The following is a 144,179-nucleotide window of genomic DNA, read 5'->3' as shown; positions in this document are numbered from 1 at the left end:
ATTTTTGTTATACCAAACCCAAAATATAAAAAGAACAAAATAAAAGATAATAGGAAACACAGAGATATATCTTTTGCAAAAGCAAAAAAGGGGTGAAGAGGCAAAGGGAGGAAAAATAGAGGGGAGAAGAAGGCTACAAAAAGAAGAATTAGGATGCATTTTACACATGCACCAGCCCTGTGGAATGAGTACAGCCCATGTGGACTGTAAACGTGTACTAACAAAATTTTTAAATTAAAAAGCAATTAAATTTATAGATGAGGATTTTCTATTAATCTATTTCTGTATTTCTGGAATAAATAATTGTCTACAGTTTACCGGTATATTGCTGAATTTATTTTTGCACATGTTGCGTTTACAAATTTGGCCTCAAGTCCATAAATGAAGTCATTTTATAAAAAAAAACAAATAAATAAATATTGGGTGTACAGTCTCCAGCAAAATGCTTCCCAACAATGATTCTAGTAATTATTTATGCTTTCTCTTGGAAGGGAAAATAATACAAATAATTAGTTTAACTATTTTTAATTAAAAGATATTGTTTAGAATGACATTTAAAAATTATAAGACTGTGTAGTTTGATTTAACATTAGTGAACATATCAGTCAAAACAAGAGAATGTTACAATTTAAAATATTTAAAAGGGACAATTTAAAAATGAGAATATAAATGATTTGAAGATTGAGGAATTCAAACCAGTGATCCTGCTACTGAAAGAAGCCGGAGAATAAAGATTCATTTAGTTATGTTAAATTCTGGCATCAGAAACTGAGTTTGTTTTTAAAGAAATTTATAGTTTGCTTTTGGTTAACTGGAGACATTGGCATTTATTTTACTTGTCTTTATGGGAAACTGTGTATTCATTATTTATTTGTTATAGTTAATTAAATTTACTCTTCACTCTTCAGAATTCAAACCACTGCGTGTAACCTCATTTGCCTTTCTATACTCAGCCCAATTACCAACATGAAGACAGTGTACATTCTTTAGGAACCAAAATAAGTATTTATAAGACTTTTATTTCTTGCATTGGTTATGGCAGAGTTTATTAAAATATAACATGAATCCTCAGCCCTTTTGTATTCGGTTGATTAATGGTTTCACTGCCAGAGGAAACCATCCACGTTTGGATTCTGGCCACAATATATTCTATAGACAAGCAAGCACTACACCAAATCTCTCTTTCCCCACTACTAAAATAGAGACTCCTGCTCTGCTTTTCAGACCGTGTTACGGTTCAGTGGCATAAGATTCATGATAATTGGTTTACCAAAATTCTTCCTTCCACGTAAGAAGCAAGTTATTTTCTTTCTTTCTATAGTCTCCCCCATTTTTTCTTTATACAAATAACACTATTCTATAATCAACTATGTATCATTCTCATTTAATGTAAGACGCTGGTTAGGTGTACGAGCAATTCATTGTGATACTATTACGGAAACTGTGGGGAGGGAAAAGTTCAGAATTGTGAATCTGAAAAACAATCACACTCAAACTCAGGAAAAGACTCAAGATATCAGCTGAACTCTCATTTTTCAAACATGCTCAGGTAAGGGGGCAGCTATTTCCAAATACATGTTAAGAGTACTTATAAATTGAGTGCTCTATTATTTTCTCTGTCAAGAAATATTTTCCCGGTGAGCTCAGTGTTTCCAAACTTGATGATTATGAGGCTCTTCTGAGGAATTCTTAAAAATAGATGTTTGGGGCCCCTCCCCTACAGAGGCTGCAACACGGGTCCGGGGCTGTGATGTGTACCTAGCAAGTTTCCTAGGTGGCTCTCACAGCCAGGCAAGCCTTGGAAAGAATGTATCAGCTGATCTATCCATTTTGCTGATTGGGGGAAAGAGTGTATATGCAAGTCAACCACTAAAGTTACATTTTTTCTAAGTCACAGCATGCCTAAACTCAATAATTGTTCCCACAGCAGCGTTAGCAGTGGGTAGAAGCCTGTAGGGCTAACACGTTAATTACAGTGGAGGTAATTTGGCCACACAGCCCTTGCGGGAAGGTTATATTTCTGGGTTAATCTATGTGTTTTTCAAGTAATTCTTTCCCTAGCTGTTTCTCACTGATGCACTGAGGATCTCTTTTACCACCCTCCTACTCTCCTTTCTCCAAAGCAGAAACAATGACCTGAAGAAGCCTTTGGCTTCAAGGTCAGACTGTAAAGGTGCCAAGTTGAGACTGGCACAAAAGCAAGAAAGAAGATAAAAACAAATCAGGAGATGGGAGGAAGGAGTGGTAGCCTGCGGACCACAAAATAGGAAAGTGGGAAGGGCCTTCTTTCTCAGGACTAGGACACAGAGACATATCAGTGACCTGTAGCCTGCCTCACTGACTGGCTGTCCAACAATCCTGACACTTAGGAGGGGAGATGACATCGACCTTGTGCCCAGGTGAAGCTCTAAAGGAAATAAACATCATCCCTCCTTGATTTATATGACCTGTAAAATAGAGTTTCAAATTAAGTGAAATGAAATATAATCTTAAAATATAAGTTAAAAAATTTTCCAGCTCTTTTGATAATATCCTTATAGCCCCTTCTTTCAGCAAGGCTGTAAAATCATGTGTACGTCTAAATGTTTTTAATTTCTCAATTTTTGTTTCTAGTTAAAAAGTAATGGCTGACATTCTGATCACCCAGTGGGCCTTAGGGAACATAGGCCAAGTCCCAGCAACTAATTCTAATGTCTCTGTGGCATTCTTCAGGATAGATATACTTCCTGCCAATCAGGCTCTGGCTACTAGAATTGTCTTGTCCATAGATCAAATTGCATTTTTATGAAGTGCCCATATGCTTCATTCCTACAGTTCCTGTGATCAATGCGCCATTGCCAAGTGTCCCATTTTTTAAATTTTATTTTAAAGAGATTAAGACAAAAGAGGACAGAACAAAGCAGACTAGAACAGAACAATGTAAGCAATACAACACTTCACAACAAGACAACCAGATATTAACAATAGCCACCATAATGGCTCTTTCTTTCATATAGTTGAGCATACCTTCACATATAATAATATCAAACATAACAAAATAGTTGTTCAAGAGGATGAAAGTATTTAGGGCATTCAGAAGCAAATAACAGAAAATGAATGATAGCTACTATATTATTTCATTTTCCATAAAAAATTTGTTTATACTATCACACATATTAAAATCCAATAAGACACAACATGACATAACCAATGGAAACAGAAGAATAAAAGCCTGGTAGGACTTGAAAGCAAGATGATATTAAATCAGCAGTGGCAGCCATAATGTCTTGTTTTCTTCAAAATAAGTGATCATAGCTTCACACATAATAAAATCAAACAAAACAGAATAAAACCATTCCAACTAATTAATGAAAACATAAGGCTTCAAAGTAATGTAATGGGGAATCATGATTATCATAAAATCTTATACTCTTACTATTTCTTACACTAGGGAAACTACACAGTATTTACTCATGTGAGTTTGATTTATTTCACTTATGAGTATGGTCTCAAGTTGAATCCATTTATGTATAAGTATCTCAGTGTGATCATTCTTCATAGCTGAGTAGTACTCCATTGTATAAAAATATCTCAACTTTTTTTTTTTTATCAGTTCCTCAGTTGTTGGATACTTAAGATCTGGCTATTACAAATTGTGCTGCTATAAACATGGGTGCACATATATCACTGTGGTATGATGTTTTCAGTTCTTCTGGAAATATGCCTAGAAGTGGAATAGCTGGGTCAAATGGGACTTCCAATCCCAGCTTTCTGAGAAATCTCCAGACTGACCTCCACAGTGATTATATCAGTCTACACTCCCACCAACAGTGCAGCAGAGTTCCTTTTTCCCCACAGCCTCTCCAGCATATATTGTTGGTAGTTTTCTTGATCCTGGCCATTCTTTCTGTTCTGAGATGGAATCTCAGTGTGGTTTTAATTTGCATTTTTCTAATGACTAGTAATGATACACATTTTTTCATGTATTTATTTGCCATTTGTATTTCTTCATCTGAGAATTTTGTATTCATTTCAGATGCCTATTTTTGGATTGGGACTTTGAATTTCAGGAGTCTGGTTTTTTAAAATTCTTTTGTCCGAGAGACAGTTCACTAAGATTTTCTTTTCCCAGTTTGTGGGTTTTTTTTTTTTTTTCACTATGTTGAAGATTTCTTTCGACATGCAGAAACTCTTTAACAAGACATGGTTGATCCCAGTTATTGACGATTCTGGGAAGTATTTCCCGTGTGGTTTGATTCTGTTCATGAATTCTCTACCTACCCCTGTGTCTTCAAGATTTTACCCAATTTGTTTTCCAACAGATTTAGTGTTTTTGTTTTAATACTTAGATCTCTGATCCATTTAGATTTTAGTTTACTACATGATAATAGGCATGGGTCTAGTTTTAGTTGCATATGGAGAGCCAGTTTTTCCAGCACCATTTATTAAAAAGACTATCATTCCTCAAGTACACGTTTGCCCCCTTTATCAAAGATAAGGTGGTTGAGTGTGTTTGTAGTTGTAGTTGTATCTTCTAATCTATTCCACTGATCTTCAGATCTGTTTTTATTCCAGTAACATGTCAATATTTTTTTATAATAGCTTGTAGTATAACTTCAAGTCAGGGACTGTGATGCCTCCTGCCTTGCCTTTGCTGCTTAGAATTGCCTTTGCTATTCTACGTCTCTTCTCAGTCCCAATGTATTTTAGGAGTGATTTCTCTATACCTATGAGGTTTGTTAGTGGTATTTTCATTGGGATTGCATCGAATCTGTAAAACAGTTTTGAGAGAATGGCCATTTCCACGGTACTTATTCTTCCTATCCATGAACAGGGGATGTCTTTCCATTTTCTGAGGTCCTCTTTGATTTCTTTTTCAGGGTATTATAATTTCCCTTGTATAGGTCTTTTACGTCTTTCATTAGATTAATTTAGAAGTATCTCATTTTTTGGATGCTAGTGTACAGGGTGTGGCTTCTCTTATTGCTCTCTCAATAATTTTGTTGTCAGTGTATAGGAATGCTATTGATTTTTAAGTATTGACTTCGTATCCAGCTACCTTGTTGAATTTATTTATTATATCTAGGAGTCTCAATGGAGTTTTGGAGGTCTTCTATGTAGAGTATCATGTCATCTGCAAATAATGATAATTCGACTTCCTCTTTTGCTATCCTTACACCTTTTATTTCTCTCTCTTTGTCTAATTGCTCTGGCTAGTATTTACAGTACTATGTTGAATAGGAGTGGTGATAAGGGACATCCTGGTCTTGTGGCTGATTTTAAGGTTAAGGTTTTCAATTTTTGGCAATTTAATCTGATGCTGGCTGTTGGTTTTTCATAGATGGCCTTTATCATATTGAGGTAAAGACTGTGTATTCCAATTTTCAGTAAGGTTCTTATCATGAATGCATGTTGGACCTTATCAAAAGCTTTTTCTGCATCTATAGAAATGATCATGTGATTGTTACTTTTAGCTCTATCAATATGGTGGATTACATTTATTGATTTACATATGTTGAACCATTCCTGCATGCCTGAGATGAATCCCACTTGGTCATAGTATATAATCTTCTTGATAATTTGCTGCATCCTGTTTGCCAATATTTTATTGAGGATTTCTGCATCTATTTTCATTAGGGAGATTGATTTGTAGTTTTCTTTTTTAGTTGAGTCCTTCTCAGGTCTTGGTACTAGAGTAATATTTGCTTCCATGAATGACTTAGGAAGGATTGCTTCCCTTTTGCTTTCATTGAAGAGTTTGAGGAGTGTGGGCATTAAGTCTTCTTTGTATTTCTTGTAGAATTCCACAGTGAATCTGTCTGGGCCCGGTCTCTTCTTTGTTGGTAAGGCCTTAATTACATGTTCAATTTTATCAGTAGAAATTGGGTTATTCAGCAGTTTTACATCTTCTTGACCCAGCTTTGGTAGTTTATATGTTTCTAGGAATCTATGCATTTCTTCTGTGTTATCAGACCTATGAGAGTAGAGGTTTGTGAAATAGGTGTTGATGATCTTCTGTATTTCCACAGAGTCTGTAGCGATTTCACCTTTTTCATTCTGTTGCATTAATTTGAAATTTTTTTTCCCTTTTTAAAATAAGGTTGGCTATCAATTTTATTTATTCTTTCAAAGAACCAACTCTTTGATTCATTGATTTTTTTTGGATTGCTTTCTTAGTCTCTATTGCATTAATTTCTGTTCTGATTTTTATAATTTCCTCCCTTCTTTTGGTTTTGGTCTTGACTTTCTCTTCTTTTTCTAGACATTTGAGTTGGAGCATCAGGTTGTTTATTTGTGTTCATTCTGTTTTTCTGATGTGGGAACTCAGTGCAATAAATTTTCCTCTGAGGACCACTTTCATTGTATCACACAGATTCCGGTAAGTGTATTTTCATTTGCTTGTAGGTATTGTTTAATTTCTTGTCTTTTTTTAAATTTTATTTTGAAAGTAGTAAAAATGCAACTGCACAAGACAGAACAAAGCCAATCGAGACAATGCAGTGAAACTGGTACAGGATTTCACAGTAGGATACTAGGATAGTAGTAATATGTACTATGGTATATTTCTTTAACTTCACAATAGTTGTCCAGTCAATTAGGTATAGCAAAATCAAACCAAAAATAGAACATTATAAAACCAATTGAGAATACTGAATAGAGCAAAAGAAACATAACAAAACAGTGAAAACAACCTATGCCTTCAAACAGAAGATAAAAGGAAGTCTCCCATATTTGCTGTACTGCATATGGTCATCCTCCCAAGAGATGCTGAGTCATCTATCCCCAGTAGCTATGGGGGGAAGGGGCAGGCGGGGGAAGAGTGCTTGATTTTCAGTCCATGTGGCAGTAGGCTCACAGGTAATGGTTCTCCTCCAGGCCCATGCTGCAGGCACTTACCAAGAGGGCGGGTGAATAAGCTGCCTGAGTCCCACCATGGCCGGATCTTGGGAGTTCTGGGTCTCTCTACCTGGCCCTCACCACAGGCGCTTACCAAGATGGGCGAGTGAATAAGCTGCCTGAGTCCTACCATGGCCGGATCTTAATTTCTTCTTTAATTCCCTCTGTGACCTATTGTTTGCTCAAGAGTGTATTATTCAATTTCCATGTGTTTGTGAGGTTTTTGCAGTTTCTTTCATCATTAATTTCTAGTTTCATGGTGCTATGATCTGATGACATGCATGGGATAATTTCAGTTCTTTTACATTTACATAAATATGTTCTGTGGGCTAGTACATGGTATATTTTAGAGAATGTCCTACATACTGCTTAGAAGAATTTATATTCTGATGTTGGATGAAACACTCTGTATACATCTATCAAGTACATTTGTTCACAGGTGTGATTCAGTTCTGTAATTTCTTTGCTCATTTTCTGTTGGTTGATCTGTCCCTTTGTGTCAATAGTGTGTTATGGCCTCCTGTTTATAATTGTGTTATTGCTTATTTGATTTTTCATTTCTGTTAATACTTGCTTTGTATAGCTGGGTACTCTGGAATTTGGTGCATATATATTTAAGATTGTTATCTCTTCCTCTTGAAGTTTTCCCTTAACTAGTATGTAGTGACCTTCTATCTCTTTGGATCATTCTTGGCTTGAAGTTTACATTGTCTGAAAAGAGTAGCTACTCCTGCTTTTTGGAGGGTTCCTGTTTCATGAAGTATTGTTTTCCACCCTTTGACTTGTGTCTTTTAATTCGTAAATTGAGACCATTTACATTAATAGTTATAACTGTTATATATTGTTTTATTGTTGACATGTTATCTTTCTGCTGTTGCAACTTTTTATGTTCTGTTTAATTATCTGCCTTGCTTATTGTTTTTTTGCTATGTGTATCTAGAATATGTCTTTCAGTATTCTTTGCATGGTTGGCTTGGTGATCATGAAGTTGTTCAGCTGTTCTTTGTATGGAAGTATCTTATTTCTCCATCCATTTTGAAGGACAGTTTTTCAGGGTACATCAGTCTGGGTTGGAAGTCATTTTCCTTTAGGATCTGAAATACTTAACTCCATGCTCTTCTTGACTTCATTGTTTATGTTGAGAAGACTGCTGTGATTTTCATAGGTTTTCCTTTATAGGTGATCTATCTTTTCTTTCTAACAGCTTTTAATAGTCTGTTCTTATGTTGGATTTCTGGGATGATGATTATTATATGTCTGGGTGTAGCTTTATTTTGGTTATGACTATATGGAGCTGTATATGCTTCACTAACCCATATGTCAGTTTCCATTCTCATGTTTGGGAAATTTTCAGCTATTACTTCAGTAAATAGTCTCTTGATATCATTTGTGTTGTCCTCTTTTTTCATTTATCCCTATCAATCTTATGTTGTTTTTCTTTGCATCGTCATGCAGCTGTTGTATTATTATTCTTGATTCTTTGTCATTTTAAAAAGATCTTTCCTTAACTGTTAATTAGTTGCAATCTTGTCTTTGAGGTCTGAAATTCTATCTTCACTTTTGTTGAGGTAGTTTTGACAACTTTCAATGGAATTTTTAATTTCCTGTATATCTCTTTCAATCTGCTTCATGTTTTCTGTTTGTTTCTTCTATTGTTCATTCAGGGATTCTATGTTTTTGCATTGTTTCTCTAATTTTTTAACTGTGCCTTCTTTAGATCTGTTCAGTATTTCTTTCATTACTTTTATCATTTCTTCTTTTTCCTGAGAGATTATTTCTAATTTGAATCCCTTTATAGCTTCCCAAAGTTGCTTCTTATTTTAGTTGCTATCATTTCAGGTGTATGGCTTATAGTTTTTTTCTATGTACGTGGTTCTTAGGCCTTCTTGGGATGGATTGGAGGTTTGAAATTGCATTTTCGTCTTTCATCTTGTCATTTTCCTATACTTCCGTGTTTTGAGGGATGTTCTAAAGCTTCCCCTGGGCATGTTGGAAATCGCCTCTTATGCTCTTGGCTCCTGGGACTGAATGGAGTTGCTGAGCATGGCCCAGTCAGGCTCGCAGGACCTCCCTTGCCACCTCCAGAGTCCTAGGAAGCTGGCCAGACTCCTAACCACCTGGGAGTGATGGTCTTAAACTCTCCCCGGGCCAGTACCTGCAAGCTGGAACACACCTCATGTGGCCTCAGCTCCTAGGGTTGAAAGAAGGTCACTGGGTGTCATCCAGTCAGGCCCGTGAAACCTCCCAAGCCTGGTCCAGTGTGTTTGGAAACTGGGTAGGCAATTAACTGCCGGGAGCAATGGTCTTAAACTCTTCCTGGGCCAGCTCTGGTGTGCTGGAATACACTTCACATTGTCCCCAGATTGAAAGAAGGTTGCTGGGTATTGTCCAGTCAGGTCCACAAAACCTGCCGAGCCTAGTCCACTGTGTCTGGAAGCTGGGCAGGCACTTAACTGCAGGGAGCAATGGTTTTAAACTCTCCTTGGGCCAGTGCCTGTGCACTGGAACACCCAAGTGTCCCATTTTAAAATGTCTCACTACCACCTCATTCTGGCAGCCAATTTTGATAAACATTCTCCCCTTGCTTTGCTAGCTAAACATTTCTACATTATCTCTACTGAAATCAGAAAGCCGATTTTAGTGGTGGTGTTTCCTACCATCCTGTACAGCCAAAACAAGTCTTAAGGAAATGGTAAGGATGCCTCTCATCAGTGAAATTCTCAAGGACTTAGTAAAGATAGCATATTCCAGGCCTTTCTAGGGGATGGGGGAGTTGTTAAAAGGGAAAATTCCTTAGGCCAATTATGTCAAGCAGTGTTTACTTGAGTAAAGAGGAAAGAAAAACAAAGCAAACCATTTCATGGTTCACAAATTGAGCAGGTTTTGAGAATTCCAACCAACAGTGTTTACAGAAAAACAGAAGTGCACCACAGAATACTTAAATGTCCACAGCTTAATCTATCAATGAGTCAGTTGAGTGTAGCTTAGTTAATTGTCTACAGGGCCTCCTGCAACCAATCAAAGCTCAGTTTCTGTGACTAAAACCTACACTGGTTCATTGTGTTATGATTATTATAGGTGCCCAGGCAAATGTATGGCTTTCCACAAATTTAGAAAGGTATGTAATTTGTGAATGTTAAATTTGCCCCAACTTTTCATAGCCCTAAACTTTTAGGCTAATTTGTTTTGCCAAGTAAGTTCTGGCATCACAGCCTCATTGAAAGGAGTCAAGGATGAGCCTTAGCATCACATAGACTTTTGGACCCACTTTGCCTGCCGAGGCATCTGCATTCAATCCAGAATCTTTCGTAAATGTGCTCGGATCAAAAACTTCAGATAAAATATTATATTATTTTCCATTTTGATCCCACACATATACCAAGATTTCTTCAGATATAAATTATTAAAATATTACCATTGTTTTAGAATATATTTTTTCCAAAGTTACTCTTGTAAATGTCCCTTCCATGTGGTGAGATATTACCCAAGTTATAAATGTACAGGAAACAAGGGGTGTTTGGGTGAGGTTTAGAGAAAAGTAAGTCTCTATTGTAAGGCAGCTGTCCTGTGGTAGGTTCATAAATGACCTTAAGGAGCCTGCTAGGACCAGAAAAATGCAGCATGTGGAGTTTCAGTTTCACAGTCAGGAAGGAGGGTAGAAAAGGGTGGACTCGAAGCTGGAGACAGTAGTTTATTAACTGACCCATGAATGAGAGGGTGTATCTCTCCTACCTTGCAGCTACCTCCTGCAAGCGACTATACACTTTAGCCTGGTTTTTTCAAAAGTGATTTTAAGCAAAGAACGTGTAATAAACTCACACTTGTAGCAGTTACATGTTTTTAAAATTGAGTCATTTTTCTTTTTTATGTAAAAATCATTTGACAGAAAAAGCCATTCCCATTCTGCACAATAACCTCAATGTCAAGCATATTTATGCAACAAAAAGGTTATGTTATAATTTTAAAATAATGGGAAACTGCCTTGGGTCTAACAGAGCAATGAATGAGGTAAGGACTCTAACTATAACCCCCAAGGGTTCAGCTCAATCCTTCCCTTACTGTCTATTCAGCTGTTTTTCACGAAGCTTCCTTATATTAAACCAATCAGAATCTATTCATCCCTCTCTTCTGCTTAGTAACAATTATGCTTTATGTAACAATGGTCAGTCTCATCAACCTATATGAATATCATTGGCACATAAATGCTCTATATATGTCTTGTCTAAATACTGGAATTTCAGAAAGGAAACTACATTTCTTATCATTGTATCTACCCAGGTACTGAGCAGGTGACTTGACACATAAAAGATGCTTCCTGAGTTTTCAAATTTGAAAGGGCTATACAAAATGATTCATATCATTAAATGTGGCCTAAAGATATTAATAACAAGATATGCCTATCTAGCTTCCAATTTCTGCAATCCCTTCTCTCCTCTTGGATCCTGGTATTTATTCAGTAGAAGAAACCCCAGCCTTAACCAGAGTTCCTTCTTCCCTTTGCTAATACTCTGCTCTGGCATTAATTTACCATCCAGATCACCTTGGCTTTCACCTTTCACTTCAGTTATTTTTAAATATATAACGGTTTACTTTTTATCAGTACATGTTTGCAATACATAATGTTTACATTCCTTGTGTGGAGTTGGTGCATGTACAGAACACCTCTTAATTCCTTTTAAATCTCCATTCTCTCCCTTCCCTTCCCCAACTCCCTCCATCTCCTGATCCCATTTCCATTCAAGAAAGATCTAGCTCATATTATCTATCTTTTATTTTGCTCTGGTTTTTTTTTTTACTCTTTATTTATACTTTGGGTTTCTCATATGCAAGAAACCATTCAATATTTCAGCTTTGTTGTCTAATTTATTTCATTTAACATTATGGTCTCAAGATACATCAATTTTCCTAAAATTGACTCAAGTTGATCCTGCTTTTTGGCAGACTAGTAGTCCATTGTATGAAAATACCCTATTTTCCTTATCCATTCATCTGTTGATGGACATACAAGACACTTCCAAGATTTAGCTCTTATGAACTGTGCAGTTGTAAACATGAGTATATATATATATATATATATATATATATATATATCACTGTAATATGTCTTTAACTCTTTCAGGAAGAAACCTAGAAGGGGAACATCTGAGTCAAATGTAAGGTCAAGTTTTAGTGTTTGGAGGAAACTTCATACTGATTTTCATAGTGTTTGTACTAGTTTACATTTCCACAAATAACGTAGATGGCTTCTTTTCTCCCTGAAGCCTTGCCAGTGCTTGTTATTTTATTTCTTGATGATGGTCATTCCTTTTGAGGTAAGATGGAATCTCAGTGCTGTTTTAATTTTCATTTCTTTAATGGCAGTGATGTGGAGCATTTCTTCATGTATTTATTTGTACTTGTTCTTCTATGAAGAGCCGATTCTTTTCACTTCCTTACTTTTTGACTAGATCTTTGAGGAAGTCTAATTTTTTTGAGTTCTTTATGTATTATACCTATTAGTCCTCTGTCTAATCTGACTTAACTCCAGGGCTTCTAGAACTAGGGTGAGCGTTGGGGATTTAGTTCAGTGGCATAAGCACCTTCCTGGCAAGCACAAGGTTGTGAATTTGATCCCTCATACAAATATATATATATGTATAATGATACACACACACACACACACACACACACACACACACATATATATATAGGCTAAACCTTTTCACAAAAGATACTGGTGTAGTTTGGACATCCATAGGCATAAACCATAAAATTGTTTCATATCTTGAACAAAAATAGGCAATAGGGTTAAAAATAACTAGAAAACCATGAAGCTTTTAGAGAAAAAAATAAAGGAATAAATTCCCAGAGTATAGCATTAGCAAAGAGTTCTTAAATTTGGCCACAAACATATTTTATAAAGGAAAAATTATGAAGTGGAATGCATGAAGATTAAGTTTTTACCCTGAGTAAAGTCCAATTAAGAAAATGAAATAACGGGCATGGTGGCCCATACCTGTAATTGTAGTATTCCAGGAGGCTAAGGCAGGATGATCCCCAGTTTAAATCCAGTCTGAGTAACTGAGAAAGATTTAGCAAGATTCTGTCTCAAAATAAAAAATAATTTTTAAAGATGTTGGGGATATAGTTCAGTGCAAAGGGTCTGGGTAATGGGTTTAATTTACAGAACTGAAAAAATAGAAACGAAAAAGCTTAAACCACAAGCTATGCAGTGAGAAATAATATTAAAACTACCTTTCTTTCAACTGGCTAATAAATAAAATACATAAAGAAATTTATAACTCTTTAAAAATGCCCCAAAAATCCAATTAGAATATGGGTAAAAGATAAGAGCAAACATTTCACAGAAGACATCTAGATGGGAAATAACATAAAAAAGAAAATGTCATTAGCCATTACAAAAATGAAAGTTAAATTCTCACATGTTGTATACCTGCTTAATGAACAAAATAAAAATAATAATAATCACCAAATCCTGCAAGGTTGCAGAGAAACTATGTAGAATACTCATGCATTAGGAGGTGATGCAAAATGGTACAGCCCATCTGGACAACAGTTTGGCTGTTTCTTAAATGAATAACTATGTCACTACTCTACAAACTAGCAATTACACTCCTGGGTGTTTTCTCAGTGGAGTGATGCTTTATATTCCCACAAAGGTCTATATGCTAATGTTTACATCAGCTTTATTAGTAATAGCTTTTAATTTTAAATAACTCATAGTTTTCTTTTAAGGGTGAAAGGTTAAAGGCACCAGAATATACTCATAACATGGTGTACTATTCAGCAATATAAAGGAACAAACTATTAGAAAACATCAATAATTGGGACAAATCTCTGGACACACTTAAGTATTCATGAAATGGAAGAGCCACTATTGTTAAGATATTATTTCTCCTCTACACTCAAATGCAATTCTAACCATAAACCTAGTAGGATTTTTATTTTCTTTTTGACAAACTGAGTATGTAACTCATGTAGAAATGTCAATGAGAGAGAATAAACAAAATAACAAATTTATAACATGTTATTCTAAATACAACTTTTGATTTTAAGGTATATTATAAACTTTCAGAAATTAAGAGACTTTTTATATAAAAATAAACATATGGATCAATAAAATCAGACAAATATCAAAATAAGTCCACAAACATGTACACAGTTGATTTTCAATAAAGCTTCCAAAGTAATTCAATTCCAATTTTCAATAAATGCTGTATCTATCTATCTATCTATATATATATATATATTCATGAATAATATAATCACAATTCTTGTATTAAAATTTGTTGAGTGAAACATTGGAGAAAATCTTTATGATCTAAGGCTAGGTGAAAAATTTAAAAAAGGAATACAAAATACACAAACAATAAAATAGATACAGTAGACTTTGTAGAATTAAAAACACTGGCTTTTCAAAAGTCAGTCACAATGAAAAGGCAAACCACAAAAAAAGGAGAAATTATTTTCAAAACCTGTATTTGTCAAAGAATTTATGTCCAAAATGTGTGTACAACCATTACAACTCAATACGATTATGTCCTATTTTGTGGAGTGAACAACTTAGTATCACAGTAATTTCATCTCTTCAATTTATCTGCAAATTTATTGGAATTCTATAGAAAATATCAACAGACTTTAAAATGCAAGTTGAGTCAAGAATATTTAATGAAATGCAAATGATCATGAAACAAAAATTCTACGAAGGGTGAGGGGTGAGGGAATAAGTAAAGAAAACACTTGCTTTTCCAGATAATGCCAAAGAATGTGATTTCTAGGAGATAGAAAAACAGACCTACAGAACACAATGGAGAATTCAAAGCAAACACACACATATGTGGCAATGCCATTTATGGCAGAGATATCACTGTAGACAGTAAGGAAACGATTGGGTTTTTAGTAAATGGTGCTAGGCTGATTGGCTCTCTATGTGAAAATCAATCTCCAACTTATGGCAATAAATTCTAAGTTGATTCAGTTCTAAATCAACTGAAAATATAAATGTAAAAGGCATGACCATAAGAATTTTTTTTAAAATAGCGTGGGATAGGGGCCAAGAATATAGCTCAGTGGCATAAGCACCTACCTGGCAAGCACAAGGTCCTGAGTTCAATTCCTGATACAAAAACAAACAAACATGGAATATTGCATTATTGCATTGACTCTGGTATGAGAAACTTAAAGTGTAAATAAGGACTAAAATGTATAATACATATTGTGAAATAGGAAGAAATTACTCAAAAGGAAAGGGAAACTAGAGAGAGAAATGAAGGGAAATGAACAAATGAGAAAAGAATAATAAAATAGAAACAATACTTTGTAAATAAGGAAGGGAAAAGGGTTGAAAGGAAGGGAGGGAAATGGGGAAAAAGAGGAATCAAGATATATCACATAAACTACAAATTCCCTATTATAAATATGATCATTATATATATATATATATGTATCTTGTACCAATAAATGTAATAAAAAAGAAAATAAATAAAATAGCATGAAATGATAATTCTACAGAGTGAAGTAAAAAAATTTTCCTAAAAAAGAAACAAAAAGTATAAATCACAGACAAAATAACTAATAAATATGATCACACTATAATGAGTTGCAGTGATGAAAAATTATCAAAAAGAAAATGAAAGACCTGCAGAAAAAAGTAGGAAAACTTTAAGATATGTAACCAAGTGTAGTGTCATTTTATATATATATATATATATATATATATATATATATATATATACCACCAATAAGCAATAACAAATTATTGGCAGAAAAATGTGTCCAGCAGAAAAAAATGATCAACAAATCTGAATAGAAATTACACAAAAGAGTAATACAGGGGCTGATTAGTTACTAGGAAAATGCAAATTAAGAACACAATGAGATTCTATATATCATCAACAGAACTGTAAAAAATTAGAATTTGTAAAAAATGTGTTTATTATGTTTTCCAATAATGCATGAAGCAACTTAAACTACTATTTACAACTCTCATGGGTGTGTATTATAACAATCCCTAGGAAAATCAATTTAACCTCCCTAAATAGTAGCATTTAATCCTGTGTTAAATCCTTTTCAGAAACTCCTCCCATGTACCAAGATATGTGTGCATCTGTCCATATAGCAGCCATGTTCTTAACAGCAAATCCTAAATGCCCAACAGTGAAATGGATAAAGACATCCAACAACAAAATACCAGTGTAGTGTACTCATATAATAGAAAATTATAGAAAACTGAACAGCAATGAAATATAGCTACATTCATCAATAAGAATGAATCTTGAACATCGTATTGATGAAATGAAGCAAATCATGTAAATGCTCATTTGCATTTTACTACACTGAAAGATAAAACTTAATGTTATTAATGGATACAAACATAAATAGAAATAAAATAATACAAGTAAGGAAAGAAAGGATTATTCTAATTTATTGTAAGTTGACTAATTCTAAAAGAGAATAAGAATGAGGTGGGCAGTCCACAAAATTTCTAGGGTGCAGTAATATTTTCCTTCTAGGTCTTGGTGCTGGTAGAGGTGTGGATGTTTTAAAAGTGTGTATGTCCTCATAAACTTATTGTATGAATGCTATATTTCTCCAGATTTAAACAATTAATGATAGCCAATCTATAGATTTGACATTAATAAAGGGGGAAGTGTTAAAGAAATTTTATCAATCTAATGCAGGGGAAGATAAACTATAAAAAGACATAACTTGAGAACAAGAATCTCTTTCTGAACCAGAAACTGAAAGAAAACTCAAAGAAGCCTGTAGGGTTAAACCCACAGGCCTACAGAACTCAATGTCTGCAAGCCAGGTCTGGGGTTTTCTATTAAGTAAGGTCAGGAGGCCAGACAGAGATCCATTTAAGACAAGAAATCAAAGAGCCAGACTCAGGGCTTCATGCCAGGGACTGGATGGAGTTGACCTGGTCATGAAAGGGCACATGAAGTGGGGGGAAATACCCAACAAACTGTGAGGGGCCAAAACAGTGTGTGGCTACAGCTTTTAGAAATCTATGTGCAGAAGGAAATGGAAGGCCGTGGAAACAGCCTCATAATAGGACTGGAAATCCGCGGTCTGCTTTCTCAGTCCTGAAAGTTCAGCATGTGTCTGTCAGAAATATTAGTACTCTTCCCTCATACAATATAGGCAATTCTTAAAATAGCAAGAGGCAGTGTGGTAACCATGTTGATCACCTTGTATTTTGTTTTTACATTATCTATTATGTCCATCCTTTGATTTGACTGACTCTGTTCTGATACGTTGCATTTGGTTTTACTCTCTTCAAAAAAAAGTAATAAGAACTGTGGGAGTAATAAAACCCAAAATGTGTAATTGTCATTGTACAAAAGAAAAGAAAAGAAAGTGCTCTAAAGGTTATAACTGCATATACGTTTAAGTGTATAAGATAGATAACCATATTACTGAGTGTTTTTGGATCATTGAACAAAACTGTTTGCACTCTCACTGTTTGAAAGTCCACTTTATATGCTTCAATTTTGTAACTTGAACAATTATTTGTAAGATGAGAATATGAAATCTATTAACTAGTGATTTCTTACTGTTTATTTTTTAAATTTTGTATTACTTGTACCCTTTTTCTGTTTTTTCTTTTTCTCCTTAAATTAAAAAAAAGTTTAAATTAATAGACTATGTAGGTTTGTCATATAGCTAATAAGGTGCATTTATGTACCATTCACTCTGTTCTAACCAGATATTAAGGAAAATGTTGGTAAAGATAAACTTGCTTTAAAATTGCTAGAATCCAATATGAATAACAGTGGCAAGCATGAAAATCATGTTTTGTAGATTTTCCTATTTTCTGCAACACAGGAGGAAGAAAAGAAAGAATACAAAAGAAACAAAGGGAAAAAAGAGAAAGGAAGGTAGAAAGAAAGGAAGGTAAGGAGGGAAGAAGAGAGGAACACAAAGAAAGGCAGGAAAGGAGAGAGAGACAGAGAAAGAGAAAGAGGGAAGGAGGGATGTAGATAAGATCCATTTTCTCTAAACTTTTAAGATGAACTTTGAAACAGAAAACAGCACAGTAACTCTACCAGTTCCTCCCTCGGTCTCTGGTCCCATTTGAAAATGATCTCTCTCTCTCTCTCTCTCTCTCTCTACTTCCTAATGATTCTTTTATTTATCTCTTTATTTATATTATAGGCTTCTCATATGAGAGAGATCATGTGATATTTAAACCGTGTGTTTGATTTATTTCAGTTAATAATATGGGATTAAGGTGCATCCATTTCCCGAAAAATGACTGAAGTTAATCTTTATGGCAGAGTAGGACCCCATTGTGTATAAATACCACATTTTCTTTATCCATTTATCTGCTGACAGACATACAGACTTCCAAGATTTTGCTAGTAAGAATTATGCTATGGACACGTGTATACATGTATAGTTATAATATGCTGTCTTTTAACTCTTTTGAGGAGATATCTAAAAGGAGGATGACCGGGTCAAATGGAATTCCAGTTTTAGTTTTAAGAGAAATCGCCATACTTATTTCCATAGCAATAGTACTAGTTTATATTCCTACGAACAGTGTAGATGGGTTCCTTTTTCCTCACATCCTCACCAGCACTTGTCATTATTTGATTTCTTGATTCCAGACATTCTTTCTGGAGTCAGATGGTATCTCCGTGATGTTTTAATCTATATTTCTGTAATGGCCAGTGATGCTGAACATTTTTCACGTGTTTATTAGCCATTTGTACTGCTTCTGAGAAGTGTCTATTTATTTCACTTGTCCATTTTTTGATTGGGTCTTTCATTTTGTAGGACTAATTTTTTGAGTATTCTAGATCTCTCTCTCTCTCTCTCTCTCTCTCTCTCTCTCTCTCTCTCTCTCTGTCTCATAGCTGGAAAAATTTGCTTTTCTCATTCCATAGGTTGTTTTCTCACTTTCCTTTCCTGTGCAGAACTTTTATAACTTGATATGTTTCTATTTGTTGATTCTTGATCCTACCTCTCATGCCACTGGGGATTTATTCAGAAAATTCTTGCTAATGCCTATGCCTTTAAAAGTTTTACCTACTTTATCCCCCAGATGTTTCTGTTTTAACATTTAGCTTTCTGATCCATTTGGTCTTAGTTTAGCACATGGTGAGAAATATGGGCCTAGACCTGCCTATGGAAAAGTGTATGGATAGCCAGTTCCCAGCACCATTTATTAAGGAGGCTGCCTTGCCTCCCATGTATGCTTTTGGACTCTTTGTCAAAGATCAAATAGCTGCGTGTTCCTGAAGTTGTTTCTGCATTTTCTATTCTGTTTCATTTCAAACAAGACTTTCTTACAGTAAGGGAACTCGCCAGAACAAATGCTCAGCAGTTTAGTGTTGTCTATTAATATTATTTATTTTTTAAAAATGAATGGAAGAATTTTATGGAGAGAACTTTACATCAGTATGATGTTGACAAAAGTCAAGAATTATTTACCAACAATGGTTTTGCTTCAATTCTCCTTTTAATACAGCAGGAATATCAAGTTGCAAATGCTTGCCAAAGGACTAAGAAAGTCCCCAGTAAGAGAAAAAAAAAACTGTGGATAATTTTCTTTGAAATAATTCATAGTAATAAATAAACATTGCTTTCCTGGATATTCTGCCATTATTTTGGCCCCTCCTCACACGTTACCACTAGAATCTTTAGGAGCTTGTTCCTGCCAACATAAACATTGTGTGAAAACTCTACAAACAGAGCTGGGAAGAATAGACCAATGACCTCTGAATGACTTCTCGGTAGCTTTGCAAGACGAAGGTCTAATTTGACATGTGGAATTGGTGGTTTGGCCAGCCTTGGCTGACGCTGGGTCCACATGTAAAGAGACGTGGTGGCTCCCTCCCCCGGTCACCAGCATGCATGGTGTCTCATGCATGGTGAGTCACTGCGGCAGACGGGTGCCTCCTTCCTGGTTGTATTGACTCACTCAGTGAGCAGGAGAGGATTCTCATTGGAGCTGCGGTCCTGAGTTATATGAGAGACCACAGTGAGATAAACAGCTTCACCAAAATGCAAACAAATCCCTCCAGTAAGGGGAGAACAGGGTGGATATGACCAAATTCACCAGTGATTCGGATTGGCAAAGTTTTACGGAGCTCTAACATTAGCTCTGGGGTCACAAATTGTATTTTATCTTTTCTATGTCTAATAGATAATTTGCTGACTCTGAAGCACATTTTCAGTAAATTCTATGGGAGTTTATATTCTATTCACTGTGAAGAATGAATCAGCATTCAGAGTCTCCTTGGATCAGAACCAAATGTCTCAATCTGCTGCAGAACATAGGTGATGCAATACCCTACACACATCCACCTTTACAGATTCCTTCACAAGTGGTGTGTTTTTCTTCAGAATTAGTAATCTTAGGTTTTAAGTTTCACTTATGTAACAATATCATTTAATGGAACTGAACTGTAACATACAGTAATGAGGTGGCTAATTACTAAATTATAAAAAGACTATAGGCAAACTCCTAGAACTGTCTTACTTGATAAGTAACAAAAGGAATGAAGGAAGAATGTCAAAACACAGTGTATTCTTCCTTGTTTCAATATGAGCACCTCCAGTTCCCCTTAGAATCTAAAGTGATTTATTTGCTTAGAATATCCAGAAGCCTATGGATTTAAGAGCCATTCAATTCAAGCACCCTCAAAGCTGCTGCCCCATCTCTTGATCCTATGTTTATGCATCACCCCTTCCCACTTACTTTCTTATTGCTTTACATCATTATACCCTTGAAAAGTAAAGTTACAAGTGCCTTGGAAGAGTTAAGGAGTAAAATTGCCATCACTATTGTCTGCTAGGTGACTACTCTGCCTGGCAGGTCAGGTTTATTGGGGCTGGTATTTTTTTATTTTAATTTTCAAGGCTGACTATGCTCTGGCTAGGTCTTATTTTAAGCGAAAGAGGGAATTAATCTAAGTAAATATCCCCATACACCATTAGGATTACTATTCTTTGTTCTCTTAACTTTTGATCTTCCTTACTGCTCATTATTTAAAGTCTGTATCACTTCATTCTCAGGAGACGTTTTCCTAGTCATCAGTGGCTCTTTTTCTGACCTGATTTCTTTGTTTCTGAGCTTCATTTTGGCCTCTTCCTTCTGTCTCCTTCTCATTTCTCACTAAGTAGTTTCACCCTTTCAGATTATATCCACAGTGTGACACATGTTTACCAATCAAGTCCTTCTTTCTAATGATTAATACTGATCTCTCTCTCCTCTCTCTCTCTCTCTCTCTCTCTCTCTCTCTTTCTCTCCCCTCTCCCTCTCTTTGTGTCCCCATTTGGTTTAAGATAATAAAGATTTTCTGATTTCTGGGTTTCCAAGACCAGCTTTCTTGATAGAGCATCTGGATTCACTAGTGGAGGTATAAAGGATGGATAATGTTGTTGGGAGCCGCGTCTGTGATAGCTCGCCTTGCGCGGCGGACGTGCGGCCTGTGGTAAAGAGCAAAGCCTGAGGTAGATTACCCCTCCCATCGAATATGTTAGTTTCCTGCTTACCGCGTAAACAACCCGCTCAACAATATAGTCTGCCTGGCAACTGATGATGTTAGCCAATCAGCTTGCCTTGCTTACTTTAACATGATTGGACACTGTACCCGTATATATACCGGTGCCACCCCTGGGCGGAAGAAGAAGCCAGGTAGAAGCCCGGAAGTAGAAGCCCAGAAGGAGCCGCGGAGAGCGGACCGGTAGAGGCTTCGGAGCGAAGCCCGGAAGGAGCCGCGGGGAGCGGACCAGAGGAGGCTTCGGCTGGGAGCGATCCCAGGGCAGGCTGTACGGAGAAGGAAAATAAAAAGAAAAGGTTGTCCACTACCAGACTTTGTCGTGTGTCCTTCCTGCCGGCCGGGAGCGGACATCGACATTTGGTGGCCCTTACGGGGACTGATCACCCCCGAGACGTGGAAGTGGACAACGCTCCAGTACAGAGCTGCGAGACAGGTGAGTTGGGGATAAGCCTGGGCTCTGGGTGGCGCGCACCTACAGGGCTTTTAGACTCCCCTCAGGCTCACGCGTAAGTGGCGGATTCCTTGGGCCTCACGCGGTGAGTAACATATTAAAAGATGGGAAACATGTTAGGTAGCAACACTAAGAGCGAGGGTGGTTGTGGAGAAAGCTCTCAAGAGCTTACAAAAGTACGCAGGGTATCTGAGCAGGCCCAGTCAGGGAGCTCCCGAGAGGGGTCCGTCAAGGGGAACAAGGATGCTAAGGAGGAGGACGGGGCTCTAGCCTCGGAGTCGTCTGACTCCGAGGACGAGGGAAAGTTGAATGGCAAGGAGGCCAAAGAGACCAGCTGTCAGGAGCCTAAATCGCTCAATAAGGAGTCGCAGGGTTCTTTTCCAGCGTTGCCCCGCGAATTGCGCTCTGCTCAACCTGGTCTGCGGAGGAGTAGAGAGCTCCTGAGCGCTCCCCGGCGCGAGAGGGAGGCGAAGCCTTCCGCCCCACCTTGGGGGCCGTTTCCGGAGGCGATTCCTCGCCACGAGGCGGCCGCCTGGGAGCTCTCTCCCCTTTCGCCAGAACAGGAAGTGATGCACGGGCCCCCATTTTCCGCCCAATCACGGCCGCTGTCTTATGCTCCGCCGCCGGCGGGTCGGTATTTTTACAGGCAGCTTTGGCAGGGGGGACGCTTGTCTCATGAGGTACATCCACCTGGGATAGATAGTGGCCCCTACGGGATATTTCCTGTACAAGTAGCTATGGGCCAGGGACGCAATGTATGGGAGCCTTTTGAGATAAAGCAGATTAGAGAACTTAAAAATGCAGTTACAACCTTTGGGCCGACTGCGCCTTACACCATTGCCATGCTGGAGAATCTGTCTTCTGGGCCCCTCACCCCCGCGGACTGGATTCAGCTGGCAAAGGCGTGTCTGCCCTCGGGCAGTTACCTGGATTGGCGAGCCTGGTACGCAGAGTTCTCTGCAGAGCAGGCTGAGAGAAACGCCAATCGGGGAAACCGGGGGTGGAACAAGGAAATGCTTATGGGAGAAGGTCGGCACGCTGATGACCAGACCCAGTTCCCCGGCGCTGTCTATGAACAAATCAATGCCATAGGGCTCCGCGCCTGGAAACAGGTAAGTGGTGCCGGAACTGCCTCCTTGTGTCTTTCAAAAATAATTCAGGGTACCACAGAGCCATTTGTTGACTTTGTGGCCCGAATGCAAGATGCTGCCGATAAGATATTTCCTGATCAGGGAGTGGCTCAACCGCTGGTAAGACAGCTGATTTTTGAGCAATGTACAAAGGAGTGCAAGGCAGCGATAGCTCCTCATAAGAACAAGGACCTCAACGCCTGGATTAGGATATGCAGAGAGATAGGGGGGCCGCTCTCCAACTCGGGAGTGGCTGCTCTCCTGGCCGCGGCTGTACAGCAGAGGGGACCTCGCGGGTTAGAAGGGGAATGTAAGGCTAAAGGGTGTTTTGCCTGCGGGGAGCCAGGACACATTAAACGTCATTGCCCAAACAATGCAGATGCTAGGCCTCGCCCTAGGAATGAAGAACCATATGTTTGTGGGCGATGCAAAAAGGGATCACACAAAGCTGAGGAGTGTAGGTCGGTCTTTGATGCTCAGGGCAACCGTATTTGTGGACAAGATGCTAGAGAGCCAAAAAACGGCCAGAGGGGGCCCCCTTCACAGGCGGGCCCCCGCCCCAGAGACAGGACAGCTCAGGGTGGCAGCCTTCAACAAGGGCCACCCCTGGGTCAGCAGGTGTGGACCTCAGTGTCGCCTCAGGACTTATATTAGTGCCTGATATGGGTGTTCAAGTGGTTGAAACCACCTTTAAGGGACCGTTACCCGAAAATTCCGTGGGTCTGGTGATCGGGAGATCCTCCACGGCCCTTCGGGGTCTCACAGTAGTCCCAGGGGTCATAGACTCAGACTACACAGGACATATTAAAATTATGGTTCAATCTCTTGTGGGTACTATGGTAATCAATAAAGGAGACAAGATAGCGCAGCTCTTGCTGCTCCCCAGTCTCCACAAGAGATTTCCCTCAAAGCAGAAAATTAGAGAAAGTCAAGGTTTCGGTTCCTCAGGGGAAGTCTTTGAGGGACTCCATATGACACTTGGTAAAAGGCCCATGCTCTCACTTAAGGTCAATGGCAAGAATATAACAGGGCTCCTAGACACAGGAGCTGACCGTTCCATTATCTCCAGAAAGGATTGGCCTTCCAACTGGCCCACCAACACTGCAGATAACACGCTGCAGGGCCTGGGGATGGTGTCAGCTCCTCAGGTTAGTGCTTCAACCCTGCTCTGGTGCGATGAGGAGGGTCATCAGGGCCATTTCCAACCGTTTGTGTTGCAGTTGCCAGTGTCTCTATGGGGAAGGGACATCCTCACTCAGATGGATGTCACGCTTACGTCAAACTGCTCCCCCCAGGCTAAGGATATACTCAGGAACCAGGGATATACCCCCGGCAAAGGCTTGGGCAATGCCCTGCAGGGTCGGACATCCCCAATACCAGTAGAAAACAAAAAAGGTAGGCAAGGATTGGGTTTTTCTTAGGGGCCGCTGAAGAAGCTCTCCTACCCACTTCGATCAAAATCACCTGGAAATCAAATGATCCGGTTTGGGTACCTCAGTGGCCCCTGCCTAAGGAGAAGCTATTAGCCTTGTCAGAAATAGTCAGTACACAACTTAGATTAGGACATATTAAGCCGTCAACCTCCCCATGGAACACCCCCATTTTTATAATTAAGAAAAAGTCTGGCAAGTGGAGGCTGCTCCATGATCTAAGGGTGGTCAACGCGCAGATGCAGCCCCTGGGGGCGGTCCAGAGGGGGCTGCCAGCTCTCTCAGCCATCCCTTAGTCCTGGCCAGTTTATGTTATAGACCTTAGAGACTGTTTCTTCTCAATTCCCCTGCACCCAGAGGACACTCATAGGTTCGCCTTTACTTTGCCCACCATTAACCAAGAAAGCCCTGATCTCAGATACGAGTGGGTAACGTTGCCCCAAGGTATGGCCAACAGTCCCACTATGTGTCAGATTTACCTTGATTCCCTACTGGCCCCCCTACGAAAATCCTTTCCCAAGATAAGATGTATGCATTACATGGACGACCTTTTGCTCAGCGGCAGGGACCCAGACATGCTAAATAATATGCTCAGCCAGTTGGTCGAGGCCCTGAGACAAGCTAATCTGCATGTTGCCCCCGACAAGATTCAGGGAGGAGAAATGGTGACCTACTTAGGCGCGAGAATCTCCCCTATGCTAGTCTCTCCGCAAAAGGTCACCATTAGGACGGATGGCGTTAGGACCCTAAATGACATGCAAAAGCTATTGGGAGACATTAATTGGATTAGGCCATATTTACATATACCAAATTCAGATCTCAAACCCCTGTTCGACCTTCTGAAGGGAGACCCAGATATAGCCTCCCACAGGAGGCTCACTCCTGAGGCAAGAGCTGCCTTACAGAGAGTGGAAAAAGCCTTAGGTGGGGCTACCTTACACAGAATTGAACCAGGGCGACCCTTTGATGTCTGTTTGCTACAGACTAGTTTACAGCCTACAGCGGTGATTTGGCAGAAAGGACCACTACTGTGGATACACCCTAAGGTCTCACCTGCAAAAGTCATAGAGCATTACCCGGAGGCAGTCGCTTCATTGGCCCTTGAAGCGCATGATAGAGCTGTCCAACATTTTGGCTCAGGACCACAAGCCATCCGAGTACCCTATACCGCCAGCCAGATCAAGACCCTGGCTGCCTGCATAGATACCTGGGCCATTCTGAGATGTGTTTTCCATGGGGATATAAACAATCAATACCCTAAAGACCCTATCTTGTCATTTGTCACTCAGCACCCTATAATTTTTCCAAAGGTTACTGCCTCTGAGCCATTAGTCCTAGCAACTACAATATACACAGATGGCTCCAAGACGGGGATAGGCGCCTATGTGATCCTAGGCAAGCCCCCGGTTACCATACAATTTAAACCAGATCAGCCTCAGGTGGTAGAACTGCAGATCGTTAAAATGATTCTTGAACGGTTCTCAGAAGCCATTAACATTGTCTCCGATTCTAGGTATGTGGTCAGTGCTATGCAAGTGCTTGAGACTGCCAGTTTAATTAGATCCACTTCCACAGTGGCTGGACTGTTCCTGTCTATCCAGACATTGCTTCAGAACAGACACCATAAGGTCTTCACCACCCACATAAGAGCACATACATCCCTGCCAGGGCCCATGGCACAGGGGAATGCGGCTGCTGACACTGCCACTCGCCCGTTATGGATTTTTACCTTACTAACACCAATCGAGCGAGCCCGTGCCTTCCATGATAAATTTCATGTTAATGCCAGGACACTAGCAAACCATTTCCATGTTTCTAGAGCAGATGCACGAGATATCGTGCGACTATGTGACTCCTGTGCCACATACAAACCTGCCATACCGATGGGAGTAAACCCTCGAGGTTTGATCCCTGGTGATGTTTGGCAGATGGACATCACACATATACAGGAGTTTGGGACTCTTAAATATGTTCATGTTTCCACAGACACCTGTTCTCACGTCATATTTGCAACAGCAGAAACAGGTGAAAAAGTGTCTAATGTGATCAATCATTGCCTGGCAGCTTGGGCCGCATGGGGCAAACCAAAAATATTAAAAACTGATAATGGACCAGCCTATATAGGCAAAGCCTTCAATGAGTTCTGCAAAATGATGGAGGTTCAATTAAAACATGGTATCCCATACAATCCCCAAGGTCAAGGAATCATTGAGAGGGCTCATAGAAGCCTCAAAGAAATTTTACAAAAACAAAAAGGGGGAGTAGGCCAAGGCCTGGCCCCAAAGGCACGATTATCCATGGCACTATTCACACACAATTTTTTAAATTTAAATAATGATAATCGCTCCCCAGCTGTGGAGCACTGCAACCCTTCCCCCAACCATAAAGGGTGGGTGAAGTGGAAAGATGTCCTGACGGGACAATGGATGGGCCCGGATCCAGTGGTCAGCTGGAACCGAGGCGCGGTTTGTGTTTTCCCACAGGAACCGGGACGAGAACCACTGTGGATACCGGAGAGACTGACACGGGCAACAAAGCCCTCGACTGAAGATCAGACCTGCCCTACTGGAGATCCATCACAGACCAACCAATAAGATGAATAGAAATAGCGGTAGCCCGAAATGGACAAGAAGATCCTCAGGCATATGCATGGCTTGCTCAATTGGCCCACGACCGAGTCTAGATATGGCGGGCATCCCTCATTCTCCTCCATAAGGTGACAATACACAGCAGGTTAGGTGAGTCAATGACGGGTAAGAGCGTGCCTCCCCAGCACGACTCGACCTAAGCCAGGCCCTACCCCATCCTGCACGTAAGCCGCTGGACTGTTAGATGCTGCCCAGGTCTAAATTTCTCTCCGAGGGGATTTCTTTACGGAGAGGAAATGAGTGCAAGCTTGTGTGCATCCAGGTTCCGTCCAGTTTGTGCCTGGCCCTAGAAAAAGGACGAGGGCCTCAGGGCCTTGGCAGACCATGGCATGGCCAACCAGGGTCTAAGCCAAGGACCTACGGTGGACCTACACATAGGGCATAAGCCTCTGCACCCAGTCCAGGAAGGGCTACGATGCGCACATTCATAAAAAATAAAATAGGGGGAGATGTTGGGAGCCGCGTCTGTGATAGCTCGCCTTGCGCGGCGGACGTGCGGCCTGTGGTAAAGAGCAAAGCCTGAGGTAGATTACCCCTCCCATCGAATATGTTAGTTTCCTGCTTACCGCGTAAACAACCCGCTCAACAATATAGTCTGCCTGGCAACTGATGATGTTAGCCAATCAGCTTGCCTTGCTTACTTTAACATGATTGGACACTGTACCCGTATATATACCGGTGCCACCCCTGGGCGGAAGAAGAAGCCAGGTAGAAGCCCGGAAGTAGAAGCCCAGAAGGAGCCGCGGAGAGCGGACCGGTAGAGGCTTCGGAGCGAAGCCCGGAAGGAGCCGCGGGGAGCGGACCAGAGGAGGCTTCGGCTGGGAGCGATCCCAGGGCAGGCTGTACGGAGAAGGAAAATAAAAAGAAAAGGTTGTCCACTACCAGACTTTGTCGTGTGTCCTTCCTGCCGGCCGGGAGCGGACATCGACATAATGTAAGATTGTCATGTGAATATTTAAAAATAATGTATCACCATTGAGCAAATATTTCTAAGTACCACCTTTGGGGCACAAAAAAAGAGGTAGCTAGTAAAATTAAAAATGGTAAAAACATCAAGTTAGTTGGGCATATAGTGGTAGAAATTTCCCTACTAATTTCAATTTTTATATGACATAGTTTAAGTGGAACATTCCAAAATATAAATTTTATGTACTATAACTAGGCTTTTCATATTTACAGTAGCTACAGGACTTGTTCCACATTAACTCTATGGAAGCTTAGGGAAAAAAGAAACTTCTGAACATCATTTATTTAGGTGGGATTAGGTCATTGAATGAATATTTTAGTTAAGTTGAACGTCACATAATATAAAATTAACAATTTTAAAGTAAAAATTCAGGAATTCTTATTTAATGGTTTGCAAATTTTGTGCAATCACTTCCTTTATGTGGCTCTAAAATATTTTATCACCCCTGAGAACATCTCATTATCCCTTAAGTACTTATTTCCATCTCCCCACAATTACTGTTCACTAATAAGCACTTGATTATTTGATTTTCACTTCTATAATTACTAATGATTCTTAGCATCTTTTCATGTCTTGCTGGCCATTGGTATATCTTTTTTGAGGAAATGTGCTGTTACCTATTCTGAATATTTCATTTAAATGTTGTGATATATAATATGAGTTTTATGTTTGGTTTCTTTCAATTAGTATAATGCTTTAGGCTTATCTGCATTCCAATGTGTTTCATTTCTTTTATAGCTGAGTAATAGTCCATGGTACATACGACTATTCATATTGATACCTATTCAAATGTTTCCACATTTTTGCTACTGAGACTAGTGATGCTATGAATAAACTTAGAGATATGCTTACTTGAAGATTTGATTCAGTTCTTCTGAGTGTCCCCCAGCAGTGAAAACATAGGCCACCTGGCATAACTGCAATTAATTTCTGTGGAATCATCAAAGTGTTTTCCACAGTAGCTGCTTCCATATCACATTCTTATCAGCAATGGACAAGTGTTCTAAATTCTCCACATCCTCACTTGTACCTGTTATTTCATTTTTGTGTTATTCTTGTCAGTGTGCAGTTGAAATTATCATGGCTTTATTTTTTATTTTTTTTTATTATTTTTTTAGTGACAGCGTCTCACTAGGTAGTACAGGCTGGCCTTCAACTCACTATGTAGCTGAGGCTGGCAATCTTCCTGCCTCAGTCTCCCAAGTACCAGGATTATAAGTGTGGGCTACCACATCCGGTCAGTTTTGATATTCGTTTCCCTAATTACCAATGATTCTGAGCATTCTCAGGTTTTGTTATCATTGGTATATCTTCTTTCAGGAAATGATTAGTAAATTATTTGCCTGCATTTTAATTGGGTTGTCTTTTTGTGGTTGAGTTTGAGAATTTTTCTATGTTATGATGTTATGGTATTGGATCTACAAGACACATAATTTATAAGCACTTTTCCTTCCATTCTGTAGATTCTTTGTTTCACTTTTTTGATCATGTTCTATTTTGCATGAAAGTTTTACATTTTGATTAATCCAATTTTGATGAATCTAATTTATGTTTTTATTGTTTTTGATTTGTGATTTTGTTGTGCTGTAAGAATGCTTTGCCAAATTTAAGGAATAAAGATTTACTTTTATGTTTCCTTGTAAGGGTTTTATCTTTCTTTACTTAGAGCACATTCCTATTTTGAGTTAATTTTTGTGTATGGCATGAGATAGAGGATCCATTTCATTCTTTTGCATATGTACTTACTAGCATCATTTAAGAGATGTATTTTTTTCTTACTTGGTTAATGTATTAGTTAGTTTTACATTGCTGTAACAAATACCTGAGAAAGTCAGTTTATCAAGAGAGAATGTTTATCTTGAGTCACAATTTTAGAGCCTTTAGTCCCTGATTGATTGTATCTCTTGCTTTGGACCTCTTGAGCACATCACAGCAAGAGAACATGGCAGTGCAAACTGCTTGCCTCATTGCCAAAAAGTGGAAAGGAGGAAGAAGGAGGACTTGGGAACTTCACTAAGAATCCCCTCAGCAACCCAAAGATATTCCACTAGGTCCTACCATTAAAGGCCCTGCCACCTCCCAGTAGCATCATAGGTGAGGGACCAAGCCTTTGAAACATGAGCCTTTACGAGACATTCAGATTCCAAACCATAGCAGCATCCTTGTAAAAGTCAATGGAACATTATTGCATATGTTCACTATTAGCCTATTAATTTGATTCCATTTATTTCTTTATTCAATTTCTGTATTTCCCTGGCTACTGAAGCTTTTTTCTAAGTTTTAAAATCAGGATTCACAATTTTTTCTTGTTATTTTTCAAGATTATGTTATTATTTGGGGATCTTGCCTTTCTGTATGAATTTGAGGACAAGGTTTTTGTGTTTTGTTTTGTTTTGTTTGTGCCAAGGACTGAACTCATGAACTCACAATTGTCAGCACTTATGATGCTGAGCTAAATCTCCAGCTGAGGATCAGGTTTTACTCTTTTGTACAAAGTCAATTGACATTTTGGTAGAGATTTCATCTAATCTATAGATAGTGTTGAAAGAAAAAATTTGATAAGTTAACAGAGTATACTCAATTAAGAGCCATTAAAATGTTACTGTAGACTAGAAAGGTTAAGAGCTGTGGGCAGTAAGGACCTATATAGAGAGAACATGGAAACAGATAAGTAACTTGATGGGTTAGAACTAGGTGTTCTTCTTATTTGGAGTGAATCCATTCAGTTGGCTTCCATGACTGTCTAAAACTCAACACCTTGTGATTGGCTAAGGGACTACTTACCCAAACTAGACCCCACATTGGGTTTCAGTATGTTAGTGTACTGAGTTAGATTGCGGCTTATTATGTAGGAATCTGAACACAAAGACAACCTGACAACAATGATCTTAACAATGGTTTTGAGAAGTATCATGATCTCATTTATAAGTCTCCAAACCAAGTATCTTGGGATATCATTTCAGTTGCTTTGAATATATTAAATTTCTTTAATGATTTGTAGCTTTTGGTATGTAAGTTTTTAACCTAATTGGTTGAATTTATTCCTAGGTCTTTTATTACTTTTGTATGTATTGCTTTTGTAAATGGCATTGTTTTCCTAATTTCCCTTTCAGGTTGCTAGTTATTGGTGTACAGAAATCCAGAAATCCAGAATTTTGTGTGTTGATCTTGTACCTGTGACATTGATCAACTTATCTCTAATCTCTTTATTTTTTGTAAGATCCTTTGGGATTTTCTTTGTATAGGATCATGTCATTTGTAAGCAAAGACTTTTACTTCTAATTCATGAGCATTTCATTCTTTCTAGAGTTTCCAATACAATTCTGAACTTCATCCTAGAATTTCCCATACAATGCTGAAAACCAGTGGTGAAAGAAGACATCTTTGTGTTTTCATCCTCTATATTCCAATATTGAATATTAAGTTATTTGTGGATTTAGGAATTTTCTCTCTACTAAGTATTTTATCAAGAAAGTGTATTGGAATCTGTTAGTTTTTTCTGTGTCAAATGAAATGATCATGTGATTTGTTTCTTTCATTCTATTATCATAATTATTACATCAATGGCTTTTTATGATAAGCTATCATCACATTTTGAGGATATATCACACTTGATCACAATGTATAATTCTTTTTTTTTTTTTTTTTATCAGTAGCAGGGATTGAACTCATGGCTACCTGCTTGCAAGGCAGGCACTTATGCCACTGAGCTAAATCCCCAGCCCCACAATGTGTAAGTCTTTAACATTCTCCTAAACTCAGATTCTGAGTATTGGTTGAGAATTTTGAATCCATATTTAAAAAAGACATTCACCTCCTGTTTTCTTATGGTGTCTTTTTCTGGCTTTGGCATCAGGGTAAAACCGATCTGTATCATTTGTTAAGAAGTATTCTTTCAACTTTTGTGGAAGACTTTCAGATGATGTATGTTACTTTTAAAACATCTCAGAATTCACCAGTGAATATATTGTAACTGATTCGGTCTCTTTGATTGTTATAGATTTGCTCATATTTTCTATTATTTCTTGTTCTGGGTAATTGTATGTTGTGGGAATTTGTCCTTATAAATTAAGGTTATGTAATTTGTCAGAGAATAATTCATTATATTATTTTATGATCCTTTTAACTTTTATTATATTTTGTTTATTCATACTACTGTATTGCATCATGTATGTTTATTGTATTATTACTGTAGTACAATTTAGGTTACATAATGATCATATTCATTATATAGAATTTGTATCTGTGCATGATAATGTATTTTTTCCTCTTGGCTTTTTTCCCTCCATTTTCATTCCCTCCTTCAAATCCCTTTCCCTTCCTGTATACAAAGTTCAGTTTTCATTTTATCTATCTTTTCTCATTTTTCCTTTCCTCTTTCCTTTCTCCTTTCCTTCCCAATTTCCCTTTCCTTTTGTACAGTTTTCTCCTACTTCACAATATCTATTGTATATTTATGCTCTTATTAAGGTAGCATATTGATCTGCTTTGTTTCTATTTGAGTGTTCTCTTTCTCTGTCAAATTTGTGAAATCTTGAGTTTTTTCTTTTTAAATGTTCTTCCTTGTTCTTTTTCTGTTCTCCTGTGCATCGTCTGTGGCATGTGTTCTGGTACACTTGTTGATATGTCATGGATCTCTTAGGTTTTGTTAATTTTCTTTATTCTTCCTGTTCAAAAGACCCAGTGTTACAGTTTAGATCTTGAATAGCTTTCAAAGACCGTGTACTGAAGGTTTGATCTGGCATGGCAATATTGAAATGTGATGGAACCCCTAGGAGGTGGGACATAGTGTAAGAAAGATAGATCACTAGAGGCACACACATGAAGGAGATAATGCAGTAACCCTCTATTCCTCTTTGTGTTTCCTGGCCACCATGATGTGAACAGTTTTTTTTTTTTTTTTTTTGTTTTTGTTTTTGCTTTTTACCATGAGCTACCACAGATTCAAAAGCAATAGGACCAGCCATCTATGTACTGTGCCCTCTGAATATCTAAGCCAACCTTCGCTTTTTTAAAATTATGATGGCTTCAGGTGTTTTGTACAGTAACACCAAATTACTTTAAATTTCTACCTTCAAGTTCATTGACTCTTTATTTGATACACTAAAATCTTATTTTGAAATCCTTCACAAATTTTGTATTTCAGTTATTGCACCTTTAGACTGCAGATTGGCTCCTGATTCCTTTTTATAATTTCTATCTCCATGAATACACATCTTTTGTATATATGTCATTAGTGTAATTTAATTTTTTGTTCATGGTTTTCTTTAGATCTTTGAGCATATTTATGACAGTTGGTTTCAGTCTTTTTTCTATAAGTCAAATGCCTGAATCTTTTTAGAGATGATTTCAGTATTAGCTTTCCATCTCTATAACAGACACTATAGATAACTTATAAAGAGGAAAAGAGTTATTTATAGTCTTGGAGGTTTCAGCAAATGGTTAGCTGGCCCTGTTGCTTTGGGCAGGAAGGACACTGAGATTGGAATAACTGGCAAAGCAAAACTGATCACTTCATGGCCAGCAAGTAAAAGAGAGAAAACAGAAGATACACGGATCCCCAACCTCTTTCAGTGGCACACTCTGAATAACCTCATCTCGTTTTCTACCACTTCCCAGTAATGCTAAGTTGGAGATCCAACATGTGAACACACCGGTCTTTGAAGGGAACTTCTGATTGAAATGATAGCAAATTTTCTCCCATGAGTGAGTGACAGTTTACTATTTCTTATTTGCTTTTTGTGGTCTTTTTGGTTGAATAATGGGAATTAGGGATTTTATAATGTGGCAACTCTGAAAATTAGATGTTTTTTTCTGTCTCCAAGGTTTGCTTCTATTGCTTTCTGAGGATTATAGTTGTCCACTTGATAAGTGACTTTGCAAGCTGTTTTTGCAATGATTTGGTGAGTGTGTTCTCTGTTATCTCTAGTGAGTCAGTGACCTTTCTTAATTCCAAAATCTACTTCCTCCCACCTTACCAAACAAAAGATGAAAGAAAGAAAAGGAAAATAAGAATGAAAACATCTCTCTCAAATATTACATCTTAACTCTAACCTGGATTATTCTGTCAATGCTAAGCTATGTCATTTACCATGTATAGCTTCAGAAGTTTATACGTAAGTAGTTCTTATTGTGCAAATGTCTGGCAAAAATTTCTTTGATAATTTAAGAACAAAAATTAAATCAAAACAAAGGAGAAATAAAAATCACAAACCTCTCCTAGTGCTTTGGCACTCTTGTGTACTTCATTTAACCTGGCAATTGACAAGTCAGTCTTAGCCTTTATTTCCCAATTTGACTGAACCTAGAGATCAACCACAGATGAAAGCCTTAGTATCTTCTCAGGTTTGTTCTTTTTTTTCTTTATTCTCTGTCTTGATACAGGGCCTTGCTTTGTAGTGCAGACTGGTCTTAAGCTCACTGTGTAGCCCAGGCTGGCCTCAAACTCACAGTGATCTTCCCGTCTCAGCCTCCTGAGAGCTAGGATTACCACACTAGAGTTCTCAGGTCTTTTTTTTTGGGGGGGGGGGGTAACCGGGAATTGAACTCAGGACCTCATGCTTGCCAGGCAGGTGCTGCACAACTGAGCTAAATCCCCACCTCTTCTTGGCTTAAACAATGTAGTTTTTGAAACTTCACCTTAAACATCTTGCCTTAAACATTGTAGTTTTTGAAACTTCACAGTATAAAGGTGCTTTTGAATGTCTTAATTTCTCAGAAGATACTTTCTCCCCATCATTTCAAGTTTTTTATGCTTCAACAATAATCCTCTGATCTAAGTGATTGTGGATTATTCATTAGTCCCACAATATTTGTGAGAAATGCCTGCTGCTTTTCTGCTGAGTTCCAAGTTAGGCAAAACAAAGACTATCATCTTTCATCAGTCCCCAGGCCACCCCAAGGTAGACCACAATAGACACATACAATTCTTTTGAGAAGGTCTGCTCTGTTCTTTCTTAACTCAGGGATCAATGTCCAATATGAAAAAGTTGGATGCTGTATTCAAGATTGCTACAGAGTCTGGTCAGGAGTTATTCAAGGACAAATAAAAAGCCCTAAAAGTACCCTACTATTTTAAAGTTGAAATTTTTTTGATTCAGCATTTGTTTGGTTACAAGAAATATTTGACTATTTTCCAGAGTTCTCGCATAAGCAGTATTGACAATTTCCACATAATTTCCCAGTATCTTTGTGGAGGGACAGGACATTAGAACCGACTATGTTTTTTTATAACACTATTTCAGGTATTTTTACTGCTTCACTGCAGTGTTCTAGGGTAGAACATACTAAAATAATATTCACACCTCTCCCTATCCTCAACCCTTCCTAAGCTACAACTGACTATTTGATGTTACACCAGCTTTCCATCATGAATAACCATAAATCCAGATTAAGTATAAAAAAAGAAACATTTCAACCTGAGATCATCCAAAGGAGCTAGGCGTGAAGCCTCACCATCTTATCTTAGAAACCTAATAGAAATTTTGGCCACCAGAACAACAAACTAATGGCAAATGTAGCCCTAGAAATGTAAGGAAATTGTAAATATATTAGTTAAAAGAAATAAGTAAATAAATAAATATTGTTTATAAATAGTAAAATAATATTTTTCTGGGCTTAACAAAAATAAAATGCCTGTATAAAACACAGGAGTTAAATTCATGAAATTGAAGTGTTTTGAATCCCTTATACTGTCCAGGAATTAGAAAAGGTATTGTTTTATAGCAGATATTAATAAATCAAAGACAAATTTTGCATGAAAAAGTGAGCCATAGCATAAAAATATCCACGACCCATGTATCTGTCAAAGGACTTGTCATGAAGATACAAATAAGGGCTTAGAAATCAGTAAGAAAAAGACAGCAATCTAATAAAAGAATGAATGAAAAACTTGACCAACTGTTTCACAAAAGAGGATACCCAAATATCATAAAGACATATAAATTGATTTTGCCACCCTGGAAATGCAAATTATATCCACCATGTGATACTTCTACATACTCACCAGAATATATATTAGAAAAGAAAGTTAAAGAAAGAAAAGAACACAAAATACAATTGAAAACGCAAATGTTGAAAAATGAGGATCAAATAAACTTTCATTCACTCATAGTAGGCATGTTAACCGGTGAAATAAAAAAACTAGCAGTTTATATTCATTCCCTAGTACAATAATACATTTCCTGTCAACATACCAAAATTAAATAAGTAGCTATAGACATCAAAGGTTAGGTAAAAGAATATTTATTGCAGTACCATTGGTAGTTACCCCACCTTTAGCTTGGTGTCGAAGAAAGGTAAAGAATGTTTGTAATTATATACAAAAATAAAGTTGAATAAGTATTATTACATTCTTTAATGTAGATCAATCTCAAAATATAATATTAAGAAAAGAGTCAGAAAGAGTAGATACTCTGAGTTTCTGTAAGTGCTTGAAAAAAGATGAAACTAATTTTGGTGGTACTATTCAGAAGAGTGGGGGTTTTGTACAAAGGTACACTGAGACTGAGCAGGAGATAAACATTTTACATCTTCCAGTGGGAGGTGGTCAGACAAGTTGGTTCACTTTGTCACCAAGGTATACTCTAAAGATTACTGCACATCTTTGTATATGTTACTCATTAAATAATTTTAATACCCATCAACTTCGGAAGTTTAAATACTAGTGGTAGGAATGTAAATTGTAACAACTACTCAAGGTTAGCCAATCAAGGAATCTCTTAGGATTGAATATGTGCAATCCTTTGACCCATTACATTGACTTGTTGGTATCTTCACCTTAAGGAATGGGGACATAAGTAAACAACAAAACAAAACATACACATTTTTAAAGTGGCATTACAGTAATAATAAAAACAAACTACATGTCAGAGAGTAGGGAAGTGATAAATTAACCTGTATGTGTGCACGCACCCATTTGTTCTAAAGACCACCACAGAGTATTTTAAAAGGATGAGGGAGATCACATCACATAGATACAGAAAGATCTGAACAGAGAGTGTAAAATGTAACTTGTACCCATACAAATGCACAGAATCTAGGAGCCACTGTCTAAGGACTGGGATTTGTAGTTGGTGCCTAAGAAGTTCATTTGCAACTTTTTAAAATGGATATTTTGTACCTGTGTAGTTTAACCTTATTAATAGCACTTTGACTCTGGAAGACTATGGAAGTAACGCTATCTCATTGATTGCCTTTAAGAGGTAAACTGTCCGGCTGAGAAACTAGGATTTGGAAAGTTTTCATTGCACACTGCTCTGTACCTTTGAAACAGGTATCACAAACTTGTACCTGGGCAACAACCAGACCTGGCTTCAAAATAAAAAAGCGCTGGGAATGTAGCTTGGTTCTGAAGGCTCTGGGTTCTATATCTAGCATCAAACAACAAAAACAAAACGATATAATTGTAATATCTATTGGAAAAAATAAACATTTTATATAGAATAATAAATGATGCCCAGAATTGTGGGAAGCGTACAACTAAATGACTATTACAGACCTTAGTTATGCAGTAGGCACACTGAGAATTAGACCTAAATAGGCCCCTGGCAGCAGAGAATTCACAAGTCAAAAGGACACTGAGCAGATTTGGGCAGAGAAATGTAACGCCCCGTGTTTTCATTACCCTGGAGTTCAATGGGAGGCGCCCCGGCGCCCCGATATCCATCTCCACCGTTATTTTCCACGAGCTGGAGCTTAAAACCCCAGTGACTGCAAGACAGCAGTAGAAGCAGAATGGCCAAGGAAGAAGAGGCAGCTAATCGAAACACTGTAACACTGAGTGCAGGAATGTTTAAGCAAATTCGGGAGCCCCCAAACCTGCACCAGACTCCCACAGTTGCCTTTCTTTCACGTAGTCCAGCCCGCCTTCTCCCGCATCCCCGCACCGCTTATTGGTCAATAGAGGATTGACAAATGCTCTCACCAATCGATTGTCTCCTCTAAGGCCCGCTCCTCCTCAGCCGGGTCTTTGGTCCCGGGGTGCGAGTCGGCGGCCGTGCGTCTACGTCAGCGTGATGACGTCACAGGCAGGGCTTTGAGGTGACCAGCAGCCGGCTGCGGGCGGCTGGCGGCGGGCGGAGGGCTGCGAGTCGCCTCTAGGCCTGGATCCTGGTCTGGGTCCGCCCTGTCGCGCTCCGCCCCTCCGCCCCCAGCGCCCGGGCGGGCCCGAACTTGGAGCCGCAATCTCCGGGCTTGGCTGGGGCGGCCGGCCCGGAGCCACCCCATGAGGTACGCTGTGTTTCTGGTAGCCCTTTTTGACAGGTGGGAAAACTGAGTCCCGGGATGAGGTCGCCTTAGGGAGGCCGCAGCGCGGGGGCACGTTTTGTTTGCAGATTCTGGGAGCCGGAGCTGTGGGAGGGCAAAGACGGCTCTGTGCAACAAGGATGCAAAAAAGAAGCAGGAGACTATAGAGCCTCTTGCCTCCATGGTGGGGGGTTCAGGGAAGGATGCAGGAAGTGGGGTCTCCTTCCTCTTTCCTGTGGACCCCGAGGAGGCCAGGGGCCTTTCAAGAGTCATCGGGAGTGGTGACTAGGGCCGAAACGTGGGTTATCCCGGCACATTCATCAAGAACCTTGTTCACAACCAAAGAAAATAAAAATCAAAGCATGACTCAGGAATGCACTGGCAGTGGTTTCCATTCACTTCCTTTGCACATTCATCGTGCCATTTTTTTTAAAGCCTGTTTACTTTTGTTTTGGAGTTTAAAAGGTTTATTTTTTATTTTTTAGTTCAAACATAACGTTTGCGGCATGGAACTTTAGAATTCTTTTAAAATGGGAATTGTTCACTGTCATTTGTCTTCTGTTTCATGGACGAATCATTGAATTCGTCATTTGAGTAATAGTTTGGGTACTTTTGGGTACAGTCTCATTTGTATAGATACATTACATTGCAGTGAATCCAGTGGATGGGTTGAGTAGTTCTCTTTATTCCTTTTACCCATGCACTTTTTTCTAGAAGCAAGATTTGATGAAAGAAAACAGCTTGTGGTATCTTTATTTCTGTAATAAGATAGTGGGTGATTTGTGTTTTTGAAATGAAAATGTCTAGTGGACCAAATGCAGAATGACACGTACATATGTATAATGTTTTGTATTGTCCAGAAGCACCCACTTTTCTCGAACCTTTTAAATTTTAAACCTTTTAAAATTTCATTATTGTATTGTAGAAAACCGTGTTAAAGGAATGATTAAAACAGCTTCTGAGGATTTTCTCTTACGTTCTTGAAAAGGTGCTGATAAGTCATTTGAGTGTATTCATTGGAAAATTCATCTGATGAATCTCTGTGCCACCCTAGTTGATTTAGGAGTTGGAGAAAGAATAACGAATAGTTTAAGTTCCTTGCCCTCAAACAACTTATATCTTGGTGGAGATATGGTGGATATGGAAACTAAAAAGTAATTTTAGGTAGTCATAAATACTAGAAAAGATATTGCAGAGGTGAGGAGCTGGGTGTCATCAGGACAGGCTTTCCAGAAGTGGTGATGTTTTGGATGAGACTGTTTGGAGTGAGTCAAATAGGAGGATATCTGCTGGAAGCTTCTAGTAACATTACACAGGCGATAAAGGAAGAATTAGTTAGGCATGTTCCAGGGATGAAGGGAAGCCAGTATGGCAGGCGCAGAGTAAGCCAAGGGGGAGTAAGGTTGGGGGCAGTATCCCTTGTGGTAATTACTAAAAGGTTAAAAAAACTGTGTTTGTAAAGCCCTCCTTGTTTTCATTTAAGAACACTCAGACTCCAACCAGCTTTCTGCTTCATTTGGGTTATGAAATAATTGCAGCAATTCATATGTGTATATGATTTATATATTTATAAAAATATACATAAATATTTGTATATAGACACATTTTTATAAATATGTGTACATTTTTTGTCCTTCATCAGTGGTCCTCTTAATGAAAAGCTCGTCTGTCCTCCAGCACTGAATCTCATCCACTGATTTTTCATTTCATTCTTATATGTGCAGGACTCAAAGTCCCTGCTTATCTTCAACACTTTCCAATAGAATCTTTATCTGCTTTTCATTTAGAAAACCTTAGCAGTCAGCCTCTACTCTGTCCAGCCCGAGTTCTATGAAGCTGCAGGGTTAAGTAGATTATCCTTTTCCATTAGAGCTTGTATTGCTGAGCAGGGTCACTTGTGTGCCTTTGTTCAGAATGCCTGCGGTCTTTCAAGTATGTTGGGTACACTTTATTCCTTCCAGCATCTTGCAGAGGTAAATATTAAACCTTTTCAACGTGAAAGAAACTTGTACTTAGGGCCACTGAGCTAGTACTGATTACCCTTCCTCCAAAGTCCACTCCATTCTGCCCTACTTCCTGCTTCCGTGCTAGTACTTCATGTTCGTTTCGTGATTTGGCACTATAGAAATCATTTGATTTGACTCTCAATTTAGTGATGAGATCGTGGAGATCCAGAGAGGTTTAATGTTTTCCAGAATATATCACAAGCAATGACCAGACTCCTGTCAAATTCTTTACCCTGCTGATTTTCAGCTATGTGTGTGTTTCCTCTATTCCCTTCTTGAAAGTCTCATAACAAGGAATATCCATCTAGAGAAAAACACAATATTTTAATAACTACAACCTACTATCTATGAACTGATGAAAGAACTTTAAAAAGATAGGCAGTGCTTCTTCTTGGGCTAAAATAATGTTTTATTTTCCTACACTTTTCTGAACAGTGAGTTAGTATAAATTCTCTGGAAGAATCCTTGGTTTTTGTTAGAAGGAAAAGAGGCTGTGATTTAAAACTGACCCTTTCATATTTTTCATTTCAAAATATTTAGAATTGACTTTAATTTTTTTTTCCCCCAGCTTTGACTTTGTGCTTAGAAGTATGGGAATATTTCTTACAGATTGCTGGCTCAGAGTTTCTGGCAAGTGGAGTTTCTTACTAAAATAGAGGAAGTTCTTATGTTAGCTTAGTGGTAGAATTTATCTTAGTAGTGTGTTATATTTAAAAAATAAATAGCAATCAGTTGATAAAGTCTGTGATTGAGAAATAGTTTACATTGTCCTAACTTTTAAAAGTGGTCATTATTTGACAGTTTTGCTTATTTTAGTCATTTTAATTGAAATATATTAGATGAATAATACCAGACTAGTAAATAGATTAATTTACTTTCTGGATGACTTTCTGACCAGCCATCTTCATGGTTATTGTGTTTTTCATTAGTCAAATTAGAATAATATGAATGGAATTAGCACCATCTTTCTTAAATGTTGAAAGATCCATAGTCATAGACAAAACACAGCTATTGCTCTTTAAGCCAAAATATCAACTGGATAGCATGACTGAGTAGCTCTGTGTGTTAAGATTGTTCATGTAATTGATGTTCATATTCTAATACTCCAGTTTAGGTGATTTGACTTCACATTATAGCGATACTGGACTAAAACTGGACTCCTGACCTTTACTTTGACCTTTCCCCCTTCATTGTCATAACTTATGGTCTGCTCACAGTGCTGTTTACATGAACAACTCCTGATGGTCAAGTCTTGTCTCTTTAAATCCACTCAAATGCTGGAGCTCCTTGGTAAAACATTTCCTGGGCCTCCTTAATGGAAGCCTTTCCCTTTTCATAGCACTTTTTTGAGTCAGTTAAAACAGTGCGACAGTCTTGGGATCTTTGACAATGCACTACTGTATGCTTGAGTTTTCCAATCTGTATTTACTTGAGCTTCAAAGACTTAACAATGTGTGCTAAACACATAGTGTTTTTTATTTTATTTATTTTTTTCAGCTGTAGAGCCCTCTCTTTTATTTACACATTTATTACTTCATCCTTGAGAGAGGCACTATTAGACTTTTCTTGGCTTCAAATCAAGAGAACCTCTTTCTTGGAACATAAATTTTTATACTGTAAGATGCTGAGGACACTGTATTAGCTTTGCTTTCTTGTGACCAAACACCTGAAAAAGACAATGTAAAGGAATAAAGATTTATGTTAGCACATGGTATCAGAGATTTCAGTCTATAGTTGTCTGCTGTCACTGTTTTGGGTTCGTGGCATGGCAGAAGCGTCATGGCTGAGGAGCATGGTGGAACAAAGCTGCTCACCCAGTGACAGCAGAGAAGATAGGAACGTCAACAAGAGTCCAAGGACAAGATACACCTTTTAAAGCTGGACCCTCATTAACCCACTTCCTCCAGCTGGGCCCAACTACCTAATAGTCCATTAAGCTATGACTCATCAGTAGACTAATCCATTAGCACTCTCATGATTCAGTCACCTCTTTGGGTGCCACCTCTGAACACTGCCTCATTGGCGATTCAAGCCTTCAGTGCATGAATCTTTGGGGGGACATTTTACATTTAAGCCCTGGTAAGTATATTGCCACAAATAAAGTCAGTGCTCCCTGTCCAGTGCTACTGGATAATAGCAATAGCAACAATTTTCAGTTTTTAATGTGATACTTGAGAACACTGAGGCCCAGAGAGACGAGCCCAGGGGCCCTTGATACTTGTAGTGCCAGGCTAAAAGGCCTGGTTAGTACTCCCTGCTCTCAGCGGCAAAGGCTTGTGGTTCTTATGTCCCATATTAAAACTAAGGCAACCACTTAAATGATGCATGAACACAGCTTGGGGTTTCTCATTGTTTTGCTTGCTTTGTTTGTGAGTTGACCTGGATCCAGAACATACTGTATTTCTTACTGGGAATCAAGATCAAAGCTGAACTCTCATCAAGAATCTCTGACATTGAACTATTTAAACCTGGAATAAACCTTGGCTATTCAATATAATATGTTGATCTTCCTGGACAAGGATTAGGATAATACTGGGTTTAGTATTCTTTAGTTTAAAACTTGCCTTCTAGTTACAGTTCTCCAAAATACATCTTGGGAGCAGTGAGTATTCTTATTGTATTAAATCTGGTATTTGGAGGAATTTAGCCTTTTTATTAATTAATTCTCAGTGATAGGGATAGAAACTTGAAACTACAGTATTCTGCATTCTAGGCAAATACTCCACCTCTGAGCTACACTCCCAACCCCTGGTCTTGTATCTTCCAAAGTAACAGTGTGTTTAGTTTCCAGGTCCTACATTTTCCAGAACACTGTACTTTTCAATTATTGTGAATTATTGCTCACTGTAGTATATTGTCACTTACTTTTTGTTTCAAAAAAATATATTACACGATTATTTTTTGAATTAACTACTTGCTTGTTGTATTAATGGCGTAGAGCCAGCAACCCTGAGTGCCTTTTTTCTGTGGTCAGGGTATGTTAAATTTATCCAAGGTAACAAGGAGCTCTTGAAGTGTTAGAAGTTTCTCCATCTGAAGTGGTAGCACTAGCTAGGACTTGCTTTGGGAACTGCTGATAGTAATGATACCAACAGAAGCCTGTGTCTATTCCTGAACTGATGAGCTGTGTAGGAGGGTTTCTCTTCCTCAACACCACTAACATTTTGGGCTGCAAAAGCCTTTGTTGTGGAAGGTGTCCTGTGCATTGTAGGGTCTTTATGCCTGTTTGCAGCCTCTACCATCTAGGTGCACCTCCTCTAATGCCCCCAGACATTGCCAGATGCACTGGGACCAGGAGTGAGGGGCAGATTCCTTCTTTCTCCTTCTGTATCCATTTGGGAACCTGTGTTTTATATAAACTGCCCTCCATAACAACCCTTGAAGTTAGTTGCAGTCTTATTGTCCCTGCTCTACAAAAGAGACTTAGGTTAAATAACTTGTCCAAGGTTATACAGCAACTTAACAGCATGTGAAACCAGACAGTGCTCTTGGTGAGCCCTCAGTCAACGTAGTTCCCTCTGACTGACCACAAGCTGCGGGGGATCCAGAGACCCTGTAAAAAGAAGAGGGAAAACTGTTCGAAATTTAAGTAACCAGGTGGCAAATTGGTCAGTTGGAGAGTATTGCCAAATTGGCTATTTTTCAAAGAGAAGCGAATGCTGTAGTCTAAACTTCATTTATGTGAAATCTTTTCATATTGACAGTTCCTTATTTAGAAAAATATGCAAGCCAGCAAACAAACAGATCTCCTCTATATGGGGAAGATTTGGCCCCAGTGTTGGGTTTGTAGTCTTTTGTATGTGAACTGAGCAGCACTGGGACTGGGAAAGTGCAGTCATGTGATGGGGTTATCGAGTTTGATTCCGAACGCAGAGCACAAATGAGGGTGGCCAGGTAGGCCTTTCATACCTGGAGGGGGTGTCTTGTGTTCTTTTAACCAAAATAGCGTGAGAACTCGGTTTTATTGCTCTGCTGCTCAGCGCAGACTTGGGTCGAATGACTTTTCATAACTTTGAAAAGCGTCCTTTGTAACTTTTTCTTTCATGACCTCCACTTATCCAAGTGTTAAATATCTCATAGGATATTGAAAAAACAGACTAGAATTGAACACCTGTGTCCTCAAAACCACAACCATAAGTCATTGCGTTGGCAGCCAGTAACCATGGAGTCTGTGTTTAACTTTCTTTGAACATGAAAGATCTCTGCCAGCTTTTTAGAAGCTTTAAACTCTTGCTGGCCTTTAGTTTTTCCTGGTCCTCAGGAACCTGGCCTCCCGTGAGCCTGTGTACCCTTGGTTGTGAAGGCAGGCTCACAGTGCCTGTTAGCTTTTTGCAGCCCTCTATGATCTGTGGTTCCCGCATCTGGGGTCTCTTACGGCCTTTCACTGTTTGCAGACTTGCTGTGCTTCTCTGATTTTAGTTTGCTTCAGTCTAGTCTACCTCTCTTATAGAATGTAGCAGCTTTTCCTTTCTTGAGAAGCCATGCATTTCCTCTAAGGCCAGCTTTCCCTTGAAGCCTGTTTTGGTCCCAAAAAGCTGAAATTCAGTCTTTTTTGTATAAGATTATGTTAGATTTTTTCCTAATTATTAATGTGAACCTATTAACTGCTTTTTAAAAGGATACTTGGACAGGGACCATGTCTTTGGCATGTATCTTTTCTCCTATAGCAACTAGGAAGGTGGGTTTTTTTGTGTTTATTTGTGTTTTGTTTTGTTTTTCTTTTTGTACCAGGAATAGAACTCAGGACCTTGCACTTGCCAGGCAGGCACTTGTACTACGGAACTATATCACTGGCCCCTAGGATATGTTTTATATGGTAGGTAATTAATAAATATATCTGTCTGTTTAAGACATACAGGTTCCTACATAGTTTGTATTTTTTCCATATGTTTGTAGTTTCCATAGTGTGCTATTAGAATGATTACACTAAATAGCATTTAAAATATATTAGAGAGATGACCAGTCTATTTAATTAGGAAAATTAGGGCATTTTTATTAATCCCTTTGTCAAATATAGTAACTTGAAGTTTTTCTTGGTTATTCATTATAATATGTTGAAACTCCAGTCACATGTATAAGGTTTTTTTGAGTTTACTTAGCAAGCAATCCAACTCTGTTTTCATACAATAATATTTGTAATTCAGGAATTTAACAGACAAACCAAATGCCTGACTCATGCCAGGTATTTCTTGAGGAGCTAAGGATGAAAGAGTGTTCTCTGGAAGCTCATAAAACAGTACTGAGAAAAAGATCTGTGAACTAAATAGGAAATATAGATGAAGATTAAAGGAGCTCTTAAAAAATCTGGAATCTACATAATGCCTATTATTCTGCATTCTTTTACTATAACAAAATACCTGAGGTTGGGTACTGTATAAGAAAAGAAATGAGCTGGCTGTGGTAGTGCATGCCTGTCACCCCAGCTACTTGGGAGGCTGAGGCAAGAGGACAGAAGTTCTAGATCAGGCAGAGCAGCTTTCAACAAAACCCTGTTGTCCCATGCTCCCTAGTTTCAATTACCTGTACTGGAAAAAGAAAGAAGGAAAAAGAAATGGAAGTAAAGGAAGAAGGGAGGAAACCTTTTATTCGGATGAAGGGTGCCTCAGTTGTGTACAAGGCAGCAGGGGAGCAGGAGTACAGAAGCAAGTGATCATATGGTGACCTACGGAATTCAGGACCCTTGTCTTCTGTGAGTTTGCCCCTGGGAAAACTAACTCAGGTTCCATGAAAACATTAATTTCTTCTGGTAACTTTAATGACCAGGTCCTACCTCTTAAAGTTGCTAGTCTTGTGTCATCACATCAGTCTCCCAACTTTTGAACCTTTTACAGTCATGCTCAACCTGAAAGTTGTAGGGGATATCCAAACCACAGCACCAGCTGGTCAGCAAAAGCTTCATTGAGGAAGTGATCCTGAAGCGTTCTAGGTCAGTGACGAGGCTTGTCATTTCTGGTGGTGGTAGAGGAAGAGGCATCTCAGGCAGGGGGAGAATTACAGCAAAGGCATAGATGGTGAAACATGGCTAAAGAAACTAGAAGTGGTAAGCACAGCTAGAGCACAGGGAAAGAGAAATGATGTTTTGAGCAGAGAAATGAGTATTTTGAAGGTGATGAGACTGGATTGTTAGAGTGATGTGATAAGACATGATTGAGGAACAGTGAAGGAGGCAGGTTAGAGCTAATAAAGGGACTGAATTTATCACCAATTACGAATATTTGGAGCCAGCAGCAGTTATTTAGTGTATTGATCTTAGTATTTACAGGCAGTCTCTATGTTTCATTGGCTGTTCTAAAATTTTTACATTTTAAAAATTTTGTAGTTGCTTGTCCCTTTTTCAGAGTTCTGTGAGATCGCATTTTCAGACAATGGTGCTTATTTCAGTTCTTTATTGAGAACTTTGTGAACTTAAAAGTGAGCCTGAATTTAAAGCAATCCTGCAGCCACTCGTGGTGATCCATGCCTGTAATCCCAGCACCCTTCAAAGGTGAGGCAGGAGGATCACAAATTTCAGGTCAGCCTAGCAGATTTAGCTAGACCTTGTGTTGAAACCAGAAGAAGGGGAGGAAGAGAGAAAAGAAGAAAAAGGAAAGAGAAGGAAAGAAGAGGAGGGGCTGGAGATTGTAGCTCAGTGTGAAGGTCCAGGACTGCAAGAGGTCTTGCTACTTTTGTGATGTTCTACCTCTAAAATACTGCTCTGAGCTGTTTTTCTTAGGTTAAGCAGCACAGTCTATTTTCACGGTTTATTATTAGGCTGTAGTTGCTTTGGGTCTGGATAGTAGCCATTTTTATGTTAATTTATTGATACATTTTAGCATACTTCACAATCATATTCGTGATAGGGAATTTGTACTTGAACATGATACAAACTGATTCCTTTTTTCCCTGTTCCCTCTACACCACTCTTCATCTCTTTATTTACAGAAGCTTTGTTTCCATGTTGTTGTTCTTTTCTCATCATATTTGTCTTTTCCTTTCCTTCCTTTCCCTCTCCCCCATCCCTAATTCCTCTTCCCATTTGAACATTTTCTTCCTGTTTCACAATATCTATTATACATTTTGGTTCTTACACTTTTGGTTTCTCATACCGGAGGAACAGTGTGGTATATATACATGTGTCTGGTTTATTTCACTTAAGAGTGTGCCCTCAAGGTACATCCATTTATCTAGAAATTTCTTAAGCTTATACTTCTTTATGGTGGAGTAGTTCTCCATTGTATTAAAAAAAAATCCCACATTTTCTTTAACCATTCATCAGTTGATGGACATTCGGGCTGTTTCCAAGATTTAGCTATTACAAAGTGTGCTGCTAAAAATATGAGTGTGCATATATTACTGTAATATGCTTTTAATTCTTTCAGGAAAATACCAAGAAGTCTAATTGGTTCAAATGTAAGCTTTTCTCCTAGTTTTTTTGGGGATCTCTGCACTGATTTCCATAGTGGTTGTATCAGTCTACACTCCCACCAACAGAAACATGTTTCTTTTTCCCACAACCCCATGAGCATTTGTCATTGGTTGATTTTTTTGATAACAGCCATTCTTTCTAGAGCAAGATAGAATCTAGCACATATATCATTGTAGTATATGATGTTTTCATTTCCTCTGGGAAAATACCCATAAGGGGAATAGCTGGGTCAGATGGGATCCCTCATCCTAGCTTTTTGAGGAATTTCCACATTGATTTCCATAGTGGCTGTACCAGTCTACACTCTCACCAATAATGCAAAAGGGTTCTTTTATCCCCACAGGCTCTCCAGCATTTGTTATTGATTAATTTCTTGGATGTTGGCCATTCTTTATGGGGTCAGGTAGAATCTCAGCTTTCTTTTAATTTGCATTTCTCTTATGACCAATGGTGGTGAATATTTTTTTTCATATATTTATTTGCCATTTGAATTTTTTCATCTGAGAATTGTGTATTCACCAGATGCCCATTTGGGATTGGGTCTTTGAATTTGGGGAGCCTGTTTTTTTTTCAATTCTTTATACATTCTAAATAGAAGATTTTTGTCTGAGGCACTGTTGGCAAAAACTTTTTCCCAATCTGTAGAATTTTTTTTCACTCTATTGGTGATTTCTTTTGATGTGCAAAAACTTTTTAATAAGATGAGATCCCATTTGTTGCTGCTTTGAAGTATTTCCTATGTGGTTTGATTTTTGTTCATGTACTCTGCCTACCCCTATGTCTTTGAGATTTCTACCTACTTTGTTTTCCAGTGGATTTAGTCTTTCTGTTTTAATATTTAGATCCTTGATCCATTTTGACTTTAGTGCATAGTGATAGGCATGAGTCTAACTTAAGTCTTTCACATGTAGAAAGCCAGTCTTTCCAGCACCATTTGTTAAAAGAGGTTATTTTTCTTCCAGTGAATATGATTGACTCCTTTGTCAAAGACAAGATGTTTGTAGTTGTGTCTGTATATTCTATTCTGTTCCATCTATTCTCAGCTCTGTTTTTGTTTTTGTTTTTGCCACTGCTAAGCTGATTTTATTACAATAGCTTTGTAATGTAATTTCAAGTCAGGGAATGTAATGCCTCCTGCCTTGCCTTTGTTGCCTAAGATTGCCTTTGCTATTCTGGGTCTCTTTGTTTACAAATGAATTTTAGGAATGTTTTCCCTAGATCTGTGAGGTATGTTAATGGTATTTTGATTGGGATTGCATTGTCTGTATAACAATTTTAGGAATATGGCCATTTTCACTATGTTTGTTCCTATCCAAGAGCAAGGTGTATCTTTCCATTTTCTGATACTCTCTTTGGTCTTTTGTTATAGTACTATAGTTTTCAGTGCATAGATCTTTTACATTCTTTACTAGGTTGATTCCTAAGTATTTCATTTTTGGGGGGTACTGTTGTAAAGGATGTTATTTCTCTGATTTTATGCTTAGTGACTTTGTTGTTTGTATACAGGAATGCTATTGAGTTTTAAATGTTGGTTTTGCATCCAGCTATACTGCTGAATTTGCTTATTAAGTCTAGTAGACTTTTGGTGGAGTTTTTGGTGTCTTCTATGTAGTGTCATATCATATGCCTATAATGATAATTCTTTTCCTATCCTTATTCCTGTTATGCCTCTTTCTTATCTAATTGCTCTGACTAATGTTTCCAGAATTATATTGAATAGGAATGGTGATAGTGGACATCCATGTCTTGTCCCTGATTGGAGGTTGAAAGCTTTCAGATTTTATCTCTTCGGTATGATGTTGGCTGTTGGTTTTATCATACATGGCTCTTGTCAGATTGAGGTACAGACCCTCTATTCCAATTTTTGTAGGGTTTCTATCATGAATGATTGTTGGATTTTATCAAAAGCTTTTTTTCTGCATCTATTGAGATTACCATATGATTTTTGTCTTTGGCTCTGTTTATATAGTTTATTGTATTTGTTGTTTTGTGTGTGTTGAACCATCCCTGCATCCTGGCATGAATCCCACTTGGTCCTGTTATATAATCTTCTTGATGATGTGTTGCATCCTATTTGCTAGTATTTTATTGAGGATTTTTGCATCTATGTTCATTAGAGAGATTGACTTGTAGTTCTTTGTTTTGGTTGGCTCTTTTTCTGATTTTATTATTAGGGTAATACTTGCCTCTAGTAATCAGTTAAGGAGAATTGCTTCCTTTTCAATTTTGTTAAAGATTTTGAGGAGTATTGGCATTATATCTTAAAATTTCTTTTAGAATTCAGCCACCAATCTACCAGAACCTGGGCTTTTCTTTGTTGGTAAGTGTGTAATTATGTTATATTTTCAGTTTCATTTTGATTCAGGTTTTGTAGTTCATATGTTTCTAGGAATCTGTCCATTTCTTTGGTGTTTTACATCCTATGAGAATATAGATTTTTGAAGAAGGTATTGATGATCTTCTGAATTTCCACAGGATCTTACCCTTTTCATTTATCTGTGCATGGATTTGAGTCTTTCTTTCTTTCTTTCTTTTTTTTTTTTTTTTGGTAAGGTTGACTAGGGTTTAATCAATTTTGTTTATCTTTTCAAAGAACAAACTCTTCAGTTCATTATTTCATTGTATTATTTTCTTGGTCTCAATTGAGTTAATTTCGGTTCTTCTCTTTGTAATTTCCTCCTGTCTCTGGGCTTTGGGTTTGACTTGCTCTTCTTTTTCTAGAAGGTTTAGGTGTATCACTAGATTGTGTAATTGTGCTTCTCTGTCTTCCTGATGTGAGAATAGATAGCTATAAATGTCCCTCTTAGGACTGCTTTTGTGCATTCCAGAGGTTCCAATATGTTGTGTTTGCATTTTCATTTGATTGTACATAGTGTTTAATTTCTTTCTTTCTTTTTTGGGGGGTAGGGTGGGGGGACGACTGGGAATGAAACTCATGACTTCGCACTTGCCAGACAGGCGCTTATGCAGCTAAGCTAAATCCCTAGCCCTTCTTCTGTAATTTCCATCTGTGACCAACTGGTTGTTCAGAAGAGTGTTACTTAGTTTCCATGTGTTTAAAGAGTTTTTATGGTTTCTTTTGCCATTAATTTTCTAATGGCAGATAATATACATGGGAGAATTTCAATTCTTTTGCCCTTACTTAAGCATGTTCTATGGGCTGGTATATAGTCTATTTTAGAGAATACCTGTGTGCCGCTGAGAAGAATGTGTATTCTGATGTTTTGGGTGAAACACTGTAAATGTCTGTTAATACTATTTGTTCACATATTTGATTCAGTTCTGTTATTTCTTTGCTAGTTTTTGTCCAGGTGGTCTATCTCTTTGTGATAGTGGTGTATTAAGTCCCCCATTACAATTGTATTATTGCTTGTTTGATTTTTCATGTCTGTTAATATTTGTCTTACATAGTTTGGCACTCTATATTTGGTGCTTATATATTTCTGATTGTTATATTTTCACCTTAAATTTTTCTCTAACAAGTAAGTAGTGACCTTCTTTCTTTTGATCATTTTTGTTTGAAGTTCACAGTGTCAGCAAACCGGATAACTACCCCTGCTTTTTTCTGGATTCCTGTTGCATTGAGTATTATTTTCCATCCTTTGACTTTCAGTCTATGAGGTTTTGTTTTGTTTTTTTAGTTAAATATGTTTCTTGTATATAGCATATTGTTGGGTCTTGTTTCTTGATCCATTCTGCCATCTGTTTCTTTTGGTTGGTGAAATTGAGGCCATTTACGTTGATGAGTACAACTGATATGTATTGACTTATCTTTATCATGTTCTTTTCCTGTTGCTGGTTCCCTGTTTTTTTCCTCCTGTATAATTGCTTGCCCCGCCTGATGGTTTGTTTCTGATGTTATTCTTAGAATTGTGGGCATTTTTATCACTAGAATATGTTTCAGTATTTTTTCAGATTTGTGCTCATGAATGTCTTTAGTTATTCTTTGTCATACAAGTCTTATTTTTCCATTAATTTTAAAAGATAATTTTGCAAGGTACATCAATCTAGATTGGAAATTGTGTTTTTTCAGGGGTTGAAATATTTTACTTCAAGCTCTTCTTGATTTGAGGGTTTGTGTTGAGAAATCAGCTGTGATTCTAATGGATTTTCCTTTATAAGTGATCTGTTTCTCTTTTTTTTTTCTTTTTTTAGCAGATTTTGATACAATTTTTTTTTAATCGGTACCGGGGGTTGAACTCATTACCACCTGCTTGCAAGGCAGGTGCTTATGCCACTGAGCTAAATCCCCAGCCCCTTTTTAGCAGATTTTAATATTGCTTTTATGCTGAGTTTTGGGATCTTGATTATTATATGTCTGAATGTAAATTTATTTTGGTTATAACTATTTGAAGTTCTGTATGTCTCACTTTGTATGTCAGATTCTGTTCTTATTTTTGGGAAATTTTCTCCTATTAATTCTACAAATAGTTTTATTAATGTCATTTGTGTTGTCTCCTGCTCCTTCATTGACACCCATAAGGCTTATATTATTTTTCTTTGCACTGTCTTGGAGATTTTAAATTGTTATTTCATGGTCTCTTTATTTTTAAGAGGTCTTTCTCTTTATGGTCACTAGCCTTCATCCTGTCTTCAAGGTCTGAAAGTCTATCTTCAGCTTTGTTAAAGTGGTTTTCCCAGCTTTCAATAGAATTTTTAATTTCCTGAATATCTGTTTGAATCTGTTTCATGCATTTTAATCCTTTCCTGTATTATTCATTCAAAGTTTCAGTCATTTTCCTGTGCTTGTCTATTTTTTTTTTTTGGTCTATGTCTTCTCTATTATTGATGCCATTTCTTTTTTTACCTGAGAGATTATTTCTGATATGATTCCCTCTGTAGTCTCATGGATTGGTTTATTTACTTGACTTACTATCTTTTCAGAAGTTTTAGGTGTGTATCTTCGAATTTCTTCTATGTTTGTCACCTGTACTTTTTCTGGGAGGCTGGAGGTCTGAGATTGGATTTTGCTTTTTCATTTTGTCATTGGTGCTTATTTATTTCTCATGTCTGTTAATGTGAGTTTTATATAGTTGAGTGCACTGGTATTTGGTGCAGATTGTTATCTGTTCCTCTTGGATTGCTCGCTCTACAAGGACATACTGGCCTTTTTTAATTCTCTTAAACAGTCTTCTTTAAAACTCACTTTGTCTGCAAATAGAAAACTACCCCTGCGTTTTTTCAGGCTCCTGTCACATGGAGTATTGTTTTCCATCCTTTGACTTTCAGTCTATGATTTTCTTTTTAAATTAAATATGTTTCTTGTATGTGGCATGTTGTTGGGTCTTACTTCTCCACCCATTCTGCCAGTCTGTTTTGTTTGATTGGTGAGTCAAGACTATTAACTTTGATGGCTATAACTGGTATATATTGAGTTGACTTTGCCATTTTATTTTCCTGCGGTTGACTCCCATTTTAAATTCCACCTTTGTTGTTTAACTTGGCTGGTGGATTCAATCTGTTCAGGTTCATGGAGTTGTAATCCTTTTCTCTTTTCTGAGTGCTGAGTTGGTGTTCATTAATTTCCTCAGGTATTCTTTGTCATGGAGATATCTTATTTCTCCATCAATTTTAAAAGATAGTTTTACAGGGTTGGAGTTGTTTTCTTTTAAGACTTCACATACTTCACTTGAAGATCTTAATCACTTGAAGGTTTGTGTTGAGAAATCTGCTGTGATTCTAATGGGCTTTCCTTTACAAGTGATTTGTTTCTTTTCTCTAATGGGTTTTAATATTCTTGTGTTGAATTTCTGGATTCTTGACTAATACATACATTGCTGTCTTGGTTACTTTTTTCATTTGCTGAGACAATCCATAATGCCTAAAATTAGGGAAGCGCACAGTTTGTGGCAGTTGTATAATCAGCAGTCTCCAAGGCAGTGTGGTGTGGCAGAGGATCAACACTTCATGGTGGCAGAAGACAGCAAGAGCAACAAGAGTAAAGAGGGAGGAGCACACAAGGAGACTCTTTCTGTCCCTTATGTGTTATATAGGCCAGCCATCCTAGGTTGGATGTAGCAATGAAACCCATAATTCTAGAATCAGACCATGAATCAGTCACAAATTCTAGAAGCCTGCCTGCATGACTGCATGAGGCTTTGATAGGACATCTAAACACAAACCATGACAGTTGGTGTAGATTTTTTTTTGACTATGGCAAATTGGAGTTCTATGTGTCCCTAAGGGTTTAAAACTCTTAGGAATGCATATAAATATACACATGGCAGATTTTTTTTTCCCAAGCAGGGAAGTTTTCTGTCTCAGCTTCTATGAACGTGATTTTTATGTAATTTGTGCTGTCTGCTGCTCTTTTCATTAACTCTGATCAAAGTTACGTTATTCTTCTTTGTGTCACCTAGCAGTGTTAGATTACTTTCTCGTAGTCCTTTGCTAGTTTTAGAAATCTTTCTTTTCATAATTACTAACTGAAGTTTTATCCTCACATTGGCTTCTTCTGCTGTGTGTATATTCAATGAAATTTTTAATCTCCAAAATATCTGTTTGAATCTGTTTCATAGATTTCATTTTTTTCCTTTGTTGAGCATTCATGATTTCCATCATTTTCCTAAGCTCCTTTACTTTTTAAAATCTGTATGTGTTCTAGATTTACTAAGTCTGTCAGTATAGTCACCATCTCTGTAATTATCTGAGAAATTATTTCTGATTTGATTTTTTTCCTAGATCTTCTTTTATCTGATTATTTACTTCTGCTGTTACCACCTCAGAGAGTCCAGATTGGTGGCTTTTGAATTGTTCCACCTCATTGCCTCCTGGGTTTGCCTTTGAAAAGAGCTGGCCTTCCGGAGAAGATGGTTGCATCTTGTTTAAGTGTCTATTCTTTTTGTTTGTTTGTTTGTTCTGGGTTGATGCTTATAAATTGCATATGGCAATTATTTTCTTGCTACTATTTAGAACCCTTAGGAAATGACTACTTCTCAGAGGTGTCCTCCATTTGTAGCTGTCTTTTGGGATTTCAGTCTGTCGCAAGATTCTATCTCTTCAATTTACTGGGAATGAGAAGTTGGTACCTATTTTATTTGTTTTTGCTCCTGGTTCTTTGGCATTGGCCTGTTGTTTTTTGTTTTTATGACACTTAGACATTCTCAGTCTTGTAGTACTAAGAACAACTGGTTGGAACAATTATATCACTTTGATTAACATGATACAATCAACAGTAACAATAGCATCAAACACCCTAGAAAATGACAACTGAAGTAGCTATTAATTTGCCACCTTTACCCATATGAACTAGGCTTGGAGTTGTGCAATAGAACCTAAAACGTACTAGAAAATTGTATCCAGTAAATAAGCTGTCAATATGGCGATTTTACCATCAAGAGAGAAAACTTAAAGGAGTTAGAGGGAAAAATAGAGAAATAGGAGAAAAGAAAGATATTAGAAGCAAGTCTGTAGAACAAAGGAGGATCACGCAAACTTTGGGATACTGGTACAGAATATAGGAGGGAAAGAGAAGAAACAACAGAATACAATAACAAGAAAAACTAAAAACCGTGTTCACATTTGTATAGAAAAGTTAAGAAAAAAAAATAAACGAGAGAAAGAAAATAAAAAGAAAAGAAGAAAAAATAAAATGTCCATCCCAAAGTGTGTCTCTGCTGCCATTGGCAGACTACATGGGCTGAGTGCAGATCAGTGTCGATCAATCCCAGCAGGCCAGCAGCAATTCCATGGCAGAGGAGACGATGATCCCAGTGAGCCTCCATCCCTATTTCCACTGAAGCTCAGGCTCACATTGGGTGGTGAGGCTGGAACCAGACCTACCCAGCCTGCTGCAGTCCCTGCACCTGCTGCAGGCTTCAGCTCCACAGACATTGTAGGAAGTACTGTACAGCTGAAGTACTGTACAGCTTATGTCACTGCATACTGTTGGAGATGGAAAGCTTCTCTTTTTATTGATCCATCTTAGTTTGTGAAAGAGAAATGTAGTCTCATGTGACTTCAGGGCCAGTTAATGCTTTATTATCCCTGCCACTGCTATCAGAATGCCACTTCCACTAGCTACAGAGGCACCAAAAAGAGTAGAAGATGGTTCTGTCAACAGCAGTGACATTTTCAAGAACCTTTATTTTCCACCTTGAGAGAAGTCTCCTGTTGAATGAAAAGAAACTCAGCCTGCCCCTGAATAGCTCTGTTGGCTTGGCTGACTCCCCTCTAGCTGCCTTCTGTGAATTCAGCTTTTGTTTTCTCTTGATTACAGAAAATAAGTCTGGAAAGTTCTATAAAGAACGTGTAATGAACATGGGCTTTATTTTATTCTTTGAGATGAAAGATGATTGCTAAAAGGAGTGTACCCTTTCAGCCACCTTTCTCCTTAGGAAGCAGCAGGTTCATCACTCTTGGACTCTGTTGATTTTCAGATCTACACCAGTAGCACTGCTACTTCTGTAAGTGAGAAGTGACAATATTTGCTTGAAAATTGCTGCAGTTATGAGTACTCAAGAAGTGCCATTGTGTGATACAAAGACATTCCAGTATACATTGGGAGACAGTTTTAAGTTTTTTAATTGAGTCATCACTCGTATAGATAGTAATGTGACTCTCAGCTCCATCAGTGCTGAGGCCGGTAGCGTGGCTCTAAAAGAAAACTGTAATCTTCACAGGAATATTTTTATGTGCACTGAGGAACAGCAGACTTCCTCTGAGTGCCTGTCTGCTGATAGCTGACGACAGACTTAATAAGTCATAATTGGCAAAAATAGTGGTGAGTCTATATTAGCCATCAGGTATTTTATACAGCACTGTTGTGATTTTTTTTGCGAAAGATAAAAGTAGCTTTGTTTGTGAGAACAAGAAAAAGTTCTGGAAACAATGGGCAAACCAAAATCTGCCTTGTACACTTGTGCAAGTGATCTTCCCTGTGTAAAAAATGGTGAAATGAACGTCCACAACAAAGAGACATCTTGGATTTGGGCAGATCTGCTGTTCTGGTGCTCCTGTCACAGAGAGGTCTGGAAGAGAACAGCTGGGGTTTGGGCAGAACCCTGTGCCATAGTGACATTAGTCAACTGCTTCTGGTACAGAGAGAACTGGCAGGAGCTACTGGGGCTAAACCAAGCCTCTGCTTGGGGCCCAATAAGCAGATGCAAAATAGTCACAACTCAGTAACATCCAGAAAGTACAGCCTAATTTACAGATTGACTGGCACAGAGGCTGGAGACTAGCCTGTACCGCCCTGCACCCCAGCCTACCCCAGATAACAGCAAATTGGGGAGGACAGCAAAAACTCAAGTCAGCACCCTTCTGAAAGGCCCTAAGCAATTCGGAGAGGGCCAAAGACCCCCAGGACACTCCAGTCTGAAAGAAACCAGAAACATGACAAGAGATAAAAATAAAAATAAATCTCCAGCTGCCCAACATGAGAAAATAAGCCCAGGAGAAGTAAACACTGAAGAGAACAAGCACAGTAACCATCCATTACTCGACACAGCATCAGCCAAAATTAAAAAATACCTTCATGATCTCATGGATGAATTTAAAGCTGTACTCCTGATCCAAGTGAGGCAAGATATAAAGAGATTAATTAAAGAAATGACAAGCCCCACCCAAGAGAACACAGATGGAAGAACTGAGGAAATCAGAAAAGAGAAACTTCTGAAGAAGAATTTAAACGTAACTTAGAATACATGAAACAAATCCAAAGAGAATACCAGGAAACTAAAAACTCCATTGAACACTGGCAAAATGCCTTGACAGAAACTAAAGACAGCCTTCTGAAACTTGAAGAGAGATTTATGGCCTATGATCATGAAAGAAAAAGCCTCTTAAAAATAACAAGAAACCAGAAAGAAACAATTCAAAAACTAGAAGATGACAAAAAGATACATAACTTAAGAATAAAGAATGTGAGTGAGGAAGCAGGAGCAACCAAAAAGGAAATACAAAGAATATTCACAGATATATTAAAGCAAAATTTCCCATGTATAGCAAAAAGAAATGATATCCAGATAAAAGAGGCATACAGAACACCAGCTACCTACAACCAAAACAGATCTACGCCTAGACATATAATAATCAAGATTCCAGAAATCCACCAAAAGAACAGAATATTAAAAGCAGCCAGAGAAAAGATGCAGATTACCTACAACGGGAAAATTATCAAAATAACAGCAGACTTATCAACACAAACTCTTAAGTCAAGAATGGAGTGGGGAGAAATATTCCAAGTCCTGAAAGAAAATAATATGCAACCAAAGCTCATATACCCGTCAAAACTCTCTCTCAAAATTAATGGAGAAATAAGATGCTTCCGAGACAAGGAGGAACTGTGGGAGTTCGTGGCCACCAATCCAACCCTACAGAGAGTGCTGAAGGACATTACAGAGAAAGAGAGGAAGAGATACCAGGATTCCAGCAACAGTGGCAGAGAGGCCTCAATGAACGGGGCAGACAGTGGAATGAGGGAATAAGGTGGACAAATTATAGCAGAAAAGTGGAGTAGCAGACATGAGGCAGAGACGGTAAGCTATAGTCTTTAGTATAGACAGCTCTGAAACACTAAAAAAAAAGGCAGAGGTCATTGTTAATGGTGTATAAGGATTTAAAAGACACAGTAGTCTTATTGCCATATTTAGTTTGAATTTAATTTGTTCTGGTCTGTCCACTCATGTCAGATTTGAGGGCACAGACATCTTGACCCAAAAATAGCAGGTTATACCATGGTAACTATCCTTACTTTCCTATTAACTTAAACTGAAATCCTGTATTACGTACATTGTCTTACTATGACTGATCTTAATTGAATCTGAATCATAAGACTATGGGTTGGCCTTGGCTGATTTTATTTGAATTTGGTATGCTTGTTAGTATCAACCCTAAAAGTAGAGGCAACTACTCTGAAGATGACAAGATGTAAAGGATATCCATACTGGTATTAACTAGTAACAGCTCTCAAATCCTACAATGCTGTCAAAGTTAAGTTTTTATAAAAATAGGTGATACTATGTTTAACTATAATAAGCCGGTTCTGTGGACAAATCTATTGAAAATAACAAGAGAAAACGTAGTAACTACGGAAGATCATCTATATTGTGGTCTTATATGTCTTATCCATTGCATGTTTTTCTAGGAAATTGTTTTGCTGTCTTGCTACGACTTGGTTTTCCCTATAATACAGAGAGGATAGATATATATGTAGAAATTCACACATGGGTTTTTTTTTTTAAAAATTATTTACGGGAACAGATTATATAATGCAAGATGTAATGAACAGATGCTCTGAGGAAGAGACGCTAAGAAACCCGAGGCTAATTTTGTAGCATTATGATATAAATTCTAGCAATACTATTGTTCGCTGATTAGAATGACATTGAACTGGTTTCTTGAGTTCAATTTCAGCATATGTAGAGATAGGGACAGCTATCACAAAGAGAATGAGAGATGCGATAGTAGTCATTATTGTCTTCCCTAATTTGGAACTTGAGGACCTAAGAAGCCTTCATCATCCTGTAATGATTTGGTTAATTCTATAATATGCAATAAGTATATAAAGTGGGTGAAGATGGGGACAACTATTTGTACGAAATTAGAGACAGTTAGATAGACAGTGAAGATCTCCAGTGGACTTGCTTTGAAACCTGTATTTCTTTAAATTGTTTTTTTAACTGTTTTGTTCTGTTTTGATATGTTTAATCTTACCCTCTTTGAGATGTAAAACAAATATGTAGGACTGATAACTATATTACTGAGCTTTTGTTCGATCATAGAGCAGAACAGTTTGTAGTGTCACTTTTTGAATGTCATTCTAAATACTTTAGTTCTATAACCTGAACAGCTATTTCTAAGATGACAATGTGTAACTTATCAACCAGCAATTTCTTACCGTTTGTTTTTTTGTAATTTTGTATTATTTCTACCCTTTTTTTTAAATCTCCATGTATTTTTTTTTCCTTTTCTTTAAATTAAAAAAAAAAAAAAAAAAAAAAAAAAAGAATGTCCACAACTTGGAAAATTTAAGACCGTGGAGTTTCTGAGTGAGCTGTGAACAAAACATTTGAACATAGGAATTAAAGCTAAGCAAGAAAGGACAAAACCCCTGCATTATCAATATGAAAAGATGTTAGAAGAATCAAAAGAATGGAGAGAGAAAGAAGAAATGGAGGAAGGTAGCTTTAGAGACCCTGTTGTTTTTAGTTTTTCTGGACTACATGCCAGCAGCTAGAGAAAAAAGTGAGAAACAGATCCAAGAACATTCTTGTTCTCCATGGTCCATCTTGGGAGAGGCTGCCATTGAACTAGTGATAAGATGCAGCTGTAACATGGTACCCACATGACTCACCAGTGCTAGAAGGATAACTGGCTGCCAGCCTGCTGACTACTGCAGCAGGGTAGGTGAGTTAACACATCGTCTGTGCCATCTAACATGACTGGCCATGCTGGTGCCCTACCATTTCGCTAACCTGTAGCCAGTGAAAGAACTGATACACATTTCCAGATACCTTTCCTCATCTGACTTGTTCTTTCCTGGGCAAGTGACCTTCCTAGCTGCATGATTACTCACTGTCCAGAATGTGCACTTGATTTTTCCTCTCTCTTGAGTCATTCCCCAGTATCAATTTACATATTTTTTTTCCTCTACCTGTTGCAAGTGTTGCTGAGAGCAAGAGAATTTGTATTGTGTTTTGAAACTTTCAGAATCTACATTTTGTCAGTGTTAAGCACTTATGGTTTACTAATGTGGAAACTTGGTAGAATTATAGAGGGCCCATCCCATAATTATTTCCTGTTCTACAAGTAAAAATACTTTATTAGATTTTGTTTTTGTCATCTTTTATGGCTTGAAGGAGAAATCGTGTTACGTATTCTAGTATTAAATTCCATGTATATGCTATAGGCTCAGAAATATGTATCTCTAGCCACAACCTGTTACCTCAGTTTCTGATTCATATCCAGCTGCTTGTTTTATCTTTACTTGGTTAATGAGTAAGTATCTCATACTGTGTGTGTCCAAACCAAGCAGATATTTTCTCATAATTTTCCCTCCCCTTTCTTCCCCATTTTGTCATATCAGCTCCTTGTAAATTTCACAGTTGTCAACTATTCGTGCCCTTCTGTACTCCCATGGTGCCACCCACGCTGATGCTGGCTGCACTCCTGTACTGTGACCAGGGACAGTCATACCTCATTTACCTTCTCAGTGAGATCATCCTGACCGCTCATTGTAAAATGAACGTGTTCTCAGACCTCCCTTGCTTATGTGCTGTCCCTGGTCTGTGTGAGAGAAACTCAGTGAGGATGGGAGATTCTATGATTTTATTAACCTCCACAGTCCAAAAAGTCACAGCAGAAATCTCACTTATCCAACATATACATTCATTGTTAGTATGTGAAGAAATGTGGAATAATTAAAACGCTGCAAATTTGCGTTTATTTGTAGACTACATGATTTTTTCTTTCAGATATAATTTAGAAATTACTAAACAAAAAAGTAAGCATATTTGCTGTAGAAGATATATGTTGTAATCAAATGGATGGCTTAAACCTTATGGCTTAACGTGAGTTGCATACTAATGACCTTGAACCTATGCATTTGATATTCCTAACAGCTTTTGAAAGAAGTATTTGCTTATACCTCTCAGAGCATTGGAGACCTCCTCTCAGTGGAGAGCTGCCACAGTGTTCAGTATGTGTAGAATATGTGGAGTAGATGTGGTATTGGCAGCTTTTGAATTTTCACACGTCACCAAGTGCAGTTTTTAAATCTTACAGTACACACCCAGCTTCTCAATACATATTTTAAGTTTGTCTCACAAGTTATGTGAATGCTGATATGCATCTACCCTTCTGCTTTCAAATCTTAGTATTTTTCTACTTTACGCATCAAAATTTCAATAACAGCTTTCACTAAGGAAATAGATTACCCAGTGATCAAGTAACTGTAAGAGAAGTCTTAAGTTTGAGAAATTGTTGTTTTGAGTGTTTACTTAGTAACACCCTAACATTTATTTTCTCTCTTTTAATCTCTTTCTAAGTCACTGTGGTAATTTCTAAATAAATCTTGAATCCTGAAACAGGTCTAAAGGTTGTTACATTTATATGCACATGATACTTTCATCTGCTGTTGTTCACAGAAAGAATTAAAGAAGATGAAATGGTGGGAAATGACAGAGGCTTCATAGGCAGAATCAGTTGGGGGGTGCAGAAAACAAAGCAGCCCAGAGTGAACCCATTTAGCAGGATGGGAGACAAGCATTAATTGTACCCTAAATGTATGTAAACAGCACTAGAAAATGTCAGACCTAGAAGGTAAAGATTCAGAAGAAAATCATGGAAATAGTATGTAGAGATAATAGAGTTAATTTGTAAATTCTTAAAGAAAATAAGGGAAGGAACAGAAGGAAATCCAGTGGGAACTCAGGACGCCAGAATCAGTTGCATTAATCAGTGGTGTGCCTGAGCTTTGGCAGCTGATGCTTTGTGAGACACGTCTTTGCTCAAGGATCTGAAGAAAATTTGAATTCTGATACAGGAAACAAACAAAGGAACACCTTGACTTTTAGACAAAGTGATACTTTGAGCACATTTTCACCAAAGACAAACATGCTGTAGACCCCAAATCATTGCATGATGTGACTCCACTGTCTCACTCAAACCCAGTACTAACAATCATGCAAGGTTATTATCGATATTTATGAGACATTGGCTTTCATTTCAAACAGATTGACCTCCAGTCTGCAGTCCCAAGTACTTTAGAAGTCTTAACCAGTTTCTGTTTGTGTTTAGGTATTTGATGATTGTACTGTGTTAAGGGCAGAATCTTTTGGCTGCCCTGAATCCTAATACTGATTTGCTATTGACTGTACGTGTTCATCTACAACTGTCTTCTGCATAAGAATTTGTTCTACAAAGGTACACATATAAAATCCCGTATCAAAACATTCTGTTTTATAGATTTAAGAGATTTTTGAGGATGATTATAGATTCTCATTCTGTGCTTCTAAAGGTAGTACATACTTATAGCACAGTTAAATGATTTTTTTTGCAGTGAAAGCTAGCACTTAGTTTCCTTTGCTACATATGCATGTTACATATGTATATGTATGCTGTGTATATTTGTTGTTCAACTATATTAATCTTTATCATTTATATGTTTCTGTAGATAGTAAGTAAAAATATGTATGGTAACTCCATCCTCAAGTACCCTTTCATACTTAGGTTTTTCTGACCTAACTAGAAGTAAGTTGCATACATCATGACACGTATTATTCAGCACTTTAGCACGTGTGTGCTAAGAATAAGGGCATTCTTTTAGATAACCAGCCTATGAAACTAGAATCAATTCCTCAATTGTCTTCTGTACCCTTTTCTTTTGTTTTTTAATTCAAGATTCCGTCAGGCTTCTACATTGAATTTGATGCTTTTCTCTTTGGGCCCTTTCAACTGGAAAAGTAGTCACATCAGTACACTTTGTGTTTTTGTTGTTTGCACCACTGTAATTTCTGTAAAGAGTCCAGAGTAGTTGTTGTGTAGAATTTTGTTTTACCATATTTGTTTGTTTCCTTTTGACTATCTTCAGACTAAACATTTCTGGCAGGAATTTGTCATCAATTGTTGTTATATATTTATTACAACATAATAAAAGACACTTGATATCAGCTTATTATTCCAGCACTGGTGATGCTGTTCAATTACTTGGTTCAGATAGAATGTGTAAGATTTCTCTACTGTGAAATATATTATTGCAAATTAAGTTATTAAATAATCTTAGATAACACTTTGAATATTTGAAGTAGACATGATATGAAGATCATATTCCCCAACTTCTAAAAAATTAATGTCCGTTAGTGGTCTTTTCCTAAAACAGTCACTATACTGGAAGTTACAAACTACTGATTTTTCTAATTTTATCTCTCCTAAATTTTTTGTCTGACTTTTCACCTACTTCTGTCTACTTTTACTATATAACCATGCTCTTAGAATTTTCAGGTTTTTTTTTTTTTTTAATTTTACCATCACTATTCTTAGCTATTTTTATTTTCAAATTGTGTCCCAAACTAATTAGTGGGTGTTCTTAAAATATCGTACACAACTTTTTAAAACAGACACAACTTTAAAAAAAAAAAATCTATAGCTAAAAACACGAGTGTGTGTTTTTCTGAGCATTCTTCTAAAAGCTTTATATGTTTTATTCTTATGATTAATCCTATGATCTGTCTTCCTTTTTTTCTGATTTGAGTTAGAGTTTGAGGTTCTTTCCCTTCTCCCAGTTTTGATATGGTTCTATATTACTCTTCTGAAAACAAAATGTATTCTTGTCACTGGACTGGTTTGATGTCCTTGTAGAAGTCAAATGACCGTATATATATGTGTCTATCTCTAGGCTCCATTGTGTCCCATTGATATGTTTATTGGACATTCTGCTAGTACCATACTGTTTCAATTTTAGAAGTTACAGAAAGTCTTTTAAGTGTAGGTGTAGTCTTCTAGTTTGTTCTTTTCAAGATTGCTTTGGATATTCTCATTTCTGCACATATTTTAGAATTTGCTTTTCAATTTCTGTAAAAAGAAATGTTGAGATTATGATGGAGATTGAGTTGACTCCATAGATGAATTTGGGGAGAACATATATCGTAAAGGAATAAATTCCTCCAATATGTGATCATAGTATATCTCTCTATTCTCATCTTAATTTCTCCCAGTAATGTTTCAGATTTGAAATTCTGCATATTTAAAAAAATTTGTTTCCTAATGTTTTGGTTTGAATGTTGTCCCCTCTTTCCCTCCTTTTTTCCCTCATTTCCTTTGTCTTCCTTTCCTCTCTGTGAGGAGAGGTCTGGGAGGAGGTGATGGATACCTCAGGGAACAGCATGTAACTTTGTAGTATGCTAAAGTAGTTCTTGAAAAATAGGTAGGAGAGGACCTTGTGTTAGTTAGGTTAGGCAGGTTGGTGGGGTCTGAGCTGTACTTACAGCCCCAGGAAAACATTTAATAAGTGACCTCATGTATTTAATGTTTGTCCAAAGTATACACTAGTGTTGGCTCAGTGCTTGTGATTCTTTCTTTTTTAATTGAACTAATACTTCAATTATATTCTACTATAAAAATATCCTACTGTAGTTCAGATTTCTGGCTTCTACTGATTAAAAACATTTTTGACCTGCATTTCCATACATGCAGCCCTCAGAGATTAGCTATGCACTGCTGTTTACCTCCTATTCCTTATTTCTCAAGCCTGGCTTCAGTTGCCAGTTCTTGTGTTTGCTTTTCTGTACTTGTGGGAGCTGTTCTGAAGTTTAATGATAAAATGTATCTTACATCCTCAGCATTGTGCCTGACACCATAAATCTCAGTGTAAGGAAGCTGTTCATTTTGTTATAATGATAATATATGGTGTACATTGCTATATATATTAACATTGTATAAATGTGTGGTGTTATCACTTCTGTGTGCATGAAGCTGAGGTTTGATTCGGCCCCCAGCCTCAGGACAGGTGCAGTAAAGGCATAACAAAGGTACAAGCCATTTTCTTAAAAAAAGAAAAGGTCTCAGTTTATTTTCTTCTCACGTGGTAAGGATCTCATTGGGTAATCTATCAGTATAGACAAAATCATTTCTCTTCAGCGCCAGTAGTATGAGACTAAAGAAAGAGGACACAGCAGAGCTTGGTGTTCCTGGTATGTCAGCACATGCCTGTAATCCCAGCTGCTCAGGAGGCCGATTTAGGAAGAGAGGGTCTTAAGCAAAGAAAAAAGCAGGGGTGGCAGGCTGTATATGTCACAGTGGTAGGTGCCCTTGGCTTCCATCCCTGTTACCACTATAATAAAAAGTGGTGTTCTCCAAATGCTGCTGGAGTGACCCCAGAGAGGCTACTGTTACACACGTCAGCCTGTGCCTATGGTTGGTGTGTCAGGAGAGCAACGTGTGGAAAAATTCAAATCGTGGTAATCACAAAATCAGAGTATTCATTGAGAAAATAATACTTACCAATTAATTAGCCCAGTTGTTGTTGTTGTTGTTGTTGACATTAGGTCTCATCTAGGTCTCCTTTAAGAAGAAGCTGCTGATAAAAGCAGAAGTCCTTTCTAGAAAAATAAAGAAGGTGAAGTACGTGTTTTAGGCTTTGTGGACCGTATATCCTCTTTCTTATCTTTTCCTCCCGTCCTGCTGTCTTCCTGTAAAAGCATCTTTCTGTAGATGGCTGTTACAGTCCTGTGGGCACAGATAAATGATTGTAGCAGTGTCTTAGTAAAACTTGGCATTCACAAACAGACAGGAGCAGCCACATTTGACATGTAGATGATGCATTGCTGATCTGCTAGATTGGAGTGGTAATCAGCAACCACTCACTCACTGTTGCCTCCTCTCTCATGGGATATACACCTAAACACACCCTGGGACATGTTTTGGCCAAGTTAATGTGATCAAACATAATATGTGCAGGGGTTTTAAATGCATGTATGTGGTATGACTTATGCTCTTGCCATTTGCCCTGACAAGAGCCTGCCCTAGGTCTTCTTGCTCAAGGAGGCTGATCCATGGGGCAGAGCTGGACCAACACAGTCTGAAACCAAACTTTGCTGTTCACAGCCTGAAACAGAACTGTTCAACTGAGCTCCACTTAGATCTAGAGAATTTCCAGCCACTCGCAGACAGACCTGTGAGCTTTAAGCCAACAAGTTTTGATTAGTTTGTTAACCCTACATTATTATAGAAAGAACTGGCTGGTATTTTAGTACAGAGGTGGAAAGTTCCCCTCCTTTAACATTAAGCAGTTAAGACTTGTGTCCCTTTTTCAAAAACCAAAGCAATAAAAGCGAATTCTCATCTTCTTACCCTCCCTGTTCTGCCCCCATAGTTGGAGTGAATCTCGAATTGTAGATTGAGCTTCTTGTGGATACAGCTAATCAGTATGTAACGCTGTCTTTAGAGAGGCATTGCTTTCTTTAAGCCAACCCCAGGGAAGATCTTCAGACTTCATACAAGGATTGAATATGTTGTACTTCTGAAATGACATATTAGAGAATATGCAAGCTTTTCCTGAGAACTGAGCACTTGTACTCTTCTCAGTTTATCAGAGATTTTGTGAGCCTACTTACTCTGGGCTAGTCCATGGGCAAGATGGTAGCCGGAGCTTATTCAGTTGGTAATTTGCTTTGTTCCTGCTGTCCGCCATGTATTGTGCGAGTCCGTGGTCAGATACAAGGTCCTCAAGGAGTACATGAGCTGGCAGAAGAGGCAGACAAGTAAGTGCATGTGAAGTTCGGCATGGTAACCAGTATTTTAAGTGATTAGCAAATAAAGAGAAGGCTACATTGAATCCTGGGGACGGCTATTCAGACCCCTAACGAGAGAACATTTGCATTCAGTTCCTTCTGTTCTATATATAGTACTTACAAAATAAGAAATTTAAAGAATGTGGAAAGAAGAAGAATCATAGTTTCATGAGCCAGGGGATAACCATTGCTAACATCTGCTACCTTTTATAGGGTGTATTCTTTGACACATTTGGATTATGTTAGAGTTTTAACATACTACATGTATGTATTCCATTAAATAGAAGATTTTTCATCTAGTTATAATCCATGCACTTTCCTAAGTCATTGTGTTTCTTAAGCATCCATTTTAGTCAATATGCTATGACTATACTATGATTTATCTAGTTATACCCTATTGTTAGATATCTAGGTTGTTTTCCAACTGAAACTATTATAGATACATTATGAAAAAGTCTTTGTAATAGAGATTGTCACCAAAAGGTAACACACTCTTGATGTTTGGACATGTACAGAAGTGTGAAGCATTTTAAATAAAAAAAAGGATGTTTCCAAGCTTGGGTTCAAGCCTCAGGATTGCAGAATTAAAACAGGCAAGGTAGCCTGTCTAAGATGGAACCTAGATGAATGTAGACATTTCTGCAGTGATACATTCTTAATTAAAAAGCAATGCAGCTAATTCTTAAGTCAGTCTAATCTATTAGTAACTATTTAAAAGTCTAAAATTGTAAATCCAATAAATTGTATAGAAACCTGAACAAATTCACAATTCAAGAAGTGGGAAACATTTTGAATGTTTTACCAGTCAGCATCCTATGAAAACTGCCAACTGCCTGCGTCAATAAATTATCATTAAGTGAACAGGGCATGTTACCACTGCTCAGGGCAGGAGACAGAACTTTCCTAAGTCTCCGGAATTCACCCCTACTGTGGCTTCCATTCCCTTTTCCCTCCCACTTCCTCTAAGGTAACCACTAACCTGACCTCTAATGCTATAATAGTTTTCCTTTTGTGTGTCTGTGTGTTAGTTAATTTCCTTTAAATTTTCTAGAAGTAGAGTTACTAGACCAAGAGGTATGACTCTTTTAAATACCTTAGTTCGTATAATTAGTTTTTAAAATGTATCATTTTACCATTATAGTAATAAAAGTATGGAAAGGGCTTTTTATTCCTAAGTGTGGAAAAGGAGAGAAATCAAGGGAAGAAACAAATTAAGACCCAAATGAGGCCATTTTCTTTCAGGAAATCTCAACACTCTCTGAATTGTTTTCACTACCTTGAGGTTGCTCTTTTCTATCTGGCTCTTCTCGCTGGCAGTAAGAGAGGTGAGCCTGTTGAACCATGCCCTGGTCTTGAAGACTTCTGGACAACAGTAGCATAAACATGTGCCCACATTCATGGTTGCAAAAAAACACAAGTTGCACAGAGCCAGAGCATCACGTTAGGAAGGGAAACTGGAGTAACTGGCAGGTAGTGATACTGTCTGTTCTGTTATTTTGCCCCGACTTTGAGAGAATCAGATCATTTAAGATTACCAGTCTTTTTTCTTAGTGTAAAGCACTTCCTGGCCTTGGAGGAACCTGCGACTCACACAGGACTACAACTTCTATAATTATCAGTCAGGTGGTTGTACAGCAGTGGACTCTTTGGGGCGTGAATACTTCCAAGAAGAGGCTCAGAAATATGATTATTTATTAAGAGGCTGTGGAGGAGATGCTAACTTCAGCTTGTTGTGTATGTTGGTGGAAAATGGCTCCTCATTAGGAAACCAGGTGTTGAAGCTAGTTACAATTCTGTTTGCATGCTCTGGGAGTGTGCTCGAACATGTTCCCTAGTCTGCGAGTAACTCCACAACACTTAGGGCTGTGGGAGTTTCCCAGGAGACTTGCTCCAGGTTATCAGGGCACCTTTCAGTTGTGCGTAATACTCTATGTCCACCCTTCCTTACCTTAAATTCACTTTCTTTTTATTGCTATGCTTCTCTGAAACACTGCTTTGCAGTGTAAATTGAGAACACCAACTGTTATTTCACTCTGTCTTCCTCAAGACACGAACAGTGAAAACACTGTTGTGCAGCTCTGCGTGGTCTCACAGTGGTGACGGTAGCGTGGTTGTGGTAGGTGAGCTCCCTCATGGCCTGTTTCCCTTTTGTTTCCCGCAGGTCTCCTCTCTAGGGATGGTGGAATTGGGAGAGGCTCCTTTAACCCTCCTGTGGGATGCACCCCTTTCCAGGAGACATGGAGAACGCTCTCACAGGGAGCCAGAGCTCCCACGCTTCTCTGCGCGATGTCCATTCCATCAACGCCACACAGCTCATGGCCAGGATCGAGTCCTATGAAGGAAGGGACAAGAAAGGCATATCTGACGTCAGGAGGACTTTCTGTTTGTTTGTCACCTTTGACCTCTTGTTTGTAACATTACTGTGGATAATAGAGTTAAATGTAAGTTGACTTTCTATGACTTTATAAAAAATGTTTTCAGAGACAGAAAACAATTTTTAAAAAAATTTTTCTGTCTCATTCAGTGAATAACATCTTTTTCCAAATGAAGCAACATTGCTAGGGGCATGGAGGATTTACACAGTGATGTTGCCCAGTAATTGTGTAGATCAGTAGGGTCCAATACAAATATAATGCAGAATTTTAACCTCCTCATTGCCAAAGGAGGCCCCCTTCCCAGCAAAGGGTATCTGCTCCTTCCTCCCCAGCAGCCCGCTTCACTCATGGCCTCACCCTCCTCCTCCCACTCTCATAGGAGAACAGGCTCCATTGTCCTGGGGCCTCTGTACTAGTGGCTTCCTCTGTCTTCAATGATTCATTTCCCTTATTCTTTTGAATACGCTGATATCCTATCATTGCTGATATCAGATTAAATGTCACCATTATTCTGCACACTGTTCTTCTGTTTTCTGTCTCACTTCCTAATTTGTCATTTCTCTTGCCTCGCTAGAGTGCAGACTCCTGAAGACAGAGACGTTTTGTTTGCTGAATATTTCCTGTGCTTAGAACGAGGCGCTCAGTAGGTGCCCCGCAGGTACTTGGCGAATGGCCAGAGATGTTGGTGGCAGTGGTGAGCAGCTCGATTGATAAATTAGGGACAGAGGACAGTGAGCGCCCTGACTCAAAGCTATTAAAGGCTGCTCTGGAGGAAGGGGGAGAGGGAGGAGGCCCGCTGAGGAGTAGTAGCAGAGGCTTCATATAGGAAATGTCATCTACCCCAGCATAAGGGTGTTTCCCAGGTGCTGAATTATAATAGAATCTAGAGAAGCAGTGTGGGCTACAGTTCCCTCATCCCCTGTGTGTGTAGGACCAGGAGTGTTGCAAATTTTGAAATTTTTTTTATTTACCTGAATACATAATACATTTGAAGATGAGACCCAATTTTAAACACAAAATTCATGTACTCACCTATACTTTACCTGCGTAGCCTAAAAAGGATTACTTACTGTATTTTTAATGGGCTTGCAGTTGTGCCAAGTCTCAGCACATGTCAGTTGTAGCAGTTTCCACCTGTGGTGCTGTGTTTATGTTCTGATTTGGATTTGGAACATTTCAGATTTTAGCTGTCTGGGTGAGGAACACTCAACTTGTGCCAGAAAGAACATGAGTGGGAAGGGTTTTTGTGTGGAAATGTAATTACTGTAAGATTGCTTGAGCTAGATAAAGATAAATTTAGAATACAAGTTAGGGTTGCAGACATGTATTCTAAGTATTTCCACTTAAAGGCAATGCATAGTTTGTCTTAAGTGTTTAGATACAGGAGACAAACTTTCTCTACTGGCAAATCTGAGCTGAAGGCATTAGCCACCATACTCTACAGAGAGGGAGAGCTTCTTTGGGTGACAATCTTGCCTTGCTGGAGCCATGTAGGATTATCATTCTTCCATTGTTCTGGCAACTGGGAAGTGTCCTTAGTTTAGAGAGAGACAGCACTGAGAGGAGAGAGTTGGCTGGCTTTTCATAATGAATGACCTTTCTCTAGTGTCAATTTTTCAGTCCCATTCATCTGTAAAGGTGTATGGGCAGATGCCTCTACAGCCTGTCCCTGCTAATGACACAGAAATCAGAAATCGAAACCTTCAGGGATTGAGGGTGCGAAGTAGTATTTGCCACTTTCACTGTCGGAAAAAACCAGATCCTGCGGTGACAACTGTTACTCTCATTTGACTGATTGGGACCCTTACGAGCTATTTCTTTTTGATTTCTTTCACTGTTACCCAGTTGATTAATTGCGCTTTGCCTTTTGTTTTAACAGAGCGTCTATATTTGTTCACCAAGACTGTGTTAGAATTGGAAGCTTGAAATTAATGTTATACATCTCATTCCTTGTGACTAGGCTGACCCCGGGCCCTCATGATGACAGAGCCCGCCTGGTGCTGATCAGTGGCTGCCATGTGTCCCCAAACTTGATTTCTTAAGAAATACTATTCTTGGGGGCTGGGGGTTTAGCTCAGCGGCATAAGCACCTGCCTTAAAGCAGGCAGTCATGAGTTCAATCCCTGGTACTGATAAAAAGGAGAAAGACAAAAAAAAAAAAAGAAATACTGTTCTTAGCTAAGTGCAGTGGTGCTTACGTATTATTCCAGCACTCTGGGAGCTGAGGCAGGAGGACCCCAAGTTGGAGCCCAACTTGGGCAACTTAGCAATTTAGGGAGACTCGGTCTCATAAAGGGCTGAGGATGTAGGTCATTGGGAGGGTCTTGGGTTTAATCCTTCATATGACAAAGGAAAAAAAATAGTTCTGGTGATATTTGTAGAGTTTCAAACTTGATGATTTAACATTCACTTTGGTAATAGAATTAGGTGAGAACAGAAAGTTTACCTACCAAATTTGATCTTCATCATTAACCACAGCTTCGTTATGTATAATCATAGGCTTATTCTGTTGCTGATTCGCTTATCCAGGTTACTATTTAAACTGATAAGCATCCAGAATTTTTAAGTGACAGTAGCACATAAAGACAGCAAGCCACTTTTGTCCTTGTGTCACGCCAACTGCCCTTTTAGGTATTCGGTGTGGGTTAGGGAAAATACAAAACGTAAAGTGGTGAGTGAGCAGAAATGCAAGTTTGTATGAATGAAAATTCTTAATTTTTTGTAACAAGTGGATCTGCCAACATGTGGACTGCATCATTTTTATTTTACATTTGTCTCTTGGGTGAGGGAGTGAAAGAAGTAAGAAAGTGAGACGTGCCATTCAGCTTTTCTGTTAAAATCGAGGTCTTTCCCCCAGATTTGGACCTGTGTGGGTTCTGAGGAGGGTGTGTGGGTTTCTCCCACCTGTGTGGTTCTGAGAGGTGGGCGGGGAAGTCTGTAAGAAACCTCGATCTCGTTTCATCTTCTTCTGTAAACCACGTCCTCCTGCCTCTTCCTCTGCTTCCTAGGTGAACGGAGGCATTGAGAACACGTTGGAGAAGGAGGTGGTGCAGTACGACTACTACTCTTCTTATTTTGATATATTCGTAAGTATTTTAAATTTCACATCTTACTGCAGATGTGAGAAAACTGAAACCAAATGGCAAAGTGCCTCTAAAAGGACTCAAATTCAGTACCAGCCTATTGCCTTTAATACTCACCTTCTTCTTTTTTCTCCGATTTGTCTTGTTCAGGCAGGACTGTGTAATGTTGCCAAGGAAGGGAAAGGTGTCCAGGGCATAAGGGCAGAGCTGTCCCCACAGGGTGTGTGTGTGTGTGTGTGTGTGTGTGTGTGTGTACTGTATTCTCACGACTGAAGTAGAACACACTGATATGTCATAGTCACAGAAAGAGAAGAGTCACCTGTATTTACGATTTTGTGAGAAACTGCTGTTCCTTTATGGTGTTCTGCTTGTCATCATGTGAAACCCAGGTTGGGTGGCTTTAGTTAGGATCTGGGCCAGGATCCCCCCACCCGCACTCCATGCTGGTCTAGGCATCAGTGCCCGTCAGAGTCTGTGTCCACTCAAATCAGAGTGCTGAAGATGGTCTGCCAAGTTCAGAAAGCTGAGTCACTTGTATTTTGTGTGATTTAAATAACTCGTCTTTGTTTTCTTATTGCTTCCCTCAGCTCTTGGCAGTTTTCCGGTTTAAAGTGTTGATCCTCGCATATGCTGTGTGCAGACTGCGCCACTGGTGGGCAATCGCGGTGAGTGGGGATGTGTGTGGTCTCGGCAGGGCTGGTGGCCAGGCTGCTCGGCCCGGCCGGGGACCCCTTTGTCCCTCACTTGAGGCCTGGCATCCAGCTTCTTTTCAGTGTGAACCACTGCCTGGCTTGATCTCCAGGATGCTGAGCCACCGGAGGAATCGAGAGACCCTGTGGAGGTCACAGCGAAGCAGCCACCCAGCCTCCACCTCCTTCACGGACAAGAGCTGAGAACCATAGCTCTGTCACAAGACATGTCCTGCAGTTCCTTGTCAGTTTGATACTGTGTAGTGACTTTTTCATGAGTTAGTCTGCATTACTTTGATAATCTGTGCCTCTGTCGTGATCTCAGGGGAACACTCCTGTCCCCCCTTTAACTGTAGCCTTCCAGCTCCTTGAGGGCAGCAGTATTTTCACTCATCTCTTCTTGCATGCAGCACAGAACCTGGGCACATTGCATTCATCCTTATTAAATAATAAGAAATTGAAAGACTTAGAACAAGTCTTACATGAATTATTTGGGCTCTTTTAATGCCCTCATTATAGCAGATGCAGGGCAGGAGGGGGAACATGGAGCTCCTGAGCACTGAGACCCTCTGGGATGTGGACTGCACTACCCTCTGATGACCACGTCCTCCAGGGCGCATCCACCTGGGCTGTGTCTTCTAAGTGTCCCCAGCTTACCCTAGAGGCTGATGCCTGTGCGAATCTGGAAGCTGGCATTCTGGGGGCTTGGCTGACAGTCAGGGCTGACTTGACTCTCTTTCTTGAGTCCTCTTCTGCCAACGTTACAGGAATTGCAGAGATCACATCCTCCTAGTTTTCTACAGTAGTCTAAATTTTGGACTTTCCATTCCAGTGTCCATGGTGCACACTGGTGTCTGTCAGGTCTTGTTTCAGTGTTTGTTTTAGCAGAGAGGTTACACGGAAGCTTTCAATGAGAGTTACAATAAAATACCTTCAGTGTCTACCTCCAAATTCCTGAAGGATATATCTGATACAGCAAATCCATTTGTACGATTGTTGTGTCTTGTAAAGCCACTTGCAAGAGAGAGTCTCGGAAGAAATCACCTGGTACCTGAGAGCACTTAGTGTGTACCTGGAAAGCGAATTAGTGCCAGGGTGTGAAAGACTTCCTGTCCCCACAGATGTAAATTTAAGATATTCCAAATATATCAAAATTAGGAAAATAGTGGTTGGCCTGGTGTGTGTGTGTGTGTGTGTGTGTGTGTGTGTGTGTGTGTGTGTCTACCTGTGTCTCCTTCATACTTTCACACTCTGCTCTCCACTCTTGTGAGTCATGGTTTCAGTTGGCGTTTACTTTGCTCAGGTTTCACCAACCTAAAATTCCAGTGGAGGAGGGAGAGATGGGGCCTGAGGCCTGTAGGATTCTCTTTGGGCTTTCTAACCCCCCAGGCAGAGCCCTCCCTGTCTTCTGTGGACCCTTCCTCTGTGTGCTTGTGTTCTCTTAGCATCCTCTACCTTGTGATTCATCAAGTGTGGGTTCTAACACATGAGCCTCCAAAGTGCAGTGAAGAAATATCACAGACATCCGCTCGGAGCCAGGGACAGAGAGACAGGACAGTGGGGAGAAACCAGGCTGGGCACAGTGCTCGGGACATCATCCACTCTGGCTCCCTCGGGTCCCCCGGGTGCAGGAGGGCTCTTCACAGTGGGAAACATCTAATTTGAGCGGAAGTACATTGTGTGTCTTGCAGTTGACGACAGCAGTGACCAGTGCCTTTCTACTAGCGAAAGTGATCCTCTCAAAGGTAGGACGCCCTTCCCTGCACTGTCACCGGGCAGTGAAGACGCCTCAGTTTCCAGTGTGAACTGTTAGTGACTACCTTCCCACTCTGTCACGTCTGTCTTCCAGCTTTTCTCGCAAGGGGCGTTTGGCTACGTGCTGCCCATCATTTCATTCATCCTTGCCTGGATTGAAACATGGTTCCTAGATTTCAAAGTGTTACCTCAAGAAGCAGAAGAGGAAAACAGTTAAGTTTCCGGGACTGGCTAGTGTCAAGTGGGGGGAGGGGGGGATCGATCAGCTGGAAGTGAGCCAACCACAGGTGGGCAGAGTGAGGCGCTCACAGAGACAGAGTGAGAGGAGGGCTGAGAGGGCAAGAGGATGAGAGCATGGTGGCAGGAAGCAGCTTCTCCTCCTGCTGGCAGAAGTCTGGAAGCTGCTCGTGAAACAGCAGAAAACTCCCCTCAGATATGAGTAGTAATCATGCTGTTTATCTGCACAGGACACTAAGCTTTCAGTGCGTTTCACAACAGACAAAATGCAACCTGTTTTCACTCAGACAAAGTTGCAGGTTTAAATGCTAGGCAGTGGTTTTGCAGAGCATCATAACTGCTCACAGCATGGAGCAGGTGCTTAGAATGAGCTATAACTAAACAGTTACCTGCTTAGAGATGGACAGGATTGACAGAGTTGGAGTTCAAAGGAGAAAGACCCCAGGAAGAGCGGTGCTCTGCCTTCTCGTCCTCTGCTGTCCTCTTCTGGGTGGTAGAGTGACAGCTGAACCAAGTTCTACCAAGGCTGCCATCAGCTGCTCTCTTGGCTTGCAGTATACTAGGATACAAACCGGAAAGCCAATGGTGGGTCGAGCTGCATGGTTAATTCCTGGGCTGGGCATCTTCTGCACATAGTGCCTTAGTAGATGCCACAGGCTCAGCCCCTTTCCCTCAGAGGTGAGTGACCGTAGCTCAACTCAGATGCCCGGGCAGCGCTTGGGAGTGCCACTGGTACCATTTCCCGTTGCCTGGCTCGTATTTCCTCGCCTCATAGGACAAAATCTTGTATCTTGTGAAAGGTTAAGCATATATATAGCCTCAGAAAAAAATGAAACCAAAAGTTTCTTTGCATATAGTTTTATTTTGAAAAAATTTCTCTTACCAAATTGAAATCTATTTGATATAGAAATCTAATAGAAAAAAAAGCAGAATTCAAGAGTAGATCTTAAAAATCTATTATCAGTCCTATAAGCTTCTACTATTTTGTGCCCTCTTTTCATTTATGAAAACATAATTTGGAAAAGACATGGGTAAAGATAATGAAAGATTTTTTATTACACATGATCAGCAAGCTGAACTTTATTCCTACCATATTAACTGTTAGTGTAAGATTTGAATGATTATTTGACTAAACAAAACTCACAGTGGTTAACAGCAGGACACAGTTCATGAAAGTCTCAAAAACAGCACTGACTCTCATCAGTAGCTGATGGACTGACCTGTCCTCTGCTCTCTGGCCTGGGCTTTCTTACATTATAGTTTAGCTTGACTCAGCTTTTGGCCACGAACTCAAGTGTTAATGGCCTTGCTCATAAGGGCTGAGAGTTCTGGGACTTCACTCTTTTTTGGCTTTTTAATACTCTTTTTTTAAAAAAAATATATAAATATTTCATTATCACCTACTTTGTTTTTATGTATTTGTAAGGACCATCTGGGTATTCCATGACGTTTCTCTATCCAAAATAGCAGACTGGTCAATATTTATATGAACCAGAAATAGTTCTTTGTTTCACCTTTGGTTTTGAGGTTAATATCCATAGGAGGAGAGGAATTCCAAGGGAATGATACTGTAAAACACTGAGTTTAAGAATCCTAGCAATAACGTGTAGCAATTTTTAAATTACTAAGTTACTGTCATCGATTATTAATGGAACCTTTTGTTTTTTTGGTTGAAAGATATTCCGTCTACGTTTTTCCTAAGAATTTCTTTAAGCTAATAATAATACCATTTTGTAATGCTTAAACTTACTGAGAAGGTAGCAGGAGCCGAGCCACCTACAGAATTAGCATTTCTTCTCTTTCAGGACTCCTTATTGTTCAGGATGCATCGGAGAGGGCCGCCCTCATTCCTGCGGGTCTTTCAGATGGTCAGTTTTATTCCCCTCCTGAATCTGAAGCAGGTAAACATTGTGATTATCATTTGCGATTTTGTTCATTGTTTAAAACCTCTATATTTTTTCTTTCTCTCTCTCCTCACTGTGTATTTCAATACACTTAGCAACCATGTCATGTACTGAGTTATAAAGGTACAAAGGGGGTGATCAAAACGTATCACTGTTAAATCCTTAAGTTACAATTTATTAAAGTAAAAGACACATTGCCATTAGTTCCCCCCAAAATGTTTCCCTTAACTTGCAACGCATTTATCACCCCTGTCATTCTTACCCTTTCTGAGGCGGTTCTGGAAGTCCTCTTTCATGAGTGTCTTTAGTGTCTTTACAGGTGTGATCAAAATAAAGGCAAACAAATGTTGCTACCGGGTCCCACTGAGTGTGAAGTCAGGCTCAAAAAAACATTGCAGTGTGCCCTTACAAACGTTATTGTGAGATTCGCAGCGTGGACATGAGAGGCAGAGGGAGTGGGAGCAGTCACCCAGCATCGCACACACAGCCAGTGGCGGAGCTCAGGCTGGAGCCTCGGCTCCAGTGCAAGAGCCCCACTCGCAACTGCTGGGTTCTCACAGTCTGTGTCAGTATTTACAAAAATGCAGAATTGTTCATGTCCTTTCCCTGCCCAAAAACCTCTGGTGGCTTAAAGGACTCGGAAATAGACAGACCCTTAGCCTGGCGGAATGTGCCTCTGTGACCTCTCTTGCTCAGTTGCCCACCTCCCTGTGGCTACCCTCTTGTGTTTTGTTACTAGTTGTTAAAAGTGCCATGCTCCAAAACCTTTAGCTGACTTGCATTTGGTTGTTCGTATTCTGAATATCATGTCTTCAGTCCCGTGTTCCAAAGGCTTCTCTACACCTTGCCTGCTCACGCATCCCTCTTGGCTGTCTTGGTTAGGCTGTTCTTGTGAAGTCTTTGGTGTGGGAGAGGGCCAAGCTGCACTGTCCTGAGAGACAGAGCTCTTTACATCAATTTTCCCCTCACTTTTACGCCAGTCCTATTCACTGAGATATGCAGAGCTGGCTGTACTGAAACAGATGTTCCCTTAGTTGGCTAAAAGAATGTGCTTGAGTCTGCTTGAGAAGCCAGCCTGTCTCATTGCAGCATGAGGATGAGGACCCCCCCCCCCCATGACCGGTGTTGAACAAGGAGCCTGTGAGATTCCTGGGCTAAGACATGAGAGCATTTCAGCTGAGGCTATGGGACACAGAAAGATTTATACCTTACTGGCAGTAAAGGTGATGTAGTCTTGCATACATTAAGGTATCCATTGTATTGCTGATTCCAGAGCCTCCATGCCTGGTACACAATTGTGCTGTTTCTCCTTACAGACAGTGCATGGAGTTTCTCTTCCCTTGCACTCTGCTGTGACCCCCCCAAATCTCCCTGACTGAAACCCATAAAAGCCATGAGATTTTTAACTTGTAGCCTTTTGTTCCATAAATAAAATTGGTTATCCCAGAGCTCCTCAGCTGCATATCTTCCTCTCTTTATTTTATTTTGCATCCTTGTGCTGTATTACCAGGTGTGTTAGGCTGATATAGGATGTGTTAGGCTGAGACCCTCTACAGGGCATATTGGTCCTTGGGGACCTCTTCCATGATGCTGGCATCCTGGGCCGCCTGCACTGCCTTCAGCAGTCACCTGGTTCATTTCGACCTGTGGGATGTCACCTTGGGTTAGAGACTGCCACACTGTATTGCAATGATTAGACCTAGTGAGTATTTTAAACACACATTATCATAAAGCAGAGTCCACACAGAAAAGGCCCATGAATGGTGGACAGCACAACACTGAAAATCAGTTTGTTAGGGGAGCTTGAAGAAGCTTCTAAAGTCTTGGACACTAGTGTGAGACCTAAAATATAAAACTGCCGGCCACGTGGGGCACAAGAGTGGATTAGGAGCAGGTCTGTTCCTCAGACGGCAGAAATTAGGTGATGTACTAAACTTTTTGCTAACTGTTACTTCATTCAGATGTCATCACACTCGTTCTTTCCAGAGATGAAAGTTCATAACGTAGTTCATACTGTCTGCCTTTTTCTAAGGCTAACCCTATTTTGTACCTGTTTTATTTTCTGTGACTCCTACAGTTGCTCAGTGCTCCTCACTATCCTTAATGAGAAGCTCAGGTCAGCAGGCTGAGGATAAGGTGTGGGATCCTCCCAAAGCTGTGCTCCCCCATCCAGCCTCCTTCCTGATCCCTTGGCTTCTGTCGGTGACATTGGACACCACCTAGTGGTCGTCCGGGGCATTACCGTCTCATTTGGTTGTGAGCTAAACAGAGCAAGACAGTTTGCTGGTGTCCACTGGGTGGCTGCTTTGTCTAAGACAAATGCAGATTAGTAGTGGTGGGCAGTGCTGGGTGCACAGAGGGCTGCTCTGCTCTGCTGTGTTTGCATATCTGAATGTTCACTTTAAAAGAATTAAACATTGAAAATTCTAGCTGGACTCACGTGTCTAGACCAGCGCACGCTCCTGTGGAGCTTACACTTCTCCTTATGCCAACACTAAATAAATGTCTGTCCTTGGAGCTGGAGTAGTGAGGGGCTGTTGGTCTGATCCCGCCCTGGCTGACCATGTGGACATGAGGACATCTGCCACGCCTGACCGCCTGTCTCTGCTCGTTTCCCAGCTCCACATACAGTGGATTTGAAACTTTACAGGGTTAGATGAAAAGAGAAAGAATGGCTAAAATAAAATGCTAAGTGAAAGTTCTGGCATTTTCCCGTCCGTGTTTCCTCTGAGAAGTTGGGAGTGAGCACTTATCAGCAGATGGGCAGAGTGTATGGTGAGGGCTGTGAACGTGTTTGATTGCAGGCTGCTTGTGGACCTGCTGGTGCCCTGGAAAGCTGCGCATGAAGTGGGCACCAGGAGGCAGCACGGTCCTTCAGGTGGCTGGAGTGAGGCTGGTGCGTGTGGTGAGAGAGCTGAAGGGAACCCAGTGTGGACGGAGGACAGGACTGTTCCTCACCTCCCACCTCAGGAGCCACTGGCTGAGGCTGAGGGAGAGCTGGAGTGTGTAATGCCGTCTGCTCCGAGCAAGTCTGGGTAAGGCATTAGTGTTCCAGGCCAGTGCCCCTCAGAGGAGCCGCACCTGCTGGTCTTCCTGTGCCCAGTGTAGTATGTTTGTCACTCACAGGTTTATTGCTGGAACCCTTGTTTGCAGAGATGATAAATTATGTGATCAATCTTTGAAAACTGAATAGATTTTAAACACAGGTTTTTTTCCACCTTTTGTTTAAAATTTTGAGAATTAGTTGATTACCAGATTTAGTCAACAATAAATATTTTTAAAATAATTCCAATTAGTCTGTTTTCTCTCTTTCTAAATTTAGATTTTCTGGACACTTTGTATTTTTTGTATTCAGCTTCTTTTGCTTAAAGTTTGATGTGTAGCATGTATTATTAGTATGTTCTTTTTTCTTTTTGGGTACTTTTTCCATCATATGGACATACAACATTGGTTATTTACCAGCTTTTGGACATTTGAGTTATTTGTAGCTTTGGATTATTATGAATAAACTAGCGTGTGAGCATTGCTCTGTATTTGTGTAGATATGTATTTTTATTTTTCCTGAGTTAACTTCTAAGAGCAGGTTTAGTGTATCACATGTTAAGTTTCTCTTAAACTTTAAAAAATAAAATTGCTAAGCTGTCCTTCGAAAAATAACCAGACTGGTATATTTCCTCCCTGCAGTGTGAATAGGTTTCAGTTTCTTCACGGCCTCATCAATGCTTGCCATTGTCTTTTTGATTGCAGCTTCTCTAACAGGGCATCTCACTGTGTTTTAGCTTGACAGTAGGCCTCTTTCCCCACATTCCTCTTTTATGTTATTCATAAATCTTTGCAGAGCAGTTAGAAGATACTCTTCATCTTGTTGTTTGTCTGGCATTCTTACTGAGTTGTGTGAATTCTGTGTGCACTTCACACATCTTCACCAGAAACGTGATTTGCAGATGTTTACCGCAGCCTAGTTTTTTGCATTCCTTTATATGGTCTTTTGAAACAGAGGTTTTAGGTGTTGCTTCAGTCTAGTCTATAAATTTTTCCTTTTATAGATGGTATACAAGGTCGTATCTAAACTGTATCATTACAGTTTTCTCCTGTGGTTTTATCTACACGGTTTTACAGTTTTTCCTGTTTGAATTAAGTTCATGCTGTACATCAAATTAATTTTTTTGTGCCAGCAAGATAGGAACTAACTTCATTCTCCAGCTGTTGGATTCTTGGTTGTCTCAGCGGCTGTTGACAGGCAGTGCCTTCCTACTGACCCAGCCTGGCATGTCCGTCAAAACTCAATTGGCATAAATGGTCCTCTTTTAAATTTTGTTATTTTCTTGATTTCTTGTAGATTGAACTTTCCTGACTGTACTTTTTACAAGTAGATTGTTTTTACATAGTTGATCTGAAGTCTCTTTTCTGATACAATTGTCAAAAGACATTATTTTTCCTGTGAATGTTGCTTTCATGATAGTTCATCCATTCTGATACAGTATAGTTTCATTTTCATGAATTCCTTGGTTTTCAGCAGCTTGGTGGTATACTTGTAGGTCCTTCTATACATATAATTTAATTTAATTTCTTGTTCTCTTAACATGAATTGTAGAGATTACTATGTCTCCAATACGGATGTGTTGGTCTGCTTGGGTTGACCTGCACGCAGCTGTCGATGAGTTCTGTTCACGTCACCATCAGTGTTTTCCCACTCTGGGTGTCAAGGTTGCATTGTTTCTCTCAGTCTGTCTGCAGGTATGCAGGCTCCTCGGCCTCTTTAGTGTTGTCTTGACTCTTTCTTGCAAATACTTTAGTATACTCACGCTTTTTCACCCCATAATTTCTTTTCTAAAATTTTAGTCTGTTGTAGTAATTTTTTCCTTGTTTTGAATCTCTATGTTTGTATTTCTTTGTAGCCTATCTTCCTTTAGTTTTTTAAGGTGATTCTCTGTGGTTTTTGGAATATAATAGCTGTTCCGATGTTTTTCCCTGGAAAATACAGTACTTGAAGGCACTTGGAGATGCTTTGATTTTTTTTTTTTTAACACTTACTATGATCACAGTTTTCTAATTCCATGTCTTTGATTTTCTGTTAAACAGCATTTTGTTGAAAAGTGTATTATAGCAACTCTAGTTTCTGATATTTTCTTAAGAGGTTGCTTTTGGTTTAAGAAATTGTCCATGAAATTATATTCTCCAACTAATAGGCTACTTCTTTCTTCTCGTCATTTGTTATGTTTTAATCTTTTTTAAGTCTTGCTTTTCTTTTTAAGACAAGTTTCTCAGGAGTCCATTGTGCTGCAGAGTGCAGTGGTAGCCTAGGCCTGAACAGAGGCCATACTCAAACCCTGGGGTTAAGATTTCTGTCTTCTGCCAGAAAGACACGTACCTGAGCTGGGTGACACATTTCAGGATTAGATTAACCTCTAGTCTTTTGCAGCTTCTACTTTCGGCTGCAGTCTTTCATATGATTTCTGCATCTGTGTGCAGCTCAGGATTGTAGACTGGCTGGAGCTCTCCTGGGTCTCTCCCTCCATGCATAGGAGAATGGCTCCAGCCAGGCCTTTGCTTGCTGCAGCCATGAATGCCTTAGGCCAGCAGGGCAGCCATCCAAGAGTGTGGCTCCAGTGTCAAACACAGGGAGCTTCCTTCACCTCATACCTTTGCTCTGGGAGCTGGGTGGCGGGTGGTGGGTGGTGGGAAGGGAAGAGCAGCAGCCGTATTGTTTCCTAAATTTTGCAGTTTTGTCAAGCTTAAATATGTCCCCAGTTATTGTATGCAATGGGTCATTCCAAAGAATTGAAATGCTTAGTTTTGTCCACTCTGCCAACTTGTACAGATGCTTCTCATGGAGAACTTACATTGACTACCTTGCTAGACTACAGGTAGCAGTCCTTTAAAAATAAATAGACAATATATGTAATTATCTTTTAATTCAAGACATAGCTTTATTTAGCATTCCCAGGTGATCAATCGCAAGACATACCTCTATTGTGTTTTCACACTTTTGGCCCCTTGGGTCTTAAGTGAGCCTAAAAAAGGAAGGATTGGCATGATCATCTTCCTTGCACCCTTTCAAATACTGTAAACAGCTAAACCACCCTGCATTTCCCTTGTTTGGGTGCAGTTCAGTGGCTAGAAAACAGAGCAGTCAGCCATTCTACCTATCTATTTCTTTTACCTAGTTTCACCTCACAGTTTCTCATTTATGAGGTTAATATGGGAGGCCCTGTCTTAAGCTCTTCCCAGTGTCTCTGCTGTCCACAGCTGCTCTCACCTCTAACCAGGTGGACGTTCTCAGCAGCGTCAGGCAGGTGGAAGCAGTGGCAGAGGCTGGATGCGGTTCAGGCACGAGCTGATTCCGTCCTCACTCCTCCTCCTCCTCTTGTGGCCTTTGCTGCCTTGGGAAATCATGTGTGCTTTATACAAAGGTGAAAGGAGCAAAGTTGAAAACTCACTGGTGCTTCAAAGTATTCATCAATATTGGCCTTCACAATTTAACTTGGTTCCTTCTAATGTGTGCAGTTTGATGTCTCTTTGTCTTTACTGTCTTTGTTACTTATAGCCTGCTTTTAAAACTGGAATTTAAAAATTACTACGTCACTGTAGGTTTATTGTGGGTATTTTGTATCATCCACAAAAATACATTAAAGTGATGTGACTTTATACTTTTTCTGTTGTACATATGTTTGCTTTCCTTATGTCATGCAGAGATTTATTTGTTTATTTTGTATGTGCTTTGCTTTAGTGCAGATGCATTTTCCTTATTGTTGTATACCACATGTGGCCATAATTTTACAGGAATGTAAGGTATTTCATGGAAGTGTACCTTATTTTGCCTTTCTTACATTCCGAGGCACTCACATGAATTTTGTTTTCTAATTGTTATGGAGGGAAGTATGCATGAGAAATGAGAAGTAGTATTTCCTCAGGACGGGTTGTAAGGGAAGAATTCCAGAGCGGGATGATTCTGGGGTGACTGGAGAGTAAGGGTGATGCACAGCCGGTGAGACCTGACGGAGAATGGCTGATAGGCCGTCACTGCCACAGCCAGAGGCTGAGCGTCTGGTCCCGCCTTCCCTTTTAGGAGCGCTCACTGCTCTCAGTGCAGTGATTAAATCCATTGTACCACAGCTCATCATTTGGACTTAGAAATAATACAAACTCAGCAAAGAGGCAGAGGAAGAAAAAGAAATAATCCACATTAAATGAGTATTTTCAGTAATATGTAAGTGAAACCCATTTTACCAAGTTAGTGCAAGTGATATGTTAAAAATTTTCCTCCTGTGGAACATAAGTAACATATTGAGTCCAGTTTAACTTAAATCTGTTGAAGGTTAAGGAGACATGCTTCCTTTTACAATTACACATGCATATTATAATGCAGTGACCGTGATGGAATGAGACCCTTATTTGACTTTTTCTTCCCACCACACAGGATCTGACGAACAAGCTGAGGAAAAACAGGATAGTGAGAAAGCACTTTTAGAACTCTGACTTCTGCTTTGTAAAAGTAAGTGAAAATGAAACCGTCAACCATGTAGATAGAGAAGGAGCGCTTCTGCTGAGCGGATTGACAGTAAACTTTAAAGCATGAGTGTTAGGACATAGCCAAATGTGTTGTGATGACAAATTCAGTAGTCACATTTTATTAGTGTCAAGTTTCTTACAATTTTTTTCTTCAGAGAAATAGCATCAGTAGCGTTTGAGAAATACCTCAGAGTGACACATCTCCAGAGAATAAGGAAGAATGCATTTGGTTAACTTAGAATGCGTGTGGCCAGACACTTGTTCAGTGCTGATGTGAGGACAGCAGTCCTGTGAGCTGTGGGGACTGCGTTAACTCCATGTCCCATGCAGCCAGGCGAGAAGGCCTAAGTGTCACAGGTTTGCATGGGGAGTCAGACTCAGCTCCACCCAGGGTGGCCCCAGGGCCACGGCAGGCCTTCCCGGGAGCTGCTGGTCAGTGTGGAGCCGCTGAGCTGTCCATCCGAAGGCTAAGGTAGACTGGTGTTAAATCAGGCAAACCAACAGAGAAAGTCTTGGCAGTCTCACAGCTACTAAGAAGATAAGCGCCTCATGGACAGCAACTGCTCAGTTATTTCACCACAAACTGAAAAGCTAGTGGGTGCAATTTGAGTCTTGGGTAAACTGGGACAGTGGTCACCTGGGCGGCGGGATAGCCAGGGCCATGGCTGATGAGTGCTATGTCCAAGTTGGTGATGCCAGCGTGCCTCAGCCCTTTCTTTCTGCAGTAGCAGTGTAGACAGGGAGAAAAATGTGATACCTGGATAGGTGAATATTTTCTAAAATGCTTAAAAATGAAATCATGTGGCCGCACCAGTATCCTTTGCATGTCTGCTGCATTACACATAAAAATGTAAGGCAGTGTGACTTTGTCTCTCAGCATTTTGTCTTCGCTCTTTTTCTAAGTAGGAAATGCCCTGACTGAAAGCCATCTGAGAGAAAAGATGGAGGTGGTCTCCTGGAGAGTGGAAGTGGTGACTTTGTGGAACAGCTAATAAAGGATTGGTTACGGTGATACCTCATGGACATTGTCCCCTGTGAACACCACTCAGTCGCTTGCCTGTCTTAATGTTCCTCCGTCCTGTGAGACTGAGTCACACTTGTTAAGGAATAATTGAAGGAAAGTCTTGTGCTGTATCAGAATCAAAAGACTTCGTAATATATTGAAATAACACTTTTGTAGTCAGTGAAATAGCTTTGTATTTCATTTCACAGAATGGAATTTTTTGGTTTCATGTCTCAGATTTCTTTTGTATTTCTTTTTTAACACCCTACATTTCCCTTGTATTTTTTAACTCATGCACATGTGCTCTTTGTACAATTTAAAAAAAATAAAAACCAACATGTCAAAATGACTGGCTCCGTTTTTCTTTGTTGATGTTTGGTGTTTGGTCTGCAGTGTTGGAATTACGGGGTGAACGAGGAGGGGTTAACATCTTCATACTTTTGTATTTGTGTTGTGAAATCTCTTTCTTTGAGATAGGGTTCTAAAATATTCTGTATGCTCTTACTTGGGACCCACTAAAGGACTATGAGACCATTGCTGTCTATTCTGTATCCTGTTTAGCCAGTTTGAATTAAAAGAAATTGAATAATACCAAGAGGTATTCGTTCCTAAATGAATATTCACCTTACTGCTCTCACAGGAGCAGTAAATCTATTAGTTTTCCATCTCCAGTCATTATGTTATTCAGTAAAACTCACTTCAGTTCATCTTGGAGCTGCCAGGGTGGGCGGGACCTGAGCATTTGTACAGATCACGTCCCCAGCTGTGCGTGTGCCAGTGTGGCCAGACCGCATCACCAGGGCCAGGGAGACCGTGGAGGCTGGGATCTGAGGAGGAAAACCTTCTTAGGATGCACAAATGAGGAGACTCCAGGGACTGGATTGGGGTTGAAGCCTGAGGGCCTTGGTGACTTCAGCTCAGAGACAGTTTCCTGCCTCAGGAGTGGTGTAGCTAAACACCGAGCAAATGGATGAGACCTAAGCTTGAAGTCAGGGCATCAGTTTTAACTGCTGCAGGGTTCTCCCCACACATGGTAGGTTGAAGCACTGGGATGTGGCCCATTGTCCTCTTAGAAAGAAGCCAGGACTGACTTAGAAGCTGGCTATCTGAGCACATACAGAAGAGAAAGAAGTGTATGATTGGAATGTGCCTTGAAGTCAGACTGTGAATACCTAAAGCAGTTATCTCTGTGCCTCCCCGTTCACCAGACGATGTGAGCCCAGTGTGCTGTTCTCTAGTCTGCTCCCAAGTGTGGGCAGCATGCATGAGAGGCAGTAGCTTTTTATGCTTACGTTGTTGAACAAGCCTCATCTAACCCGTCATGCATTCACCTGCTGCTACTGTCCTCTCTTAAAAGTTCCTCAAGTTGCCTTAAATCATTTTATGTCTATGGAGAAACTCCAGGCTATTCAGTATGTGGCTTGCAATTACACGTTAGAACTCAAGGCCTTTGTATATCTCTGGGCTTCTGGAGCACATCACCATTGGTCACCTTTATGCCCACCTATCCTAATGGACACGAGTCATGTGCCACTCTGCCTATATTGAGAAAGTGAAAGCAAAAGGAACCAACATCTGTAAATCTAATACCTTGGACAGACATAGATGCTGGAGGAATGTTCTGGATAATCGTGGGCTGCAGAGCTCTCCTTCCTCCAGCACAGAGCCGGAATAGTGACAGAAGGAGCAGTGTCTACACAGTCCTGGCCACCAGGTTCCCAACTCCCGCAGCAGCTGATGCATTTCCTGTGTCCCATGCAGGACGCCCATCCACCCACAGTGTAATGAGAAAGGCTGATAGTAGTCGCACATGTGTGATTGCATTCATTAGCTGTGTATGACCTTTTGAAAGCGAGCCAGGTTGGCTGTGGTTTAACTGCTCTCAGTTTCCCTTCTAACACCTTCAGCCCTCATTGCACTGCCCCCACCAGTAGGGGCCGGTTTGCCTTTGAGCCTCTTCCAAGAATCAACCGCATTTGACAGAGCACGGAAACAGAACAACCCTGAGAAAGCGAAGCCCCACCAGCGCTGCTCCCCGGCCTCTGCCACTGTGTCCCTATCTTGCCAGGCCCTTGCTCTGTGCTGCTGAATTGCAGGGCAGCTCCTGTGGAAGGTAAAACAAGGTGCTGAGGTCTGAACCCCCAGGGGACCCTGCCTGGGACCTGGCCTGTGATATCAGCCGCACAAAGCTCTGGGTAACGTGACCATTTCCTGTCTGGTGCCGTGTTTTGCAGTGCAGAAATAGCGCACTCTGCGCAGAACCAAGGAACAGATCTCAGTTGCATTCGATGTCTGTTCAGTGTGGCTTTTTGTTTCTAAGTGAAAATTTCTGCTTGTTTTCTAACAAAACTCGTTTCACAGAAACAAAGCAATGTTAAGGAAATCATTTCTATTTTAAATAAGTTACTAATTGTAATATATACAATCTTTTCACTTTATAAAGATTCATTGAGGAGACAAACACTTCAAATTTTCTTTACCCATGTACAGTACATTGAATATTTTGTTGCATATCTTAATCACAGATGCAGAAACAGGTAGAAAACGTCACACTTGTATTATTACTTATTTAGGCAAAATAAATGAAATGAATGCTGCAAAGATAAATAGATCAATATATTGCACTTCACTCATAATAAGCAAATTAAAATAACACTGAGGGGCTGTTTTCACCTGTCACATCAGCATAATCCTGAGGTATGGCAGTCATTCTTGGGTGGTACAAGCACAAAATAGGACTGCTGCTGGGGGACAATTTGGCATCCCCATCCACATGACCAATACCGTGTGCAAAATTATATGCAATTTTTTCTATATATAGTGGTAAGGTAGCAATAAGGATTTATGACAAGGAACTGATGAAATGCCATATTTTTTGTTCAGCGTAAAACTTCATGGGTGTTTAAATGTACTGCCATAAGAACTCTAGGATTTATGCAATGCAATGCAAAATAATGAGTAATATTACCTTTGTGCAAGAAAGTGAAATGATATAAACATGTATACTCATATTTGCAGAATTTTAAAGTTTTGATTTTTTTAACCATGTGGGTGTGTTATGTAACAATTTAAGTTCATGTTATATTTAAGCGCCATGTTCTAATTATTTTCCATTTTAAAAATTTTGTTTGAAGATACACACTGGTTTTTTTTTTATTTCACTCTTCTCTCCTTGAACATTTGGGTGAATCTGGGGCTGCTGTATGTGGTGCTACCATGAATGAATATCTTGGCATGTGCGTTTTAGAACATACACTCTTGTTTCCAGAGTGAGCCGATGGCTTAGACTCTCGAGAGACCTGTCCATGTGAAGTGTGGTGTCTCACATCCGGGCAGTGTATTCTGTCTGGTGGCTCCTGCTGACTCACCATCTGAGGCAGCTGTGCTGGAGGTTGGGATCTCTTTTCAATCCTAAGCTGGTTTGTGATAAGGTCCATGCCCCTGTGATGCTCTTGGCTCCCAGGAAGAGATTAGGAGCCAATGGTAGAATGCATTGAGCAGCAAGTCTTAAAGTTAGACCAACCTGGAATCACATGGTCTCTGGAATTTACCCCTTATTTAACATTGCCCATATTTAATACTGTGGCTCATTTGTATGTTATTGGTACTCTGTGTTTAATAGTAGGCATCATTAACACTGAAGTTTTTCTCTAACTGGGCCTCTGAGACCTAGTTATCTTAGCCAAATGAACAGAACTGTACTGTGCCATGTAGAACAAACTGATTTGTTGGATTGCTGAAGCTCACTGTGTGGTAGGTATTGGACACACAAAACAAAGCAAAGAAATAGCCTAACAGAATACGATTGGAAACTCTGCATTCTATTATATAAGCTTTCATGGTATTAAAAAGTTCAGTTTCTGGCCTTTTGGTCAAATTACATGATGCTCTGTAATATTTACAATGATGTGTTATTACTGAACTTCTAGTTGCCAGTTACTTAAGTAATTGACTGTAATGAGGAAAATCAATTATTACCAATATGGTTTGTTTAATAGACAAAAAGATTTAACAAATGAAGCCTGTAGGGGAAAGAATTGTGCGATAAAAAGAGTAAAGAGAATCTATAATGAAGTAATTTAGAGGAACTATTGCCTGGAAAATTTTTCTATTTCATTTTTTATTAATAGTTGAGAACATATGGAGTCTCCTTAATGAATCTTCTAGTTGAGGTGTAGGTGGACTCTAAGACCTTTGAGATGTGCGGATCTTCAAGTGGAATTGTGTGACTCTGCCTTGCTTTTCCATTGAACACTTGTGCCTTTAATCACCTGCTGTTTTTATTTTTTCCAAATATATTATGGACTGGAGTCACAGAGCTCCAGTGGAGAGTGGGAGGTCAGTGTGTAGAAGTCTTCCCAGTGGCAAATTAGCCTCCAACCCTGTGTTGTAAGAACCATGCTGGAGTTGAGAAGAAATACACAGTGCAGGAGGGCTTCCACTTTCTTTTACCAGCTCTGAGCCTAACAGGGAAGGATGTTTGTCTAGAAGAGTACTCTAGGATCAAACAGTGTTTAAGGCAAGAGCAGAGTTTCTGAAGCTGGGCTTCTTGGGTTCAAATCCCAGCAGTGTTGTTGAATAGCTTTGTAGCCATAAGGAAATACTTAGACCTCTCTGCCTCAGTTTCCCAGAACAATTCTATATATCTCATAGGATGCATGTGAGAATTACATGGGATAACACAGTGAAACCAGTAACCTGAAACAGAGTTCTACCCAGGTGATTTCTATTAATACTTAAGCAGGTGTCAACCACAGAATTTGTAATTTAGCATAGAAGTATGAAATTTTAATTTCTGTGCTTTGGTTTAAAGATTAATAAGCTTAGGCAATGAGGGAATAAACTATAGATTATGTATTTCAAAAACAGAAAGGATTGTCAGTGTTTTTAAACAGACAAATGGAGTATTTGAGGAGACAGGCATACACTGATTTAAACATTACCTGTTGTATGTATGTGTTATATTAGATATGATTGCAAGAATATATATAAATTTCATGTGTCAATTTAAAAAGGGAAGCACAAATGGTATAGTTAGAGTCCAACCAAGTACCAGGGCCCGGTTTGGCTATGAAATGTGACTCCTGGCCCCATGTCCTCTCCCCTCTCCAAGTGTCTTGCTTGCATAAGGCCATCATGTGGGGGAGAAGTCCTGGATTGGGAAGGATGCATAAGTTCTGCTTCAGAAATGCCCCTGATCCTAGCAGAATGTCCCACCAAACCACTGTCTACACCTCAGAACATCGTAAACTGTCCCAGTGTGCCTGAGCGTCACTGTTCATTGCTGCTGTCTGTAAATGAACAGTTGAGTGACAAGGACCCTCACAATGGAAGGCAGAATTTCTATTCTATTTATAACATAGAAAGCAATCATCAAGAAAGTTGGGAAATTAGTGCCAAACTAGTGGTCTAGACTAACTTTGAGGAGATGCACTCACAAGTTTGTAAAGACCTTGAGTTGTCAGAGGATGCCACAGGCAAGAGTGCAATGCATGATTTTTGTTTATTTTTCCCAATTAACATTTCCCAATTAAGGAACACATTCACTATTAGGTAAAGTATGTGTGCTCACACACACATGCATGAAGTTTCAGTTCAGAGAGAATTGGAATTAAATTTATGGTGACTTTAGGTAACATTTTCCTATCTGTCAACTGTGTACCATAACTGTACCTACCTCAAAAGGCTCTTGCAGGGTCGTGCATTGCCTGGTATACTAAGTCCCATCCCACCCATCCTCTAGGCACATAAGTGAAAAGAGAGCATTGTTCGTGCTTTTGCATATATGGCAGTATGGTATTCACTGTATCTCTACAGTAGTGTGGGGCACAATTCAACACTGTTAAGGACATGTCTGTACAAAGTTTGATTCACTCATCTGGTCCACCCAACTCCAGGAGTCAGGGCTAACTAACTTCATCTCACAGAAAAAATTAGGGCACAGAGATTCCAAGTATCAGATGTCACCTAGATACTAAATTCAAGACTCAGTATTGAAGCCCAGGTCCTTTGGGTTCGGAGTTCATTTGCTCAACTCTTCCATCACGCGGAAAGTGGAGGACTAATGCAGGTCTCAAGAGGACACTGTTGAGTGTCAGGAAACACAATGCTATGAGATGCTACTATACAGCTGAGTACACATAATACCATAAGCATTAGCCATTTTCCTGTTGCTGTGGAGGATCTCACCAGTTGTACCTGAATGAGTTGACCTTTATTTATTTATTTATTTATTTTTGGTCTTTTTCCTTTTTATCGGTACCGGGGATTGAACTCACGACTGCCTGCTTGCAAGGCAGGCGCTTATGCCGCTGAACTAAATCCCCAGCCCCAAGCTGACCTTTAGAAAAGCAGTAACTTGGGCATCTTCAAGTGACTGTGGCTTCTTGGAGCCACCATAACAATTAGAAATGTGGGATTGCTTATTTATCATGCTGTTTCTCACATCGGAGTGTCCATTCCATTTGATCAAATTAAAGTGCACATGGCCCAAAGAAGCTTTTGGATAGTTTTTATTTATTGTGTCCTCTATGAACAAAGCAGAGCTATAGCACAGAGGCTATGTCAGATGGGTGGAGTGGAGGCTCCCAGAGGATGATACCGTCCACAGACACTGAAGTCCTCATGAGCAGCAGCAAGCTGTGCACATCAAGGCCCTGAGAACCTGGCTGGTTGGAGTTGGTGTGGGGACCATAGAATGGGGCTCAAGGTGCCATGAGCTGTGCTTTGTGACAGAGAAAGCCATGCAGTTTGCCCACCGGTTGAGAAATCCTTATGTCATACTGACAGTGTGTACACAGCTTTTAAAAGCTGAGCCCATCAAATGCTGCAGACCCTCAGTAGACGCTTCTGGGGACAGGAATGGTGGAGACACTGTGGTCCTGTGTGTCTCCATCTGTCAGGTGCTCTTTCCATAACAGAAGTCAGGGTACCTTCTGCACAGACAGTAGGTGTTGAGGGCCCCGTGGACGGCACTCTTGAGGAGCAGCAGGAGGTAGGTGTAGTAGGCAGAGGTGCTGGTGACCTGCAGGTCCAGCAAACCTACGAGAAGTTGGGTCACGAGTTTCAGCTGCGCAGGACACCACTGGGAGCTGAGGTCTCTGATGACCTGCGCTGATGTGACACCACCCCTCACACCCAAACCCAGAGGTCAGCTTTCACCACTTTGTCTAGGACCACCAAGGGCAAGATTCACTCACAACTCAGCTGGAGTAAAACCTAAGCTCAATTCACTTAGAGCTTTTTTTTTTAATATTGGAAAGTTAAATTTTTAGTTTCAATAGAGGTCAGTTTTTGTGAAAACTAGGTTGGAGGACTTTTTTCAGCCCCAGTGTATCTCTAAGCAGTAATTAGAGATACATTCATCAACCACTAGTGAAATATTACTTATATTTGACAATTGGAAAGAGCAAATTGAGAACTTGATGTAAATATTTAAATCTTTTTTAATCCATAAAGCCACCCATGGGAGAGACAAATTGTTTTTATTCCTATATTGCAGAAGGACTGGGGCACAGTAAGAAGTAATTTTCCTAATGTCATGCACTTAGTAACTGACAGCCCCGAAATTTAACCCAGCAATATGGCATTGAAGATCTTACTCTTACCTGCTCTGTGATTCTGGAACTCTTCAAGTCCCATAGAAACAACACAGCAAAAGTTTAAGCCTAAATTGACGTGGTGGCTTAGAAACATGCAAACCATTATACATTGAGAATGCATTGAAATCTGTGGCAAGGTACAATCCATGGGAAATCTTAGTGCTCCCAACAGGATGGGTGGGAGACTGTAGAAGAGGGTATCATAGAAAATGTAAGAAAGAGTGTCGTTAATCCAAACTCTAAGATGCTCAGTGTTTGTGGTGTGTTCCCTTATCTTTTCTGCAAAGTTATCACTGGGGCTTTGATATTACTGGGTAATAGCAGCTGATAACTTTTGAAGTTTTACAAGAAATATATGATGTCTGAACTCAATGACAGTGGGGTTACAGCAGTAACATGAGTCACAAGGCCAAGTCTCTCCCTAGGCGACTTTTAACTTTACACCATCTATTTTCCTAGAGTCAGAACTCCAATCATTAGCTCTGGTATAGAAAACTGTGTTCCTAACTCCCTTCCCTTTGTCAGGGGATAGTTACTGCCTTCCCCATTGCTTTGTGTGGCAGCTGAGGTCCAGAGCTCTTTGGAACTTAGGAAAGGTTGCCAGGGAGAAGCCAAGTGCTTCAAGTTACATTCTTTTGGCATAGATAAGAAAGAAAGCCTGGCAACTAGGGCTTATTCTGAGCTGGCTTAGTGGATATCCTGTGCCAGACGTTTCTTCTCCAGGCCTTGTTTCTTCAGTGGCTGAGCATTTGGTGTAATCCTCACAAGTGACATCCTTCCCCCATGTTCCTACAGCTGATTGTCAAGAGACCTGGGCTGCACCCAGTCTGTGCTGCTCAGAAGTCCATGCACTTCACACCATGCACTTCACACCTTGCTACATGTCCTTCTTGTTTTGGGGGCTCAGGTTTGGAGTTTCTTGCTCTGTGACTCAATCACAAAGGAAGGATGAGTAAGGAAGGATATAAGCTCTTCACTGGAGAGTCTCCATTGGAACTTCCAGTCTAGCTGGATGGCATGGGAAAGGGACTTAGTTTTAGCTCATTATTTTCATCTGTAACATAGGGCAATAACTATTATACCATGAGATGGAACAGTATGAGGATTAACCAAAGAAATCCGTAGAGAGGACATCCATATGCTTATGCATAAAAATACTTGGCAAGTTCAAAGTCACATTACTAGCAACTGGCAACTTTCAAAAACCTAGAGGGGCTGAGGGTCTAGCTCAGTGGCACAAGTGCCCGCCTAGCAAGCACAAGGTTGTGAGTTTGATCCCTGGTACTCCACCCCTCAGCAAATAGGTATTAGCAAAAATCTAGAATTAACTTGATATTATGCTTTTTCTGGTCATAAGAAGCAGGAGACACATGAACAAAGCCCTTTTGTTGAAATAGTTGAGTATATTGTACACTCTCTTTGAAGTTATATCATGCACAAATTAGTCATTTACAGAGTTAAAACGATGCCTATGAAAAGATATATGAATGTAAAATGTTACTCAGTCTATCTTGAAACATCTAGCCATTGTGGTTTTTCTCACTTGAGCTATGGCAGTTCAAGTTAAGATGATTAAGAGGAAAACCCACTGAAGCACGGCATTAAGAGGAATAGACAATACGACTTACCATTTTCATCATTCATGCAAGCTTCAGGTTTAGAAGTACTCCTAACTAGAAGATAAGAGAACAGGTACTTGTCAGTTATTCCTGTCTATTTGGCACTGTCTGTGTGTGCGCATGTGTGTGCGTGCATGTGTGTGTGTGTGTGTGTGTGTAAAGTTTTCTGACAAACACAGGAGAGGTATTCAGTGGTATTAATAGACACTAATACCAGTTGAGTGCACATTGCTGGGCCAGGAACTGTGTACATCTTTTGGATTTTGTTTAATTCCTTAACAACACTTAAGAGTTGTATTCTGGATGCTTCTGTGTTATTGAGGAGAAAAAAAAAAGGGTAAGATAAATCATACCCATGGAATTTCAAATCCAGTATTCAAAGGACAATGCGATTAAAAGGTAGAACATAACTCCACAGCCATAGACTGGGAAAGTCCTACTATTTTTATTGTTTATAGCCAATGACCACTTGTATCGTAGCAGCTGAGTATTTCGGTGCCAGGGCCATTTTTCAGGAAATAGATAAGCCCAATCACAGTTTAGGCTCACTGAATAAAACTTGAGGTGAGAGCTGTATTTATGTACAATTAAAGACAAAGCTAGAATAGTTGATATCATTCTTTTCCCCAAGAAGTAGAAACAATAGGCACAAAAATGAATGAAGTTCCTTGGCTGAAATAGTTTAGAACATTTTGCTGTAGACTCTCATTGGCATTACTTTCCTATCAAGATTAGTAGTTTACTGTGTTAATATGGTGCCGAGGAAAATATACATTCGTTTAAAATGTCACTCAGTCTGCTTTGGAGCATCAGTCATTCTGATTTTTCTACCTTAACTCAGGGAGGTTCAAAAGTTAAGATGGCCAGGAAAATGTAAAAATCTGCAGCAAGAGATCCAGTTAAATACACTTGAAATTACCAGTTTTGTCTTTCCAATCAGGTTCTCTGGAAGTAACAATCATGACTAAAAATACGACTAACTAGGGTTAATGATTCATGCCACAATTTAACAATATGTGTACGTGTATATACATATGAGGCTTGATTGAAAAATAAGAGGAATGTTGAAATTTTTAAAAATTCAATACAACAAAAGACACAGTGCCTTGAATTTCCCTCAAAATATCTCCCCTTGCTTTGAACCCACTTGTGACATCATTCTTGCCACCTTCTGAACCAGTTCTGGAAGTCTTCTTTGATGAGAATGTAAACTACTGCAATTGTTATGGAAATCAGCATGGAGATTCCTTTAAAAACTAAAACTAGACATTTCATTTGACCTATATATTTTCCTTCTAAGTAACTTCCTGAAAGAGTTAAGACATCATATTACACCGACAACATGCATATCCATGTTCATAGTATCAAGACCCATATTAGCTAAATCTTAGCAGTTAGCTGAATGTCAATAATGTATTTTTGACTAAGTAAGAAAACATCAGTCTCTCTTCACTGCAACAGAACGACCCTTGACACTAACTCCTAGACTGGTCACATTCCCACTCAAGCCTGGAAAACACTGGTAGTACAGTAATCATTTGTGCTGCCTTTACTAAGGGAAGGAAGTATATTCATCATGGAGAAAGGAAATAGTTTCATATACACTAGCCTTGCCCAAGCTTAACAGGAAATTTTGTCTAACAGTGATAAATTCAACAACACTGTAAAACTGCAGAAACCATGATTACGCTATACTATGTTGAGCTGGTTTTGCACTCTATTAAGCACTGTTTTGTCAAAAAAAAAAAAAAAACCTTATACATTAAACTTTTTGTATAGCAAGACTGTGCATGGGCTTCTCAAGGCACAAAAGTATTCTTTCTAAATCAACTAAAGTCATCCAAAATGAAAGCTCCTTTTCAGTGTTTGTCAAGTTCTATGCTGCTAGGTACTTTCACATATGCTGTATCATAAACCACAGTCCAGTTACTGAAAACTTCAATGATTTAATATTCTAGATGTTAAAACTGAAGCTGAGAAAGTTTATCTAAAAATTTGTTTGTTTTCTCCAAAGCCTCTGCCATTGTCTTTCGGTGAGTAAAACAGTGGGACATTTATGCTATCATTAAAATGTAAAAAGATTTGAGTTACTTTTGTTTTTCATTAGTTCTTGATAGAAAAGGTGGAATATTACTACTATTAAGTCGGGTTATTTGGTGGTGAAGCACTAGGTTGCTGAAAGTGTCATGCTTTAACCTGTATTGTTATGTTCTTATGCCCCCTTTTATCTCATCCTCTCCCTTATTCATTAAAAAATTATTTAATTTTTTAAAAAAAATCAACCAATAAAAAATGCTCCTGGATCTGTAGGAAAAAGAAACCCTTTACAACTGTTGGTTAGAGAGTAGACTAGTACAAATACTGTGGAAATCAGTGTGGAGATTCCTCAAAAAATTAGGATTAGAGGTCCCATTTAATCCAGGTATTCCCCTTCTGCGTATCTTCCCAGAAGGATTGAAAAACATCACACCACAGTGACATATGTGAAACCATAAGGTTCAAAATATACAATAGTCACTGTGAAATGGAAGGAAACTGTTCAATAAAAAGAAGAAACTAAGATAGGGGAAAAGAGAAAGGATAGAAGGGAAAAGAAAAAAATGCAAGTTAGTTATACCATTAGTGTCACTTAGTTCACTGAATAGGAAAGGTTGTGCTAGTATTGATTGATGAAATTTTTATGCCCATATTTTGTACTTGAGTGACTAAAGATAATGATGTGCAATTTATCAATAATTGTTACTTTTTCATTATTTTGTTGTGAAAATTTGTTTTACCTTTTCTTCTTAATATTAACAAATAAAGTAGTTAAAAAAAAGGTGGAATATTCCCTTTCAAATATACTTTCTGTTATGCATACTTACTTTGGTTTACTGGAGGAAAGAGAATCTCTTGATCAACTCTTCCTTGATTTTTCTCATGTTTGACAATACATTTGTGCTCTTCATCCATGGAGACTCCCGTCACTGTTAGCCAGCTAAGTTTTGTGTAGGTGTCATTAGTCTTCATGGTGTCTCCCTCCTGGGATTTAAGGATTGTATTCCCATCCTTCTCTTTCCAATATACCTTAATAACATCAGGGAAAAAATTCTCCAGAAGACAAAGATATGTCCCAGCCTTATCGCGATTTCTTTCAGCAACTGAAGGAAGAAAAATTGTGGGCTTGGGGGAAATGTCTCCATCAGAACTTTTGTCTGTGGGTAAAATGGAATATCAACAAAGAAAATTATTAGATAAATTTAAATAGTGAATGATTTGGAAAAGTCTCAAGCATAGCAAGGGGGAGACAGGGTACCATTGATTGTATGCCTACTGTGAACTTTCACCCCAAGGTTGCAATTACTGCCCTTACTTTATGGATGTGCAAAGAGGTTTGAGGGGTTAAGCAACTTGCAAAAAGTCACCACTACAAAGTGATGGAGCCTGAAGCAAACCTGACTTTTGTCCTTTCTTTACAAACTAAGATGTGTGACATTTAACTGTTCGTAACCAAGGCTTCCAACATTCATGAACCCATTTAAATTTTCACATCTCCTTCATTTTCTCATTGGTTTTCATGGTGGATGTCAGCATACAGGGAGAGACTAGGTCCTCTGGATGATCGCTCTACTGATGAGGATTCCTTGTAAGGAATCCTCTATTACATCCTTTGCCTTGTGTCCTCTTTGAGCAGGAATTCACACCCTCCTGCTCTGCAATTCTATTTAATCCACTCTTCGCTTAGCTTATTCGAACATGTATCCTATTTATCTAATTTTTCATAGGCATAAATGTCAGAAGGTGGGTGTTTATTTTTGCCTATGATAATACAATACAGTCATTTGCTTTAATGAAGATGTGCTTCTACATGTACTAAGAGTCTATCAGTTGGATCTCTGGGCTCCAACTGTAGATCCCACATCCACTCCAGAGTTCTCCAAGTTCTCCTAGTTAATCTCTATTGTTATACAAAATCTCACTTTTACATCTAAACGACCATAAGTGTTTCGGAGCAGGTAGTGTTTAAACTGCATTTCCGCTTATCCATAACATCTTGCCTTTAGAAGAAGAGTAGAGATATTTCCACAGTGTGAAATAAAAAGATTATTTTTAATTTTCAACAGTGCTCCTCAGTTAGTCTTACCAATGAATGCACTTATCCAGATTCTATTTTGCTTTGGGAAATGTTCACTAAAACCACACTTTATTTTAGAATTTCATTTGAAGTTCAAGCATTACTAACTGTACACCAGAAGTGCCTTTGTGTACTTGTTCTAGTAAAAACTGAGCCCATGAGGGAGAGGATATATATAGAGAGATGCATATTCATATTTTGACTGTCCCAAAATTAGTACCTTCCCATGGCTATGCTGTATTTTGGGACTTCTTTTATTTTCTTATCCTATCCTGCTAAATAAAATGTACATACAACTGGTACAATGTTGAAAATTTAATTCCAGTGTGTGTTGCAGATACATGTCAAGCATTAACACAAAGCCTCATCATTATCACTGGTACTATCACGGGTAACACATTTTTAATTTAATGACATTATAAATGTTGGAAGGCTTTCTAATTTGATTGGCCAATATTTTCATAATACTAATTTGAAGTTATAACAACTCAGTGGGTACATTTTTGAGAAAAGATGAATTCAGTTTCTCATTTGAAAAGAAAGGGCAAATGGTTTTGAGGCTCTCTGCCTAGTTCAGCAAAGCTCTTGATTTTTTTACAGACTAAGCATACTTGTCAATATTTCTGAGCATGTACTAAAGACAACTGAGTGGTAATGTGCTTATTTTATTGGCATCTTGCTTTTAGTGCAAACAGTATTTCTCCAGCCATACACATTATTTGTAGAAATTTATTTTATGTTATAAAAATACTACATTTTCAGTTGTGCTTTGTAGTATTTCAACCGAAGTCAATATATTAAATTAATTTCCATCATAAGAGCTTGTGTTTCTTCAGAATGCTTTATATTCGTTATAAAAAAGAAACTGAAAATCGGTTGATTAACTGGAAAATATTTGTACAGTATGCTCTTTTGTCTCTTTTCCTTAGAAATATTCTTTTGAGTATCATACTTCTGAGGAAAAATATAAATTTTTACCTTCCATAACTTTCTCATTACAATAGATAACTAAGCATTAGTGTACTTGATTTATATGGTTATTACTTACATTCTGGAGTTTTATATTACATTGTCTTTTTAACATGACTTTTAAATATTAACTTTTGTGAAAAGTTTTATGATGTACAGTGTCATCCATTTTATCTTATTTAAATAACAAACAGGATACTTGCTATATGCTTTATTTATTTAAAAGATACCTGATTCATTTGTATCTGTTTATTTACCTACTTGCACCATACATTCTGAGTTAAATTCCTTAACTTTGTATTTTAACATGTAGTAATTTAGATTATGTATAAATTTGTCAATATCAATGGCATTTTTTCTCAAAGGTATGATATTCAAAATCTACATATGAAAGTTTGTATGTTCTGGTTTTTTGTTTTTTCTTGAACCACATGGTTACAGCTATTTTATATTTAAGTGCGTATTCCAGATTGATGACTAGTTTGCAACTATATTTAATGGTAACTTGAACATTTTCCGTATGAATATAAAGGTTTTTTTTTTTTTTTTTCTGACCAATATAGTGAGAAGCCTAATTTTATTGGCTAAAACTTTGGGGACTAATTAAGACTAATTTTAGAGACATTAATTAAGATAAAGACTAGAGATAGGACATAGAACAAGACAATTTTTAAAAAATATCCTTGCAGTTTCATTTTTCTTGCCAACTGGTGGAAAACTTCGAAGGAGAAACAAGTATCTCTAGATTCTATTTCGTTTTGTACGAACAGATGTTAAAATTAACCTTTTGTTTGATCAGCCAGGTGTGCAGCTAAATCCTATGGAGAATTTCTGCTCTGCAAATTAATTTGCTGAAAATCATTCTCCTTATTGGATAAAACATCATTTTTACATTTGAATTGGAAGGACATTTATCAGACACCTGATACATGTTGGACATTGTCCCAAGAGTTTTGCTCACACAATTTCACTCAATTGTTACATACCCTTGGTTCATACTGGTTTAAACAACTCAAACCAAAGAATGATCACCGACATCCACTATACTCTGTGATGTAGCTTGTGCTTCAGATCTGCCTCCCTGAAAACTCAAACTCTCACAATACACTTGGCCATGAGAAAAGAGAATGAGTCCTCTTTAGTAATTTATCACAGACATTAAATAATAGTGAACTTTGGCCCAGGGCCAACATTATAGTGGTATCATGAAACGTTACCTGTAAGCACTTTATGAAAGTTCACAGGTCCCTTCAACTAAGCACTAATATTTGCTCAGACAGCATTATCTACAGGTTCTTTTAGTATATATATTTGTATCAAAATCTCTAAGATTTGTACATCAAATTTCCTTCAAATTCCTCTTTTTTTTCTAAACATTCTTACTGTTATTCAAAAAAAATCAAGTTGTTTCTTCCCTCTGCTTTGGAAATATCTTCTTCAGATACTCACCTATGACAACAAGTTTGGTTCCTCCACCGAAGACTTTCTTAGCATAATTCCACAGTGATTAGACCCTTATCAAAAACTGAAAACTATTTTAGTGACCCTGACTTCTTTCCATCCTGGGGAAGCAGGGTGGTCTGGAGTTTTGTAGACATCAGGCTTCTGGTTCTGGTTCATTTTCCTCATAAACAGTTCAGAGGCTGTGCACATTGGATAACTGAAATTTTGGGGACTTTATTTTGTCTTAAAAGAATGTTAGACTAAATCACTTCTACATTACTACCAGCACTGAAGTGATACCAAAGTGAAACAAAGTATAAAGAGCAATTTGATTAATGATACCACTGGAACACAAGAGGACATTGTTACTATCATTGTTACTGTTAACAACTTCCAACATGACATTTTAATCTCACAGAACAAAACCTCACCTTGGAACCCCCACATTCTGAATTGCAACTAGATCCATGGCATTGAAAATAGGAGATGCGTTCATCCGTTCTGAGTTAGCAGTTGCTTTGCTCTCATATTCCTGGAATTCTCAAAGCCACCATCACAGGAAACATGCCTCTTATATACCCAAATTTTAATAGGCTCTCACCTATCTTTCCTGCGCATTAACATAATGAAATGTAGCTCTGTTCCAGCTAGCATGTGAGTCGTAGTGTGGAAATGCTTTACCTTGTAATCAGACAGATAATGTTGTAAAACCATGCATATTATTTTCTAATCACATTTAGAAGCAAGTACTGTTAATCTTATAAATAAAAAGCAAGTTACACATACTGGCCATTTATTCTAATATGAGATCACATGGTGTTTAAAAAATTTATCTGTATTCCTGAGTTTATATAGGTCAATAATGAGTGGTAATTTGAATTGCAGAAAAGAATTAGTAACCATGTCCTACCAACTGCCAGCCACTAGGATAGGTAATTTCTGTATTTAATTTCAATTAACCCTTATAATGTCTCCTTGCAGTCAATCACAGTTTTATTGCACACATAACTAGAAATGATGTATTTTAAAGTTTTCTGAGTTATCAAGTAATTTTAAGTACATGTGAAAAATGTTAAATAGTGTTAAATATAAATCAACCAGATTACAAAAATCAAATATATATTAGATGAAACACTTGAATGAAAATATAACAAATTGATAATAGTGATAAGTGACAATGTGAATTTAAGATCTTTAAATTTGGTGCATTTTACATTTTTTAAATGATTAGCAAGAATTTTAATGATTTTAACAAAATAATCATTGTTGAATATAAATTTCCTTATTAAAGGATAAAAATAGAAAGTGACAGTCCTCAAATATCATATTCTAGAATCAAAGCTATATCTATCCTTGTACTCCTAAAAATTATTTCTTATAGAATTTATGAATTATACTGTATCATTAATTTTGTTGCTATAAATGAATACTTTAGAAAAGGATTAAAATTTGCTTTCAATTTATAAGTTAATTTGTTCATAATCTCTATAACCACTAAAGAAATAAACAATATAATGCGTTGGCATTTTTCAGTGCTTTATTAACTTAATGAAAAACATCTCTAAAAGTTTCCATTTCAGGCTAAATAACCATCCCTTAGATGAGACGTTCTCCCTCATTCAAGCAAAACTGCATTTTATAAGATTAATTAAAAATGAACACACTGAATGAACTGTTGATTTGTATTTAAAAACAAAGTGAACTTTTTGCCATTCTTGAATATGTCACAAAGAGAAAGGTTTTGACAGTTGATATTAAGCATTCTAGGGTCAAAGTAACCCAATATTTAATTTTTCTATGACCATATGATGACTTCAGCAGATTTAAGTTTTGTTTTTTTCCCCACCATTTTTAGAATCAAGCAAGTAAAGTATAGAATCTAAACGAATTTATGAAATCTTTGCAACAGTGGTTCTTTCTCTGTAGATCCTCAGTGCCTCTCAACTCCTTGCTTGTATCTCCTCCGCCAGGTCAGGGAGAGTACAGCCTCTTATGAGCTGGACTAAGTCACCTGGCCTCTGCAGAGATCCCACTTGATGAGAGACCAAACCAGGTGTCATTCCAAGTACGTGAGCCAGACCCTGCCCTGGGGCTTGGGGCACCTGTATTGCTGTCTCTCCTCCCCATACTCCTTGCAGAATGGAAAGGAAATTTACCTGGAGCTTTATGCCAGGATCAAAAATTGACAATTCTGCCTTTCATTTAGGTACTGCCTTTAAAGCTTCTATAAAATTTTTCATTTGCACTTCTTTCAAAATTCTGTCAATATTTTTAAAATTGAAAATTGGCTTTTCTGAAATTAAAAACAAAGCTTAAATACAATCAATTTTATCTGAGTATGATAAGGAATTTAAGTTCCACTCTGCCTAGGGAGCTTGGGTATGGCAGTTACTTTGTATATTTTGAAAGTCTGAGTGTAACCTCCCTCAGAATTTGTTAGAATCTTCTAAATCTCCTCCCTTATTAAATTTTCATATATAAAATCAATTCTTGGCCTGCAGTATAATTTATAATTATTTAATAGCTCTTTAGTTTCAAAAAGAACCAATAATAATAATAATCATATGTTTGAGCATTTGACAATTCTCAATATGATTTATAGGTGTTTTGTGATTCATATGCATGGACATCTACATTGATTATAAAGCAATTTCTGTTTGGAATCCAGTTGCTCTTGATAGAAGACTTACCAAGTTGTTCCAAAATGACAGTACTCAGTGATGATCTAATAAGCAGTTTATGTTCTGAAGCTAATATTGCATCAGACTCAGATAAAGTTGATGGTAAGTCATTTTTTCTTAAGAACATCTGTCAGTTTTTCACTCTTGAGGTAAAAATGCAAAACACTACTTACCAGGAGCAGTTACGATGGGTTTAGTCCTTCTGTAAATCTCTTGATCCAGCCTGCCCTGTTCACACTGGTCACAGTGTTCACAAATCTTAACTTTCACTTCAGCATTTATAACATCATGAGTAGTTTAACAGCTTTGTGCTGGTATCAGTTTTCTCTGAGTTCCTTTGAAAATTCTTGAATGTAGATTTTTTGGCATAATAGAGTTTCTAAGTTTCTTCCTTAACTGACTTTATAAACTGCATTTCTATTAAGGCAGTGATTATTGGAAAACATTAGGAAAAGTAAAAATAGTAAAAGTAATAGGAAAATAATAAAAATAAAAATAGTTTTGTGGCATAATAATTTGTAACGTTCTTCATAAACTGACTTTATAAACTATGCATTTCCACTAAGGCAATGACTGTTGGAAAATAGTAGGGAAAATAAAAACAGTAAAAGCAAAAAAAAGAAAAAAGAGCTCATCCAATTTGTCAACCTACTTTTCTAAGTTACTAGGCAAATCATTCTGGGAAGTAAGTTAGGTTTTTTGTTTAGTTTTTGTGGTCTTGGATTTTAATTTCCAGGTGTTCAGTTGTGTTGAAACTACTCAGAAATTGCATCAAAGGAAAAGGCATTAATGTTCTCACAGGAAAAAGGGCCTCTCTATTGGCAATTTGGGAATAAATTTCTGAAAAGAGGAGGCTCATTAGTAACTGAAAATAAAAATATGTCGACACTGTTGAAAAATATGAACCAAGATCTCCATTTTGAATAAAGCCACATTTGCCAGGTAGCATGAAGATTCATTATGAGGACAAAAGCAAAGGAGGAAATTGGTTCTGTGACAACTTCCTGTTCTCTTCTTATCTTTTCTATCTTTCTGTCTTTCTTTTCTTTTTTTGCTGGAATAACAATAACGTTTAGAATTATGTCTCCTGTGAAATTGCAGATTCTTTGTTTAAATTCTAATGTGAAAAACGTTCCAGTCTTCTTGGCATTGGTTTTGTATTCTTATGTCACTCATCTTAGAGTGAAGAACAAAAAATTGTCAGAATCTCCCACATGCTCCCAGAGAATAGGTGAGGCGTCTAACTGTAAGGATCCAGGAGAACAGAGCCTGATAACCCTCATGTCCACTCTAGGCCCACTATCACCCAGGCAAAGCTTCAAGAATAGACATGGTCTCTCCTCCTAAGTATGGAGAGAGGAAGGCAGCTATAGTGGACTGTGAATGGATGTGGTGCAAATCTACTCTGAGACACAAGGCAAATTCTTAGCTGTAAACCATACACCAATCAAAAAGCAACTTACATGATTCCAAGAGACAATTATACAAGGTAAACATTCCCATTACAGAAGGAAAAAATAGGGAAATAGAAAAGAATTGGACCAAAGCAAGACCAAAGCCCAGAAATTATTAAGTCTTACAGTTCTACGTCTGGCATCCAGAGCACATGATAGGGTGATGTGAGTTGTAGAGGGCTATGATCACAACTATGCCCCTTTTTGTTGCATATACAATGTTTGTTTCTTGCACTGGCTCCACTCACTGCCTGTGCCTTTCTTTGGGTGATGTTCCACGTACCTGGCATCATCATCATCTTCCAGAGGTCTACTCTGCATCTTTAGTTTCCTTTCAGAACTTCACATGCCACCCTTTCATGGGCTTCTGGCAGAGACTGACCTTGGCACATTTGCCCTGCCTCCCAGACCTTCCTTTGAAATTCAGGTGGGGATCTTCACGACCCCAAAACGTCTTGCATTTCCATGCCTAAAAAATTTGCTCCATGTGGAGGAGCCCAAGGGTGCCAACAGCTTGAACAGTAGCCAGTCCACTTTGGATCTCTGAGTATCTGCAAAGCTGAGCCCAGTAAAATTGAATCCCAGGAAATTAATTCCCTGGATGACCATTGGTGACCACAGGCCCAGGGAGTCTCTTCTGAAATGAAAGCTTTACACTGTTACACCTCTAAGCCTGTGATAGGTGAGAGTCTTTATTATTCCTGAGATATCCTCAGGTCATTGTTCTTCCCGGTTTTGTAAAAAGTACTTGGCTTCTTTTTAATGCCAAAATAAACCTATTCTTCTTTATGTAGTGTATGACAGGTACTTTGCTTTAACAGTGAAAAAGTGATCATTCTCTCCAGCAACTTCACCTTTTTGGGTCCAACTTTTCATGTAAATCTTTTTGATGTAAAATTTAAGCTTTTCAAATCTTTCTGCTCCACTTTTTCTTCACATTTCTCCCTATAAACTCGGCGAAAAACAGCCAGTAATATTCATACCACAGCCTGATTTTTGGACTGACTTGAAATTTCTTTTGCCAGATCAATTAGTCCTTCACTTTTAAATTCCTCCTCACACAAAGTCTTAGCAAATGGGGGAAAATGTAGACAAATTTTTGAGCCAAAATGTGACACACATGGTCTCAAATCCAGTTTTCAGCAGAACCCCTTTCTCAGTTGAAGCCTCATGGACCTGGCCCTTACTAACTACATTCCTATCTGCATTCTGATCTTCTGAGCTGTAACCCAAACTGCCCATTAAGTTCTATTTACAACATTCTGTGGCTTTTGTATCTCACATCTCCAAACTTTTACAGACTTCTCCCACAAATCACTTCCAAAAGCATCGTAAACATGTAATTGTGTGAAGTCACAGCAACCTCACCACTTCCCTGGTATCAATTTTCTATGCTGATCACTTTTTCACTGTTAAGTACCTGTCATACACTACATAAAGAATAGGTTTATTTTGTCTCATGGTCTCAGAAGTTTCAGTCTGTGATTGGTGGGCTCCAAGAGAGTAACACCATGGCAGAAGGGCATGAGTGCTTAGTTCACAACTGTTTAGTTTAGAGCAAAATCGCTTAGTTCATGTCAGTTGGAAATCAGAGCACTTTAGAGTTAATGAGAGATATGTCCTCAAAAGGCATGCCCTCAATGACCCACTTCCCAGTGAGCCCTACTTCTTTAAAGCATGTCTACCCAAAAACTTCAGTAGATTAATCCATTGACTCTAGCACCCTAGTGATCCAATTACATCTTCAGGGCTCTCTTAATCTAATCAGGTTGATGATTAAGGTTAACTGGTTAAAAAAATAGGAAGATCCATTCCATTGTTCATTTCAAAGTTTGGTTGCCATCTTGAAACAAATGGGACTGTGTACATTGTTTGAAAATTTGCCCATCTTCTAAAAACATAGATAACTTTTAATGAAATATGGTACAATAAGTTACTGTAATGGTTATCAGACATTGTGTCAACTTGAGAAGGTCAGAGGTTAACTAAGTGATTCAGGGTCCTTACTTTGTAATATCCTCAGTCCATGTGAGGGAGAGCATGGAGATGGTGTGAGTGCTACAGCTACCCGAGGGGTGTAGCCTACATACAATAAAAGAGAAACGAGGAGGGACTGATTGCTGGTTCTTCAGAAGAGCTTCAGTCTTCACCTTCAGCTTGGACATTGTCTCTTGGCCTCTGGTATAGAATATTCAGCTTTCACTTGGGACTTTTCAGCCTTCTATCTCACATTCTTCAGCATTCCATCATAGACCCATCGGTCTCCTGATACAGGCGTGCATGGGACACTGCAGTAAACTCCAGACCTGGGCTGGATTCTTCAGCCTCCAGAATAAAGACACCCTCTGCATGCTTCCTCATCTAGCTCTGTGGCTGACCATCATGGGCCAATCTTGCAGTTTCTTACTCGTTAGTATATCTTGTGTTATATGCTTCTCTAGTAAACTCTGACTGATATAGTTATGGAGACTTCCAGTAAGGCATATGAAAAGACCATTGCCTTTATCAAAATAAACATATGGCATGTACAAGAGATAAAGTTCATATACTATTTCTATAAACCACTCATGTTCATAGTTTGACATAATTTTGATTTTACTTATACTTAAATATCACCAGATATATTCTACATAAAATAGTGGATCATTGGAAAGTACTGAGTTTACTCATTTAAAAAAAATTAAGAGAGCAGTTTATGGAAGAGGCCAGGTTATTTCACTTTCTAGCAAGATATCTTTAGCTATTTCACTATCTGTGTTTCTTTGGAGTCAGATGACCTTCTAGTTTCTTAGGGATTCTGTTACACTTTGGATAGTCACATGCCCTTACATCTATTACAGATACTTCATCATTTGTGTAGTGCCCACAGACAAATGTGCCTTTGGAGGCCCTGTTCCTTTTTGGAAACAGGAACTGTACCATGGACTGATCAGAACCACAACCTCCCAAATGAGAGGAAAATAAAGGCTTAAATAAATGAAACAAGTGCTATGATTTTAGGGTTCCAGGAGGATCAAATCCTTCTAGTAGAATTTGAGATTCTCTGGAGGCTTACACAAAGAACTTCTCTGGGCTGCCTGTATTTACTTGGTTTTCAAACAAAGGGAGGGAATGCTGAGAATAATTCAGGAACTGAGTAGGATGTTGGGAGTCATTTCAAAGACTTCTCCAAGTAGTAAATTATGCTAATTTAGGAGAACTATCTTATCTCCAGGTTGACATTTATGGCAAGACTGAGACAGCTGAGATGCCTTCTACTGCAGTCTCTAGTTAATTGGGGTTGCAACCAGGTGTCCTCAGCTGTGGTTTTGTCTTGTCCTTTGAGGCATCACAGGCCACTACAGGACTCAGCCAGGAACATTGATCCATAGAGGTTCACCTAGTATGAACCCACTGCCCATCTCCAGACAAGGGACTTAGGCCTGGAATAGACTCACACGTAAACCTAGAAAGCTAGTTGGTTAATTTTAAATCCTGCTCAGAACTACATAGTAGTGGTCCCCATCAGAAATGTTTATTTTTCTCTTCTGTACATGATGCATGAAAGACACTTCTGCATTGAAGAAGCTTTTTTTGTGGAATCAACACTCCACTCTCAGCTCTCAAATCTCCATTCCACTTTCTCTCTCCTTGTTCAAGACTCTCTCATTAGGAAAAGGAAAAAGTTCATAACACAGGGTACACCGTGAGTCAAGCATCATCAACAATTTTATCTCTTTTAGTTGCACCTATTAATCATTATGCCCACTTAAAATCAGATGGGAAACAGGATTCAATGAGCTGGGATGTGAGTTCAACTTTACAAGATCCCAGATCCTTTACATTCAACTGCCATGTCTGAACTATTTCTATACAAAGAAAAAGGATCTGAACTTGGACAGGCTGTATAAGATATTGGACATTGCTTTCAGAGTTATCTTAGAGATTATTAAACTGAATAAAAAGTAGACAAAATGATTGATTTGTATATATTCTAAAAGCCATGCACCAATATACAGTTCTGTGAACACCGTGTACAGCAGTGTAACTGTAAATAATAACATTATACATATTGTAAAAAGCTGGAAGAAAGGATTATGAATATTTTCACCTTAAAGACATGAAAAATGTTTGAGGAAAGATATGTGCTTACCTTTATCATTTTTATGAATCATTATAAAATAAATTTAAATTTAATGAATTATTAAAAAAAAAAAAGAAAATCTTAATTTTTATACACGTGGCAATGGTCATGTCAGGCCATAGCTTTCTTTGGAGTGATTATTCTTGAATGTCCTTAAATCTTATGTCTAATTCTACTAGTTATCTGTAGAGTAAAATATTTATTTGAGCAATATAAAAAGTTTTTACTTTTATGGTGGATATTACGTTTATCGAATGGGCTTACAGTGCTTATAAATTTAAATAATCAGAAGACCTGGCTAAAAATTAATTAATTAACTACAAAAGCAATGGGCAAGCAGTGCAACCATGTAACAATTGAATCTCTCAGTACCTGGTCTAGTTTAACCTGAATATCTAATTATATTCTTCAAATCAGCTTTTCTTTTTCTCTTAGAGATTAAACTGGTAGATTACAGTCTTTTACTAAGTTGTGTACTTTAGCTGGATATTTAGGATAAACTAGAGCTACAGGAATATTGAGCCTTACCTCTCAGTAATGTAATCAGATGGTTATTGTTGTCATGGGTTGCCCATTACCCCACACCTGTTAATCTGCAAAGGACTAGAGTTACAGAAGGGAGTGGGATTCTTTGCAGTGGATCCCTACGATTTTGGTCTAGGCTCCATCTTTACAGAGAACTGTAGTCTAGGGTGGTACCACCCAGGGCGTGTTCTTTGATTTTCTAGCAAGTAAATCACAGTCCCTAGTGTTTTGTCATCTTTCACAGCTCAGATCACAGGAACCTGACGAACACTTGAATCTCCTCTTCTCCTATATCTTACTACAGAGTGGGTAGAAATGTGCAAGTTCTGGGAAGCACCATCCGTGTAACACAATATCCTTGCCATGGGCAAGTGAGGAAGAGAACCAGTCAGTGTCTCCTGGGATCCAGCCATGTTGGAACTTTGGGTGTTGAGCAAGAAAGCAACTTGCCTGTCTTCCTGGTAAGCAGCTGTGGCTCAAGGGAGCTGTGATCGAGTCAGGAAGAGAACCAGTCAGTGTCTCCCATGAGCCTACTGGTGTGCAGGCTGAGAATCAATATCCTATCCCCATCCCTAACCCCCATTAGCAACTGGGAATCAGAGGTCTGAGCATCTCTTGGGAGGATGACAATATAGCAAACATGGGGGATTTCCTTTTACCATTTCTTTGAAGGCAAATATGTTTTCACTGTTTTGCTTTGTTCTGATCAATTGTCCTGCTCTATTCAATATTCTGTTTTAATAGGCTTTATGACGTTCTGTATTTGGTTTGATTTTGCAATACCTGATTGAATGGACAACTATTGTGAAGATAATGAGATATACTATGGTACCTATTACTGTTATCCCGGTATCCTGCTGTGAAGTGCTGTACAATTTCACTGCATTGTCTCGATTGGCTTTGTTCTATCTTGTTCTGTTGTATTTTACTACCTTCACAATTAAAAAAAAAATCCTCACCATTGTGATTTTTTTTTTTTTTTTGGTCTTTTTCCTTTTTATCGGTACCGGGGATCGAACTCACGACTGCCTGCTTGCAAGGCAGGTGCTTATGCTGCTGAGCTAAATCCCCAGCCCCTACCACTGTGATTTATGACAATATTGCTACTTCCTGAGACAAGAAAGTTTGAAGACAAAATACTACATTAGGCTCAATAATCAAATTTTGGCTACTTGCTAATATTCAAACAGAGAGGCATTTGGTTATGAAGCAATGTCATAGATTTTGTTGTATCTCTTCAAAACGTGGCTGGTGGAACCACATGAAATGAAGAACATGAAAAATCCTTAATCACGATAACACATCAAAATACCAACCAGTACTACCAAATTCACACCACCTACGCGAGGACAAAGCACCCGGTGTCACAGTGAACACTAGGAAATTTGGACTTTGGGTCAACATAGCCATATGGAACTGGTGAAGAATTTACATATATACCCATGGGTAGGTCAATATCTACCACGCACATGCCCTAGTTAAACAATTTGTCAAAGAGAATGATGCAATATTATGAGTTCAGAACAGAAAGGAAGCACAGAGATAAAGGGCAGTGCACAGCCATTGGAGAATAGTACAGAGTAGATGGACTGTGGAGTCTGTGTCCTGCCAAATTTCCTTCCCTTCAAAGTAGTGAATTTGGAATGCATTGGGACTACATCAGATCTGCTTGGGACCTGGGGCATCATTTGGGAAGATAAGGCATACGTATCACATCTCCCCTTTGAACAAATATGATGTTACTAAAAGACACAGCACTGACCCAACATTTGCAAGAAACGGAGACTGAGATGGAGGAATACAGACCCACTTCTGTATGTAACTAGCTTGGGAGAAGCCCCTTGCCCAATATGGTCCCCAGCTTTATCAGCTGAGTGACAGAATTGGGCTAATATGTTCCAAGAACCCTCCCAGTTCTACCTTCTGTGAACCCTGAATGGGCATGTTGAAGAGTCACTCTGGGTACACGAATGTCCATGCAGGTGACAAGCACGAATAGGGAGATAGATCTTCCTACAGGTCCCTTTGCCTCTGTGACACTCTGAACCCCAAGTAGGCACTTCAGTATGTGTGTTCATCTGATGGGACAACATTATGATGATCCGGTAAAAGACACCTTGTCTTTCTTATCTGCCTCCATGTGGGAGTCAGGTTGGTCTTGCTCCCACCTGGAGAGCCATAAGGAATCCATTTTAGAGGCTCCATTTCTCTCAGTTGATACAAGAGTACAATGGCATTCTGGAGAGGACCCCACAAAGCTTGCAACTTAGGTTCACCAACCTGTGTGGTCTTTGGGTAAAGAAGGATTGGTTGTAAAATACCATTATGGTGTCTCCATAGAAAAAGCAAGGAAGAGAAAATTAAAACGGTTGATGCTAAGAGCAAAAAAAAAAAAAAAAAAGGAAAAGGGGAAAAATAGTTAAGTCAGCACCCAAACGCAAGCCAAGGCATGAGACAAATCCATAGGGTTGGCATTTCTATAACTAGTGTCAGATTAGACACTACTATAAGCGAGTGTAGATTAGAACCTAGGATATAGTGGCATCAATGGCTCTGAGAGGATGAAACCAGGATAGGAAATGCTTATTCATGTGCCAAGAAACATCCTGCATATGAGACATGGCATATATATACGCTTGGTGTAAGCAATGATCAGATCCCAGAAGACTTCATCAACAACTTTGTTACCCTAATATAATGTGATTTTCTTCTGGCAGGAAGCCATTCCTGATTGTTCTCAGGAATTGCTTCAAAGATACCTATCCTTGACCTCTCTTCATTCTTTGAGTTTTTATCTTTTTTTTTTTTTTGCCATATTGTATAAGCACTGTAGAGTTTCTTGAGTATGGAAGACAGTTTCATGATGGTTTATAGTAATAAATGAGATAATAACTCCATGGTCTGTTGCAATAGTGGGTACATTTTATAGGTCAGCAACTTGCTTAAAGTCCATGGATTGTTCCCTGTTATCAGTTAGTGTAGTTATATATCTTCGATATTATTATATTCTTCCAGTAAAACCTGAAACCTGTTGAAGGAAAAATAAATTGTTTTAACCTTTCGCTTTGTTTCATTCATCAGTCTTGGTTTTTAAGAAAGAAAGCTGTACTTTGCTGAAGCTTGGAGACAGTGCAAGGATGACTTTTCTAAGTATCTGCATTTTATCTGAAATGGCTCAGTGAAGTGATTGAGTCATAAAAGGAAAAACTGGGACTTGTTGAACACGATGCAATTAACTTTCAGATAAGAGCTCATGAAGCAACCCTCTGAGACCGTAAACACTGTGCCCTCTTAAAGCTGGGAAAGCAGAATGAAAAGGCCCAGTAACTTTTCAAGGTCACGATGTCTGAGTGGCTTAACAGGAATGTGGGGTAACTTTGCACAGTAAGGTCACCATAGACCTAACAGGAATGTGGGATAACTTTGCACAGTAAGGTCATCATAAATAATAACGACGTCTTATACATTTCAAAAAGCTGAAAAAGATGATTTGCAAAGTTCATCACAAAGAACTGATGAATTTTTGAGACAAATCTTCTTCATAATGCTTGGTAGCCCATTAATACGTACAACTTTTGTTTTGCAAAATAAGCAAACAATGATAAAGAAGCATACAGAGAAAATACTCAGTATGATCACCCAGAAACAACTACTGATAACAGTTTGGTGTATTCCCTGACAGATGAACTCATGTTGAGCCTTTAAAATGATTGTGTGTACACTTTTATGCTCTGTTATTGTTACTTAGCATAACATCAGAAATACTTTCCTCCTCTGTAGGTCCTTCTTTGCAGTGCTCTAACTATAAGCAAGATTCCTGGGTTCACCTTCCACTCGACTGTCTGATCACTTAGAGATTCACACACTGTCTAGTACGCTTATTATACATGGTCAGTCCCACAGCACACAGGAGCAGAAGAGCCTAGTGCATCACTCACCTTTGAACCTCCATGAGGTCCCAGCCTCTCACTTCTCAGCTTATTACGAAGAGTCACCCTCGATAACCCTCATTATTCTGCTTCATCCTCCCACCCCTGCTGATCACCCTGCACCTCCATCATAAACAATCTACCCCCAGCACCTGAGGCTCACCTGTGGGGGAACCAAACTAAGGTTTGTCCCTTTATAAGAGGCCACAGCTCTTGTTACGCAGCCTTACAACACAGGTATCTGCAGCTGCCACTCATCTCTGTGACTCTCCAGACTTCAAAGTGGCCAGCACTTTGTGCTCCTACTACGGCCACATTGAACAGGTGGAACAGAATCTATATGATCTTCAAAACCAAAATTATTTACTGTCTGACCCTCACAGAAAGAAAACACCAACTTGTACTTTAGAGCAATTAAAAATAAGATTTAAAAAATTGTATTTTGCTTCTATTTTACTTCAGGGGCTCACCACTCATTTCTTTCTGTAGATTATATGTAAATGCCCAGACATAGTGGGTCTAAATAAAAAAAAAACTTCTTACTGAAAAAGATATATTGCTGATATATGGCTGCTAATCTTTAAAATTCTGTCCCCTCACTTTGAACACAGTTCTGCGCTTAGAGGGGAGAAAAGGAGCGTGTGTGTGTTCCAGTGACCGCAGGATCTACCAGGGAACCAACAGGTGGGTGATCCGTGCTCCGACTCTGTCCATGTTGATAAAGGTCAGTGTGAGATTCAGTTCTGAATTCAGAATTTTTCCCTTATTAATTTCTACCATGTTTGAAGGTAGACTTTAAGAATGCAGAAGAGGAATTTAATTTTTAATTTTTTAACATTTTGTTCTAATATTCCTTGAGAGTGTGCAACTACTAGTCTTGAAATAAACATACAATCATTAGATATATTTGGTGAATGACATTACCTTTGCTCTGTATAGACAGATCAAGCACCCCAGAAACACCTCTCTTTTTAACTGTCTGATCCTCATGTTCAGGATCTGGGTTTTTGTTTTGTTCAGCATTCTGAAGACAGAGTCTTCAAGGACTATGTGGATTGAGCTGCATCCTGTTGCCAAGTCCAGAATGTGTCCTTGGATTTCCCTTAAATTCTAAAGAGATACCTCTTTACTTACGATCCTGCAGGTATCCTGTAGAAACCTAGTCACCAGATGGAAGAGCGACTGACTTTCTACAGGATGCCTGCAGGATAGTAACGAAAGGTTCGCAGTTTCTGTGTTTGACAAGTAATTCTACCTCTATGAACCACTAATGCTCTTGAATGAAATAAGAAAATAACAAGAACAGGTCACATCTCTGTAACACATACCTCTCTCTCTCTCTTGGCATGTGCCACTCTGCTGCCCTCATTTTGAATCACTTAGTTTCTGGAAGTCTGTATACAGTTCCTTGTTAGTTAACTAGACTGTGCTGTGTGTAATCCTCCTGGTATTGTCAGAGTTCCTCCACGGCCTCATTTCATAGGGAATAGTGGTGAATAGTCTTTGATTTGAACCATAACTGACCCAATGGAGGACTCTCTGGAGGGACAGAATCTGAATCCCCACGGGCAGCTGCACAAGGGCTGCACGGAGGAAACTAACCCTGACATCAGCTGAGCACTGATGTGGTGACCATATGGAAGGATGTAGGTGGGCACAGACCCAGAGGTGTTCTTGTGAAGGTTATTCTGACAACTCTAACACTGTGAGGGTCCCAGTAGGTGCAATAATATGTGGCCTCATCTTCTTTCTTTAAGAAGTTTATTTTTAAGTGTGATGTGGAAGTGTCATAATTTTTACTTGCCTCAAGTTTCTTGTTCACTCCTCCTAAGGGATATTGATTAAAGGCCGTCCAGACATACATTAGGTGCTCAAACCCTTGTTTTGATTTTTGTCGGTACCAGTGTATAGCTACATTTTTAAAGTTGCTGATGGACGCCTTACAAGGGATGTAGACACTCTCATCTGGTGCTCTGGAAATTGATAGTTCAGGCTGCTCCAGTTGTCCCAGTCCAACTGCAAGCAGAACAGAGGCATTCGTACTGAACAAGTAATATGTAAAGTAACAATAAAGCATAGCTGTGTTCTCTTTGGGAACAGAAAAAATTGGAAATGACTCACAAGCCCAGAGGGAGGAGAGGAGGATAGCTTTCAGGAGCAGCATCCTGTCTGCCAGGCTGGCTTCCCAGGGACCAGGTGAGACAGTGAGGATCCTGTGAGCTGAGGCCATTGATCTGAGGATCAATGACAGGAGAGTGGGGCTGACCTGGGGCTTAGAGGAAGTGGAGGGTCAGGTGATTTCCTGAGGCTCTTTCTGAACCGCTGAGCGTGAGCAGCAGTTCTAAGGTTTCCTGGCTTCTAGGAGTAGGAGAGAGGTCCATGGTGTGCACGGGTCCATCTGAGTTGGACAAGGTTGCCTTTCTAACCCACTCACTAATATCTTCTTTGATTTTGTACTATAGAACTCTTAAAACCCATCCATTGTACTCTGTTCCTAAGCCTGTATTTGTGTTTTGCTCTTAAGACCCAGATATTTAGGCTGACATTCATTTTTCAACAACACAATAAAGTAAAATCAGTTAATAGAAATTCACACTATTTAATTATAGCAGTGCACAGGCAGTATATTCATTTAAAATTCGTAAATCCTCCTGGTATTCAGAGTGATCCAAGGGTATAATTGAAATGTTACAAACGTTTTGTTTGAACAGGTCATGGATGCCCTCTAAACAGTTGTTCATTTTATCTTCATATAGGTTCATGTGTAGTTTTTTGTGATGATCCACCGAGATGCTGAACATGCAGAATAACTAGTAAGTTACCTGGCAGTGAGTGGGAGCTGAATGGATGTGAATCCCATCCTGTCCTTCCCAGCTCTATTTCCCTGAGAACTGTACCATTTCTAGAAATGTCTGGATAAAGAAATCATGGGCCTTCTCTTCTCTCTCAGACATTCAGATAGATTCAGCATGTACAGTCTTAGTAGCCACCCAGCTTAATAGGAAGTGATATCAAATCAGTCATCTGGAATTACAATGCCCACTTCTGTGGGGGTGCTGTTAATAGCCACCCAACTTCCTGTCTTATGCAGGTGTCACCCTGAGGGTGACAGGAAGTGCTGCACATCTGGGCTGAGGCCTGGCAGGGTGCGGGGCTGGACAGAGTAGTCTCACCTTGGGAAGCATGATGTCACAGCTACCACAAATGATGCAAATATTCATTATCTTGGCCCTAGTGACACAGTGGACTCCCACAGGCCAGTATAAGGTCCTAATGTCTTCATCTCCTCTGAATTTTCTACTTAAGACTAAAAGGGAAAGAGACAGGTTTTCATGTATTTCATGGTTGCAGCTCTTGAGTGAAGATTATTTTACTCCAAATTAACTTTCAAAAGTCTGGAGTATGTCAGTACCTAAGTGTGTATTGAACAATTGTATCTGTCTGTTCTTTGGTGAATGTGTGTACTTCCTTTCTGTTACTGTAGTAATGTCTTTTCTAACTAATTTCAACTGTATTTATCCAATTTACATTAGAAACAAAAAAGAAGCATTTGCTTTTAAAAAAATTTTTATTTTAAATGGAATAAAACCAAGCAAAATCAAATAGAATAAAGCCAATCAAAACAAACCAGTGTCACACAGTACTTCAAAACAACAAGAAATCAATGATGGTTATCATAAAGCCTTTTGTTGTCTTCTAAATAGCTGCAGATACCTTCAGACATAGTAAAAATCAAAGCAGAAAAGAATAAAGCCAATAAAAACAAAACAATGAATGCAATAAAGGACTTCAAAACACAATAATAGTAATTCCAAAATGACTACCATAATATATCTTGTTAACTTTGAAATAGCCGCTCACGCTATCAGACAATAAAATCAAACAAAACAAAAAAGAATAAAACCCAACCCAACAAAACAATGAAAATGATACAGGACTTCAAAACAAGATAATAGGGAATTAACAATGGCTATGGCCTTCAAAAGGACATTCCCCCCAGATGCTACATTGCATATTGTTATCCTCTGAATAGATGATCAGATTATTAGCTTTAGACCTGCAAAGCCAGTGAAACACTAAACATGACAAGCACTGAATTACATTTTACCTCAGTAGCTACCATCACAGCCGTGTTCCTCCAGCTCAGCTGGTCTCTAATGGCAGAGGGCGTGTGGAGGGGAGGAGTTGGCTCATCTTGTTTCCCAGCCTTTGCTCTGGAAAGGGCTGGCATCTGGCCCTTCCCACAGTACCCTGAGCACGGTGCCAAATCTCAGGGAGGGCTTGCGGTGACTTCTTGTTCTCTTCCCTCTCGGTCCACGAATGGCACTGCCTCATGAGTATAGTCTGGTGTCTCAAGAGAAGCATTTGCAAAAAGCCAAAATCATCCAGAAATAAAATCTTCATTGTTTAAACATGGCTCCACCTGTGTAGGAAATGAGGGAACACATTTACATTCCTGAGTAAAGAGTTGATGAAAATGTGTAGCCATAGAGTCCTGTCAGCCCAGGTTGTGTGCCTGGAAAGAAAGCTGAAGAGCAAGACATGCCAGGCCATGATGGGCTGGGGCTCCTAAAGGTCAGGAGAGATGGGCATCTCAGGCCCTGCACCCACATCAGTCATTCTGGGGTCAGCAACAAGTGGAGATTTACCCATAGCTAAATGACATCCCCGTAATCAGCCCGTTTGCCAGAGTGTTAAAGTGACATAGTTTATTATCTTACTGGCATAAAATCTCTAGGAAGATTTTGTGTTATTATTCTTATTTACTTTATTTTAAAGGACAGGTGGTGCAGGTTATTCAGTCTCCTATAGCTGCATGCTTCCGCCTCTCCTTCTATGTGAATGGAAGTGTGAGAGCATGTTTGGAGAAGGAGGTGGTGGAGAATGACAACTGCTCTTACTTTGATGCATCCATAAGGATTTCAAGTTTTATATCCCACTTTAAATTCGTGAAACTGAGAGCAAACCGCAAATTTCCTCCAAATAGGACTCAAATCTCATACCAGTGTCCTCCTTTGAACTCTGAGTGCATTTCCATTGGTTTAATTACCCACACAAGCGATGCTCTGTATGAGGAAATCTCTCTTTTTTAGTACTGTTTTATGTGATCCTGAAAAATTAAGCAAAACCTGACCTGGATGGCTTTATATTAGGATCTGGGCAGGGACCTCACCTGCTGGATTAGGTCAGTACCTGTCTGGGGTGATCTCCACTCAGTAAGGAAGACAGTCTGGCAAGTTCACAAAGCTTAGTCACTTATTTTTATATGAGTCTTAAATCATCTCTCTCTCTCTCTCTTTTTCTCTCTCTCTCTCTCTATCTCTCTCTCTCTCTCTCTTTGGCGAAGGTGATGAGAAATTGTAACCATACATTGCAGGAGAGACTGTAATGTGTTGAGGCACCTGAAGAAAGGAACATAGATTTTCCTCAAATATTAAGCACAAAATCACCATACCACTTCACATTTCCATCCCTGGGCACATATCCAACAGAAGTGAAGGCAGGAACACAGCAGATACACGTACACCTTGCTCACAGAAGTCAGCATTATTAAAAAAGACCTACCAGTGGAACAAGCCCAATGGTCATCAGCTAGTGACTGGATAAAAACAATGTGATCAAAGCATCCAATGGAATATTACTTGGTCCCAAAAAGGAAGTGAAGTTCTGACACATTCTATAACACGCATGAACCTTATACATAACACACTAAGTAAAACAAGACAGGAAACAAATCACAGCTGTCTTATAATTCTACCTTGATGAGATAATATACAGTCAGACTGAAATGGTAGCTGCCAGAGAATGGGGAGGTTCTGGAGATGGATGGCGATGACCTTTGCACGACGGTGTGGAAACTGCATCTGACCACTCTGTGAGGTCAAACTTCTTGTTATTCGCAGTGTGGACATGAGAGGCAGAGGCAGAGGGAGCGGGAGCAGTCACCCAGCATTGCACACACAGCCAGTGGCAGAGCTCAGGCTGGAGTCTCGGCTCCAGTGCAAGAGCCCCACTCGCAACTGCTGGGTTCTCACAGTCTGTGTCAGTATTTACAAAAATGCAGAATTGTTCATGCCCTTTCCCTGCCCAAAAACCTCCGGTGGCTTAAAGGACTCAGAAATAGACAGACCCTTAGCCTGGCGGAATGTGCCTCTGTGACCTCTCTTGCCAAGTTCCCCACCTCCTGTGACTGCCCTCTTGTATTTTCCTAGTTTTTTCTTTAAAATGCTGTGTTCCAACACCTTTAGTTAACTTGCATTTGGCTGTTTGTATTGTGAACATAACGTCTTCAGTTCCGTGTTCCCCTACAAAAGCCTCCTTTTTGGCTGTCTTGTTTAGGCTGCCACTGCATAGTCGTGGGGACCTCTTCCATGACTCTGGCATCCTGTGCTGCCTGCACCTGCCTTCCGCAGTCACCTGGTCCATTTCTACCCGTGGGATGTCACCTTGGGTTAGACATTCAAATGTCATCGCACTCAGTTTTCCCAGAGATGAAAGTTCATAACGTAGCTCATACTTTCTGCCTTTTTCTAAGGCTAACCCTATTTTGTACCTGTTTTATTTTCTGTGACTCCTACAGTTGCTCAGTGCTCCTCACTATCCTTAATGAGAAGCTCACGTCAGCAGGCTGACCATAAGGTGTGGGATCCTCCCAAAGCTGTGCTCCCCCATCCCTCCTCCTTCCTGATCCCTTGGCTTCTGTCGGTGACATTGGACACCACCTAGTGGTCGTCCGGGGCATTACCGTCTCATTTGGTTGTGAGCTAAACAGAGCAAGACAGTTTGCTGGTGTCCACTGGGTGGCTGCTTTGTCTAAGACAAATGCAGATTAGTAGTGGTGGGCAGTGCTGGGTGCACAGAGGGCTGCTCTGCTCTGCTGTGTTTGCATATCTGAATGTTCACTTTAAAAGAATTACACATTGAAAATTCTAGCTGGACTCACGTGTCTAGACCAGCGCACGCTCCTGTGGAGCTTACACTTCTCCTTATGCCAACACTAAATAAATGTCTGTCCTTGGAGCTGGAGTAGTGAGGGGCTGTTGGTCTGATCCCGCCCTGGCTGACCATGTGGACATGAGGACATCTGCCACGCCTGACCGCCTTTCTCTGCTCGTTTCCCAGCTCCACATACAGTGGATTTGAAACTTTACAGGGTTAGATGAAAAGAGAAAGAATGGCTAAAATAAAATGCTAAGTGAAAGTTCTGGCATTTTCCCGTCCGTGTTTCCTCTGAGAAGTTGGGAGTGAGCACTTATCAGCAGATGGGCAGAGTGTATGGTGAGGGCTGTGAACGTGTTTGATTGCAGGCTGCTTGTGGACCTGCTGGTGCCCTGGAAAGCTGCGCATGAAGTGGGCACCAGGAGGCAGCACGGTCCTTCAGGTGGCTGGAGTGAGGCTGGTGCGTGTGGTGAGAGAGCTGAAGGGAACCCAGTGTGGACGGAGGACAGGACTGTTCCTCACCTCCCACCTCAGGAGCCCCTGGCTGAGGCTGAGGAAGAGCTGTTAATGCCCTATAGTGACTGTATCTGCTGGTCTTCCTGTGCCAGGGCTGCTTTGTTCCTATCACTTATGAGATTTTTGTTTAGAGCCTGGGGTAAAAAATTCTACTAACTAGTCATGCCTTCCCCGACACTGGGCAGCTTCAGCCTGGATTCTAGTCTCTTACACTTTACCAGGCTTGGGCAGCATACTCGTGAGGCACCAGCTATTTATGCTCACACTGGTGAACAAACCTAATCTAACTGACCCCAGAATGGATTTACCTAGTGTTATTGCCCTCTGTTAAGCTTTCCTCAAGTTGACTCAAATCATATTGTCTCTAGAGCAACTCCAGGCTATTCAGTATGTGGCAGGCAATTACACATTGGAACTCAGGGCTTCTCTATCTCTGGGCTTCTGGAGCACATCACTGTTGGCCACCTGTACGTCCACCTATCTTAATTGACATGAGTCATGTGCTGCTCTGCTTATATCAAGAAAATTAATGCAAAATTCACCAACATCTGGAAATCTAATACTTAAGAAAGACACAGACACTTGGTGGAATGTTCTGGATAATCGTGGGCTGCAGAGCTCTCCTTCCTCCAGCACAGAGCCGGAATAGTGACAGAAGGAGCAGTGTCTACACAGTCCTGGCCACCAGGTTCCCAACTCCCGCAGCAGCTGATGCATTTCCTGTGTCCCATGCAGGACGCCCATCCAACCACAGTGTAATGAGAAAGGCTGATGGCAGTCGCACATGTGTGAAGACAGATACTTTCTTTGCCTGTGACCTTTTGAAAGCGAGCCAGGTTGGCTGTGGTTTAACTGCTCTCAGTTTCCCTTCTAACACCTTCAGCCCTCATTGTACTGCCCCAACCAGTAGGGGCCGGTTTGCCTTTGAGCCTCTTCCAAGAATCAACCACATTTGACAGAGCACGGAAACAAAACAAGCCCGAGAAAGTGAAGCCCTACCAGCCCCACCAGTACTACCTGTCACCCGCTGTGTTTCCATCCCCCCAGGTCTCTGCTCTGGGCTGCTGACGTTCAGTGCAGCCCAGGTGGATGGGGAAGGAAGGTGCTGAGAGGTCTGAACCCCCAGGGGATCCTGCCTGGGACCTGGGCTATGACATCAGCTGCACAAAACTCTGGGTGAGGTGGCCCTTTCCTGTCTGGTGCTGTGCTTTTGCAATGCAGAAATAGCTGCAGTCTGCACAGAGGGCAGGAGTTGGTCTAAGGAGGTCTGGTCAGTCTGGGATGAATCTGAGTTGCACCTGCGCCTCAGCCTGGGAGGTCTTGTTTTGTTTTCAAACAGGAACTTCTGCTTGGTGGCCCAAAGAACTTGTTTCATGGAAAGTGAAACTGATTGTAACCAACCAAGCAAACAACCAAAACCTTTGTAGTGTTAAATATCACAGGGCTTGAATTTGAATAAAAGAACTTGTCATTTTCGATAACTGCACTAAAGTAATAAGAAAAATGCACACTAAATTTTCACCTACAGATCATGAACATTTTATGTCTTTAGTAGCAATCAAAGACACTCAGGAAACACTTGTTATTGTTGTTAATAGAAAAAAAATGGCAAAGGGAAGGAACACTATGTTGAAGAAATATAAATAGATCTTAAAGAATTGAAGAGATGTTTATCTTCACTCATGTTAGGAAAAAAGCAAATTTAAACCACAATGAGATGCTATTTTCCACCTGTCAGATGAGCATGAACTTGGCTCCTGACTGCTCCCCCTTGGGTGTTGGTACAGGGCTGTAGAGGAGCTCAGTGAGCCTCTTTGTGGGTATCAGTGTGGCATCACCACCAAAATCACCAGTACATACAATTAAATTTTTTTTCCGGTATCAGGGATTGAACTCACAACTTTGCATTTGCCAGGCAGGCGCTTATGCCACTGAGCTGAATCTCCAGGACTACACATGTTTAAAATGATATAAAAGTCATTATTTTTCAAAGTTTTGCAGTAGCAAATTATTAGAAATATGCCAAATATCTATTAAAGGGAACTGATGAAATACTGCCTTTTATGTTTCCCCGGAAAATACCTTGTATGTGTTCAAATGTTTCCATAACACTGCCTTTAAAAGAGCTCTGGGATTTATAAATGAAAAAAAGAAGTTCAAAATAATATGTGTTTAATGCTCCCTTTGTATAAAAAAGAGAAATGGGATTATATAGAGATGTATATATATGTATATATACATTTATGTATTTATGTATGTATGTTTGTATTTGCAATAATTAAAATTAAGGCACTTAATGTCTAAGACATGTCAGCAAATCATTTAACAATTTCAGAAAGTCCATTCTGTGCATGTTATATTTCAAGCCTATGTCCCAATTATTTTCCAGTAATTTAAAAAATTTACCTGTTAATTTAAGGCTGGAGGCTTAGCTCAGCAGCATAAGTGCCTGCTTGGCAAGCGCAAGGTCATGAGTTTGTACCTCAGTACCAAAGAAAAATTATGTATATTTTAAGGTATGAATCTATGCTCCATATTTACCTTTCTTATTGGGCATTTGGGTCCATTTACAGCTGTTCTATGTAGCACTATAGTGAATGAACATTCTTGACATAATTTTGGAAAATATACTTCATTTCCTGCCTGAGCTGATGGCTCCTATGCTGAGAGCCCTGTCCAGATGAAGTGTGTCCCATGTCTGGGCAGTATGCTCTGTGTCTGAGGCTCCTGGTAACTTGTGATCTAAGACAGTCATTCTGGAGGTCAGGGGCTCTTGCAGTCTCTTGCTGATTTTTACCTTGATCTACATTAGATTTAAAGAATTGTTAAAGTCTCTACAGGCAGCCTGTGACAAAGTCTGGGCCTCAGTGACTCCTAAGGTCTCCTAGAAGGAGAGGATGAGCCATTAGTACAGTAGAGAAAGACCAGGTTTTAAATTTAACAGAACTATGTGGAATTTGGTGCTTTTAACATTTGACATATTTAGCAGTGTGGCTGACCCATTGTGACATGCACTTATTCACCATAGAGGCTTGGACTGTGTTCAACATTGAACATATTGAACACTAGGATTTATTCAGGATTAACATGGGGTCTCTGAGACCTGCTTGTCACAGTGACATGAACACAGTGTCTGTACCGTGCAGTTGAGAACATTAGAAATAGCACAGATCGCCTTGCAGTCTTGATGTTCTAAGCACAGGCTTTTAGTATTAAAAAAACACAGAAGCAAACAAATAAATAACCTAACAGAATATTATGGAAACCATGATTTCAGTCACATAAGTTCTCATGGCTCAGAAAAATATTGAATTTCTAGCCGTTGGGTTGAATTGTATCACTTTGGTGTAGTGTCTTTGGTGATGTTTAAAACTCAGAGTTTTTAATTATTACTATTATTATTTAATTAATACTATATTATTATAAACTATTGCACAGGATTTTGATAATATAATATTGAAGTTGATCATTAATTGCAGCCCCCTACACACACATACACTGTACACACACTCAGAGACACACAAAATAAACTTAAATAAAATGAAGTCTGTTAAGAAGATAAATCCAAAGAAGTAAAGAAAGTTTATTAAAGAGAATGTGTTGAAAAATGTTGCATAAAAAATTGCCCTTTTTTAAATAATTCGGAAACTTGCACTTGGTTTGGTGGTGTTTTAAATTCCTACAGTTGAGAAGTGTAAGGACTGTAAAGACTGAGACATGAGTGATTTCTTGTGGAATTGTATAAATCTTTGCCTGGAAATGCAGCTGGAGGTTCTCATGTTTATTTCATCTAAACACGAACCACAGACCTCAGTCATAAAAGTGTCCTGGTAGACGGGAGAGCAGTGTGTCAATGCTTCCCCAGTATCAAGATGTTGGTCTACAACCCTGTGATTGTAAGAATAGCGAAGGGGCCAAGAGAAGAAATACAGGCAGGTCAGGCAGGTCGGGAGGCTGTTCTGCTCACCAGAACTGCCTCTAATGGGGAAGGAAAGTTTCCTGAAGAGCAATATGTTTTCACTTTAGGAGCAACTAATGTACAACACAAGAGCAGAGCTCCTAAAGCCGAGCACTTTAGGTTCCATCTCAGCCCTGTTTCTTAGAAGCCGTGTAGCTTGGGGAAATTCCTCAGTTCAGTTTCTTCTTCTATAGAACATAGATGACTATATATAACTTGGAGCATGCTTGTGAGAATTAAATGACTCAAAACACACTTAAACTCTTACCTGGCACAGTAAACACTACACAAGTGATTGCTGTCAATCACTGAACGTGTTACCTTGCATAGGAATCTGAAAGTATTTAATTTGGATTCATTCATCTAAAAATGGATGAATTTAGGCAGGTGGGCATAAATATAGAGACTGAAATATGCTATGCTTAGAAAAACATAGGAGAAAGGATTTAGAATGTTTTCCTGACAAAGAAATGAATGAGAAGAAAGATAAACTTACCAATTAAAGCATGACATGATGCATGCAAGTATCAAATCGACATGTTTCCATAAATATGTGCAAATTTATGTATCTTTTTTAAAAAAAGAACAAATGGTACAGATAGATAGAAAATGACTCAGTAGCTAGGGCTGGCTCTAGCTGTGATGTGTGACACCTGGTCCTGAGTCCTCAGCCCTCACCAGGTTACTTCCCTCATGGGGCAGCTGTACTATGATGAAGTCCCGGACCATCAAGGCTGTGTAACTCAGCTCCTAGTCAGGAAAAGCACCCGATCCTAGCAGAATGTCCCCAGGAAGAGCTGGGCGTCAGAGTTCCATCCACACCTGAGGGCATGGTGCAGGTCCCACTCTGTCTGAGGGTCACCATTCACTTCATTGCTGCTCTCTAAAAATGAGCGGTGGCACTGTGGCTACACTTGAGGTGGACAGCAAGAGCAAGGCAGGCTCTCTCCTGTATCTACAGGAAGTGGAGCATTTACAGTAACTCAAGAGGAGGCCACGGTTTTACCAAAGGTGGAATTAGTGATGACCAGAGGCCTGGTGGACATGAGAAGAAAACACAGACAACTCATAACTCTTGGAGAAACTTCTCACTGACTTACTGGAGGCATCTTCCAGTAAGGAAACCATGCATGTTTATTTCCTGAAGGAAAGAAAACACAATGACATTAAGGGAGAAAGGAAAGACATGTATCACTAGGGGAATTACATATGTATGTACACAGATGGGGAGATACATATATGTTGTATTCTTAGAGACTTGGTCTTAAATTATGACTACTACTTAGACATAATGTCCTTAGCAGGTAACTTAATTTTTCCAATCTATAAACCTTAATCAATAATTGTATTTTCTTTGGGGAGCTTCTTCACAATCATGGCTTGTCTGTAGCATGGTCGGAGCTAAGCTCCTATTCCATTACAGTCATCCTCTTTGCAGAGAACTATGAACGGAGATCATCTTTTTTATTTTGCTGTGTGAGTATGGGCTCTACTCTTTCTGCAGAGGAGTTGAGAACATGCCAAAGCTGTTGAGGATTCCTTGTGGGAAGCATGATTAATTAACCTGATCCTCACCATCCCAGGAGACAGGGCTTAACTTTGTTTTATAGGAGGAAATTTTGACACAGATAATTTTAAAATCAGAGGTCACATAACTGCTAAATTTTTTTTCATTTAAAGGAAAAAAAACCCAAAACAGTATAAAGGTACAAGTAACACAGAATTTTTTAAAAAGCAGTAAGAAATCACTAGTTAATAGATTACATATTGTCATCTTAGAAATAGTTGTTCAAGTTATAGGATTAAAGCATACAAAGTGGACATTCAAATAGTGAGACTGCAAACAGTTGTGTTCAGTGATCCAACAAAAACTTTGTAATATGGTCATCTATCTTAACACACCTAAACACACTTGCAGTTGTAATAGATACTAAATTTTGAAGTTAGGGTTTAAATACATGCCCTCTGGGACCAGAGTCTATATGGTCACTACCTCTCTGGGGCTGGTGCCTGTCTCCAGGGGACATTTGAGGTTCAGGGTATACAATGCTGTGAATGCTGGACAGACCTGATGCTGCATGGCACATTGCACCTGTCTTTTGTCATGGAATATATCAGTCTAAATGAAGCTATTTAGCTAAATCTGCTGACCTTCAGAAGAACAGTGCCATGCAATTTTCCATTGATTGTGTCTTCGTTTGGAGACAGTGGCTGAGGAAAGTGGCATTACCAATTCCCAAGACAGAAATAGAAATGTAGCATAGCACCCTTGTTAGCAACTAGCATGACACACTTCAGTTTGAGTGCTGTTTTTCACCTTGGAATTTAAATTGCATTAAATGAAAACATGCATGGACAAAATTTGAATTTAAAATATTTATTATTATTATAACTATCAAAGCACAATTCAGTAACAAAGAAGGCCATGTCAGAGTGGGTAGAGTGGTGACTTCCAGGAGCTACCTGCTCCATGATCACAGAGGTCCTGACCAGAAGTGGACACTGAGGCTGTCAGGACCTGAGCTGGCTAGAGGGGCTGTGGAGACTGTGGAAGGGACAGGGCTCAGGCACCTTGGGCTGTGCCATGTTGTGCCAGCACAAAGTTGTGCAGTTTTCTTGCTGATTGGGAAACCCTTAGTTCATATTGACAGAATTATGTACACATGGCTTTCAGGAGCCTGCACTCAGCAAGCCCAGCAGGCCTTCAGCAGATGCTGCTCAGGACAGGAAACAGCGGAGACACCATGGGCTTACATATGTCTCCATGTCTCAGGTGCTCTTCCTGGCCCCACAGACAGCTGACCTTCTGCATAGACAGGAAGTGAGAAGGATTCCATGGAGGGTGCTCTTGAGCAGCAGCAGGAGGTAAGTGTAGTAGGCAGAGATGTTTGCAAGGTGCAGACTCAATAAATCTAAAAGAAATGGGGTCGTGAGTTTTACTGTGCTGTGATAGCGTGGGACACACAATCGGCAGGTGTCACAGGGTGCTGAAGTGACACCACCCACCACATCCAGTTCCAAAGGTCAGCATCTACCCTTCCTATCACAGTGACCAAGGCAGCGATTCAGCTTGCAGCTCAGCGGGATTAACAACCTTTACTGAATTACCTAGAACCTTCTTAATATTAAAAACATAGTGTTGCATTTTTAGTGAATGATTTAATTTGTGGAAAGAATACTTGGGATAATTAGGTAGTAGAATGTCTTTGTCCCAAAACTGTCTTTAAGTAATAGAAATAATATATATTAATCACTGACAGTTTTGCATGTGAATTTTTATATTAATCTTTATAACAACCTATGAGAGACAGAATGAATTTCATTCCTATTTTGCAAAAACAAGCAGCTAAAGACACAGAAACGCAGCCTCAGATTATGACCCCAGCAATATGACATGAGAAACATATTCTTATCTACACTAAGATTCTGCATCTACATGTACAATTAACACATAAGACATCAAAAGACTAAGCAAAACTATCAAGATGAGTTCTTGTTTAGAAGAATCAGAGCCCTTACATTTTGCACATGCCATGAAATCTGGAGGAACAGAACAATTCAAGGAAATTTTGTGCTGTTCCTAGTAAGATGGGTGAGAGATTTTAGAAAACAAACCTCTGTAGAAATTGTGAGAAAGTGGTTAATTCAAATGATCTGAGCTGTACGGAGACTGTGGCACAACGCCTCTTATTGGTGGTATGATGCCTCTTGTTGGTGGTATGATGCCTCTTGTTGGTGGTATGATGTTGTTGGGTGATTGAAGTCCAGATTCTTTGAATTTTTGCAAGTAATATATGATGTCAAGCCATGATTAAAGACAACGACACTGGGCCATAGTGGCTGAATAATGAGTTACAAGGCCAAGTCTCACTCTGGAAGTTTCCATTTTATATGATCTCCCTCTTCGGGAGTCAGATCTCATGAAGCCCTAGCCCTTGGTGCAAGAAGGGGACTCCTTGTGATCACTGAGTGTTACTGACCTCCTGCCTGATGTGACAGCTCAAGTCCAAAGCTCTGTGGGCTCTAGAATCAGAAGGAAGTTTGAGAGGGTGGATGCAATATTATAAGTTACATTCTTGATGGATATGTAGAGAAGGAAGGCCAGAAACAAGTATTGATCGTAAGCCTGTTACATGGATTTCTATGATAGACATTTCTCACCTAGGCCTTCTGTATTCAAAACTGTGAGTTTAGCTTAACTATTCTCAAATAATTGCTCACAAGTGATGTCATTCCTCAGGTCTCCTCAGCTGACCATTAAGAGACCCAGGCTGCATCCAGTTTGTGGTCAGAAGCCATGCACTTTCCAACCTGCCAATCCTGTCTCAGGACGTTAGCATGGGAATTCCTTGCCCTGTATCTCTGTGTTTGAGGAAGAAGAGAGACCTAAGTAAGCTACGAGCTGTTCACTTAATGTCCTCAGCTCTGGCGGCATGCACTAAAGTTTCAATTTTAGCTCATTGCTTTCATCTGTATTATGTGGATAAGCTTTCATACCATTTGATAGGAGCTATGAAGACTGAGCTTCAAAATACATGCAGGATACAACTCAAGCCTCTTGAGTAAAACACCATTTCATTTTATTACCCACCCTCAGAATTGCAAAAAAAATAAATAAACAAATGTAGAACTAATTGGACAGCACGATGCCACATAGAGGTACAGATGAATGCAGTCCCTTTGCTGAAGTAGCTCAAGGCATGTCACTGTATCTTCTAACTTACAGTCATGTCTTATGGAAATCAGGATTTCCTGGTGATAATATGACACTTAACAAAATGAATTAATTCAAAATTCATTCAATCTCTTTGCCAGTATTCAGCCATTCTGATTTTTCTACTATAAGAGAAGGACACTCAGAATTGAGATTACCACATGTAAAAAGTGCTACAGCAGGAGACCAAGACATGAAAACTTACCTTTTTCGCCTTTCAGCAAAGCTTCGTGATTAGTAGTATTGACAACTAGAGGAAATGACAACAGCAACAGTCCAGTCAGTTACTTCTGCTGATCCAGCACTGTGTTTTGTGCTGCACGGCAACCTTACTCCCCCAGCAACACATGTATTATTCTTGTGCCCCCTATTTGAATGAAGAACTGACTATAAAGACCAAAGGGGGGAAATCTCCTAGTGTGTTACTTATCCTTAGAAAGTGGACTTTTATTTTCACTGTGGAGACTGAGCATGTCAGTACAATTCTTTCTAAAAACAGCTTAGACAAGCCATGTATCTATTTCTGTGAATAAAACTCGAATGAGTTATATGTAATCAGGATGTCCCCTAGGAAATGCTGCCCTGTCTATTTTGAAATGGGCAGGGGTCTGGCTTCCCTATATGGAGCCAGGGAAGTGTCACAGTTATGATGGACAGGAGGGAACATAAAAATGCTATCCCATGAGACCAAAGCAGAAATATGCAAAAACTTACCGTCTTCGCCTTTTAGAAAAGCTTCAGGAGCTGTAGTAGTAGTGACAACTAAAGCAAATAAGAGCAACAGTCAGTTCCTCATATGGATGATATTTATATGTGTATAAGCATATTTTTAAATATACGTAGCCTTCTAACACAGAATCAGGGGAGCTTCCTGCTTCCCCTGCTGGGAATCAAACTCAAGACCTTGGAGAGAGTGCGAAATTGCTCTACGACTGGCCAACACTCTAGCCTGAGCCACTCATTAAAAACAGGGGTCCACAGTTCCAAATAGAGTTGTTCTCACTCTGTGTAATTCACATTTGGCATTTATGTTTCTGATAAGAACGCATTGGAGTTCTTGAAGGACACATACTTTCTTTTGTTATTAAAATTAGACTATAATATCCAAGAATGTCATTCTTTCCTCTGTATTCACACCTCCTTCCAAAGTGTGTCCCACAAAGCAGGAGACCCTCAATCCACAATCAGTTGAAAAATAAAAGAGAAACTGATTGATTTCAGCGTTTCCACATTTCAGTAAAACGAGATGCTGCCACCAAGACGAATCTCTCTGACCCAAGAGGGGACAAAAGAATTGGGCACTTTTAAATGAGTCTAATTCAGAACAGAAGAAAGCAGTCCTAACTTTCCATATTATGTGTATTTCCAATGCCTCTGACTGATATTCCTATTTTTTAAGAGAAGGTGTTTGTGGACATAGAGACTACAATAGTCATAAAAGCTAACACCTATTCCACGATCATTTTTTGGCCAGGTTCTTTGTTAAATGCTTCCCCTGCATTATTTTGTTTAATTCACTAGTAACATTAAGTAAGCCCACTATGCACAAGAAATAAAGTTTAAGGCGTACAGGTAACTCTTACCAGAGAATAGCAGAGAAAGTATTTGAAAAATAACAGTGGAAAGTGGAGGAGGTGTAAAAAGGGAAAAGACAAGTGGAAAATACTTTGTAAATATAATGTGAATGATACAGAAAAAATAATTAGCAGAGAGCATAACTCAACCATAGGGACACTGACAATCTCCTATTGTGTTTGTTATTCTTGTCAAGGACCATTTTTTTCAGATAAGCACTGAGCATTTCAGTGCCACATTTTCTGAGAACAGCAAGACAGGACAAGTTATAGCTCAGGTTTTCTGAATAAATCTTGAAGTACAATTTGTCTTAATGATTAAAAACAAAGCTAAGGTAACTTGGTATTCTTTTTTGTCAGTTGTTAAGAATAATAAGCCAATGAGTGAGAAGAAGTCTCTTGGCTGAAATTATCAGGAGTGCATTCTGGTCTCCCCTAACTTACAGTCACTGAAAACCAAGATCAGCAGTTTACTGTTTTAATATGATACTGAGATAATGATGGATTAACGCACAACAACACTCAGTAAATTCTGGGAAAATCTAATATTCTGGTTTTATCACATAGAACCAAGGAATTCTAAAAGTTAAGATGAAAAGGGAGTATAGTATGAGATAAAGAAAATAAAGGCAAATTAACACATCCAACTTTCAAAGCGACTTCTCTGAGAGTACTAGTGACAACTAAAAGAACTAAAATTAAATAGTAGTTTCCATATATATCCTGTTCACTTGAAAGACAGACGTTAAAACATGTACCCACAGTTCCAAAGGACTGGCCTCACTCTATGTGATAAAATAGATGTCATTCATACATTATGTTTCTCTCCATTAAAATGTAAAGCTCACGCAGGATACATTTTATTAATTACAAGTGGAGTGTGGTGTCAAAGACTATCTGCCTTTCCTGTGGATTCTTAGTCCTTAGTTCAGTGCCTACTATAATACTGGTGTTATAAACATATTCATGAGAAAATAAACAATAAACTGCCTGCGTTACAGGCTTTGATGTCCATTGTTGACATGAAAAAAGGGATCCAGAATGAATCCACCCAGTCTTAAAGCCAACTACAGAGACATGCAAAGTAGGAGTCTTATCGAGGAATGTTTTACTTCTAAGTAGAGAAAAGCAGCCATATCATTACATCCTCAACAATTCCAGTGTATATATGTGAATTTGGGGGTGTTGGGGATAGAACTCATGACCTCACGGTCACCAGGCAGGTACTGTGCCAATGAGCTATACCCTTAGCCAGCATGTGAGGCTTTGGAAGTCAAAAGTTTGTGGACATGACAACCTTAATTTTTTTATTTTTTATTTTTGGTTCCTGTGATTGAACTCAGAACCTCACTCAGGGCAGGCAGGCACTTGTGCCGCTGAGCTAAATCCCCTGCCTTGACAACCCCAGTATTAACAGAAGTGCAGACCTACTCAGTGGTCATCATGGGCACCAGTTTGTTTAATTCCTTCGGGAACATCTGAGTCATGTTGTGTGTGGTCCATATTATAAATGAGAAAATAACGTTAAACATTCTAGATAACTGAGCCCCAGTGAATGTCAGAGCTGACAGTATGATGAGTTAAAGGAGACGGGACAGCTATGAAATGCTTTGTGAAAATAATCCTTAGAAAAATACAGAAAATAATAAAGAGTTGACATACTAATTTCACCGTTGTAGACACTAAGAAAAAATTGTTTCTAGCCTCTTAATTACTCTTAGTCTAGGGACTGTTTTTATTACAAGAGCTGAACATTTCAGTGGAATTCTTTCTAAGAACAGAAAGTTAGGTCAAGTCATATTTCTAGATTTCTAAATAAAACCTCAGACAAAAATACACTTTCTTTTTTTGTCTTTTTCCTTTTTATCGGTACCTGGGATCGAACTCACGACTGCCTGCTTGCAAGGCAGGCGCTTATGCCGCTGAGCTAAATCCCCAGCCCCCACTTATTTTGTTTGAAAAGCAACATTATAAAGAAGTTGATATCATGCTTCTCCCCCAAGCAGTGGAAACAACGGACACAGGAATGAAAGAAGTGGTTTGGTGGAAACAGCTCCGAATGCATCACTGTATTCTTTAATTTGCATTAACCTCATGCCCAACTGAGTATTTTACTTTGGCAATGGGACACCAAGGCAAAGACAGACTGCAGTATCACACAGTGTATTTGGGAATATCCTGTCCTTCTGATTTTTCTACCTGCAGCCAGGGAAGTTCACAAGTTAAGAGAAAAAGTGTGGTAGCCCACAAGATTGAAGCAGACATACACCGAAACTTACCATCTTCTTTAAGACTTGCTTCTGTAGGATTACTATGGGTGCCAACTAAAAGGAGTAAGAACAAGTAATAGTCAGTTATGACTACTTTTGATAGTGGGTATGTGTGTATTTACCCACACGGTCACATATGTACACACACATAATATATATATATATATATATATATATATATATATATATATATATATAATCTGTCAGCAGAGATATAGAATACATAGTCATTAAAAGATGAATTCCGTAATTCCAGAATTAAGTGGTATTAATCTACAAATTTCAGTAGACATCATTCATCTATTATGTTTCTGCACAGAAAAATGTAAGGTAACATTTTATTCTTCACAGCTGAACTACAATATCTAACGTTTTGAGCTTTGTGAATGCTACTTTTGTCGTTTTTTTGACAACTGGAATATTATAGCCATGGCTACCTGCTTTCCCTCTGTATGGATATCTCCTAGTAAAGTGTCTGCTGCAAAAATAGGTGATATGCAAATACTTAGTCAATGGAAAAGTTAAGAGAATTGGCTGATTTACAGCCTTCAGCATGCACCGTTAATGTCAAGAGATGGAATCTAAGGATGAAGGAGCTAGGAAGGAGGGGAAAAGTAAAAAGAGAAATAAAACAATAACAATAATAATAATAATAATAAAAATAAAGAAAAGACATAAAGTAACCTCTTTTACCCCCCCCCACAAATATAGCCCATCCAACCTCAAAACCAGCTTGTGGAGACTGACTTAGAGAAATTTCCCATCCACAAGTAGAAAAGCAGCCATGCCTTTCCAAATCATGCACATTCTCAGTGTTCCCTGGTCCTACACTGCATTTTTGAAGGTCCAGATATTGTACATGAGGAATACATCATCAACAACACTACTACCTATTCAAGTGGCCATTGTTGACCTCAGCACTTGTTAAAGGTTTTTCTGCATTGTAGTGTCTAAATGTACTATAACACTTAAAGAGCTGCATTCTGGAAGCTTCCATGCGATGAATAAGGAAATAAAAGTTAAAAGTTCAGGTAACTTAAGACCAGAGAATGATGGAGCCGGTATTCAAGGGAGAGTATGAGGATAAAAGGAGCTAGGATACATAAAGCACTCTGTAAAAGTAACTCATAGAAATGCATAGATAATAATTCATGGGGAGGCAAGATTATCCATCATTGTGGACACTAAAAATATTCTATTCTAGCATCTTAACTAGGCCTTTTAAAATTATAGGCACTTAAAATTTTAGCTCAATGATTTCTGTAGAGAAAAGAATGCTAGATATCTTTCATAAATATCTTAGTAAAACTTGACGTGAGAGATATATATCTGATATTTTTAAAGAGTAAAAGTATTATGAAAATTAATATTTTTAAATTAATGGGTAAAAAGTGGAAGCATAACTGTTGTTTTGGTTTATTCTTTTTCTGCTAGATGTGTTCTTATTCATATGCGAATGCTTCTGCTATGCATTGAACACTGAATTATTAAAAATGGATTTGATGATTAGTTTTTTTTAATAAGACCCATAAATTAAAATGCTAGTATGATTATGTTTTGACTAAAAACTTCTTTTTTTTTTATTTTTTATTTTTTTGGCTTTTTCGTTTTTTACCGGTACCAGGGATCAAACTCACGACTGCCTGCTTTCGCTTATGCCGCTGAGCTAAATCCCCAGCCTTGACTAAAAACTTCCTTAAGAATTGCCTTTAGGGGCTGGGGATTTAACTCGGCGGCATAAGCGCCTGCCTTGCAAGCAGGCAGTCGTGAGTTTGATCTCTGGTACCGATAAAAACGAAAAAGACAAAAAAAAAAAAAAAAAAAAAAAGAATTGACTTTATAGATCTAAAAAAATCTATTTCTTTGTATAGGTATGTTTTTTGCTAAAAATTATTATTGTCATGAATAAAGGAAAAAGAATAAATTATAGATATGAATAATAAAATGTGTGTAGGCTAAGTTCTGATTTTAATTATGAATTTTTGTGTATCCTGAGTTTGCTCAATCAAGGTTGGTTGAAAACTTAGAACAGGTTAATCTATCTTCAAAAATCACTTCATTGATTTCTGATTCCAGGTTTTTTTTTTTTTTTTTACCTTTTATTAAAAAAATCCTTCAGGCAGCAGCAGTAGAAATTTTCTGTTTAGTGACATTAATCGAAATGCCCTACTCAACTTGCCATGAAAATCATAGGAAAGCACTTATTTTAGATTTAATGTCAAGAGAGCCATCGTAAAACTGGAACTTCTCTCCTACACGATGGTCATTATCGTGGAATGGATGTTTCTGTTTTGTTGAAAACATCGGGATCTAATTCTACACTTAAATGGAGCAGTTTTGTTAACCTCATGACTTGGGTATTAGTCTTTCCTTTATTACTTAGTTCTGTGTCCACACTCAGGACTGGGAAGCATAGTAAGTTACTGGACTCTGCTGGGCTCTCTGCACATTCTGTCCTCTGTCTGGCTCTGTAGACACGTACCTCACCACATAAAATGCTCTTCTTGTAGACACTGACCTAAACTGTGCATGACCCTCAGTGACGAGGAAAAGACCATTCTGTCTTACTGCAGTGCATCCACACTGGGACACTATCTCGCCCTGTCCTCCTTGTACTGATTCCCACTCAGGCGGGACAGAGGCCAACAGCACAGTGTTAGTGTAGCTGCCTTTACCAGCGGCAAAAAGTCCACCCATCCTAGAGAAGGAACTCAGACACATTAGCCTCACCGAATCTTTAATTATAACAGTTTGTCTGATGCTAAAATAAAAACAGGGAAATATCAACACCACCACCAAAGTGCAATGGCTAATATTACTCTATTTTTTATAAGACCAGATTCAGAGATTTTTGGGTCTGAGTGCCATTTTGTCAATTAATAACTCATCATTGGGCATAGTAAGTTGAAACATGTGGCTTTGTTACTAGACAGAATATCCTTAAAAATGCATAATTGTCTTTCTTCCTAAATAAAATTATCTAAAGTGGAAGCTTCTTACCAACATTTGTCCTGTAGTTAGTTACTAGATGCATCCAAAATAAGTCATTTTATTTGATTCAAATAACAATTCTATAAACACCATAATATTTTAAATAGTGAAACTGATGTTGAGAAAGTTTAATTAAAAATTTTCATTTGTTTTCTCAAAACTTTTACCATATTAACTGCGGGAAAATACCAGAAAAGTATCTTTAAATGTGATGATATGTAAGAAAGACATTTATCATTAATACTAAATAGAAAAAGTGACAAGTTCTATTCAAATAAGTTTTCTGAAGGTGATATTCACATTTATATGTACATACCTTTTCCTACAGGAGGAAACAGAATCTCTTGGTCAACTCCTCCTTTATTATTCTGGTGAGTCACAATACATTGGTGCTCTTTATCCATTGAATTTCCAGTCACAGTTAACCAACTAAACTTCATATAGGTGTCACTGGTCTTCATGGTATCTCCCTGAGAAGATTTCAGAACCCTCTTCCCATCCTTTTCTTTCCAAGATATCTTAATAATATCAGGAAAAAAATTCTCCAAAAGACAGAGATATGTTCCAGCCTGATGAGACTTTATTTCAGTCACTGAAGGAAGAAAAATAGTGGGCTTGGGGGAAATGTCTCCTCTGAAGTCTTTATCTGTAGAAAAACAGAGCATCACAAAGAGAATTATTAGAGAAACATAAGCACTGTGTGCTTTGGAAAGACTGAATGTACAGCAAAAAGAAGACAAATCACCACTGAATTAGGAGCATCCTGGCCTTTCTGCCCTCTGGGTTTGCCGGGTACTGATTACTGTACCCCCTGTACAGATGTGTAAAGAAGTTGACAAGGTCACCCAGACTTTTAAAAGTCACAGCTTTCAAGTAGCAAATTCTGGATAGAAACTGCTTTGTCCTTTCTCCTCACATTACAATGGAATGTGACTTCAACTGCCTCGTACCAAGGCTCCAACATTAATGAGTTGGTTTATTTTCTTATGCTTATATCTTCTTCATTCTCTCACAGTGGAGAATGTTTTCACAATGGCGGCCAAAGGAAGGGAGAGGACCAGCCACTTGGATGAGCTCTTTGCAGACGAGGCTCTGAGGTTTCTTCTAAAGAGCTTGCCTTTCCCATCCTTCGCCACTTAAATTCTCTGACCAAGTAACTCACATTCTCCTGCTCTGGCATCCCACTTTTCCTTTAGTTAGTTCCAGGGCTCATCCTATTTGTCTTATTTATCATGGGGATAAAGGTCAGGAGGAAGGTTGTTGATTTTATTTGTAACTGCACACAGGCACCTGTTTCTGTGGGAATCTACTCCATGTATGGTCACAATGCCTCAAGTGGATTACTTAGCTTCAAATATGGGGCTACATGCTCACTTCTGAGGTTCCCGAACTTGGTTAGTTACTTCTGACTTTATGGGGCACCTCACTTTCACATCTAAAACACTCTGGATTATTGAGTTGAGCAGCATTAAAGCTACACTTTTCACATAATTACAGTATTTTGAATTTAGAACCAAAATCATAATATTCACAAATTCTTTTAAATTGCCTCTATTTTTAGAAATGCTCTTATGTTAGTCTTACCCTGTAATGCATTTATCCAAATTTAATTTTGTTTAGAAAATCAAAAGCCCATTTTACGTTGTAATTGTGTTTAAATTTCAATCATCCGTAAGGATACAACATGCACACGATTATTATACTTTATTTAGTAAGGTATAATTTGAGTCAGAAAGGATATATAAATATTTGAAAATCCAAATTTTGATTCTCAGTATTTTTCCAAAAATATGTATCCGTGCTCTGTGCCGTTCATCTGTTTTGAAGCAGCTTTATTCTTCTGTCTTAACCTACTAAAGTGTATGCATAATTAGTGTAATGTTGTATGTCCCAAGTTTCTTGCAGGCACAATAACAAAATACATAACAAAGGATCACATGAATATTAAGATACATCAGGTCATTTTGAATGCTAGTTATACTTTCATTTTCAATCTAGTGACTTATTACAATGTCGGGACTCTTCTGATTAGATTTCAAATTGAAACTCAAATTTTATGCCAATTTGGGGAGGATAATTTGAAGTCTGTATAACAATTCAATGAGCAATAATTTAGGAAGCAGAGCAGTGAGTTTCTACTTTGAGAAGAAAAGAACAAAAATTCTTGCTCATTTGTATGTTTAGCAGCAATACTCCGAATTTTTATATAAAATCAATAAGATTATAGTGTTAGTATTTCTGACCATGGTATAAATATCATTAGGTAATTTGCCTGTTTAAAGCTTTATTTTTAGCACAAAAAGTAAGATACCTTATATTTCTTCAATCTGTCACTTGATATGTATTTTTAAGCATGTTATAAAAGATAATTAATTTTTAAATATATTTCATATAATTCTAGTGTAAACCAATGTAGTACATCTAATGTCCATTTTACTATAGCATGTTTTTTTCCATCAAAATGCTTCAGACTTATTATAAAAAGTAAGTTGAAATCAAATGTCAAATCGAAAAAAAATTCTACACAGTGGCATCTTTCTTCCATTAAAAATTCCTTAATGTTCATCCTTTGACAATTAAATGATACTTGACTTTCTATAAATTTTTCAGTGAAATAGTTAAGTAAGCTTTATTGTACCTGATTATACATGGTTGCTATCTATATTGTGCTGTTGCTGATTGTCTTTGTAAATGTGACTGTTATATATCTACACTGAGTACTTTTCAAATCAATTTTTTTTGTCTTTTTCGTTTTTATCGGTACCAGGGATCGAACTCACGACTGCCTGCTTGCAAGGCAGGTGCTTATGCCTCTGAGCTAAATCTCCAGCCCCTCAAATCAATTTTTAATGATAATAAATTTACTTGAGTAATGGATGGAATGGTTGCCATATATTTTATCTAAAAAATGAAACTTTCCAATCCATTAATGTATGTCATTTGTCTTATCATTCATTTTGTGTCAAATTTCTCTGAGTTTGCACTTTAAAATGCAACAATTCAAACTGTATACAAATTTGCTAAATATAATGTTGTCTGTTGAAAGTATTTTCATATTCACATATGATAATTTATTTAAGTGTTCTGTTTTTCACTTTTCTTTCTTCAAATAATTACACCTATTTCATATATGTGCATATTTCAAATTTATGACAAGTTTTCAACTGTATTTAGTTTTTAAGCTGACCAATTCCTATATGAATTTGATAGTCTTGTCTATAAGTATGAGCAGAAGCCTAATTCAAGCAGCTATAAAGTTTAGAACTATCAGTATTGATATTAGAGGCATTCACAATCAGAATAAAAATAAAAATTTACATGATGCGGACCAAACTTTTCTGAAAACACTTTTTAGTTAACTCTAAAGAAAAGTTTCCTGAAAGGTGATAAATACCTTCAGATCCAACTTTTTATGTGAGTGGATGTTAAGATAACCTGTCGTTTGAACAGTTACAGGTACAGTTTAATCCTAAGGAGGATTCTATTCTGCAGTAAATAGAGTTGTCTGAAAAGACAATGTAGACAGTGCTCCTTTTACATGTGACTTGGAAGGACAATTATTCGGTACCTAAGATGCATTGGACAATGAGCCAAGGGCTTTATTCACATTATCATATTCGATTCTCAAATATTCTTGCCAGATTCACACTGTCATGCTATTTTATGGGCTAGGAAATAATCATCTGAGTTCCTTAAGCTGTAAGTGGTGGAGCCAGAGCTGCAGATCTACCGACCTGCAAAGCTCAGACTCTTCCACAATACTTCGCCCTGAGAAAAGAGAATGAGTCTGCTCTGCTGAGTCTATTACAGGTTTATCTGTTAGGATAAGCTTTGTCCCAGGGTCTAACACTTTAGCGATATCATTATGTACTGGAGCACTTTATAGGCGTTCCAAATGCTCACAGCCAAATTCTGTCACAGGATCTGCACAATGCTGACCTGCTCTCCTTCAGCATGAGCATCTGTATTAAAATCTCTCCTAAGATTTGTGCATCAAATCCCCCTCATATTCCTCTTGCTCCTGAAATGGTCACTATTATTCCAACAAGATTATTTTTTCTTTTTCCTCAAGTACCTTAGGAAATGTGTTCTAACAATACCCACCTGTGACAACCAATTTCGTTCCTCCACCGAAGACTTTCTTATTATACCACAGTGATTCCACTCATAGCAAAAACCTTAGATTAGATTAGATTAATTCTTTCAGTTCTAATGCCAAGATAATGTCCTGGAATTCTACAGAGACCAGGGTTCTGACCTGGTTCACTTTTTTCATAACAAGTTCAGTGGCTGAATGTGTTAAAAAAATTTGAACGTTTTGTGCTTTATCTTAAAATAACGATGTTACTATAAATCAATTTAACATCACTACCCACACTAAAACGAAACCAAAATTAAACAAGTCGTAAAAAGCAATTTGATTAAACGTATTTGAGAAACACAAGAGGGTTTTAAAATTATCTTTACTTTTGTTATTATTAGCAATCTGTTTGCTCTGTCTGCTCCAAGTATTTAAATCTCATAGGACCAAATCTTACCATTACAGTCAGGATTTGGGAGCTTCAGTTAGTTTACATCCGGGGCAATTAAGATGGGAGACATTTTTCACAGTTCTGTACCTGCATCATCACAGAAAACATGATTTTTACACATTCAAGCTTTAATAGGTTCTCGTCTGTAGTTTTTCTGACCTTCTAAGACAATCAAAGGGAGCTAGGCTAATGTGTAATATATGCAGTCATGGTGTAGAAAAGCTTCACTTGTGTTTTCTAAACCAAATGATTCTTTTCCAATTAGCAGACTAATGCATGTCAATGCCAAGCTTTCTGCCAAAAGTTTAGCCTCCAAGTGCTTTGGGCCAGCTAATGCCAAAACCCAGCTTGCACTCCTGCCCTGGCTCTTCCAGACCAAATAACTGCAGAAATTGCAGGAGGCCTGGTTTGCAAAGTCTTCTAGTGTTATCTGCCTGATCATAAGTGCTGAGGTTCCCATCTGTGCGTGACAGTGATGTTGTAAAGCCCCCAGCACTGAGGCCATGGCGGTGTGCAATGGGTTTGCTTACTAACCATTTCCTTCATTTCTCAAATGGATGCTGAAGGCAATGTCCACTCTGCACTTTACTCTCTACCTGAAGGATTCATGAACTGAAAGTCCTTTTTTAAAGTAGTAATTAGGCGCAAGTCACCTGGCCTCTCCAGAGATCTCGCTGTGAGAAGGGACCAAGCCAGGAGAGATTCCAGGAACTTGAGCCATCCTGTGCCCTGAGGTATGGGGCACCTGCTTTGCTGCTGCTGTCCCTCCTTACTACATCCTGCATAAAGGAAAGAATATTCACCTAAGAGTGTGCGGAGGAGCCTTGTCTAAGAACAAAAACATTGATGATCCTGCCATTCAATTATCGATTGTCTCTAAATCCTTGATAAGGTCTCATTTTGTCCTCATTTAAGTTTATGCTGATACTTTTCCTCTTTAACAAAAAAACCTAAAAATTATCCACTCTGCCATTAAATAAAGGTCAAAACTGAAACACAATTATACTAGATCTGAGTGTTATGTTTTTGAGGGATGTTGAGTTTTGATGTTTAAAATGCTCAGGCTGTGTATAGATTTAATAAGCAGTGACTAAACTCAACTTGAAGAGCTCATGAATCCAAGACCTCATGCATTTCTAGCAAAAACAGGCCAAAGAATCAATAGGTCTGATCCAAGCAGAATGCAGAATAGTATTCAATGGACTGCGAGCTTTGGGGTGGTGGGCCTGGGTCTTGTCTCTTGTTTTATAACCAGAAGGAACTGACTTCAGTGAACATTTGCTGAGGGAATAAATGAGCAAGTAAGGTTAGAAAACTATTTAGGTTCTGTTCACAGCCCTTGCACTGAAATGGTTTGTGGAACTTGCACATTTCTGTAAGCTTTACCTTCCCCAGTCATTGTTAGGACTGTTACAATGACAAATTTTAATCTTAGACTAACCCTGAAAGAGTTAGAGAAATACAAAGTAGGGATTCTCAATGTTTTATGGCAATTTAACATAAGAAGTGTTTGCTTCTCTAATTACTAGAGATGAAATTAAAATGAAGACTACAGATTTTGCAAATTATTAGGAGGAAGGAGCAATATGTCATATCTCAAAATATAGACAAGAAGAATTAACAAATACCACTTTGAGGATTCTCTCTTAGAAGACCTGCAAAAATTATCCCGAAGCCAGGTCTCTATAGAAATAGTCCCCAAAATACTTCAATTTCTAACTTGACTGTGTCATTTGTGTAGAGATGCTTCTGATTGTAGAATTTTAAAATGCTTTCTTACAGGGGAAAAAAAGAAAATACTTTCAAAAAGTTTTTGTTTCATATCTGTCGTTATTGCAGTTCCTGTTCTCAAACCAAGAACACAGCAAAGCCAGATAAGGCTGATTATAAATTGTTGTCTTAAAAAGCAGCTTTTCATTATTCATTACTGGAGTAACCACAGCCATAGCACATTATTTACCAGAAGGCATTTCTCTGAGCTTAGTTCCTCCTACAAATATCATGGTTCTGCCTGGCCAGTCACGCTGCACACAAAATCTCCAAACATTTCAGTATATCCAGGGCTTTATGACAAGGCTGGCAGTTTAATAACACAGTCTTCACCCTTCCCCTCACTGGGTTTCTTGGGACATTCTTGAACACATGCTGTACGGCGTATGACAAGCGTGAGGGATTCCTCATAAAGGGTCTCATATGCTGTTTCCCAATTAGGAAGTAGTTGTTAGAAAGTACCGAAAGCAAATAGCAAGAAAAAGAGCAGAAAAAGAGGAGAGAAGGCTACTGGTCCACCAACTGCTTTTCTAAGCTACCAGGAAAAGAGTTCTGAGAATGAAGACTTAAAAAAATTTCCATCTGCTTCTTTGTGTTGAAACTGCTGAGTTCTGCATCAGAGGAGGGAGCCGCCTGTTCTCACCCACACCAAACCTTTCCCCAGCAATTTGGGAATATATTTCTGAAAAGAAAGAAAAGAAAAGAAAGTTCTTTCCTTTAGCAACTGAAATGTGAACGCACCCACATCTTCCGGAAATGTGAACTCATAGTCTCTATTCTCCATGAAGCCACACTTTACCACTTGCATCATGATTAATTAGAGGAACAATCCCAAGGAATCAAAGAAGCTCTAGGATGACTTAGTTATTTTTCCTGAACAACAGAGCAAAATTGTTGAGTTCTAGCTCCTATAAAATTGCAGATTCTTTATTTAAACTACAGTGTGGAAAAATTCCCAGGCCTTGATATATTGGAAGACAGAGGCTTGAAATAGTT

General features: G+C 39.0%; 1 protein-coding gene, 1 long non-coding RNA gene and 2 gene segments (V, D, J or C); 2 read left to right on the top strand and 2 right to left on the bottom strand.

Annotated features, from left to right (window-relative positions):
• The first annotated feature begins 38,073 nt into the window (after positions 1–38,073).
• Positions 38,074–85,807, top strand: Stard3nl (STARD3 N-terminal like). Of its 2 annotated transcripts, none has more exons than XM_003470087.5 (9): positions 38,074–38,248; positions 69,065–69,344; positions 72,287–72,364; positions 72,949–73,026; positions 74,742–74,795; positions 74,900–75,017; positions 76,848–76,943; positions 84,367–84,441; positions 85,362–85,807. In XM_003470087.5, the coding sequence occupies exons 2-8, from the start codon at positions 69,120–69,122 to the stop codon at positions 84,423–84,425; spliced, it is 708 nt and encodes a 235-aa protein (XP_003470135.1). In that variant the 5' UTR covers positions 38,074–38,248; positions 69,065–69,119; the 3' UTR covers positions 84,426–84,441; positions 85,362–85,807. The 2 variants fall into 2 exon arrangements, with proteins under 2 accessions (XP_003470135.1, XP_023420975.1); XM_023565207.2 differs by having other exon boundaries at positions 38,075–38,248; positions 85,365–85,807.
• A 6,149-nt stretch (positions 85,808–91,956) lies between these two features.
• On the bottom strand, positions 91,957–101,941 carry LOC100716166 (T-cell receptor gamma chain C region C7.5-like). The segment is given in 4 exon segments: positions 91,957–92,502; positions 94,691–94,735; positions 97,546–97,875; positions 101,639–101,941. Coding segments are annotated over 4 exon segments (534 nt in total).
• On the top strand, positions 93,783–117,568 carry LOC106027746 (uncharacterized). Of its 3 annotated transcripts, XR_001201323.2 has the most exons (6): positions 93,783–94,754; positions 103,178–103,272; positions 103,810–103,990; positions 110,295–110,451; positions 114,531–114,603; positions 116,676–117,568. It is a non-coding gene; the product is annotated as an uncharacterized LOC106027746 (long non-coding RNA). The 3 variants fall into 3 exon arrangements; XR_010042281.1 differs by lacking the exons at positions 114,531–114,603; positions 116,676–117,568 and having other exon boundaries at positions 110,295–113,609; XR_010042282.1 differs by lacking the exons at positions 103,178–103,272; positions 114,531–114,603; positions 116,676–117,568 and having other exon boundaries at positions 110,295–113,609.
• Positions 117,569–127,693: 10,125 nt separating this feature from the next.
• On the bottom strand, positions 127,694–141,133 carry LOC100716452 (T cell receptor gamma constant 2-like). The segment is given in 6 exon segments: positions 127,694–128,244; positions 130,252–130,296; positions 130,761–130,808; positions 133,900–133,944; positions 137,198–137,527; positions 140,986–141,133. Coding segments are annotated over 5 exon segments (426 nt in total).
• Between the last annotated feature and the right edge of the window lie 3,046 nt (positions 141,134–144,179).

This window comes from Cavia porcellus, unplaced genomic scaffold (genome assembly GCF_034190915.1).
Source record: "Cavia porcellus strain 051 isolate PalLab524CR breed Dunkin Hartley unplaced genomic scaffold, mCavPor4.1 scaffold_23, whole genome shotgun sequence".
Taxonomy (NCBI): Eukaryota; Metazoa; Chordata; class Mammalia; order Rodentia; family Caviidae; genus Cavia; species Cavia porcellus.
This window is presented reverse-complemented; position numbering and strand designations above follow the sequence as displayed.

What these genes read in the sequence shown, in the direction of transcription:
- Stard3nl (XM_003470087.5), top strand. Translation starts at nt 69,120, where the DNA reads ATGCACCCCTTTCCAGGAGACATGGAGAACGCTCTCACAGGGAGCCAG. An exon ending in GCCACTGGTGGGCAATCGCG is followed by an intron (nt 73,027 to 74,741) that starts GTGAGTGGGGAT and finishes TGTGTCTTGCAG; the next exon opens with TTGACGACAGCAGTGACCAG. An exon ending in CCCTCCTGAATCTGAAGCAG is followed by an intron (nt 76,944 to 84,366) that starts GTAAACATTGTG and finishes CCCACCACACAG; the next exon opens with GATCTGACGAACAAGCTGAG.